The sequence below is a fragment of the Cervus elaphus genome, chromosome 14 (assembly GCF_910594005.1).
Source record: "Cervus elaphus chromosome 14, mCerEla1.1, whole genome shotgun sequence".
NCBI lineage: Eukaryota > Metazoa > Chordata > Mammalia > Artiodactyla > Cervidae > Cervus > Cervus elaphus.
In genome coordinates, this window is record NC_057828.1 from 76,751,574 (window position 1) to 76,866,058 (window position 114,485).

At 38.9% G+C, this 114,485-nt stretch overlaps 4 protein-coding genes across 6 annotated transcripts; all 4 read left to right on the plus strand.

Moving 5' to 3' along the window:
* Positions 1–4,500: 4,500 nt before the first annotated feature.
* Positions 4,501–22,139, plus strand: LOC122707878 (complement factor H-related protein 1-like). The gene is made up of 7 exons (XM_043923832.1): positions 4,501–4,647; positions 9,904–10,092; positions 10,535–10,711; positions 14,316–14,489; positions 15,200–15,376; positions 17,350–17,523; positions 21,775–22,139. Exons 1-7 carry the CDS (start codon positions 4,590–4,592, stop codon positions 21,981–21,983), a joined length of 1,158 nt encoding a protein of 385 aa, XP_043779767.1. The 5' UTR covers positions 4,501–4,589; the 3' UTR covers positions 21,984–22,139.
* A 9,479-nt stretch (positions 22,140–31,618) lies between these two features.
* Positions 31,619–38,023, plus strand: LOC122708302 (complement factor H-related protein 2-like). Its single transcript, XM_043924619.1, has 5 exons — positions 31,619–31,755; positions 32,174–32,368; positions 32,722–32,898; positions 36,839–37,021; positions 37,455–38,023. Exons 1-5 carry the CDS (start codon positions 31,671–31,673, stop codon positions 37,649–37,651), a joined length of 837 nt encoding a protein of 278 aa, XP_043780554.1. The 5' UTR covers positions 31,619–31,670; the 3' UTR covers positions 37,652–38,023.
* A 14,791-nt stretch (positions 38,024–52,814) lies between these two features.
* On the plus strand, positions 52,815–74,236 carry F13B (coagulation factor XIII B chain). Of its 2 annotated transcripts, XM_043923521.1 has the most exons (12): positions 52,815–52,935; positions 54,553–54,753; positions 56,931–57,116; positions 59,422–59,598; positions 59,963–60,139; positions 63,093–63,272; positions 63,360–63,545; positions 64,429–64,611; positions 65,689–65,889; positions 66,744–66,926; positions 71,497–71,710; positions 74,021–74,236. In XM_043923521.1, exons 1-12 carry the CDS (start codon positions 52,872–52,874, stop codon positions 74,052–74,054), a joined length of 1,986 nt encoding a protein of 661 aa, XP_043779456.1. In that variant the 5' UTR covers positions 52,815–52,871; the 3' UTR covers positions 74,055–74,236. The 2 variants fall into 2 exon arrangements, with proteins under 2 accessions (XP_043779456.1, XP_043779457.1); XM_043923522.1 differs by lacking the exon at positions 59,963–60,139.
* An 8,117-nt stretch (positions 74,237–82,353) lies between these two features.
* LOC122708253 (complement factor H-related protein 5-like) lies at positions 82,354–109,384 on the plus strand. Of its 2 annotated transcripts, XM_043924479.1 has the most exons (12): positions 82,355–82,514; positions 87,007–87,201; positions 88,073–88,249; positions 89,995–90,177; positions 91,639–91,815; positions 94,396–94,572; positions 95,816–95,998; positions 96,119–96,298; positions 99,777–99,953; positions 102,672–102,854; positions 105,926–106,108; positions 108,470–109,384. In XM_043924479.1, exons 1-12 carry the CDS (start codon positions 82,457–82,459, stop codon positions 108,664–108,666), a joined length of 2,070 nt encoding a protein of 689 aa, XP_043780414.1. In that variant the 5' UTR covers positions 82,355–82,456; the 3' UTR covers positions 108,667–109,384. The 2 variants fall into 2 exon arrangements, with proteins under 2 accessions (XP_043780415.1, XP_043780414.1); XM_043924480.1 differs by lacking the exon at positions 99,777–99,953 and having other exon boundaries at positions 82,354–82,514.
* Positions 109,385–114,485: the final 5,101 nt, after the last annotated feature.

The window sequence follows — 114,485 nt, forward strand, 5'->3', positions numbered from 1 at the left end:
ACTGTTTCCGTGGCTGCTGAAGCCTCTAGTGGCCCGATAGATTTCAGAATTAGGAAAGGTATGGCCATTGCTCTCCCAACTGCTAGTCAATTAGTTTCCCCTCTGCTCCCAGAAAAGGACTCCTGGGAAGGTAAATTATTTACACGGATCATTAGCATAAGAGACCTCAACTCTATGGAGCCTCTGTCCTTGAGCAACTAAGTTTTATTGAAGGTGCAATTTACATGCATGAAAAAGGTAAGGACAAAGATTCTGGAGAAGACTCTTGAGAGTTCCTTGGATTGCAAGGAGATCAAACCAGTCAATCCTAAATGAAATCCATCCTGAATATTCATTACAAGGACTGATGCTTAAGCTGAAGCTTCAATACTGTGGCCACCTGATGGGATAGCCTACTCAAGGAAAAGGCCCTGATGCTGGGAAATATTGAGGGCAGGAGGAGATGGGGATGACAGAGGATGAGATGGTTGGATGACATCACTGACTCAATGGCAGGAATTTAAGAAAACTCTGGGAGATAGTGAAGGACAGGGAAAGCTGGCATACTGCAGTCCATGGGGTTGCAAAGAGTCGGACGTGACTGAGTAACTGAACAACAACAAGGATTAGATGAGGTATTTTGGATGGAGCACTTATGAACAGGATTGGGGTCACCTGAAGACTAACAATAGCATGTGCTTCCTTTTGCTTCCATTTGTTCTTTATATTTCATGCTCTCCCTGGGAATTGGTAGAATTTTCTTTTCTGCTCTGTAGCTTCTAGGAGTGGGCATCTATCTTTGGTTTTTTCGGCTTGCAGGTGCATCATTCTAATCTCTGCCTCTCTGGTCACAAAAATATCTCCCCGATTGTCTTTGTCTTTACTTGTATTTTCTTCTTCTTACAACAATGTCAGTCACATTTCATTGCAGGTCACCATAATGACATCATCTTAACTCGATTACATCTGGTAGACACCCTAATTCCAAATAAGGTAACACTTTTAGGTCCTGGCCGAAAGGGACCCTGTTTGACACATAAGATTTCACATTGCAATCTCTCAGATTCCTATTTTCCCATGTGTCAAATAGATTCACCCAATCCCAACATCCTCCAAAGTTTTCACTCTTTACGGCATCAACTGGAAGGCCCAAATTTTACTTAAATGTCTTCTAAATAAGTTATGAGTGAGACTCAGTTTCTGGACCATCCCTGGGCAAAATCTGTAGTCACATGTGACCCTGTGAACCAGAAAACAAGTAATGTGCTTCCAAAGTACAATGTTAATACAGACATAGGATAGAAATTACTATTCATAAATGGAGAAAGAGATAAGAAAGGGGTCACAAATTCTTAAACAAATTCAAAACCCACCAAGAGAAATCTCATTAGATTCTGGGAACAGAGAACACTCCTCTGTGAAAGTCATGCTCCATGTCAGCCCCTATGCGGGCAGACTCAGCTTTATGAACCACCAGGGGAGGTGAGACTATTTTCTCAGGGGGAAGAGGCCCTGTTGGCCCCGCCTACGCGTGCAGGGCGCTATCTTTGGAGGCGTTCTTCCTTTACCTGTAAGATGCCTGCTCCTTTCAGTCCTAGCTGGAAGCATTTCTGCTAGAATAACCTTCTCAGAACCTTTGTCAGTCTCTTGTGCACTAATACATGCCAGCTCTTAGTCGTGTGTGTACATCACACATCTTCCCTGGATAACAGCATCTCTCCTTCTGGCTTAGGCTGAGACAACTGATTGGATCTCGACTCACATGCCTAACCTTGTAAACAAAGGACTGTTCAGCCTCACCATGGGCTTGATTGGTGAGTATAGTAAGTGGATATGCTGATTCATTTCAAATCATCTCACACTGGTTCCCTTTTCTTTGACAGTTCATTCTTCCATTTTCATCGCATTGAATGTATTTTACTACAAGAAGCAAGAAGAAATCAGGTGGATCTTTCATAGTTGGGTTGGAACTCTTCTGAACTAAATATCCAAGATGAACTTGGATATTTTGTGTGGTAGTTAATTTTGTGTCAACTTTGCTAGACAGTAGTACTCAGATGCTTGGTGAAATTATCAGATGTTTGTGTGAAGGCATCTTAAAGATAAGATATGTATAGTTATATAACCACCCTATTATCAAGATGTAGAATATTTTCATCATCCCAAATGTTCCTTCATGCCTTTTGAAGTCACTTCCTATTCCATAATTATATTATTATTTTTTTAGGGTAAAAGTTTGAGTTCAATGAAAAATGAACATTTGAAGTAAAACTTTAACTTTATTCTTCAGAAAAATGGTATTTTTAAAGCTAAAGTAAACATATGAATAGTTAAATACTTAAACTGAAATTAACCTCAAGTGTTCTTTCTGATTGATGTCTTTTAATCACATATATATATACCCATATAACTACTACCTAGAACTAAAGAGAGCAAATGTCCAGCACAACATAAGATTTCCTTTTGTCGCTTCCCATTCTGTACCACACCTTATCTCCACAGGCAACTACCCTATGGTCAGGTTTTCCACATTTTAAAATTTATATCAATAATAAATTGATTAACCTGGTGAGTGTGTTCGATTTTTTGGTTTAGCATGAGAGCTGTGAGATTTTGCAAAATTGCTGTCAATAGCTGTACTTCATTTTGGTTTCTAAATTAATGAATATTAATCGATTGTATGAAAATGCTACAAATGCTTTGTCCAGTCTCCGAATGTTCATGGGAACAATTTGTATTTTTGCCATTTATGAATAAAGCTGCCGTGAACCATTCTGTATGTGTCTTTCTATGGGCATGCACTCCCAATCCTCTGGTGAGGGAGGTTAAGGAGGACAAACAGCCAGTACACAATAAATGAGTCAGGAGCATGAAATAGTCAATGTAAAGAATATAATCAACAATTGTGTAATTTTTAAATGTCGATAGATGGTAATTAGACTTATTGTGGTGATTATTTTGAAATGAACAGAAACATGGAATCACTACACTGGGTAAACAGGAAATAACAGTGTTCTTGGTCAATTGTATGTAAAACAACAAGCACATTGAAAAAGAGATCTGATATGTGGTTATCAAGGCTAGGGCTGGGGATGGGGGAATTGGATGAGGGCAGTCAAAGGTAACAACTTCCAGGTGTGAGATAAATTAGAACCAAGGATGTGGTAAATATGGTTAATATTGCTGTATCTTATGTATGAAAGTTAGTAGAACAGTAAGTCCTACGAGTTCTCTTCACAAAAAAAAAAAAACCTTTTCTCTTTAATTTTGTATTTACATGAGATGATCTGAAAGTGACAGTCATTCAGTCGTGTCCAACTCCTTGTGACCCTATGGACTAGACAGTCCAGGAATTCTCCAGGCCAGAACACTGGAGTGGGGAGCCTTTCCCTTCTCCAGGGAATCTTTCCAACCCAGAGATTGAACCCAGGTCTCCCACGTTGCAGGCAGATTCTTTACCAGCTGAGCCACAAGGGAAGCCCAAGAATACTGGTGTGAGTAGCCTATCCCTTCTCCAGGGGATCTTCCCAACCCAGGAATTGAACCGGGGTCTCCTGCATTGCAGGCGGATTCTTTACCACCTGAGTTATCAGGGAAGCCCCTATGAGATGATAGATATGCACGAAACTTGTCATCATTTCAAGATACATATAAATTAAATCGTTATGCTCTGTATATGGCATCTAGAAAGATGGCACCAACGATCCTACATACAGGACAGCAAAGGAGACACAGATGTAAAGAACAGATGTCTGGACTCAGTGGGAGAAGGCGAGGGTGGGACGACTTGAGAGAACAGCACTGAAACATATGCATTACCATATGTAAAATAGGTAACCAGTGCGAGTTTGATGTATGAAGCTGGGCACACAAAGCCAGTGCTCTATGACAACCTGGAGGGGTAGGGTAGGGAGGGAGGTGGGAGGGGAGCTCAGGATGGAGGGGACACGTGTATACCTACGGCCGATTCATACTGATACATGGCAAAAACCATCACAATATTGTAAGGTAATTATCCTTCAATTAAAATAAATAAAAATGTAAAACAAAACAGAAACTAATTATGCTCTGCACACTTTAAATTTATGCAGTGCTGCATGTCAACTGTATGTCAAAAGAGCTGGAAAAAATAATAACCATAAAATACCTATACATAAGTAGCATATAAATAAAAAGAATTCACTATAACTTGTGTACTTCGTATTAAGATCTAATGTAACTTTAAGAAAATCTTCTCACTTCCCTAGGCATATGAAAATACAGATAATTCAAAGACTGGGAAAAACTTCACCTATTCTCTACAAGTGTTTTAATAAAAATTAATATTTTAGGTTACTTTGAAGCCAGTACACACCTAGTCCCACATAAAGTTGTACACGGACATAACAGGTGTTGAACACAATAGCTTATTGTGACACTACCAACAGGAATCATTTATGGATATTGTAAAACATTGAACTTTGATATTTATTAAATGGCACTAATTAACTAGCTTCATTGTAAGGCACTTAAATTCGAAGTCATGTTTGCTAACTGCAAAGGAAGTAGATTTCAAACCTCCAAGACTACCACTGGGGCACTCGTGTGAATGTATCATCAGAAAATCTAACATGTTTTTGCTAATCAATGTCGCTCTCATCTTGTGGTTTTCCTGTGTTCATGGGCAAGGTAAGTTGAAACAGGTATGAACACTCACCCTTCCTCCTACTTCGTTTCTACTTTCATGTGTGATTTTTGATAGAATCAACTGGTAGAAATAGTCTGCAGGATGTGATAACCATAAAGAATACCTTAATGAAAAAATGATCACATATTCACCTGAGGGGAAAATAAGATAAATTATCTTCTACACCCTCTGAGTACCACCGTATGCAGAGCCACTGAATCTTGATTTGTGAGGTCATTTGTGAATATGCTAATTCACATGACCTCACAAAATGTGAACAGAAAATATGTCACAGAAAAGCTAGAGTATAACTCAAAAATGTTTAGGGGATTTTTATTTGTAAGAAATAAAGAAATTTGGAGAACAATGTATATCTTCATAATCTTACATGTGATATTAATTTTGCAGATTCACAATTCATCAAATACTAAATTTTAAGTATGTTCAGTTGACTGTATTTCAATTATATGTTAGTAAAGCTACTAAAAGTCATTAACATCACTGCCAAATCAATGTTTTAACAAAATTAGCTATAGGTAACAGGCATATCTCTTTTAACAAAATCCAGAGTATGTTCTTTCCTGCTGCAATGCCAAAACTTTAAAATTGTTTTCAGAGAGCATTGGAAATTGTGAAATTAAAAAAAAAATTTACATCACTTCTATCTTGAAATTTATAAGTTCTTCATTATGATGCTTTTCTTCTGTTTTTTTTTTTTTTTTTTTAAACTAATCCAGTCCTCTTTCTTTCTTGTGAATATATCTTCTAATGAGTTTTATGGTATCTCATTAAACACTAGGTGTGACTATAATATGCATTGCTATGCATTATTGATTTCAGAATATGTTGCATGTTGGTTTTTGCATATTATTTAAATCAATTTGTCAATTTTCCTCAAAAACAATGTTTACAACACAACAAAGCTTCCTGTCCAGTCCTAAGGGTAACAGTTAAAAGCACTGTAGGTCCCAGGTCACCTATAAGAATGGCTGCATTACCAGAGTGCTTGCTGAAGGGCTGACAGATGTGTTACTCAGTTTATCTCTGGTTCTCAGGGATATGGGAGATGGTCTATTAATCAGTCAGAGAAAACATTAAAGGCATATTTCTAAGTAAGAGAGAGAGCAGAGGAGGAGTATGCAAGCATGAAAGAGAAATTTGGAGCTTTGACAAATCCTTGCCTGATATTCCAGTTGAAAATTAGTCTTCTCATTAACAAGTGAACTCTTTCTAAAAGTAGCCTTAGAGATAAATGTTCTGAATATTTGTGATTAGTTATTTTTCATAATAAATAAGTGCTTCACAATTGTAGACTTCTTATAAGAACTACTTCCTCATCCGACAGAAATAGAAAGTCATATATTTTTCTTAATTGAAACTCAAAATTACAGAAATAGATTAATCATCTGTTGTTCATGATGCATTCTCATCATGAAATCACACTTGTTAGTGACATATGCTGAAAACTGCAAAATCTAAGGGTAAAGAATAATTATTCCAAAACTCCAACAGTGTTGGAAACATACACTAGAATGGTAACCAAAAGGAATGAGATTAAGTTAGTAGTTTATTCCCAATATGGAAACCACAGTGAAGGGGAAAAAAATTCTAACATTACTACATGTTACAGTATTAGAGTATCCTACATGCAACTGTACACTTATATTTACCAGTGTACTGTGTATTTTCATGATATTAATTGGCATTCTTTCATTTTACCTTGAATAACTCTTTTCAGGGTTTCTAGTAAGGCAGGTTTAGAGGTATTCAGTTCCCTCAGTATTTGTTGGTCTGGAGAAGTCTTTATCTTCCATTCATTTCTGAATGACAGTATTCTTGGTTGGCAGTTTTCTCGTTCAGCACTTGGAATATATCATCCCACTTTCTCCTGGCTTGTTATGATTCTGCTTGGAAATATGCTTAGAGACATACGAGTGTTTCTTTGTAAGTTTCAAGCTTTTTTGTTTTGTTTTGATGTTTTTGGTTTTTTTCTTCATGCTGCCTTTAAGACTTCTCTGTTTTTCTTTAATTTTTGAAGCTTCATTATAGTATGTGTTGTAGATGCATTTTAATGTTGATTTTGTTTAGTCACATATAAACTTCATGAACTTCGATATCCAAATCACACCCCTGATTTGGGAAGTTCTCAGTCATTACTTCTTTAAATTAGCTTTCACCCTCATCTCCCCTTTTCTCTTTCTGAAAACTCAATAGTTCACAAGTTAGTTCTGTTGCTGCTGCTCCCTAGATCATATAGACTATTTTCATCCTTTTTTTTAATTTTTATTGTTGTTGTTTTATTTTCTTTTTATTCTCCTCTGACTGGATAACTTCAATATGTCATCTATCTCTCAGATTCTTTCTTCTGCTTGCTTCCTTCTGTAGTTGATGCTCTCAAAAGCATTTTCATTTCATCCTTGGATCCTTCAGTACCACAATTTCTGGGGTTTTTATATGATTTGTTTATTTTTATTAAACTGCTCATTTTGTTCATTTATTGTTTTCCTGCTTTTGTTTGACTGTCTTACTCTATTTTCTTGTAGCACATGGAGTTTTTAAAAACAGCTGTTTTGAAATATTCATTGGGTAAATCACAGGTCTCCAGTCTTTGGGTGGATATGTGCGTGCATGCATGCTAAGTCACTTCAGTTTAGTTCAGTTCAGTTCAGTCACTCAGTTGTGTCCGACTCTTTGCAACCCCATGAGCTGCAGCATGCCAGGCCTCCCTGTCCAACACCAACTCCCGGAGTTTACTCCAACTCATGTCCATCGAGTCAGTGATGCCATCCAACCATCTCATCCTCTGTCATCCCCTTCTCCTCCTGCCCTCAATCTTTCCCAGTATCAGGGTCTTTTCAAATGAGCCAGCTCTTCGCATCAGGTGGCCAAAGTATTGGAGTTTCAGCTTCAGCATCAATCCTTCCAATAAACACCCAAGACTGATCTCCTTTAGGATGGACTGGTTGGATATCCTTGCAGTCCAAGGGACTCTCGAAAGTCTTCTCCAAGACCACAGTTCAAAAGCATCAATTTTTCAGCGCTCAGCTTTCTTTAGAGTCCAACTCTCACATCCATACATGACTACTGGAAAAACCATAGCCTTGACTAGATGGACCTTTGTTGGCAAAGTAATGTCTCTGTTTTTTAATATGCTGTCTAGGTTGGTCATAACTTTTCTTCCAAGGAACAAGTGTCTTTTAATTTCATGACTGCAGTCACCATCTGCAGTGATGTTGGAGCCCCCCAAAATAAAGTCTATCACTGTTTCCATTGTTTCCCCATCTATTTGCCATGAAGTGATGGAACCAGATACCATGATCTCAGTTTTCTGAATGTTGAGCTTTAAGCCAACTTTTTCACTCTCCTCTTTCACTTTCATTGAGAGGCTCTTTAGTTCTTCTTCACTTTCTGCCATAAGGGTGGTGTCATCTGCATATCTGAGGTTATTGATATTTCTCCCGGCAATCTTGATTCCAGCTTGTGCTTCATCCAGCCCAGTGTTTCTCATGATGTATTCTACATATAAGTTAAATAAGCAGGGTGACAATATACAGCCTTGACGGACTCCTTTCCCTATTTGGAACCAGTCCATTGTTCCATGTCCAGTTCTCACTGTTGCTTCCTGACCTGCGTACAGATTTCTCAGGAGACAGGTCAGGTGGTCTGGTATTCCCACCTCTTTAAGAATTTTCCACAGTTTGTTGTGATCCACACAGTCAAAAGCTTTGGCATAGTCAATAAAACATGGTCAACCTTTCTAATGACTCTCAAACTATCTCAGATCTTCTATGGGGCACCTTCTGACACTTATTATCCCTCTTTCCCCAGAATTTCTGTGCTTCTACGCCTTGTCTATATCCTACAATGCACAAGAAAGGGTCTGACAGCCTATCTTTTGTTTCCCCAAAAGTAGCACTACACCTTAAACTTGTGTTCTCCTCCTGCCTGCAGATTTGAGCCAGATTCCCTATGCATACTCACTGGTGATCTGTCAAAGCTTGCTCTTGCCTCTGATGTCAGCCGAACCCACAGGGAGCTGGCTATAACGTGGGGAGGTGTGTGAGTGAGGCAGACAGAGCTTCTCCTGTGAGAAACTGGACTTTCACATAAGGACTTAGCTCCATGCTTGATTTTCTAAGATAGTGTTTACAGGGGCTCTTGGACTGTGGCTGAGAGGGAGAAAGCTGGTTCATGAGCCACTGCAGGCACCACAGTCGGGACAGAGGTCTGTCTGCCCACATGCCTCATGCATGTGTGGGCGAGACCCCTTCTGGGTCCCTTGGCATAGGGTGTTGACTGAGACACCTCCATCCAAGGAAGGTTTCTCTGTGGATGGATGTCTAATTTCTGTTGTTGGGTTAGAAGCAAAAACAACGGATGTCTTATTCTTCTGATTTGAACATATTTCTCATTTTATCATTTTCCTTGACTTTCTGTGTTGATATCTGTGCATTATAGTAAACGTCCACTTTTCCTAGTCTTCACAGACCTGCCTCAGAAGTAGAACCCTTTCATCAGTCAGCCTAGCCAGAGATTCTGGGTGCCTCTCTAACCTCTATGCTCATCCAAACCACTGTCTTTGTTTTTCGCACCTTTCAGGGGTCTAGAGTATGCCAGCTCCCATTAGTGTCCTAAGAGAGGTGAGCTAGAAGCCAGAATAGTTGGTAAACCTGGGAACTGGAGGTTGTCATTTCATTCACTCTGCTCTGAGCCGGGGAGAGGAGCTGTGCAAATGCATGCGCGCTCCTTCAGACCTTGTGCTCTCCAAAACCATGAAGCAGCTCTCTGGAGTCCCCAGGTACCGAGCAAGCTCGGCTTCATCAGCTCTCAGGGACGGGTTCACTAGAAGCCAATTGCTCGGGCAGCAGCTGAAGAAGATGAGGGTCTAGATGTGTGGTGTGACTCTTCCATGAAGAAACTGGGAGCTGCTCACTCCACATGTAGCTGGGAAATGACCTGTGAGAAGTGCTGGCACAGCCATTCACAACTGCTACTTCGTTCTTTGTGATCCTGGAAACTGGAAATGCTGGACCTCCCAGAGGCAGGCAAGGAGAACCCAGACCGTGGAATAGCAGCTACATTAGCGTGGATCTCCTTACGTATATTAGTCACCTGAAGTTTTTATAAATTTTCTTGTCCTAGAATCCCCAGTGCAATGAGTGTAATTATGCTAATAAGAGAATATAATTAATAGATGAAACCATTTTAATTTGATTATTAAGATAAAATAGTATTTATACTTTTTTTTTCATTTCAAGTGAAATCTTGTGATTTTCCAGTAATAAAACATGGAAAGTTATATTATGCATTTAAAGGATACTTTCCAGCAAGTGTAGGTCAACAGTTTTCCTATCGCTGTAAACGGCATTTTGTGACTCCTTCACAAAGTTCCTGGGACTACATGACTTGCACCCTGAAAGGATGGTCTCCAGAAGTGCCCTGCCTCAGTAAGTAAACCTCTTTAATTTTATGTGTATAAATCTTTCAAAGTGTGAAGAGACACTAGTACTCACTAGTAAGTGAGTACAATTAGGTCTTGTATACAACAGGAAGGCTGAAGGACAAGTTCTCTGAGTAAAAAGATCCAAATAGGTCTTCCTTTCATGAGGAGCTCTTCATGGAAATCACTGGAGAATAGAGACCTTACAAGAATATCTACATCATCTATACATATTTTAATTATAAAAACTAAAAATAAATTATAAAAAACTAAAAATGAAATTCATTTTTTTTCCTTTTAAACAAATGTGGCAGTAACTTTCATTTTTATTAAGTTATATGTTATTTTAGAATACTAATGCATTGTCAGGTAAATACTATAAAGTTAATTTTTACTGTGCTCTTTTACCAAATGTTATTTTTCTATTCTATTGGTTTTATGATCCTTAGGACAATGTACTTTCAATTATTTGGAAAATGGATATTACACAAATTCCCATGAAAAGTATTTACAAGGTAAAACTGTAAGAGTCCGCTGCCATGATGGCTATAGTCTTCACAATAATCAGAACACAATGACCTGCACAGAGAAGGGCTGGTACCCTCCCCCAATATGCGTCCGTGTCGGTGAGTAAGCTGGGCTGAGACCCCAGTATGTTCATATGTTTCTAAGACTCAGCTGTGTCATCCACTGCAAAATGTTTAGATCAGCCTCTTATTTTGTCAAAGGACCTATTTAATTTTATTCTTTAACAAGCGTGTGTGAGTGTACAGATTCCTAGATAAGTGTATAACAAAATAAATGTGCGTATTGATGGACATTAGTCAAGAAAATGAAAAGAACCACCAAGAAGAAACCTGTAATGACAGAATGACATTAGAAAGATGGCAGAATAGGAGTTTTACTGTCTCTCCCGATACAAACACAGACTTTTGACCGTCACCCATGAATGACAGTATCTTTGTGGAAGGCAAGGAATCTAGCAGAGAAATTACAGCAAATATTCAAGACCCGGCACATCATAGAGGGTTAGAGGAACAGCCTCACTTTACGTGCGTCACCGTCCCCTAAAGTGGTACAGCTTAGTGCCAGGAGAGCCCCTCAGCACAGGATGTTACCTGGGGGGGAATAAGAGCATCTGGCCAAGGTGGCTTCCTCAGCGTCCAACACTGATGAGAAGGCGCCCTTCTCTCTCCCCTTGTCCAGGACACTGGGGCCACCTGCATGGCTGAGGGGTGGGGAGAGGCCAGCTGTTACAGCCTCCAGAGCTAGAACTCACTGAGGGACGTGAATCCTCCTGACCGCACTGGAGACACTGCCAGGAAGCCCGCCCTCTAGGCGGTGCAGACGCCTTGCCTGTGGGTCCTGCTCACCCAAGGGCGCAGCAGCGTATCCACATGCCCCTGCCCCAGGGCCCGCTCCCTGTGCAGGTCCTCGCGGTGGTGATCCAAGCCTTTGATCTGAGAGACATCCAGAAGCCAGTCTGACCCGTGGGACTGTGAGAAAGCACACAAACAGTATTCAGCATTGCCCCAGGGAAGCAGCCAGGAAGCTGTCTGCACAGAGACTGGCTTTGCTAGGTTGAGAGAAGCATACGAGCTTCAAAAATCTCTCCTGAGAGGAACTGAGATCTGTGGCCAGGTGTATCCTTAAAGAGGTCTGGGAAAGCCTCAAAACTTCTCACCCCAAGACAAGCCTGTAAAGACTAGAGGAAGAGACTGCTGCTTTAAACGCAACACAAAATGAGACTATAAGGAACACAAAAATCAAGGACTCTAACACAAACAGAAGAACATAATAATTATACAGTAACTGATATCAAATAATGAAATGATGGATATTCACTAAACTTACTGTTGTAAACATATCATATATATATATATGATTTGACATATATATATGACTTCTCATATATATATATATTTGACTTATATATACATATATAAGTCAAATCATTACACTGTACGTGATCGGTCACTTCAGTTGTGTCCGACTCTTTGCGACTCGGTTGACTGTAGCCCGCCAGGCTCCTCAGTCCATGGGATTCTTGAGGCAGGAATACTGGAGTGGGCTGCCATGCCTTTCTTCAAGGGATCTTCCCAATCCAGGGATCAAACCCACGTCTCCGGCACTGGCAGGTGGATTCTTTAACACTATCGCCACGTTTAACACCCCATAACCTGTGTAGTACATATTAAGATCTACTGTAATTTTAAAAAATTTATCAGTTTTCATAGCCCATGAAAATACAGGTGATTCAACAGGCAGAAAGAACTTCACCTACTATCATGAGATGTTTTACTGAAAATTAGTATTTTATATTACTTCTGGAGCCAGTTCATACCTGGTCCCACATAAAGCTATGGACATACTTGTCAGGTGATGAAAAAAATAACTTACCATGAAACTACCAACAGAAAACATTTAGGGATAGTGTAAGACATTGAACTTTGATATTTACTAAATGACACATTAACCAGCTTCACTGTAATACACTTAATTTCGGAGTCACATTTGGGAACTGCAAATGAGGCAGATTTTAAACCTCAAATGGTGCAACTGGAACATTGTGTGACTGTACCATCAAGAAAATCTAGCATGCTGTTACTAATCAATGTCCTCCTCACCTTGTGGTTTTCCACTGCTTAAGGACAGGGTAAGATGAAATTGATTCAAACACTCAGCCTTCCTCCTAAATATAATTTTATCTACTTTCATTTTTGATTGACTCTCCTGGTAGAAAGAAATAGCCTGCAAGGTGAGATACCTATAAATAATACCTTAATGAAAAAAGTAACATGTTCACCTAAGGGGGAAATAAAATGAATTGTTTTCTATGTTCTGAGTACCACAGTGTGAAAGCCCACTGAATATTGCTTATGAGGTCATGTGAATATGCTCATGAAAATGTGAATAGAAAATAAGTCACAGAAAAGCTAGAGTATGACTTGAACATGTTTGGGGGATTCTTGTTTGTAATTTGAAGGAACTTTGGGAAACAATGGTTATTTTCATAATCTTGCATAGGGTGATGATTTTGCAGATTCAAACCTCATCAACTCCTATATTTTAAATATGTTCAGTTGACTATATTTCAAAGTCATTAACAACGCTTTCATGCTAACGTTTTAACAAAATTAGCTCTAGGCATATCTCTTTTCACAAAATGTAGAATATATTCTTAATTTCCACTGTAATGCCAGTACATGTAAATGCCAGTTCATTTAAAATTGTTTTCAGAGAGCACTGAAAATATTGAAAATGTAAAAAACTGTTCAAAGGAAAACTCTGGGGCTGCAATCCTGACACTGTCCTAATGATTCCCAAGGGATTCTGTGCACATTTCAGTCTAGGAGCCACGGCTACTGCCTCTGTACCTTACATCCCCTCAATCTCACTCACTGCGATGTCCTTAAGCATTTGCCCAAAATATCATTAAAGAGTAGTTTTGTAAATTATACATTTATTTTTCTGTTATTTTGTCAGATTTTCTCTTTGGATCTTTTGGTCATCTTCTTCCTTCAACTGTGTTATTCTTCAATGTGTGTTAATTTCACTTTTTTAAACTAATGAATTGGCAACAAAGTCATGAGACAGACTCCTTTACTCATTATATCACATTTTGTATATATTGTGGCACTTATATATAATTTTTATATTAATGCATTTAATTAACTTTTGCATGTTCAAATCATTCTTTTTCTTAATTGCATTGGTTCCATATGGAATCACTTTTAATTTTGGCAATTTTTTTGTGTGTTGACGCTGGATGTACAACAAAATTAAACCTTCCTATTCATATCAGTAAACGTATTCAGAGTCCAACTATTCATAGAAGTTGCAGTGTTTCCATTGTCACTGAGTTTTTTCCAAAAAATGTCCTTTGTCCTTCCTACAATGTCGCTTCTAATATCTTACAATATATAGCACTTCTTCTAAGATGATGACATCTCAGTGTGCTTTCCTTTAATTACTCATGATTGGTTAGCGAGCACAGATAGTCTCTTTCATATATTGGTACTTTTGGTTTCAAGTTCTTGCTTATGTGGGCAGCTGGACACACATCAGAATGGTGATATTAGGACACATGTGTGCACTTCTCTGTGATATCATGAAAGCTCCTGTAAAATCATTTATTTCTTTCAGTTAAACTATCAAATATGACAAGCAGTACATAAGTTAAATTTCAGAGTTAGTGAAACATAAAATCTTTCTTTCATTTATTCCTAGGACTTCCCTGTGGACTTCCACCTTCAGTTCAGAATGGTGTTGTACGTCACAAGAAAGACAGTTATCAATACGGAGAAAAAGTCAGATACACCTGTAACAAAGGATTTAGGATTTATGGATTTGCATCTATAAGATGTTTAGGAGGAAAATGGTCCCGTACACCAAAATGCATAAGTATAGTGCATTTCATTTTATTCTAATGCTGACAAATATCTTTAATTAAGAGCATAAATGGTACAAATATGAAATTAAGCAGTAATTCTAGAACTTTACAAGGCATCTTGTCAAAGTTCTCAATTCTAGTAGAGAATTAACAATCCTAGTAATAACAAAAGTTTGAAAACAGGAGCTAAATTATCTCATTTTCACATCAACTTGGGTGCAGTTTGAACATCCTCTGATAAACATTCTCAGATTTCTAGTCTTTGTTCCACACGACTGTATCACAGTTGACCTCTGCTCATCAGTCTTATCACTACACAATTTACTGTTAATTTATCAATCATTTCTTTATAATATATAATTTCTAAGACATGTGACACAATTCAAGGTAACAGGTTTCGATAGAAGAAACAGAAACACATTTATAATGTAGGTGGCCTGCAATGGGGAAAAAGAATTTAAATGTGAGAAGTATGCTCTCAAGCATCACATGCAGCCCTATCTCTTTGAATATCACCATTCCCATGTTGTACTTCTGATGAATATAGAGACACTCAGTGTGGCAAGGTCAAGATGTCTGACATTTGTTTTAAGTTATAAGAGAAATTTGCACAATATTCATTGGTTTGATAAGTACCTATCTATTTTTCTGGAATATAATCATTGGTTACTATGTATTTTTAAAGATGGACTAAACTAATATATATTCCTTTTTTTTTCAGGCACAGATTGTTTTAACTTGCCCAGCTTTGATGATGCTGTATTCATAGGCCAGAAGAAGAAATCATATAGATCAGGAGAACAAGTGGCTTTTAAATGTCGACCATATTATCAGCTGAATGGATCCAACACTATACAGTGTGTTAAGAGCAAATGGATAGGAAGGCCAGTGTGCAAAGGTACTTTGGTAAAATTCTTAAATTTTATTATTAAAGTATCTTAAGTAATATAATATTCACCATCATTAAATGGTCATAGATTATTCGTTGTTCTTATTGTTGTTCAGTCGATAAGTCGTGTCTGACTCTTTGCAACTCCATGGACTACAGCACACCAGGCTTCCCTGTCCTTCACTATCTCCCAGAGTTTGCTCAGACTCACATCCATTGAGTCCATCTCATCCTCTGTCACCCCCTTCTCCTGCCTTCAATACTCTTTCCCTGCATCAGGGTCTTTTCCAGTGACTTGGCCCTTCGCATCAGGTGGCCAAAGTATTAGAGGTTCAGCTTCAACATCAGTCCTTCCAGTGAATATTCAGGGTTGATTTCCTTTACAGTTGACTGGTTTGATCTCCTTGCAGTCCAAGGGACTCTCAACAGCACCACAGCTTGAAACCATCAATTCTTCAGCACTTGGCCTTCTTTATGATGTAGCTCACCCATCCATACATGACTACTGGAAAAAAAACATAGCTTTGACTATACTGCCCTCTGTAGGCCAAGTGATGTCTCTACTTTTTAATACGCTGTCTAGGTTTGATACAGCTTTCCTCCCAAGGAGCAAGCGTCTGTTAATTTCATGGCTGCACTCACTGTCCACATTGATTTTGGAGCCCAAGAAAATAAAATCAGTCACTTCTTCCACTTTTCCCCCTTCTATTTGCCATGAAGGGATGGGACTGGATGCCACAATCTTAGTTTTTTGAACACTGAGTTTCAAGCCAGCTTTTTCACTCTTCTCTTTCACTCTCGAGACTCTTTAGTTCCTCTTTACTCTCAGCCATTAGAGTGGTATCATCTGCATATCTGAGGTTGTTGATATTATTCCCATAAATCTTGATTCCAGCTTGTGATTCAGCCAGCCTAGCATTTCACATGATTGATGTTCTCTGCATAGAAGTTAAACAAGCAGGGTAATGATATACAGCCTTGTCGTACACCCTTCCCAATTTTGAACCAGACAATTGTTCCATGTCAAGTTTTAACTGTTGCTCCTTGACCCGCATACAGGTCAAAAAAGTTTGTCTCAACATAAAAAGAGATGGGATTGTGTTCTCAGCGTTTAGAGTTGTAGCCCAATAATTCTAAAAGCACATCCCTGGCACAGCAATCTCAGCATATTCTGGAAAACTCTTAGATATGCAAGCAGATTCACAGGCTCACTCAGACCTGTTGAATCAAAATCTCTGGGGCTGCAACTCTGACATGGTTTTAAGGAATCCCAAGGGATTCTGTGCACATTTCAGTTTAGGAGTCAAGGCTACAGCCTCTCATATCTTACATCCCCTGAATCTCACTGAGGGATGACCCATCACTCACTATGGTGTCCTTAAGCATTTTCCAAAAAATATCATCAAAGAATAGTTTTGTTTCCCAGATATGTTTGGATCTTTTAGTTAATCATCTTCTTCCTTCAACAATGGTATTCTTCAAAGTGTGCTAATTCTTGATCAAGTTTCTAAAGAAGTATCTACTGTGTTTATTTTTCTAGGTGTCTTAAGTTACAGTTAATAAACAGAATGATTGTAAACTAAATCCTGATGATTTAAATCAAATCCATATGATATTATTATTATGACTTTCTTATGGTTTATAAATTCATTGTGAATTTATATAATTTATAACACTGATTTTACTAAACTCAGAAAGAATTGTCCAGAAAAGCTCTCATTTTCACTGGCCTGAAATCATGTTATTAACCTGCTAGTGAAGGCTGGGGCAGAGATTTAAGGTAAAAAAGCTTAATTTGCACTGAAAAATATTGCTTTATCTCCTTTTCCTTAATCTTATATGTAAACTTATTGAATTTAGCAGTCTTTCATGACAGATTACCTATTGAATTTAAGTAACAATGGAATATATTTGACATTCACTCATTGGCTTATTGTTCATTAGGATCATTATATTAGAAATACTTTCTTTCTTTTTTTCAGATGTTTCCTGTGTGAATCCACCCAGAGTGGAAAATGCAGTTATACAAAATGACAGACCTAGGTATCTAAATGGTGAAAGAGTACGTTATGAATGCATCGGGACTTATGACATTTTAGGGGACGTAGATGTGACATGTTTAAATGGAACTTGGACAAAACCACCTCAGTGCAAAGGTAGAGTATCTTGTCTACCCCCTCCTCGATTTAAGAGAAAGTATTAGGAATAAAACATGCTGATATAAATAGATATTGAAGAAGTTCTTAGGGAATAAGTTTTTGATGAAAAGAAAATGATGGTGCTTAACATCCAGTTCTTTTGTGGAATTAATAAATATCTCACATATATATTTTATGAAATTGTTGACCAGATTTGAATGGTTGGAATCATGGAACATTTCCTGTCTTAAATATTAAGACAGTTATTTCTTGAAGAATAAATGTGTTAAAGATACCATCAGTACATGTGACAGCCCAAGGAATTTCACTTTGAGACATGGAATAGGCAACTGGGTCCTGGTAACAGAATGTGGCGTCTTTTGGGCATCTTCACATATGGGTGATATTTAAAGGTATGAATGAGTTGAACTCATTCAGGGAATTAGTGTACACATAAAAAAAAAAAAATAGGTGTCTGAAACTTGGTCTTGGGATGCTTTAGTGTTTAGAGTTCAGAAAGGAAGGGAATCTAAACAAGAAATTGTTGTTGTTCAGTCCCGAAGTCATGTCCGACTCTTTGCGACCCCATGGACTGCAGTACACCAGGATTCCCTGTCCTTCACTATCTCCCAGAGTTTGCTCAAACTCATCTCTGTTGAGTTGGTGATGTCATCCAACCATCTTATCTTCTGTCGCCTCCCTTCTCCTCCTGTCCTCAATCTTTCCCAGCCTTACAGTCTTTTCCAATGAGTCAGCTCTTCCCATCAGGTGGCCAAAGTATGGGAGCTTTAGCTTCAGCATCAGTCCTTCCAATGAATATTCAGGGTTGATTTTCCTTAAGATTGACTGGTTTAATCTCCTTGCTGTCCAAGGGACTCTCAAGAGTCTTCTTCTAGTTTATCAAGTTAATTTTTGCCTGGTGTGAGTTTTTAGCAAATTCTACTTGCATATGTTTTCATGTTTAAAACAGCATACAAAAAATAAATACATAAATAAATAAAAATAAATTTAAAAATAAATAAATAAAACAGCATACAGCTCAGCATACAGGTTTTGTGTTCACCTGCCATTCTCAGTCTTTAGACTGAAGTATTCAGACCATTTACATTTAAAGTAACTACTCTTAGGGGCAGTGTCTGCCATTTTATTATTCATTTTGTGTGTGTTTTCTCTGTTTCTCATCTCCATTTCCTTTTCTTCACTGTGGGGTTTTGAACACTATAAAATAATTTAGCTGCGATACATCTGCATTGCTTTCAAGTATATACTTCGTCTGCAGGGCTTTCTTAGTAGTTGCTCTAGGTATTAGGTACACATAGGTAGTTTATCACTCCCTACTGTTGCTGACATTCTATCACCTCAGGTGAAATGTGGAAACCTTACTTCCCTTTAGATTTATTTACCCTCCCCGCATTTTTAACATAAATTCTAAGTATTCCCTCAACATACACTGAGCACCATATCAAATGACATAATTTTGCATGACCCTGATCTAATAAAATCATCAGGGGAAAGACAGTCTTATTATATTTACCCCTGAATTTTTAAAAATCAATTCTATTATTTTTCCTTCCTTCCTAAAGTCTCAATCCCTTTTCTATTTTCCTTTCTATCTTAATAATTCCCTTAGCAATTCTTTAAGTAGGTCTGCTGGGACAAATTCTGTTTCCCTTTGTCTGGGAATGTCTTTCTTTCTCCCTTTAATCCTATAGGATGGTATCACTGGATATAGAATTTGGGGTTGATGATTTTTTTCTTCCAGGATTGGAAAAATGATGTCAATTCTTCCTGGCTCTGTTGTCATGGATGAGAACCCTACTGATGTTTGGATCCTTTTTCCATATAAGTATTGCATAATATCTATCTAGCTGCTTTTGAGGTTTTTTCCTTTGGTTTCCAGCAATTTAGTTTTGATGTATCTTGACATTAATTTCTATGGGTTTATACTGTTTGGAATTCTTCAGATGTTTTAATATATAGATTTGTGCCTTGTGCCCTATTTGGGAAATATTCTGTCATTATAGTTATTTTTTCATCTCAATCCCCTTTCTTTTTACCTTCGGGGTCTCCAATCTTTTACTATCTTCCTATGGGTGCCTGAAGCTCTGTCCATTTTTTTTTTCAGTCTCTATTCAAAGTTAGACTGTAGTTAAGCTTATTTATCCTTCTGTCACCTGCAGTGTATTATTGAGCCTATCTAATGTGTTTTTTAAATTATATTAGTCTATTTTTTTAGTTCTATAAATTCAATTCCATTAAGAAAAACCATTTACCAATTATTTCAATATCTATGTCATCTCAGTGTTGTCTTCTGTGGATTTTTTTTTTTTTCTTTTGAGGCTTTCTTTGAGGTCCTTGGTATTACGAATGATTTGTATTCTAGACTTTTGGGGTATTATGATTTTTGAGACCCTAGATTTTATTGGAATCTTTATCAGGCCTCCATTACTGCCATGCAGGGTACAAGTCCAAGGTTCCCACCTGGCCTCCACTGACTCAAGGAGAAAGGGCAGAGGGATCTTGCTTCTCAACCACGTGAGTGGAAGTCTGGGCTCCTCCCTTGGCCCCTGCTGATCAAGGCAGGGAAACAGTTAGTCTTAGGTTTCCATTATGGTGTATTTCTAGAGTAAGTCGGTATTACAAAAATCCATTGTCTTGCTAGCCTGCTCCCTTTCTGGGCTTCTCCAATGTCTCAGCAGTAAAGAATCCACCTACAATGTAGGAGCTGCAGGAGATGTAGGATTGATCCCTGGAGGAGGATCCCCTGGAGGAAGGAGTGGCAACCCACTCCAGTACTCTTCCCTGGAGAATCCCAAGGACAGAGGAGCCTGGCGGGCTACAGTCCATAGGGTCGCAGAGCTGGATAGGACTGAAGTGACTTAGCAGGCATACACACACCACTTTCCTGGGTCTCTGATGAAAAAGATCAAGTATTTCTTGAGATATTTTTTTTTGCTTGAACTTGTTATTATTTCTAGGTTGTCGTGTCAGTGACTTGACCAAGATACACAGAAAGCAAATTAAAACCCAAGACACTGTCTGCAGTGCAATTTCTTGAATCCCAAGGTCTCTAATCAGATTGACATCTTCTCTACATCTTTCACAATCTCCTGTGTTGGTTTTTATAATATGTCAAGATTCTTAATTAGCAGAAGGAATACTTCACAGATGTAATAAGCATCTCAGCTTGTCCAAGAAAGGAAGTCCACTATTCAAATCTGTAGTTGTTTGAATTTTATTTAAGGAGCCAGCGGAGCTAATGTTTCTTTTGTAACAAATTTGAAAATCAATTAAAATGACTAGAGATTCAAGACACTGCAGTATGTTGCACATAAAGATGAAAGAAATGCTTTATTTCTCTTCAGTATCCATCTGCCTATATTCACTAAGAAAACATATTTTAATACCAGAACCCTGCACAGAAGACATATTTGTAAATGTATTATGTATGCTTTCAAGTGGGGCAAAAGTAAAGCATAAAAATGTGCCTTTTCTGTTAAGTGACTGGATTTTCTTCAATAAATCATTTCTGTCATCAGAAGTCACAAGTCTTGATATTACATAGTAGGCTACATTTTTTTCCTTTATTTTAAACTGCGGGGCATGGTAGTTTTTCAATAAATCAAACAACATATTTTTTAGACTCTCAAGGAGAGTGTGGGCCTCCTCTACCAACAGACAATGGAGACATTACCTCACTCCTCACACCTCTATATCCTCTGAGGTCATTCGTGGAGTATCAGTGCCAGGCCTACTATGAACTTCAGGGAAACGGAAACAGTGTGTGTCAGAATGGAGAGTGGTCTGAACCACCAAAGTGCTTAGGCAAATGCTTCAGTCTTCTCGTGGATTCTGGGAAAATCCTTGTACTGAGCATGAGGCTTAGCTGTTTATAATAGAGCTTTCATGGATTAACAAACCATTCTGTTGCATGCTTGATTACCAAATATTACTGTGTGTGGAAATAAAGTATGAAAATTTTCTGGTCAGGAACAATAGCAACAAGAGGTTCCTTAATGAAATCTTTCATAAGGTAATTGACATTGTAAGTCTATGATTATAACATTTAATTATTACATTAAATATAGTACCTCATTCTTACATTTAAAATGATGAAACCTGCATAATAGATTTTCAATGAGTTGGTTTGGAAAAGGTTTTGAGAAGGAATTTTTGGACTAGAGTAGAAGATTCTACTTGAAAGCTTGAAATTCTGTGGAAAATATTTGCTCACTATATAATGTTTTATGTTTATATTTTTATCTTCAGAGGCCTGTGAAATTTCAGAAGAAATGATGAAAAAATATAACATACAGTTAAAATGGACAACTTCAAAAAAACTTTACTCTAAAACACAGGATCGTATTGAATTTATATGTAAAAGTGGGTATCATCCAGTGACACCAGATCATACATTTCGAACAGCTTGTCAGGAAGGAAAAGTGGTGTATCCTCATTGTGGACAAAACACTGGTTAAATGCAGTTGTATGTACATGTATTGAGAATTTTTCATTATTAATCCAATTCTCAGTTTATTTTATCAAGTATTGTTTAAATCATTTTGATTCATAAATCAGATGTTATGGGGATGATGAAATTATAGTCAGGAAGACTAATGAATCACTTCTTTAAAGCACCTCATTAAACTTGGCAAACCAAAGTGCTTTGTGTCCTGTTGATAAAATACCTGAGCAAATTAATGCAATCACTTCAGTGCCTCTTCTATCGATCAGTTTCCTAACTTTCTCAAAGATTTCTCCATAACTTCTGAGGTTTTCTGAGACTCTTTCAGAAGAAAAATGAAAAGAATCCTTGTTGGTATCTTCAAAATAATATCATTTCCAAACACGTAAACAGCAAACTATGTCATACATATGATAGTAACAAGATGTAAGTAGATATTTCTTACTTTTGCTTATCTACCAAAAGATAAATATACCAAAAAGTGATGAAATACATGACCATTTACAATATGCATATCTAACACACAATAATTCAAAGAAAGAAGAATTAGAATCTAATTGGGTACATAATGATTATAACATGACAAGTGATTAGAAACATTTGACATCTAGTATAAACACACATGCACATAAAGACACTATGCTTTAAACACTGAATGTGTTTTTATAAAAAATATTGGCAAGAAGTGTAATAGAATATTTAGAATAACTATAGCTGAATTTAGAGATAATGGGGTAAAATGTGGTGTTTAACTCCTTTTTGCATACATGCATTCTTGAATTTTTCTGTCTTTAACGTGTATCACCTTTGAAACATAGAATATGTTATTTTATCATAAAGACATATACAAAGTAAGGGTATATATTCCTTGGTGACTCAGTGGTTAAGAATCTACCTGCAATGCAGAGATGCAGGAGATAAGGGTTCAATCTCTGGGTCGGGAAGATGGTCTGGAGTAGGAAATGACAACCCACTCCAGTATTCTTGCCTGGGAAATTTCATGGACAGAGAGCCTGGTGGGCTACAGCCCATGGGGCCCCAAAGAGTCAGACATGACTGAGCAACTGAACACACATACAAAGTAAGATAACATGTGTTGGGAATTCTAGAGCCCTCTTTTGTAATGATCTTCAGATCTAATAACATTTTCATGATTTTGCTGGTATAGAGTTTTTGAAACATTAAACCACTAAAGTCTAAAATGTGATTTTTATGTTCATATATTACAAACAGCATAGTTAGCTTTAATCAGTTGATATAAACATTTTTCATTTCTAAAATCATGACATAACAGTTCACATTGTGGCACACAAATTCCTACCTTTCCCATATGTAAAATATATTCACCCACTTCCAACAGCCCTCAAAGTTTTAATCCATTCCAGCATCAACTCTAAGGCCCAAATTTTACTTAAATATCTTCTAAATAAGTCATGAGTGAGACTCAGTTACAGGTCCACTCTTGGGCAAAATTTCTATTCATGTGTGACTCTGTGAACCCAGAAAATAAGTAATGTGTTTCCAAAATTAAAACAGACATAGGATAGATATTACCATTCAAGAATGGACCAACAGAAAAATTTTGAATAAAGGGTAACACATCACAAACTCAAAATCCACCAGGAGAATTGTCATTAGGTTACAAGAACAGAGAACACTCAATGGTGAAGTTGATGTTCTGTCTTTGGGCCACTGGGGGGCAGCCCTAGCTTTTTGGACCACCAGGCAGGTGAGCCTCCTTTCTCAACTGGAAGAGGCCCTGTTGGCCCAGACTTCTGGGTGCAGGGCTCTATCTTGGAAGACGTTCTTCCTTTATTTGTATGATGTGTGTTACTTTCAGTTCAGGCTGGAAGCATTTCTAGTAGGATAACATTCTCAAAACTTTGTCAGTCTCTTGTGCAATAACAGGTGCAAGTTCTCAGCTATGCAGGCACATCACAGATCTTTCCTGGATAATAGCATCTCTATTTCTGGCTTAGGCTGAGACAGTTTTTTGGATCTCAAGTCATGTGCCTAACCTTTTAAGCCAAGGACTGGCCAGGTTCACTCTGGGCTTGATTGGTGAGTATACTCTGTGGATAGGCTGGGAAATGTCAAATCATCTCATGCTGATTTCTTTTGGCTTGACAGTTCATCCTTCAATTTACATCTTATCGCATGTATTTTACTACAGGCAGGAAGAGGAAATCAGGTGGATCTTCCATAGTTGGTTTGCGAATCTCCTGAACTTAATATCCAAGTTCATCTTAAATATTTTGTGTGGTGGTTAATTTTGTGTCAGCTTGGCTAGACTACAGTACTTAAGTGCTTGGTCAAATTATCAACCTAGATGTTTCTCTGAAGGCATCTTAAAGATATGATTACGATTTAATCACAGACTTTGAACAAAGCAAAGTACCTTCCATAAGGTGGGTGTCCATCCAATCTGTTGAAGGTTTTAAGAGAAAACACTGAGCTCCTTCCAGAAAGAAAGAACTCTACCTCCAGACAGCCTTCAAACTCCAAACTGCAACACACACACCCTTTCTAGGTTTCCATGCTGCTACCTGCCCTGCATGTTTCAGACTTGCTAGTCTCACAATCACATGAGCCAATTCCTTAAAACAAATCTTAACCTCTCCATGTATGTTTGTCCCTCTGTCTCTCCATGTGTGTGTGTGTGTGTGTGTGTATGTGTGTGTGTGTGTGTGTATTATACTAATTTAGAATATGCTTCTATTCCTCTAAAAAGAACTCTTAATTCTTTATATAGACTTTGGTAATGAGAGATCCCAAAGGAAGAAAACCTTTAGGATAACTTTTCAAAATTGGCTCTGGAATTTCTGGAATTAATTCTCAAATCTGATTTTTTTAATGTATATTTTCTTGATGTGGACCATTTTTAAAGTCTTTATGGAGTTTTTTACAATATTTCTTCTGTTTTACATTTTGGTTTTTTGGTCACAAGGTATGTGGGATCTTAGCTCCTCAACTGAGGCTCAAACTCACACTCCCGGGGTTGGAAGGCAAAATCTTAACCAGTGAACTACCAGGGAAGTCTCCTCAAATCTGACATTTCTAACAGCAGTAATACATCCACTGCCCAGAGGAAGATGACACTAATAGTCCATGGCGTGCTATGACGATAAAGATACATAAAATATCAACAGTTGATACCTCCAATTGTATTTATAGGAGACAAGTATTTGATATCTTAGAGCATTTTTGTGAAACTAATGAGTAGGATTGGGTGAACTGGTTGATCCTCATTGCAAGAGACAAAGTGAAGAAAAAATGAGATGAGCTCGGGAATTCAAACAGTTCAGATGCTGCACAAATGCCCTTAAAATTTCCCTGCTGATCCTTGAATAAAATCCTTGTCTCCTGTACCCACTGAGCTGAGATCACTGAAAAGGAAACCCAGAGTTTCATTCTACCAGTAGCTGGATTACAGTGAAAATTATGTTTTCAAACACACTAGGATGTCTGCAGTTAAAGTTGGAAAGAATGGGGTCCAAGAATTGGAATGAAAATGGTTGGAAAATTGGCCACAAGGAGATGGAAAGATGTATGTGGACAGATCTCTCTGATGAGTAAAAAAGGTGATCCTCACCAAAGACTGATTTCAGCAGAGGCACATTTAAAAGTCAAGTGGGTAAGATGATGTGTTTGGTGGATACAGGCAGATTGTCCCCAGCCACTGCTGTTATGTCCTGGTGGGTTCACGTACAAATGGGCCATGGTGATCAGAACGGAAGTTATTTATGGGCTCAGAAATATGACTTCCACTCCACAAAGCCTATCCCCTGGGCCACTGCTGAGTGTCCCATCTGCTGGCAGCAGAGACCAGCTGAGTCTCCGGTGTGGCACAATCCCAGGGTGAGGCCCCGCCCCCAATGGCAGGTGATTCCTCTGACACTTCAGTCATGGATGTGCTTTCCCTGCACAATGCAGCTGCCAAAACAACCCTCTGTGGACCTTTCCACACGGCGGTGATCCACAGGACAAAGCTTCTGATCGAGGAACTCATGTCACAGCAGAAGAAATGCAGCAGTAGCCTAGTGAATTTTGGAATTCACTAGTGAATATCGGAGAAGGCAATGGCACCCCACTCCAGTACTCTTGCCTGGAAAATCCCATGGATGGAGGAGCCTGGTGGGCTGCAGTCCATGGAGTTGCTGGGAGTCGGACACGACTGAGCGGCTTCACTTTCACTTTTCACTTTCACACATTGGAGAAGGAAATGGCAACCCACTCCAGTGTTCTTGCCTGGAGAATCCCAGGGACGGGGGAGCCTGGTGGGCTGCTGTCTATGGGATCGCACAGAGTCAGACATGACTGAAGTGACTTAGCGGCAGCAGCAATGAATATATAGGCCCCAGCAACCTGAAGCGGTTCGATTGATAGAATAGTGGCTGAGCCGTTGGAAAACTCAGTTTTCATGAGTTTCCAAGGTGTCAGTCCTTAGCCAGGTTGTGGCCATTTCCCCTCTGCTCTAAGCCAGCATCTGATATATGGTGCTGTGTCTCCTTGGGCAAGATTAACAGTACCAGGAATCCAGTGGGAATGGGAGTGACGCACTCTTGTGCTGTGCTGTGCTTAGTCGCTCAGTCGTGTCCGACTCTGTGTGACCCCATGGACTGCAGCCCACCAGGCACCGCTGTCCGTGGGGATTCTCCAGGCAAGAACACGGGAGTGGGTGCCACGCCCCTCTCCAGGGGATCTTTGTGTGCATCTGAGTATAGTCACAGCAGGACCCTCTATGACCCACCTCCCAGAATGTTGGCAATAAAAGCAAAAATAAACAAATGGGACCTAATGAAACTTAAAAGCTTTTGCACAACAAAGGAAACTATACGCAAAGTGAAAACACAGCCTTCAGAATGGGAGAAAATAATAGCAAATGAAGCAACAGACAAAGGATTAATCTCAAAAATACACAAGCAACTCCTGAAGCTCAATTCCAGAAAAATAAATGACCCAATCAAAAAATGGGCCAAAGAACTAAACAGACATTTCTCCAAAGAAGACATACAGATGACTAACAAACACACGAAAAAATGCTCAACATCAATCATTATCAGAGAAATGCAAATCAAAACCACAATGAGGTACCATTACATGCCAGTCAGAATGGCTGCTATCCAAAAGTCTACAAGCAATAAATGCTGGAGAGGGTGTGGAGAAAAGGGAACCCTCTTACACTGTTGATGGGAATGCAAACTAGTACAGCCACTATGGAGAACAGTGTGGAGATTCTTTAAAAAGCTGGAAATAGAACTGCCATATGACCCAGCAATCCCACTTCTGGGCATACACACTGAGGAAACCAGATCTGAAAGAGACACGTGTACCCCAATGTTCATCGCAGCACTGTTTATAATTGCCAGGACATGGAAGCAACCTAGATGCCCATCAGCAGACGAATGGATAAGGAAGCTATGGTACATATACACAATGGAATATTACTCAGCCATTAAAAAGAATTCATTTGAATCAGTTCTAATGAGATGGATGAAACTGGAGCCCATTATACAGAGTGAAGTAAGCCAAAAAGATAAAGGCCAATACAGTATAATAACGCATATATATGGAATTTAAAAAGATGGTAACGATAACCTTATATGCAAAACAGAAAAAGAGACACAGATGTACAGAACAGACTTTTGGACTCTGTGGGAGAAGGCGAGGGTGGGATGTTCTGAGAGAATAGCATTGAAACAAGTATACTATCAAGGGTGAAACAGATCACCAGCCCAGGTTGGATGCATGAGACAAGTGCTCAGGGCTGGTGCACTGAGAAGACCCAGAGGGATGGGATGGGGAGGGAGGCGGGAGGGAGGATCGGGATGGGGAACACATGTAAACACATGGCTGATTCATGTCAATATATGGCAAAAACCACTACAATATTGTAAAGCAATTAGCCTCCAACTAATAAAAATAAATGAAAATAAATACATAAATAAATTAATTAGTTAAAAGGTGCCTCAAAGCACATTAAAGAATATTTAATGTCAATAATATGCTGAAACTCTTGTACTCACTACTGTTGTCTCAAGTGAGTTTTTTAAAAAATTGGTGCTTCCCTAAGCACCGGCTTCCCTGGTGGCTCAGACACTAAAGAATCTGCCTGCAATGTGAGAGACCTGAGTTTGATTCCTGGGTCAGGAAGATCTCCTTGGGGAAGAAATGGCAATCCACTCCAGCATTCTTGCCTGGAGAATCCCATGGACAGAGGCTGGTGGGCTACGGTCCATGGGGTCTCAAAGAATCAGACACGACTGAGTGACTTTCACTTTCTAAGCACAAGAAAGGATACGTGGCGGAGTAAGGTCCAAAGACACGTTGGTTTCCATAGACCCCCACAAGCCAAGCTGGGTGAAAGGACAAGAGAAAGTGATAGTGACATGGAATCAGCTATTCATATATGCTTCACCTGGCTGAGAGAGAATGTCAATGATTTTTGAGAAGTTTTAAGTTAAAAATTAGATTTTTATATCACTTTTGGAGCCAGTCTGTTACTGTCTTTAAAAAAAAACAAACTTGTAAAAGTGCATATCAGGGAATGAATTCAAGAAACTGTTGTGAAACCACTACTAGGAAATCAGGGGTTTTTAAAGCTCTCTGAACTTTGATATTTACTAAGTGGCCTCACTTAACTAGCATCATATTGACAGAAATCCCCTAAATTCAGTCACACTTGATAAGCCGCTAAAGAACCAAACAACACAACTGGAATATTTATATGAACATGCCATTGGGAATATCTAACATACTGTTACTACTCAACGTCATCCTCACCCTGTGAGATTTTCCTGTGCTCATGGAAAAAGTTGAAACAGATCTGAACATTCAGTTCAGATTACCCTCCTAAGTGTAACTTCATGTTTATCTACTTTCATATGCCTCTGTAGAAATTGTCTATATCGTATCATCATGATGGAAAGTAAACTTACAGGAAAATTACCTTATACTTTCCTAAGGAAAAAGAAAATAAATTAATTAATTAAGTTTTCTGGTTTTTTTGAGTTTCACATCAAAAGGACTCTCAATACTAATTATGCAAATAGAGAAAGACAAATACCATATGATATCACTTACAAGTGGAGTCTAAACTATGACACAAAGGAACCTACTTATGGAACAGAAACAGGCTCACAGACATGGAGAACAGACTCGTGGTCGCCAACGGTGTGGGGGAAGGAAGAATGGGGAGAGTGGGATTAGCAGACACGAGCTATTACATGTATGAAAGATAAACAACAGAACTGTTCTGTATGGCGCAGGGAACTGCATTCAGTGTTGTGAGATAAACCACAACGGAAATGAATGTGAAAAGGAATAGATGCATAACTGAACTGCTCTACTATACAACAGAAATAAGCACAACACTGTAAACCAACTATACTTCAATAAGAAGTAGTTTTTAAAGGGTTCTATTTTGTTTACCAACCAAAAGACAACTGTCACCTCACCCTTTCTGGGGAAAACTTCTCTTCCCTGCCTAATTACATTGGTGCACAAAACGTAATCTCTGGGTGGGTGTGTATTTCTGAACTCTCTTCTTTCTGCTGATCAATTTCACTATCATTAGCCAACTACCAAACTGTGATAAACACAATATCTTAATTATAAATCTACATAGCTGGTATTACGAATCTTCTTTTATCTTCAAGATTGATCTGGCCATTGGCACATGCATTTTTAAATCATATCATTAACTTTTGGAGGACAAATTGAAGAATCTTACTAGGGTCATGTTCAAAACATAAATTAATTGAGGAAAATTGACATCTTGGTGATACTAAATGTTCTATTCCAGGTTTATCATCTACTTCTTCCTTCATTTGCATTTTAACATTTTCCTCAGCTTTGTTTTACAATTTGCGGTGTAGCACTCTTCAAACATTTTCTTAAATGCATTTCTTTTTTTTTTTTTTAAGTCAGTGTGGCTTTTAATATTTTTTCAATTTTTGTTTTTATATGAATTTTTTAATATAATAGGTCTAATAGCCTTTTTTTTTTTTTGGTGGAATCCTTAATTTGTAAACATTACATGCTATAATTATGTTTTACTCTGCCCTTACCACTTACCATCGTAATGGCTTTTTTTCTTTTGCCTTAGTGAATTCAACATCATCTGGACTATTTATTATTATAAAACACTCTTCATTATTATATGGTAATTCTCTTTTTATTTTATTTTATCTGGTTTTGGAGTTTCACCCCATAAATCCTCATGTGGATTTTGTAGATAACTTAAGGAGAAATATGAAGATTTGGGGGAATTTCTCCGAAAGTGGGTAAATATAGGTCTCGGTTTGGTTCCATTTTTTCAAGGGTTGGACACTGAACATTTTCTGCTTTCTTTCAGTCTGTCAAGTACTCATTGCTGTAGTTTGTATTAGTTTATAATATTTCTTTATAGAAGGGTTAGTTTCTATAAGCTATTTTTCTATTCTGGAAGTCTTAATTACATTAATAAATAATTTAGTATTTTGAAACTACTATAGTAATATTATGTAAGGAAATAAATAATTTCAGTGCATTAACTCTCTCACATTGGTGACTGATCTATTTTCTTCTCCTTTATACTAGTATTATATTTTCCATGTTAATTATCTGCTTGGTAATTAGATAATAGAATTTCTTGATAATAGAAATTCTCTTCTACTAAAGAATTGCACTTTAAATGATGACAAATATAATTCGCTATATAAATACACACATATAAACAAAATAAATAATAAAAGCAATTAATAAGTTAGTGAAAGAACAGATAAAGATTCTTGAGTTATATTCTTATAAAAAGAGGATTATCACTGTGTGCATCTAAATATGTTTTAAAATTAAAAGGTGCCTCAAAGTACGTTATGGAAAAGGAAATGTTTCGCAACCCACTCCAGTATCTTTGCCTGGGAAATCCCACGGACAGAGAAGCCTAGTAGCTACAGTCTGTGGGGTCACAAAGAGTCAGACTCAAGGGAGCACACATGCAAAGCACATTAAATACTTAATGCCCAGAATACACTGAAACTCTTGTACTTATTAGTGTGATCCCAAGTGAGTTCCAAAAAAACTGGTGCTTCCCTAAGCACAAGAAAATATAGAGGGTGGAGTAAGGTTCAAATACACATCAATTTTTATAAATCCCTACCCTACGCAAAGCTGGGAGAAGGTAAGTAAAGGCCATGAGAAAGTGTTAGTGACATGGACTCGGTTACTCATCTGGCTGAGAAAGAAATGGTGTTTTTGAGACGCGTTTAATTTAAAAATTAGTGTTTTATATCACTTTGGAGGCCAGTCTAGTACTCTCCTTAAAAAGAAACAAACTCATACAAGTACATTTGTTGTTGTTCAGTCACTCAGTTGTGTCCGACTCTTTGTGACTCCATGGACTGCAGCACACCAGACTTCCCTGTTCTTCACCAATTCCCAGAGCTTACTCAAACTCATATCCATTGAGCTGGTGATACCATCCAACCATCTTGTCCTCTGGTGTTCCCTTCTGTCTTTCCCAACAGACAAGTACATATCAGGGAATGAATTCAAGTGTTTTGAAACGACTACCGGGAATTCAGGGATTTGGCAAAGCTCTTTGAACTTTGATACTAAGTGACCTCACTTAACTAGCATCACATTGATAGATATCCCCTTAAATTCAGAGTCACACTTGATGAGCTGCTAAACGACCAAACAACACAACTGGAATATTTGCATGAACGTGCCTTTGAGAATGTCTAACAAGCTGTTACTACTCAATGTCATCCTCACCCTGTGGGTTTGCTGTGCTCATGGGCAAGGTAAGTTGAAACAGATCTGAACACTCAGCTTCCCTCTTAAGTGTAACTTCATGTTTTATCTACTTTCATGTGTCTTTATATTTTAATAGGCGACTTGTCGAAATTGTCTGTATTGTGTCATCATGATGGAGAGTCAACTTATAGGGAAATTACCTCATACTCTAAGGAAAAAGAAAATAACTTATGTCTTCTCTCTCCTCTTTTCGCCTATATAATGTCAATATTAGAAACACTTCCAAAGAACATAAACATTCTGTATTTCTCCAGGACCTTTACACCCTATTAGTTATAGACTGTCCCAGATCTCTATCACTACTACAAGTGGGATAATTAAGCTAAGAATAATAATAAATTCATCAATGGGATTATTAACATACATAGAACTATTCACTAATGTAGGATAACTATTTTTTTTAAGGAAGAATGTGTGATTTTCCAGAAATAAAACATGGAAGCATATATAATGAAAATAAATATAAAAAAATCTTCCCAGCTGATGTAGGGAAATATTTCTACTACACCTGTGATCACAGCTTTGTGACTCCTTCACAATCACTCTGGACTCGAATAAACTGTACAGAGGGAGGATGGTCCCCAGCACCAAAGTGCCTCAGTGAGTAAGCACCCTCCTCATCACTGGGATGAATTATCAGTGTGTCCGGTGGGTGGAGAGGCTGTGCCTGAAGGAATCGCGGGGTCTGGACAGTCGTAGCAATGGAGACCAGAGGAGCCAGCAAAGACGACCTATGACAGTCATTGTGAAAAGATGTCTGTGGAAAGTAACTTCACAAATGAAAAATGTTTTCATTACACAAGTTGGAATTAATGACACGGCATACTAATTTTTTACATGCATGGCCTAATTTTTAAGAAGCAAATTTTTTGTACTTGATTTCTCTTTGGAACTTTGCAAAATGTCATACTCTTTCATTGCAAGATGAGTACCAGTCATCTTTTGCCTTTTAGGACAGTGCTTTTTCCCTTGGGTGGAAAATGGTCAATCTACGTCTTCAGGACAAACACACCGGGAAGGTGACACTGTTCACATTGTCTGTGATGCTGGCTACAGTCTCCCAAATGGTCAGAGCAACATCACATGTGGAGAAAGAGGCTGGTCCTCCCCTCCTGAATGCCGTCGTGTCTGTGAGTAACAGCACACTGTGTTCTTGGGTCTGGTATTCATTTATATTTTATAGAGAAATAACAATATTAAGTACAGGTGATATTGCTATTGCTACTATCATCACCTTTTCAGTTCAAGGTTCCAACTCTGCCTAAGTAGAGCTGCAAATACCTGGGTCATCACTAAAAAATCATTTTATCTACTTACATAAATTAAATGTAGGTAATAATAGCAAACACCAGCCAAGAACACAGTGAAAAACTATAATTCTCACATTATATAGTTGCTTCAGTGAATGATTTTCATCAGAATCAACAAATCTTGGTAATACATATTGTGCTGCTTTTGAATATACAGCATTTTAATGTAAATCCTAATAGCTTCACATAATATAACAATGCATCAAAAGAAGCAAGTCAAAATATGGTTCTCTCATGGAACTTTAAAAGGCAGCCAACTGACTCTGACAAGGTCCTTTGGCAAGTAAGTGAATGATACATATGGAGGAAACAAAGGAAAAGAAAACTAGCCTTTTTCAATGTCAAAACCAAATTTGTCAAATTGAATATTTCAGTTACCACACGTGGCTTTTACTTCAACTTAGGATAAGCCTATTTATAATTCTGTTGAAATAGGCCATTCCAGTTGTTTAATGATCTTTCCTATTACGATGATGCATGTTTTCCATACCACCAAGCAATTCCCTGAAACTGTCTACCTGGAAATACTGTCAGTTCCCACAGGTAAGAGCTCAGGCCCCCAAGACTTCTTCCTCCCACCCCCCACTTCACAAGTCAGTCACAAGTCTAGCTTGTCATCTATGCTTTTGTCTACTAGCTATGTATTAGAGGTTCCCAGGACCTCTTCTTCAGGTTCAATTAATTTGCTAGAGTGGTTCACAGAACTGAAAGAAACATTTGATTTCCCAGATTCCCAGCTTAAAGAATATAGAGAACATAACTGAGGAACACTCAGATGGAAGAGATGCACAGGGTGAGGTGTGTGGAAGGCGTGGAAATTCCAGGCCTTCATAATAGCCCCTCTTCCAGCACCCACATGCTCACCAACCAGGAATCTATCAGAATCCCATCCTTTTATTCTTATGGAGGTTCTATGATGGGGCAAACTGATTAACCCATCAGCAGTTGATGCAATTTGCAGCCTCTCTTCCCTCCCTGGAGGCCAGGGTTGTGGAATTGAAACTTTCAATCTTCTCATCACAGGTTGGCTCCCCTGGCAACCAACTCAGGTGGTTTTCATTGTGTATATACAATGGAATACTACACAGCCACAAAAAGGAATGAAATAGTGCCATCTGTAACAACATGGATAGACCCAGAGAATATTATCTTCAGTGAAATGCACTCAACACAGAAAGACGAATATTCTATGATATCATTTATACATGGAATCTAAAAAATAATACAACTGATTGTACATGCAAAACAGAAACAGACTCACGGATATAGAAAAAAAAATCATAGTTACCAAAAGACAGAAGGAAATAGGGGGGACAAGTTAGAGGTATGGGATTAAGGGTAAAAACTACCATGTATTATATAGAACTGATATGCCACAAGGGTATATGGTATAGCAGAGGGAATTACAGTCTCTGTCTTAAACTATAAGGGAGTATAATCTATAAAAGTACTGCATCACTATGCTATACTCCTGAGACTAACACAGTATTGGAAACCAATTGTACCTCAGTTTAAAAAAACCCAATTATCCTGTTTGTTCGTAAGGATTCAGCTGGAACTCTCATACATTGCTGGTGGGAATGTAAGATGGTACAATCACCCTGAATATCAGTATGGCAGTTTCCTATAGATTTAATCATGCATGTATCAGATAGCCCAGCAATTTCACTTTTAACTATACATCAGGAAATAGTGAATACATGTTTACTCAAAGACTTGAGTCCAGATGTTCATAAATAGCTCAATTATAACTGCCACAAACGGGAAACACTTCAAAAGACAGTCAACAGAGGATAAAATGGATAAACGTACTTATGTTTATATAAAGCTCCCCTGCTTCACAATGAAAAGGAGTGAGCTAATGATGCAAGACACCACAGAGCAGACGGGGCCTGACATTTGATGCCATAAAGCAGCCAGATGTAAGAGAACGCACACTGTATGAATCCATAAACAAAGTTGTAGGGAGGCAGCACTGCTCCACAGGGACGGAAAACACGGGCTTCCAAGCGGAGGAGAGTTGTGGGGCAGGGGTGGGGTAGAAATGGAACGGCAGAATAGTAAGGGGAGAAGCAAACTGCCTCTAGTTGACTGGGTTTGTGACAATTACACATTGTCACATCATTGGCTGACACGTGGATTTTATTGTATGTAACTCAAATCTGAATAGAGGTGATTTTAACAATTTTAAAAGATCACCTTTATTGGGTGATTATGGGAAATGAATCTAAAAAAGAGTTGATATATGTATAAGAGATTCATTTTGCTTTCCACCTGAAATTAACACAACATTGCAAATCAACTATACTGCAATAAAAAGAAAATTTCCAGGAAGCGATACATGGATATATATTACTGAACACCTGAAACTAGAACGGCATTTTTACTCAACTATGCTCCGATATAGAATAAATTTTTTAAAAAATGAGCATTTGCAAACCAAACATATAGGTGTCCAAAAAATTGTAATGTGACTGAATTATTAATTGAAGAAAGGAAGCAGAAGCAATCTGCTAAGCAGAGATTAATAAAATAGAGAATATACAAAATTATTAGAAACAAGAAATTCCAAACAGAAAGAAGAGAACAATTATGAAATACAAACAAAAATAGCACAGAGGTGAGAGTGATGTCAGCAAGATAAAGGATAAGATGCTCCTCCTGGTATTCCACTTTCAATAATAAAAATTTAGCATCTATCCACAAAAGTACCTTTACGGCAGATGCAAGATCCAGGTTCCAGGAGACCATGAAACCCCCAGGGTGCAGTCCAAACACAAGGACAGGCATCTTGTTCCCTTCCAGTGCGGGTGAAAAGTCTAGACTCATCAACTGGCCCTTGTTGATCAAAGTGAAGAGAAGGTTGGTCTTAGGTTTACTCTGTGGTGTTTTTTTAGACTAAGTCCTGTGAAAAAAAAATGTTTCTGTCTTGCTAGGTTGATCCCTTCCTGGGCCTGTGCCTAAAGAAAGCAGAACCTTCTTGTGACCTTTTTGTTTGTTAATTTTGCCTGAATGTGAGATCATTTCTGGGTTGCAATCTCAGTGCCCGGTCCTGATACATACAAAGCAAAGGGAAAGCTCCACCAACCAGTGCAGCCTAACTCCTTCAATCCCAAGGTCTCAAAACAATCTACTTTTTTTTTTCATTTATTTTTATTAGTTGGAGGTTAATTACTTATTTTCTACACTCTTCACAACCTCTTATGTTGGTTTTTATAATTCTGTTCAGTATTTTTAGTTAACAGAGGGAATATGTAGCAGAAGAAATAAGCAGAAATGTTCCCTTCTCATTTTGTCCAGACAGAAAGCCTGAAATTCCCTTCACATTATACACATTTGTAATTCCTTGAATTTTATTTAGGAAGTTGATGTTTCTCTCGGAAAAAAAATGAAAATCAATTTTAAAAGTTACCAAAGATTCAATAGCCATTGCAGTATGCTTAATACATAAGACCAAGAAACTTCCTTTGTTTATGGTAGCAATCCATCTTTCTAGCATACGTTCATTAAGGAAAACATTTTTAAGTACCAGAATATCACAAAGCAGACATGTTTGTTAATGTCTAATGTATGCTTTCACATGGGGTGAAAGGAAGGCCTCAAAATTTGACTCTGTTTAAGTGATTAAAATTCCTTAAACGAATCATTTCTGTCATCAGAAATCATAAATCTTGATGTCACATATCGTGGTATATTTTTATTTGTTTTCTTTAACCTCTGTTTTTCTTTGATCTCTCAATAAGTCGAATTATGTTTTTAGACCCTCAAGGAAGATGTGGGCCTCCTCCGCCAGTAGACAACGGAGACACTACCTCATTCCCATTAACACAGTATCCTCCGGGATCGGCTGTTGAGTACCAGTGCCAGGCCTACTATGTACTTCAGGGAGACAGATACATAGTGTGTCGGAATGGAGAGTGGTCAGAACCACCAAAGTGCTTAGGTAATATTTTCACCTTCTCATGGGTCCCGGGAAAATCCGTGTAATTGGTATAATATTGTGCTGTTTAGAATAGAAATTTTATGGATTAACAACAATTCCATTGAATGTGTGACTAAAAGATAATAATATATGAGAAAATAAAGTTTGAAAAATTATTGTTCAAGGAATCATAGCAATGAAAGATTATTTAATATAAACTCAATGTGATATTGATTTCTTGAATCCTTCATTATAACCCTTAATAAATTAAATGTAGTACCTCACTTTTATATCATTAATTGGAATCTACATAATGGATTTTCAGTGAATTGGCTTGGAAAAGATTTTGAGAATGAAATCCTGGACCAGTGTAGAAGATTCTACTTGGAAGTCTAAAATCCTGAAGGAAATATTTGTATACTACTTAATGTTCTATGTTTCTTTTTAACTTCAGATCCATGTGTAATTTCAGAAGAAATGATGAAACAACACAACATACAGTTAAAATGGAGAGATGATAAAAAAATTTATACTAGAACAGATGACACTATTGAATTTACGTGTAAACGTGGATATCGCCCAAGGACACCAAATCATACATTTCGAACAACCTGTCAGAAAGGAAAATTGGTGTATCCTCATTGTGAATGAAACATTGGTGAAAATGCAGTCACAAAACTGAACTTTTCATTATTCATCCAATTCTCATTTTATCAAGTAAATCAGAATTTGTGTTAAATATTATGTGGATGGTGCAATTATAATCCAGGTGACCAACTAATCACTTCTTAAAAGCACTTCATTAACACTTGGAAAATCAAAATGCTACATGTCCTATTTATAAAACAAAGAAGAAAGAAGAAATTTGGGAAGAAATTAGATGTAACAACTTCAATGCCTCCTTCCATCCATCATTCTAACTTTCTAAAATATTCTCCATAACTTCTGAAGTTTTCTGAGACTTTATTTCATAAAAAATGCTTATCTCCATTCTCAAAATATCAATTCACAAACACGTAAAAACCTGTGTGTCATACCTACATTAGTCATTAGATCTAGTTTATTATATTGGTAATTAGATTTCATTTCTTTTTATGACTGTGTAATATTCCACTGTGTTTTTGTACCACATCTTCTTTATCTATTTATCCACTGATACATATCTAGGTTGCTTCTATGTCTGGCCTATTGTAAATGGTGCTGCAATGAACATTGGAGTACATGTGTCATTTTAAGTTATAAATTTTTAAATCCCTGGTTTTCTCAGGGATATCCCAGCAGTGGAATTGCTGGGTCATATGGTAGTTCTATTTTTACCTTTTAAATGACCCTCCACAGTGTTCTCCACAAGGATGTATCAAGTTACATTCCTAACAATAAAGCAAGAGGGTTCCCTTTTCTCCACACCCTCTCCAGCATTTATTGTCTGTAGCTTTTTTCATGATGGCCACTCTGACTGGTGTGAAGTGATACATCATGGCAGTTTTGATTTGCATTTCTCTAATAATTAGTGATGTTTAGCATCTTTTCATGTGCCTCTTTCATGTATGTCTTCTTTGAAGAAAGGTCTGTTTAGGTCTTCTGCCCATTTTTTGATTGGGTTGTTTGTTATTTTTATATTGAGTTGCATGAACTATTTGTATATTTTGGAGATGAATCCTTTGTCAGTTGCTTGAGTCTGTCATGCAGAGTGAAGTAAGTCAGAAAGAGAAAAAACATCATATACTAATGCATATAGGTGGAATCTAGAAAAAATGGTACAGATGAACCTCCTTGCAGGGCAGGAATAGAGACACAGTTGTGAACAAACCTGTGTACACAGTGGGGGAAGGGGAAGGTAGACTAAATCGGGAGGTGAGGATTGACATATATACACCACCATGGGTAAAACAGGGAGCTAGTGGGAACCTGCTGAATAGCACGGGAAGCTCCAGCCGGGGCTCTGGGACAGTCGAGATGGGTGGGATGAAGCGGGCTGGGGGGAGGGAGGGGACATGTGTAAACATACAGCAGTTTCACTTTGTTGTACAGCAGAAATCAACACAACACTGTAAAGCAATTGTATTCCAATTAAAAAATCAGTTGCTTAGAAACATTTCAAATTTCTACAAAAACATGAACACTGAAAGATGAAAATAAAGATATAAATAAAGTGAAAATATTTTAAGGTAATACTTTGTTACTCTTTTGTTTAAATATCTATCACTATACATTGTTATAAAAAATTTTTTCTTGTGATAAGAAATTTTAAGATCTACTATCTAAGCAACTTTAAAATATATTATTTTAACACATTATTAGCTGTGGTTACCTGCTGTATGTTACATCCCAATGACTTTTTTTTTCCCCACAACTGAAAGTTTTTACTTTTTCTTCACCCATTTTGCCCAACTCCCTATTCCACCTCCAGACTCTGACAACCACTAATCAATCCTTGGTATCCTTAAGCTCAGTTTTTGGTTGGTTTATTTATTTGTTTTTATGGTTTTGTTTTTGGTTCTACATGTAAGTAAGATCATATGTTCTTTGTCTTTCTCTGACATTTCATTTAGCATAATGCCCTCAAGGTCCATCCATGTTTTCACAAATGGCAAAATTTCATTCTTTTTAAGGCTGGATAATATTTCTCTGAATACATATACCACATTCTCTTTATCCATTCTGCCATCTATGAATACTTAGGTTGCTTCCATATCTTTGCTACTGTAAATAATGTAGTGAACACTGGGGCGCATGTATCTTTTTGAATTAGTATTTTCATTTTCTTTGTATAAGCACTCAGAAATGGAATTGCTGGATCATATAGTAGTTCCATTTTTAATTATTTGAGGAACTTCCATACTGTTTATTTACCATAGTGGCTGAACCAGTTTGTGTGTGTGCTAAGTTGTTTCAGTCATTTTGGACTCTTTGCGACCCCATGGACTGTAACCTGCCAGGCTTGTCTGTCCATGGGATTTTCCAGGTAAGAATACTGTAGTGGGTTGCCACACCTTCCTCCAGGGGATTTTCCTGACCCAGGGATCAAACCTGCATTTCCTGCACTGACAGGCGGGTTCTTTATCACTAGCACCACCTGGGAAGTCCAACCAGTGAACCAGTTTACATTCTACCAAAAGGGCTTGAGGTTTCTCTTTTCATACCCCTGCTGCTAAGTCACTTCAGTTGTGTCCAACTCTGTGCGACCCCATAGACGGCAGCCCACCAAGCTTCCCTGTCCCTGGGATTCTCCTGGCAAGAACACTGGAATGGGTTGCCATTTCCTTCCCCAACGCATGCATGCATGCTAAGTTGCTTCAGTCGTGTCTGACTCTGTGCGACCCCATGGACAGCAGCCCACCAGGCTCCTCTGTCCACAGGATTCTCCAGGCAAGAATACCGGAGTCAGTTGCCATTTCCTTCTCCATCATACCCCTGCTGGCACTTGTTAACTTTGTCTTTTTAACAACAGCCTTTCTGGCAGGTTTAAGGTGACATCTCACTGTGGTTTTGATCTCTTCATCTGGCTTGTGATTTGTAGTCTTTTAAATGTCCTTTGTAACAAGCTGATAATCCAGTGAGTGAGCCATTTTAGTAAATTAATCAAACCCAAGAAGCAGAAAATGGGAACCTCTGATTTATAGCCAGTCAGTCAGAAGTACATGTGACAACCTGGACCCTGACTGGCATCCTGAGTTGGAGGAGGTTGTGGGAACCTCCAGTTTGTAGCAGTTGGTCAGAAGCACCGGTAACAAACTGGGTTATAACTAGTGTCTGAAGTATAGGGTGATCTTATGGGACTGAGCCCTTTACCTGTGGAATCTGATTTTATCTCCGGATAGTGTCACAATTAAATTGATTTCTCGGACACCCTGCTACCATTTGGGAACTGCTTACTGGTGTTAGAAAGGCTTCACACAGGCACACAATCACAGTGGAATGGGGTCCAGGAATTCTTTTAGTGGGTATCCTTGTCCTTCCTGATGATAGACAAAAAACTTTCAGCTTTTCATCATTAAATATTATATTAGTTGTGCCATGTATGGCCGTTCCCTGTATACCCACTTTATTGATAGCATTAACATAAATGGATGTGGAATTTTGTTAAATGCTTTTTCTGCAACTATTGCAATGATCTTATGATTTTTATCGTTCATTGTGTTAATGTGTTATATCACAGTGGTTAGTGAATGTTGAACCATTTCTACATCCCTGGAATAAAAGCTACCTGATCACAGCCTATGATCCTTTAATGTGTTAATGAATTCAGTTTGCTAATATTTTACTGAAAATTGTTGTATTTATATTTACCAGGGATATTGGCCTGCAATTTTCTTTTCTTGTGGTGTCATTATCTGGTCTTAGTATCAGAGTAATGTTGGACTCTTAAAATGAGTTTGGAAGAGTTTCCTTCTGTGAAATTGTGATTTATAAAAATGTATGTATAATTTGACATTCAGATGACCGAACTATATTTCTCATACATTTAGTCTCCCTACAAGGTTCGTGCTTCACAGTTCCAAACACTAGCATAACATAAACGGATGTGGAATTTTGTTAAATGCTTTTTCTGCATCTACTGCAATGATCATATGATTTTTACTAAGTGCTGAGAGTGATAACTGTGTATATTGCTATGTTAACAAGGTGACTTTGGGAAAGCCCCTAAAACTGGGGCTGGCTGCCAGTTTTGGCTGGCAGAGCCAACGTTATGATCAGAGGATCAGAACACTCAGTCTTATCTCCTAACCTCCAGGTAAGACTGCACTGACTAAGGTTATTAAGTAGTAAATGGCAACCCACTCCAGTACTCTTGCCTGGAAAATCCTATGGAAAGAGAAGCCCGGTGGGCCACAGTTCATGGGGTTGCAAAAGAGTTGGACACAGCTGAGTGACTGAGCACATTAAGAAGTAGGAAAGCTGTGGGGCCTAATTTATTTTACATATAGCAAGTTTGCAGAAGCAAAAGTAGAAAAAGCAAGACTGTTTTATAATTGTCCTAATAGTTCAGAATGCCAGGCACAAATAAAATTCATTAAAAAGTTCTTTAGTCTGTAGGCAACTATTTATGATTAAAAAAAAAAAAAAACTCAACAATGTGGTTATAGAGGGAACATTTACCAACATAATAAGGGCATCCAAATTGGAAAAGATGAAGTAAAACTATCACTATTTGCAGTGCTGTGTGGGACACCTAATTCTCCACTGCTGTGTAACAAATTAGACCAATTGTAGCCACTTAGAACAACAGACATTTATTACCTGACAGGTCCGTAGGTCAGGAGTCTAGGGGCTGAGCTGCTGGCTCTGGCTCAAGATCTCCCCTGGGGCTGAGGTCAAAGTTTATGGCAGTGAGGTGTCCAGGGACTATCCTGGAGCAGACTTCACCTCCAAGCTCACTTCTGGGCCCAAATTCTCCCCACATGGCCTCTCTCCACAGGGCTATCTGGTGATGGGTAGCTGGCTACTCCCAAGGAAAAAAGAAGAAGAAAGTGAGAACACAGGCAGGATTTAAGCTGCAGGCTTTTATAACCTAATCTAGGAAGTGATACCATGTCACTTCTGCCATTGTGAATCCCTAAGTCCACACCACCCAAAGGTACAAATTGTCTTCCCTCTTGAATGAAAAGAGGAATGGCTAAGACTTTTTAGACACGTTTTGAAAACCACCAGGATTCTTTGGTTCTAGAGGAAGCATTCTATTGTTTATGGCGAGGTACAGCCTCCAGACTCAGCAAATACATCTACTCCAGAGAGGACAATACCACCTTGTCCATCATAGAAAGGGTTTAAAGTAAACCACAGGCCACAAGTAGCTGGTTGGTTCCTATCATGTTAAAAAGAGTTGAAACAAACATTTCAGTGACTTGAGTTTAAGAGGGATTATATTTGCAATGTTAATTTGATGAATAACATTGCATTATGAAATAGTAAACATAAATTTAGTGTATTAGAAAGTTATCATTGTTCACATTAACATTTTGCTTATAAATTATAGAGTAGTGTTCTCATCAAGAATCAATCTTAAGGGATTCAAAAATACCTTTATAAACATTTTTGAGTAAGTATTGTCCAGGTGGCACTAGTGGTAAAGAATCCACCTGCCAAAGCAGGTGACACAGGTTAGATGCCTGGGTTGGGAAGATTCCCTGGAGAAGGAAGTGGCAACCCACTCCAGTATTCTCACCTAGAGAATCCCATGGACAGAGGAGCCTGGCAGGCTGTGGTCCATGGGGTCACAAAGAGTCAGACAAGACTGAAACGACTTAGCATGGAGTCTTCTCATTGTGAATCAGTCCTAAAGGATTCAAAAACATCCATATAAAAATTTTGGGGTAAGTGTTGTTAAGCTAACAGGCTTCAACATCAGGTCAAATTGGGTGTCAGTGAATACAATTCCCTATCTCACTTTCCTCATTTTGGTTTTCCATTCAGGGAGTTTTCTTTTCATGTATTCTGTGTAGCTGTAGCACATCCACAGGTTATTTTTTAAGTCTCCTCCTGTCTTTAGAGGCAGCGCGGGGCAGCGGGGACAGCAAGAGGAGCCGAACCGCCGGTCCCCCGTCCTGGCCTCACCACTCCCAGCTGGCTGGACGCCAGCCTCTCTCGTCTGTGAATCACGAATAACGGTCCCTTCCCCCAGGGTGGAAGGAAAGGTGGAGATAAACATGTGCAGGGCTTAACACAACCCCTGGCAAAGAGTAACATGTAAGCTACAATCATTACTATCAGATATCTACAATTAAAATGAAAACCAAGAAGTTAACTGTTGAGGGCCAATGTCTGTCAAGACCACCACGTATGAGTCACTGGGAATCTCGGGTTTTGCTTGTTTAACCGGTTTCGCTCCCAGAATCCCGAAGTAAGACCCAGCAGGTAAATTACTGAGCCGCTGTACTGACACCAGCACGTTCACACTAACTGTACATTTAATTTTCCTCGTTTTCTCCCTTTTGGGCCCAGGAAGTGGCGGAGGGATCTCGGGCGAGTGTGTTGAAGGAGGGGAATGACCGTGTTGGCAACAGCCAAGACAGCTGCATTTATGGTGGAAATGCTGTGACTCTCTTCCCTTCAACCAACCTGTTCTCAAAACCGAAAGGCGAATTCCGAGCCTGAGCCCAGTCCTCAGAGGCCGCGGAGACCCCGATGCCCTCGCTGCCTCCTCAGGGAGAGCAACGCGCCAAGTTTAAATAACGTGCTGTCCCCTCATTGGCTGGCGCTGCTGCTCGTTTATTGGCTCCGCGCGAAAGTGGGCGGTACCGGGCGCGCCCCCTAGTGGGGGCGGGAATTTTTAACTGGGCGATGCCCGTGCGCCATTAGTTCCTCCTAGCAGTTTGAGAGTCTCTACGCCAGGCTATCTTCCTGGGACTCGGCGATCCGAGAGAAGAGGCGGATTCTCTCTCGATCCCCACAGTTGCTCGAGGGGACGCGGTGCGCGTTCCTTCGGAGGCCGCTTGGAGCATCCGGGCGGACCCGGAGCCGTCGGTGGCGACCTGGCACCCGGGGCGCTGCTGTTGGGAGCGAAGCCCGCCAGGGCCGAGGCCGCGGGCGGGGCAGAGAGGTCCCAGGGCGGAGAAGAAGGCGGCATCCCCGCCGGTCCTGTCCCTCAGCCACTTCTAGGAGCACTTTGAGCATCTTTTTTGCAGATGTGCTCTTCTTCTGGGTAAGTCAATTAAACTTTCAGCTTCTTGGTGGCTTAGACAGTAAAGAAATGAAGTGAAAGTCGCGACCGACTCTGCGACCCCATGGACTCTACAGTCTATGGAATTCTCCAGGCCAGAATACTGGAGTAGGTGGCCTTTCCCTACTCCAGGGGATCTTCCCAACCCAGGGATCGAACCCAGGTGTCCCACATTGCAGGCAGATTCTTTACCAGCTGAGCCACCAGGGAAGCCCAAGAATGCTGGAGTGGATAGCCTATCCCTTCTCCAGGGGGTCTCCTGCATTGCAGGACGATTCTTTACCAACTGAGCTATCAGGGAAGCTGCAGACAGTAAAGAATCTGCCTGCAATGCTAGAGACAGGAGTTCCATCCTTGGAGGGAAGGTGGGAGGGAGCAATCGCTGGAGGTGGGAAAGATCTGCTGGGGAAGTGAATGGCAGCCGGCTCCAGCTCTTGCCTGAAGAATCCCATGGACAGAAGAGCCTGGCTGGCTACAGTCCATGAAGTCACAGAGTTGGGACACGACCGAGTGACTAGCACTTTTACTTAAGGAAGAAAAGAATAGTACTACATTTTGTCATGCCTTAAAAAAGAAAATAGACAAACTAAAAATTAAACACCTTTGCAGCCCCCAAACATACACCTAAGTAATGTTTATAATTCAAATCTGCTAAATTACATGTCCCCAGTCTTTTGAATTAGGCTTCCCTAGTGGCTCAGAGGTTAAAGCGTCTGCCTGAAATGCGGGAGACCTGGGTTCTATCCCTGGAAGATCCCCTGGAGAAGGAAATGGCAACCCACTCCAGTATTCTTGCCTGGAGAATCCCATGGACAGAGGAGCCTGGTAGACTACAGTCCACCGGGTCACAAAGAGTCGGACACGACTGAGCTACTTCACTCACTCACTCACTCACTCAATCTTTTGAAAGGTTTTCATTTTAATGAGAAAGTCATAACTGAAACTTCCTTTGACTCCATAGATAATGGCCAAATTAAAGAGAACAGTAAACTTATTCTTACCCCAAACTATTCTTCAACTTTGAACATCATACAAAGTCAAGGACATTTTCTAAGTCCAGATTTTTTTTTAATGAATAATAGCTGTGCAACTAATAATGAATCAGAATTAGTGGAGTGTCTTTCACCAGATATATTTGTAAAAAATTATTCAAAGACTACATTTGGAATCAAAACGTGTGCATGAGATTCACTGGACAATTTTATGTCCAGATTCTTTCATAAATGATAATTACAGACTAAATTAGGATCTAGAATCAGAGTAAATTAATCCAGTTCTATCCCCAAGTCAATGTGTAAAAGATAACATGGCATGTATATATGTATATCTCAGCAAATATGTAAATTGTCACCATCAACAAACTTCTCATCACAACCTTCTCTAGATGAGACAAAAAATGAAGTTTTACCTTGATTCCTGAATGTCAGGGTTCAAAATCTCCAAAAGCTATTTTTGAAAAACCCAAAGCTTTAGAAATGAAGTATAATTGTTACAGTTTTAAATAAACAGAACCAGAACTAAAGTTTCTGCAGTTCAGGATACCTCCAATCACAGCCGTAATAAACAACTTAAGTGCTGACTGCATGAGGTGACCTAAGATACAAGACTCTGACAGTGCCTGACACAAAATATTCAACTATTAGCCATTACTGTCATTTTTAATATTGTTTAATTCCTTTCTTCCTCTTCCAACAAGACTCTGACAGTGCCTGACACAAAATATTCAACTATTAGCCATCACTGTCATTTTTAATATTGTTGAATTCCTTTCTTCCTCTTCCAGACTCTTTTTTGTCTTATTTTCTTGTCTGTGTTCTTGGTTCTAGGCACCACCTTTCAGTTCAATCAGAGGCCGGGTTCCTGGTGTGTCGTGCCTGGTGTGTGCAGGGTCAGCTCAGGGGCGCTCCCACCGGGAGGCTGTCTGCCTTCCAGATGACTCAGCTTCCCCTCCCCCTCTCCTGGGCAGCTCATATATTCCTCCTGATGTAGCGTGCTGTGATTCTTTCTACTTCTCTGTACTAGACCCAGAACGTCCTGAGAGAAGAAAATAAGTGTTTTATAAAAATTCAAATTGCATTTCAAAACTTAATTTTAACAAATCATATTCTTTAAGAGCTTACGTTTTTAATTTATGAAGCGAGGGAAGCAGAGAGACCAGATAGGAGGCTGTCTCGTTAGTCTGAGCTGTGTGTGTCTGTGTGTGTGATGTGCTCAGTCTTGTCTGACTCTTTGCCACACCATGAACTGTAGCCCACCAGACTCCTCTGTCTGTGGAATTTTCCAGGCAAGCATACTGGAGTGGGTTGCCATTTCCTCCTCTAGGGGATCTTCCCGGCCCAGGGATCAAACCCGGGTCTCTTGAGTCTCCTGCATTGGCAGTCAAATTCTTTACCAGTGTGACGCCTGGGAAACCCTAGTCTGGGTTAGAGGTGACCAGGTTTGACCATGTTTGACCACAGCAGTGGAGGCTATGAGGAGTGGTTAAACTTGAGATGCAGTTTGCAGGTGTATCTCGAGTGTGTTAGTCACTCAGTTGTGACAGACTCTTTGTGGCCCCTTGGACTGTAGCCTGCTTGGCTCCTCTGTCCATGAAATTCTTCAGGAAAGAATACTGGAATGGGTAGCCTTTCCCTTCTCCATGGGACTTCCCGACCCAGGGATTGAACCTAGGTCTCCTGCATTGGCAGGTGGATTCTTTACCACTGAGCCACCAGGGAAGCCCAGAAGAAAGATTACACTATATTAAAGAAAGACTATAATGTATTATTTCCAATCTGCTTCTATGTTGGATGAGTTTATTACCGGTGAAGTTAGGTAAATTTCAAATTCACTCTCTTGTTACTTGTAATTAACCCAAAATTTCAGTAGATGCCATGATAACAATAGAGTGACATTCTTAATTTAGTTTTAAGTATATACATACATAATGTTACAACCTATGATTTTTACAAATAAAACCCATACTTTTACATTCTTGGAAATTTCTATCTATGCATCCTGAATCGAGGTCAAGTGGGCCTTAGGAAGCATCACTATGAACAAAGCTAGTGGAGGAGATGGAATTCCAGCTGACTTATTTCAAATCCTAAAACATGATGTTGTTTAAGTGCTGCCCTCAATACGCCAGCAAATTTGGAAAACTCAGCAGAGGCCATAGGACTGGAAAAGGTCAGTTTTCATCCCAACCCCAAAGAAAGGCAATGTCAAAGAATGCTCAAACACAGTTTGCACAGTTGCACTCATCTCACACACTAGCAAAGTAATGCTCAAAATTCCCCAAGCCAGGCTTCAACAGTATATGAACCATGAAATTCCAGATGTTCAAGCTGGATTTAGAAAAGGCAGAGGAACCAGAGATCAAATTTCCAACATCTGCTGGATCATTGAAAAAGCAAGAGAGTTCCAGAAAAACATCTACTTCTGCTTTATTGACTACACAAGAGCTTTTGGCTGTGTGGATCACAACGAACTGTGGAAAATTCTTCAAGAGATGGGGATACCAGACCACCTCATCTGCCTCTTGAGAAATCTGTATGCAGCTCAAGAAGCAACAGTTAGAACTGAATGTGTAACAACAGACTGGTTCAAAATTAGAAAAGGAGTACGTCAAGGCTGTATATTGTCACCCTACTTATTTAACTTATATGTAGAGTACATCGTGTGAAATGCTGGACTAAATGAAGCACAAGCTAGAATCAAGACTGCTGGGAGGAATATCAATAATCTTAGATATGCAGATGACACCACCCTTACTGCAGAAAGTGAATAGGAACTAAAGAGCCTCTCGATGAGAGTCAAAGAGGAGAGTGAAAAAGTTGGCTTAAAGCTCAACATTCAGAAAACTAAGATCATGGCATCTGGTCCCATCACTTCATGGCAAATAGATGGGGAAACAATGAAAACAGTGAGACTTTATTTTGGGGGGCTCTAACATCACTGCAGATAGTGACTACAGCCATGGAATTAAAAGACACTTACACCTTGGAAGAAAAGCTATGACCAACCTAGACAGCATATTAAAAAGCAGGGCTATTACTTTGCCAACAAAGATCCGTCTAGTCAGAGCTATGGTTTTTCCAGTAGTCATGTTTGGATGTGAGAATTGGACCATAAAGAAAGCTGAGCACTGAACAATTGATGCTTTTGAACTGTGGTGTTGGAGAAGACTCTTGAGAGTCCCTTGGACTGAAAGGAGATTCAACCAGTCCATCCTGAAGGAAATCAGTCCTGAATACTCATTGGAAGGACTGAAGCTGAAGCTGAAACTCCAGTACTTTGGCCACCTGATGGGAAGAACTGACTCATTGGAAAAGACGCTGGTGCTGGGAAAGATTGAAGGCAGGAGGAGAAGGGGAAAACAGAGGATGAGATGGTTGGATGGCATCACCAACTCGATGGACATGAGTTTGAGCAAGCTCTGGGGTTTGGTGATGGACAGGGAAGCCTGGCATGCTGCAGTCCATGGGGTTGCAAAGAGTCCAACGTGACTGAGCAACTGAACTGAACTGAATGTAATTTATTGTCCATACCATTTTTTTGACTTTATGCTTGAGAGGAAGAAATTGACATTGTGCATTCTATACTGAAATTGCTGAATTTTTCTCAGTAGGCAAGTGATTTTTTTTTTGAAGTTTTATTGTCTGTATAGCATCTAATTTTTGTTTATAGCAATGAAAGACTAAGACATTTAAAAATCTTTACTGATTAAGAAAATACTGCCTTTTGGGTTGTTTTTTGCTAGTAGCTAGACTTGCTAACAGGCTTTATTTAAATTTTTATATTGTTCACTCAGTCAAGAAAGAAAGATAATCTACTGTAGTTCTGCTTTCAACCAAGAGGGAAAACTCCTATGAAAGTACTTTACTTATGACTTCTTTATCAGAGGTAAAAATAGTGCAGATAAATATTTATTTATAATTTTTACTTGATGGTATATATATTTGTTGCTATGTGTAAAATATTTCAGCCTATGTAAAGGAAGAAGGAAATAGTCCAAAAACCTGCTTATTTCTAGAAATACTTATGGGGGTCTACCCAAAATAGTGCTTCTGCATCTTGCATAAATTATGGACCCTTTTTTTTTTCCTCCAATTTTGCAAAAGCCTACTTCAGAAACAAGTCTTAGAGGGTAGAGTTTTATTCTGTGAATAACATTCTATCATTGCTACAGATAACTTTTATATTTAGGATAGTTGTGGTTTAGTTCCAATTATCTAAATGAAGATTCGAGAAGGAAATGGCAACCCAATCCAGTACTCTTGCCTGGAAAATCCCATGGACCGAGGAGCCTAGTAGGCTACAGTCCATGGGGTCGCAAAGAGTCCGACATGACTGAGCGACTTCACTTCACTTCACCTAAATGAAGAGGCATAAGAGACATGGGTTTGAGCCCTGGGTGGGAAAGATCCTCTGGAGGAGAGCATGGCAACCCACTCCAGTATTCTTGCCTGGAGAATCCCATGGACAGATTCTATAGTATTTGGGGTCGCAAAGAGTCAGACATGACTGAAGCCACTCAGCACCCACACACACGCACCTAAATGAGAACAAAACAAAATTTCATCTAAACTTTGCCTTTCCTTTGCCAAAGCATCATTAAGCTTCAACCTGTCGAGCATTGTAGAAGTATTAGAAACAGGCTCTTCCTGTGGTCAGTAGTCGTGATTGATCTTTATCAAGGTACATTCAGAGAATAGTCCAATGACTTTTATATTTATGTTAGCGATGCTATTAAAGACATAGGTTGCTCTGTGTCTTCCTTCTACTGTTACTTTCCCTGAGGCTACCTCTGCTCCATGGCCACTTTCCTACAAGCCCTCTCAATTCCACGTGTGTCCTCTCTGCTCTAAAATAGGTGATGATCTACTGGACAGGCAGAAGCCATCTGCCTTCCTCACGCGCAGGAGGCTTTCAAGTCAAATTCCACCCTGATTCATAGCCTTGCTGTCAGCGTGCAGATGTTCACTCTTCAACAACCTCCATCCTCCACATTTTGAGATGCTCTTTATTTCAGGGTTTGAGGTACACAGTATTTGCCTTGCCCAAGACTCAGAATGTACACCTAAAATTTCTACATTTCTCTGTGAATTTCATGTCAAAAAATAATCTGCAAAAATGCTGAGTTAATGATATATTTGCTTTATTTTTTAGAGGAGCACACACAAATACCATTTACTTTTCAATGTGTCAAAAACGGACATGTGGATAGATGATTTTATAAGTTTAATAAAATTTTGATGGTAGAATCTAGTGGGGGAGGTTATGTTTGAAACTTTTCAAATTAAAAAATAATCAAAATAGGCAGAGGCCATCTTTATACCTTAACTGGAAGTCACTCAAATGTACAGAAAGAGTAGAATGGGTATGTAATCTGTGCCACATTAGCAAAGTGGAAAACTGCTCAGGGAAGGAGTTATTCACTACAGCCTCATACCAGGGTGAATCTCACAAGCAGAATGTTAAGTGAAAGAAGCCAGATATTTAAAAAAATACTCTAGGATTTCATATATGTAGAATAAAACTGAGGGCTTCTCAGGTGGTGCAATTGATTAAGAATCTGCCTGCTCAACACAGGAGACACAAGAGATGAGGGTTCTATCCTTGGGTTGGGAAGATTCCCTGGAGTAAGAAATGGCAACGCATTTCCAGTATTCTTGCCTGGAAAATCCCATGGACAGATGGGCCTGGCGGGCTATAGTCCATGGAGTTGCAAAGAGTCAGATATAACTGAGCACACATGCACAACAGCCATCACAAAATAAAACCAGGCAAAACTGACCTATGCTGGTAGAAGTCAAAATTGTGTTTATCCTGGGAATGGACCTTGCCAGTGACCTGGGGTGGGAGGGAGTCAGAGGGATGGTGTATCCTGTCTCTTGTTCTGGGTGCAGGTTCACATGTATGTTCAGTTAGTGAGAATCCGTTGATCTGTGTACTAATGGTTCATGCACTTTCCTATTGTATTTTAATTAAAATTTCCAAAATTGAAATAATAGGACTTCCCACCTCACAGTATTATTTTGTAGTTTAAACTAAAGCCCTTTAGAATGTAAACTCCATGAGGGCAGTCATAAGAATCTGGTTTTTTTTACTGTTACTGCTGACTTTAAAAAAATGCACAATGTGGGGGTTGCAAGTTAAGTTTTATTTGGGCAAAATGAGGACTACAGCCCAGGAGACAGCATCTCAGACAGTTCCAGGAAGCTGCTTCGAACAGGTAGAGAGGAAGGTGAGTATATATGTGATTTTTGGTGAAGGGAGAGTACATGTAATCAAGCCTATATTTTTTGCAGAAGATTTCTGCTAGTCACGAGGAGTAGATGTCACCATGAAGGATCTCAGTGTACTTCTAGATATGAGGAGATATAAGAATTGGGCTCATAAAATCAGCTCTTGAAAATATCTAACTATCTGAAGACGTGTTCTGCCAGTTTTCCCAGAGCACAGAGTGCCTCATTTCTACTCTCTACCCTGAGTTCCCTCCCAGGGGTGTTGCAAGTCAGCCACTGCAGTAACACAGGATTTAATCCTTGTGGAGGCAAAGGGCAAATGCCCATGGCAAGTACCAGTTTGTAGCTGACACTACAAACGCAAGACTAAAGCATGTCCTGGTAAACACCGGACTCTCAAAGCATTTCTCGTAAATGACAATTCAGCACACTGCTTATCTCATCACCTGCCACAGCATACAAACTCTCTCAACATGAGACTTTACAAGCAATAATAATATTCTATCACCGCTCGAAACAAGGCCACTTTTCCCTTTAGCAGCTCAGTCTAGACAACACTATTTTCATATCAGGGATCCAGTAACTCACAGACCTAAGTTCAATCCGTCAATTGATCAATGGTGGTGAAGAAATCAATGGCAACCAGTGAACTTTAGTCCATGGACTTACAATGGGAAATTAAAGTCGAAAACTTAGCCTGCTTTCTATGCAGCCTGGGTTAATTATTTTTCTTTTCTTACTGTTACCCTTATTGGTGATCATGTTCTAATTGGTCTGTGGCATGAAAACTACTGTCCATTAACATGGTTGGGTATTTTTAGTATTATCCTAATCTATTTTAAATCAAGTATAAAGGTTGTTACAAAGGGACTTAGATGTTGTAAATAATTAACTTTTTTCCCATGAGAAGTATTGTGTACTTAATGAGGAGTCCCTAAGTACTTTTGAATGGTTAAAACTTTTATAAAACATACCACAGAAGATGAGGTCAAAAGGCTTGGCTTTGATTATCATATTAATCATCTCAGGAGAACTCCATGCAGAAGGTAAAACTAATTTTTAATATTCTTTATTCTCTAAAAATTATAAAGGGAAATTCTAACATTATTTCTTTTGAAATTTTGAATATAGTCTTTCATTTTTATGTACCAGTTTTATAAAAAAGATTCTTATAATTTGTTATAATATTTAGACAAACTTTTTGTTTTGGGAAAAACTACTAAACTATTCCTAAAGTAACATAACTTAGAAATCCAAAACAAGACCAAAAAAAAAGAAAAAAGAAAACCTTTAGCATCTCTAGTTTTGAGGGCATAAGAGATCAGGATATAAATATCTTACAGGATATTTTAGACTAAAAGTATCATCATTTGAAGTTAAGTTAACCTTAATTCTAGTTTTAGACTAGAATCCATTCCTAACACCGCTAAGCTTGTATAATTTTAATTCTCTGTCCTTAGTGAGAGCTTAATGTGGGAAATTTGAAAAAGAACAAACCACAAATCATAAGCAAGATTTTTGATTCTTGATGCCTTAATTTTTATCCTAATTTATCCTTTGGTCGAAAGATACTGGAGGGGGTAGCCATTTCCTCCTTCATGGGATCTTCCCGACACAGGGATTGAACCCACATTGCTTGCATCTCCTGCACTGGCAAGTGGATTTTTTTTTTTTTTTTTTTATCACTGCACCACCTGGGAAGCCCTTGATTGAATACATTAGGTAGTACAAATAATTAGTAGGACCATACAATTGAATATGTAAACAAGGACATGTCTGAGAATGAAAGCGGGGTTTAGTAACACTCAGGACGGCAGGGCTTACTCAGGACTGTCCAGAGAAGGGTGCGGGTGGACTCCCTGTTAGAAATCATCCTGCCCAGTCTGACTCATGTCGTGAGTGAGTGTGAGTGAGGCGGGCAGTGCACAAGGGTGGGCCCCTTAGGAGTAGTTCACGGTGTTCTCGGGCTGCAGGGATGGGAGACCAGGCAGGTCACTGAGTGTCAGCAAGAGGAATATACAGAGTAGGAAACCACAGCCATAATGCTCTTTTAAAACACTGGAGGGAATTTGCCGACTAAAATAGCCTACAGATTATCTATAACTGCTTTTAGTTGAATAGCTTACTACAAATTTTCTGCCAAAAGAGGTTTTGCAATTAAAATTATGAAATAGAATCATCTGATTTGATGCATTTAATTCTACAATAAGATAACTTTTATATGAATAGTTTCCTTTTATTTTTCTGTCTAAATAGGGAAAAAACAGCTGATATAATTGTCTATTAGCTATACCATGAGACATTGCAATATTCTAGCTAATTTTCTAATTATTGTGTGGTTATAATCTTCTTTCACACAAAGAAATGTCAGCTGTGTTCTATTTCTATTAGAGCATGCTGCTTGACAAAGTTAGGGGAAGCTTCTCTGAGGAAGTGGCCTACCCACACTAATTCTGAAGATTGGGAGTTGGGGTTGCTAGCAGATTAATTCTGATTGAAAAGTATTGTCACAAAAGTACCTTAAAACGTTAAGTAATAGGAAGTAAGTACTGGCTAAAGTGTCTGCAACCACTTTCAATTTTAAAATGTATTGTCACTTGATCACAAATTGCATGGTTTTAAATGTATTTTTCAGTGCGCAGCTTGTTGTTTACTCATTTCAGAGAAGCCCTGTGGTTTTCCTAGTGTGGAGAATGGAAGGATTGCCCAATATTACTACACTTTTGAAAGTTATTACTTTCCGATGAGGATAAACCAAAATCTGTCATTTTCCTGCTTGGTTGGTTATACGACTGCAACCGGCAAACGCGAGGCGCGGACCACGTGTACGGAGGCAGGCTGGTCTCCCCAGCCACAGTGCTTCAGTAAGTCGGCGGTGGGGCCAGTCTCATGTGATAACTCTCAAACAGACTAGCCGGTAAAGCTAGGGGCCCCAGAGGGCAGGTGTCTGAACCTTTCGGTAGGTAGGGACAAAACTATCGGCCCTCGGTCTTTTTTACAAAATGAAAGCATATTCTGAAATTCTATAAGTCGTGTTTTTCATTAAAATGCCATCTTCCTTATCTTTCTAAAAGCAGTTTTATCCATGTTTTTATTCTTGGCTGTGCTGGGTCTTCGTTGCTGCCTGGGCTTTCTCTAGCAGCCAGCAGGGGCTACTCTCTAGTTGCGGCGCGTGGGGTTCTCGTGGAGGTGGCCTCTCGTGTTTCAGAGCCGGGCTCTGGGCTCACGGGCTTCTCTAGTCGTGGCACGTGGGCTCCGCTGTTGAGGCTCCGGGGCTCTAGGCCACAAGCTCAAGCGGTGGCTCATGGGCTCAGCTGCTCCTCGGCGTGTGGGATCTTCCCGAATCAGGGATCAAAGCCATGTTTCTTGCCCTGGCAGGTGAATTCTTTACAGCTGGGCCCCCAGGGAAGCCTCCTTATCTGTTCTTAATAATACTCTGAGAAGAGAATAAGGGCAATTATTGAAATTGTTGTCATCCATGGCAAGGAACAGACACACCATCTAGTTATTTTGAGGAATGAGGGACTTACACAGAGAATTCTTCGGGAGCCAGAAAACTATCTGACGCTTAGAAGTATAAGGTTATTACTCTAGTATTTTATCCTTTGAAAGACTCCTCCCTCTGTTGTATGACTTCACCTTGAATAATATCCATTGAACAATCTGTTTTTCTGAATTTTGAGTTCAAATTTGTGGAAAGGAAATCTGATTGGCAGAACCCAATATTTCACGTCAGGCTACACTAGAAACACTAGAGACTGTCAGCTGGTTTCCAGGGGGTCAGGTGACCTCTCTCTGATGACACAGTTCCCAAGCTCTGTTCTGCAGAGTAAGGGGCTTTGGTTGTGTCAGTTTCATTTAGAAGAAGTATGATGTTTATTTACAGTGGTTGATATGTCCAGTAAACATATCCATGTGGGATAATTATCCATTCCATGACTTGTGGACAGACCACCAAATTTAAGCGTTACACTTTTAGTGTTAACATGGATCATAGATTAACTGCAATAAATGAACCTCATTCATAACTAGAGCAAAAAAGTAAATTAAACATCTGAGATGAGATGCTGTGAGAGCAGTGAAGTAGGAGCTGGATGAGGATGAAGAGGGTCAGCACTGCGGGGTCAGGGTTAAGACATACCCTCTGCGGCCAGACTGCTCTGGGGGATCTGGCTCTACCACTGGGAAGTGGCTTCAACATTCTGGGCTGGACTTTCTCATCTATAAAATGGAAATCACACAACTTCAGCGAGATAATCCCTATAGAGCGGTTCCACACAGCAAGTATGACATATTTAAACTAATACTAACCTTGGACAAATCTCTTTCACCTTTCTGAATTGGTTTATTATGAGGGTCCATTAATCATGCTCAAAAACTGATTGAACTCCATTCGACGCTAAGATAAATGTCCTATTCAACACATCACTGTCCCAAGTATTTACTAAAAATTAGCTCTGTGAACTCGAAGTAGCATGTCTGTGACTCAGTCACAATCTACATAGACTGACTAAGGAGTCTTACTGTGCTCATAGGCAATCAGAGGCTGAAAAAATAAATGAACACGATTTTCACAATAAATTGTCTGCAGGATTATATAAGGATTTATAGAGTAGGTCCATGTGCTTTAGTTACATGGTGTTAAATATTATCAAATGCAGTGGACTCAAAGTTTTAGGAAGTAAACCTAAAAGCAAATCCTTCTATTTCCCATTAATGGTGGTTAGAAGATCTCTGGATATATTTTCTAAAGTGGATGAGGTAGGGGTTGGGCTGACTGTGAAAATTGAAGTCAGTGCATACCAAGAATTTCAGTGTTAAACTGAATCAGCTTTTAAAGAGATACTTCCAAAATTAAAATAAATCAAGGAATTCCTTATTTAAAAATTCCTTATTTAAAATTCACAAGAAAGTGAATATTTTTTCTCCTTAAAACTCCAAGAATAACATTAAACTTTTGCATTGTTAGTTTTACAACTTACTAAAAAAAAAATCAAGCTTAATTTCATCAATTTAGAAAATAAATATTTTTCTCCCACAGAAAAGTGCCCTAAGCCTGACCTGAAGAATGGTTACATCTTTGATACAAAATTATCCTACAAAATACAAGAGAACCTGCGTTATCATTGTGCATCAGGATACAAAACCATCGCAGGGCAGGATGAGGAAGTGGTTCAATGCCTTGCTGACGGGTGGTCTTCCCAGCCAACCTGTAGGAAGGAACATGGTACGTGTTTAAGAATCATCTCCTAAACCAGAAGACAAGAAAGAGCTTGGGAGTTTAGTAAGTTTAGTGCTTTCTTATATTGGCAGGTATTTTTATTTAAATATAGTTTAGTTTTTAGTATATCTACCAATGCAGGAAGTTATTATGTTGTTTCCTTCAAATGTTACGTGTTTCCTTCACCCAAGGGATCCCATCTTCCACAACACACTTACTCCAGGAATTCCTACTTTCTGCTAGTAAAAAAAAAAAAAAGAACTGACATAAGATAAAAGAAAAGAACCTTAATGAACCTGTTTTTTGCAACATATATAAATGATTTCCTTCATTTGACAAGAATTTGAAATAACGCACATTACTTTATTCTGCCAGCCAATATCAGATAAGCCAATCATTTGAATATATGTGTGTGTGTGTGTGTGTGTGTGTGTATGTGTGTGTCATGAGAAAGGCTGGACTGGATGAAGGACAAGCTGGAATCAAGGTTGCTGGGAGAAATATCAATAACCTCAGATATGCAGATGATACCACTTATGGCAGAAAGCGAAGAAGAACTAAAGAGCTTCTTGATGAAAGTGAGAGTGACAATGTTGGCTTAAAGCTCAACATTTAGAAAACTAAGATCATGGCATCTAGTCGCATCACTTCATGGCAAATAGATGGGGAAACAATGGAAATGGTGAGAGACTTTATTTTTTTTTGGCTCCAAAATCACTGCAGATGGTGACTGCAAGCCATGAAATTAAAAGACACTTGCTCTTTGGAAGAAAAGTTATGACCAACCTAAGCAGCATATTAAAAAGCAGAGACATTACTTTGCCGACAAAGGTCCATCTAGTCAAGGCTATGGTTTTTCCAGTGGTCGTGTATGGATGTGAGAGTTGGACTGTGAAGAAGACTGAGTGCCAAAGAATTGATGCTTTTGAACTGTGATGTTAGAGAAGACTCTTGCGAGTCCCTTGGACAGCAAGGAGATTCAACCAGTCCATTCTGAAGGATATCAGTCCTGAATATTCATTGGAAGGACTAATGCTGAAGCTGAAATGCTGGTACTTTGGCCACTTAATGTGAAGAACTGACTCATTTGAAACGACCCTGATGCTGGGAAAGATTGAAGGCAGGAAGAGAAGGGGATGACAGAGGATGAGATGGTTGGATGGCATCACCGACTCACTGGACATGAGTGTGAGTAAGCTCTGGGAGTTGGTGAGCTACAGTCCATGGGGTTGCAAAGAGTCAGAAATGACTGAGTGATTGAACTGATGTGTATGAGTATATATATATTTAATATATATTAATATATTACAATAATATGTGTGATAATTTATATAATATATAATATATATTTATATAAATTTCAAGCTCTCAATTATATATAATATATATTATATATTTTATATAATTATAATATATATCACAGAGTTATGATGCATATTTTATATTATATAATGTTATATAATATTATATGTTATATACTATATAACATATTATATGTTATATATGATTTATAATATATGTTATTATATGTGTTATATATATAATTATCACAAAATTATATATATCTATATATAAATATAAATGTATATATATTTAAGTATATAATATATACAATACAATAACATAATTTACATAATTATAAATTATATATTGTTATAATATATTATATTTAAATAATATATAATATAATGATATATAATATATCATTATTATTATCACAGAACTATGATATATATTATGTGTAAAATTTATATTTAATATGTAATTATAAAATATATAATAATATAATGTATATTATATAAAATATAATCTAATATAAATATAATACATAATATATAAATATATAATACATTATATAATATGTATTATATAATTATATATAAATATACATAAATATATAATATATAATAATGATGTATTATATATAATATATAAATATATAATATATATTTGATATATACTTAATATATATATTTATATTTAAATTATACAAACGCACAGATGGGACATTATCAAAAAATTGTTAATGCACAAGCCTTCTGTTGAGTTGTGACCTTTGGCCAAATACACCAGAGTAGAATTTGAAGGACAGAAGACAGGTAGGGTTAGGACGCAGAGTGCATAAAAAAGGGACTCAGTGGACAAAGGCAAACTTTGATTATTTTTCAGTTTTGCTGAGAGTTGATTCTGTCATATGTTTGTTAATATTCAAAGAAAGTAAAAGTTGAAAATACTTTTTGAGATTTCCTTTTAATATTCTAGATTCAGGGATGAAGTCCATAAAACAAATGACTTTAATGTTTTGTTTTAGAAGCATGTTTGGCCCCTGAATTGCATCATGGAAATTATTTCACAGCACAGAAAACATTCAAAGTGAAGGACAAAGTTGGATACGAGTGTGCCTCTGGGTACCGCACGGCTTCTGGGAAGAGGACGGAGGAGGTGGAGTGTCGCCCGTATGGATGGGCCCTCACCCCACAATGTACCAGTAGGTTCTCCCTTGGAAGACAACTGCTTTCACTCTGAAAAAGTCCCTCCCAGAAATGGATGCGACTTGTTAGGCTAATTATGTTCCTTTTTCCTTAATTTTGCTTTTTTGCTTCTGATTTTAAAGATGTTGACAGTATGGCTTTCCTTTTTTCAATCTCTCAAAGAAGAAAGAATCCTCTTAGCTCAGATACTTAAAATGAGTTTATTGATATTTAATAAATGTATAAATTGACAAACTTTGCTGTGGATAATAGCAAAGTTGCTGATTTCTAATTCAGATATGGCATGTAAGTAATAAGTGGATTTTGTTCTAGCAGGAAAAATAACATGTCTTTGTTTTTTATTTGTTTTTTCATTTTTAGAATTAAAATGCTCTTCTTTAAGAGTAATAGAAAATGGTTATTTTCATCCTGTAAAGCAAACCTATGAAGAAGGAGATGTAGTTCAGTTTTTCTGTCATAAAAATTATTATCTAAGTGGCTCTGACTTAATTCAGTGCTATAACTTTGGTTGGTACCCAGAATCTCCTGTCTGTGAAGGTAACTTTTAAAATTTCATTCACAAATAAAATATTATGTCTGAATCGGCTTTAATTTCTATAAAAAAATGTCTCTGATGATAAGTAAGCATTCTTCCAATTCCTATTTTTTAAAATAAATATAGTCTTTTAAATTACTGCTATTTTCAGCAATCTTTAATACATTTAATCTGAGTATATAATTAATATGCTTAATTTTTATGTTAGTCTGTAGAGTGGATATAGCTTTTAAATATATTGTTAAAAATCTGTAGTAAATTATAAATCTTTTATCGTAATGAATCGTTCTTCTTATTGGGAATTAACTACATCAATTGTGCCAGGGTGGAAGCTGTGTAAAGGTACTTTCTTATTCCTGGGCCACACATTCCCTGATGTAAAAACACAGGCTTCAAAGTAGTGGGACAAAGTGCAGAAAAAGCAGCAAGAAGTTACCCAGAGTGCAGAGGAAAACTGAAGGCTTCCAGGAGGAGCTGCCCTCACGTGGGACAGCGGTGGTTCCATTTGTGTCGCTGGCTGTGTTCAGGCAGGTGGGATGATTACCTGTTAGGAGACAGCAATTCGATAGTCATGTAATCACACTGCAGTGTTCCATGGAGAACGTTCTGGTCTAGCAGAAGACACATACAAAAGAGTAATTGATACCATGTGAAAAATGGTATCATAAAGTCAGGTGTAAGGTGTTCAAACAAGCACTGAAGCTTCTGACTGAGACCACATTTACAGAGGTGATGGATAATGTCTGATCTGGGCCTTAAAAGATAGGAAGGAGTTGGAGGATTGGGAGGGATGGGGAGACATAAAGGTCTTGATAGCCTCTGTTTTCTCTGTAATGTAGAAAATGCAGTCATGACTAACAGGCAGGAGAAAGGCAGGAAGGGAAAGCTTGGAAAGAGAGTGGTGACGATTGGAAGCAGTTGCTGGGAGGAATGAAAACCGAGTGACCAGGGGCTGTGTAGAGGGATTGCTCCAAACGGCCAGCGTTCTCTAAATGCACTCAACAATTTTTAATTTTTTTTAATTAAAAACATTCATTCTAAAATTTTGCAGTGGTGCCTAAAAGCCTTGGTCTAACAGTAGAGAGAAAGATTGTTGGCAAATTTCCTGTAGCATATTATTTCAGAACTAAATGGCAGGGACTTCCCAGGTGGTCCAATGGTTAAGAATCTGCCTTCCAATGCAGGGGATGTGGGTTCAATCCCTGATCTCAGAACTAAGATCCCACATGCTCTGGGGCAACTATGCCCACAGAGCAGTTAGGAGCCCAAGTGCCACAGGGAAGACTAAGAGCCGCAGCAATGAAAAGATGCTGCATGCTGCAGCTAAGACCCAATGCAGCCAAAATAAATAAACATTAAAAAAAATAATAAAGGGCAAACCTACCTGCTTATCACCTATTCCACCCTCCTCTCCCTGCACCGAAAATTAGTCAGATGCCAACATCCATGCTATTTTTTTCTAGTAAATAGTCCTTAGATGTAAGATGGGCAGTATCGTAATCTGAATAATGCCTCCCTGCCCTCCCATCCCTGAGAGGATAAGATACTCATATATGACTCCCTGGAACCAGTGACTGTTCCCTTATGGAACAATGGGGACTTTGCAGATGTCATGGAGTTACGGATCTTGAGATGGGGATAATAATCTGGGATTATCCATGTGGACTTTAAATGTAATCGCAACCATTAAAAGAGGAAGAGTGAGATTTCACTACAGAGGATCAAGTATGAAAGGTGACAGGGGAAGCAAAGGTTGGAGTGGAAAAGGAAGGAGTCACGAGCCGAGGTGAGCTGGCAGCCCCCGGGAGCTGCAGAGGCAGACAAGCCACTTCTTCCCTAAAGCTTCTCCCAACCCCCAGATCTCAGCCCAGTGAAGCCGATTCTGAACTTGGGTTTCCAGAACTGTAACAGAATAAACGTGTGGTATGTGAAGCCACTCCATTGTGGTGATTCGTCCCAGCAGTCGTGGGAAATGAATATAGTCAGTATTTTAGAATAGTTAAGAGGAGGAGATTTTAATTCATATAGACACAGGTTCAGGAATGCCAAGATCCACCACTTATTAATAATTTACTTACTTCTTAAGTTTTAGATCCTCTGTCTATAACATGGGAGATGAAATAGTCCCCACTTAACAAAGTTATTTTAAGATTAAAGGAGATAATGAATGTAAAATTCTCTTTTTTTGTGTTCTATTGCATGAACTTAACAGCTTAAACCCTGGAGACGGAAACGGCAACCCACTCCAGTATTCTTGCCTGGGAAATCCCATGGACAGAGGAGCCTGGTGGGCTACTTTCCATGGAGTCATGTCCCTCAGACATGATTGAGTGACTGAGCAACAGCTTAAAACCACACACAAGTGTGGGTCAGCTGTAGCTGTGTGTCCATGTCTGGTGGAGCAATAGGCAAGCCGCAGTGTCATCTGAGGTTGGACAGGGGAAGAACCTTGCATTCAAGCTTTCTGTGATCTGTGGCAGGTTTCGGAGCTTGGCGGCTACTGAGCCGAGGGTCTTAGTGCCTGCTGGCTGCCCCCTGGAGGCAGCCCTGTGCCCCTTGCCTCGTGGTCCTCCTCCCTCTTTGGAAGCTCACAGACAAGGCAGTTTCTCCTCCAGATCAGTAGGGGGACAGAGTCTCTCGGCAAGAAGGGCCTTGCCACACGGTGTTGCATGAACATGTGTGCGTGATCACACCTGCATCCTTGTGGCTGTGTTAAACACAGTCACATCATCTCATCATCTCCGCTGTGTTCATCAGTTAGAAGCAAGTCCCAGTTCCTGCTCCTGGGGAGGGCGTGACTCAAGGAAGTGACTCTCAGGATGTGGGGACCCCAGGGGTGACCCCAGTCTGCCTGCCAGACTTCTTAGGGCCTTTGGCACAGCCAATGTGCTTGTGAGATCTTAACTGTTATTTCTGGTGACTATACGACTAAACATCCTGATGTTTTTCCATAAGGAAGAAGAAACCGGTGTCCTCCTCCCCCTCTGCCTCTGAACTCCAAACTTCAAACGTACTCAGCCTCCTACCGTCATGGAGAAACAGTTCGTATAGAATGTGAACTTAACTTCGCCATGCAGGGAGCAGAAGAGATACGCTGTGAAAACGGGAAATGGACGGAGCCTCCCAAATGCACTGGTAGCAGCACCTCAAATAAGCTTTCCCTGACGTGAAACCTGCGTGTGGAGCTAAATGGACTCTTCTCTCTCATTCGTCCCTTTTCAGAGGACAAGCAGAGGGCGACCTGTGAGGCCCCACCCTCGGTGGGGAATGGTTCAGCAAACCCATCCTCCGAGGTTTATCACAGCGGGGATAAGGTGACATACGTGTGTGAGAGGGGGTATCACCTCCGTGGACCAGGGGAAATAACGTGCAACCGTGGGAAATGGACCCTTCCCCCTGAGTGTGTTGGTATGTGTGCTGCGTGTCATATCCAGAGCTAAGCCTAGCGTGTAGAATTTTCATTCTCTTTGTTTAATCCACACGCTTATAGCAATAGTCCATTGCTTAGAAGAGTTTGACATGCACAGATAGACCACCTATTCTGCCATTTTTCTGGAGCATATGAAGCTCTCTGTAGATTCGTATTTTTAATCCAATATAAAGAATAGGAAAACAATTTTTGAATGTCCTGATTCTGATATTTTTGCATCTGTGCATTCTGACTCCCCCACCCTCTGAGCCATGTACCTGGCCTTTCATTTAACTCAAGGACACGACCAGGTTACAACTCCGGGATGCTACCCTTCCTGTCTTCCTCATTTCTTGTCCAGATCCTGGAGAGACCTCCACATGTTTACCAAGGATAACTATTGCATAAGAGAAAAGCTACTAAGGATGCTGGAGAAATTAGCGGAGTAAAAGCAAAACTCTTACAGACAGAAAAATGAAACTTTTCATCCATGGGTTGATTGAGATCTGAGATGAAGAGGAGGAGAAGGAAAAAATAAAACAGGATAATGACAAATGACAGTTTTAGAACAGACCGTAATCTTTAGGTCAAAGAACACTCTTTACCTTTCCACACATCTTAAGAATATCTATAGCATGATTCCTTTGTAAGCCAGAAAAAGACCCATACTTGTTCTTCAGCAAAACATTTGCTGTTTTGTTTTGCTTAGTAAATCGTAATAATACATAGCTGAATGATGTTTCTCTAATTTCTGATGAATTCAGAAATCAATTGTCCTAAATGACATAGTACAAGTATTGAAGGACGATTGTGTGGGCAACTGTATTATGTCGTTATGTTATTATAAGTTCATGTTAATCTAAAAGTAACCTCTTTTCTTAGAAAATACTGAGAATTGTAATCCTCCACCTGATGTAATAAATGGGGCTATTATTGGTGAATTATTGGCAAGCTACCCAACAGGATCCTCTGTGGAATATAGATGCAATGAATATTACTTATTGAGAGGAGCAAAAATATCTCATTGTGAACAAGGAAGATGGTCATCACCACCTGTTTGCTTAGGTAAGATAGAGAACACATTGAATTAAAACAAATTTCCCCCCTGCTTTATTGAGATGCAGTTGACATATAACATTGTATGGATTTGAGGTGTACAGTGTGATGATTCTATACACACACTGTGAAATTATTGCACGATAAAGTTGGTTTACATATCCTTCACCTCGAGTAATTTAGGGGGCTGTTGTCATGATGAGAGCATTTAAGGTCCACTCTTTTGGTGTCTTTTAAGGGTACCAAATAATATTGCTAACTATAGTCACCACAGGGCTTACCAGGTGGTGCTAGAGGTAAAGAACCCACCTGCCAATGTAGGAGACATAAGAGATGTGGGTCCAATCCCTGGGTTGAGAAGATCCCTTGGAGGAGGAAATGGCAACCCACTCCAGTATCCTTGTCTGGAGAACCCCATGGACAGAGGAGCCTGGCAGGCTACAGTCCATGGGATCGTGAAGAGTCATACATGACCAAAGCAACTTACCATGCATGCACACCCAAGCCTATCTCCACCACCTTACCTAGAAGCATAACCTCCCTTCCCTCAGCTCTGTGACAGCCCCTCCCCTCCACTCTTCATTCTTCTACCTCACTTATATATGTCGTTTAAAGATGGACAAATAAGATCCATATATTTAGTACATTTATTGTTTATTGTATTGCATTTCTCCCAGTTAGAAGACAATCTTCATGAAGTCAAGGAGCTTTGTTTTATTTGCTGATAAATATCAAGTGACAGGTGTCCCACAAATATAACACAATAAGTACATTTTCTGTTTGAAGGTTTTTATTTTATAGAAAGGAAATCATGACAAATCTAAGTGGTTGCTGGCCCTGAACAATATTTTTAATATTTCAAATTAATTGGTTTTAATTTATGGTATAACAGAGTTATATGAAATATATAAATTCACTTGATAGTAATGTAATGGATACTTTATTGTGTATGTGAAGAGCTTTAATAATGCAAACCGGTAAGTATAAAATACTGCTTTTGATGCTTATCATAATTTTATCGTAAAAATATATCACTCTCATTCTTGTAAGATGAGAAAAGAATTTAAAACAGTCTTTGTTTTACAGAGCCGTGTACTGTTAACATGGGTGACATGCGCAGAAATAACGTGCAGATGAAGTGGAGTTATGAGGGAAAGATCTTACATGGAGATTTAATCGATTTTGTATGTAAGCAGGGATATGAGCTGTCTCCATCAACCCCACCCTCTGAATTATCTGTGCAGTGTAATAGAGGAGAAGTGAAATATCCTTCATGTATTAGAAAAGGTAAAACAACAGTGCTTCCTGACTTCCCTGATGGTCCAGCGGTGAAGGCTTTGTTAATTTCACTGCAGGGGCCTCATTTTCCGATCCCTAGTCCAGGAAAGTTCTGCATGCTGCAGCCAAGAAGAAAAGCAAACAGTGCTTCCTGATAATTTCTTAGGTGACCAATATCACAGGTGATCGATATGGTTCAAAGGATAAGACCCTAAGCTATCTACTACCCTCACCATCCAATCTATAAAACTGGGAATGAGCTGATCAATTTCCAGTTAGTACATACCCTTAAATAGGATGACAACGAAGACGTCTTTTAACTTCATAAGTCAATTTTATAAAAGGAGAAATCATGAGATTTTGCAAATGTCACCAGACTTTCAGAGAATGGATCACTTTCTTGTGAGCAATCAGTAAGCTTGTAAAACTCACCTCAGGGTGAGCTAGAGAGCGTTGTCTCAGAAGGGAACTTGAAGTAGAGGGAGAGAATTTGTGGACTCCTTAGACAGGAGACTGTCACTTTTAGTAAGGAAAAAAGGAAGAGAATGCATTCAGAAACATGTCTTTGAGACAGATCTTACTCGCTTTCACTTTTGGAAGACAGAAAGGGGAAAAGTAAAATCATGATGGTTAATACTTTGCTAGTTTTAAATGTGTATTTAATGCTATGAGATTCTAATTGCAATCATAAATTTTATGTGTGAAGTGATGGCACAAAATGTTTTTGATATTTAAAAACTACTTGAGAGTTGTCTTAAAAATGCTTGGACATGAAATATCTTGTTTTATTTCTGTAACAGTTATAAAAGCACTGGCCACCTACTGTAGCAATTCATTGTGGACTTTAACAATTGTTTTTGCAGAATCTAAAAGAATGTGTGCATCTCCCCCAGCTATTAAAAATGGAGTTATTAAGAGTTCAATACTCAACGCCTATGAAAATGGTTCTTCAGTGGAATACATATGTTTTGAGCACCATTTCCTTCAAGGAGCTAAGGAGTCCTATTGTTTAGAGGGCATGTGGACTACACCACCATTGTGTTTGGGTATGTAGTGCTACATGTGTCTCTATTTGTTCAAATTGAGCCATATTTTCCACTTTCTCTTCTCTTTGAGGTGATATAACACTAATATAGGATGAGATGGTTGGATGGCATCACCGACTCAATGGACATGGGTTGGTAGACTTTGGCAGTTGGTGATGGACAGGGAGGCCTGGCGTGCTGCGGTTCATGGGGTCACAAAGAGTCAGACACAACTGAGTGACTTAACTGAACACTAATATAACACTTAAGTTTGCATTTGTTTTATTTAATTAGTGTGCCTGTTTATTTACTGGTTTCTACTCTTTGCTCTAGATTTGGTTATTGCGTGTGCTTATTCGCTCAGTCGTGTCCAACTCTTTGCAACCCATGGACTGTAGCCCTGCAGGCCCCTCTGTCCATGAGATTGTTCTCAGGCAAGAATACCAGAACAGGTTGCCATTTTCTACTCCAGGGGATCTTCCCAACCCAGGAATCGAACCTGTGTCTCTTGCGTCTCCTGCATTGGCAGGCAGATTCTCTACCACTAGTGCCACCTGAGAAGCCCCAGGTGATCCTCTAGATCACCAATAACGGGAATCCAGCCCTCCTAATGCGTACTTTTTAAGTACAAACCATACATCAGCTACAGGCTTAGCAGGACCTACAGGGTGTATAAGCCATGCGGTGTGTGTAACCAGGCTAACTGCAGTCAGTGTGTTATTGGCGCTGCTAGGAAACATGAGGACAGCAGGAGCAAATATAGGAATGGCCTCCTCAATCTAGAAGATGAAACACGTTCATGCCTCGTTAGCAAGGCATCCTATAGAAGTAACAATATTTCCCAAGATTCTCAGGAGTCATAAAATAGCATATTTTTAAATAAAAAGAAAAATTTCTTTGTGTTTATATCTGACTTTCATTTATTTTCTTATTTCACTGTCTTGGACTTTTGTACAATGCTGAATAGAAGAAGTGGTGAGTATCCTTGTGTTCCAATCTTATAAGTAAATCTTCCAGTATTCTTCTTGAAATATGGTGTTACAAATACTTATAAAAATCAAATTAAAGATACAGAAGCCACCTATTTCTATTTTGTTAAAAGTTTAAAAAAAAAACCTCAGTGACTTTAATTTTAGCTGTATCTGTAGAAACAATCATATAATTATTATCTTTGCTCTTTCTCCCCCCTGGAATTACATTGCTTCTTTTTGAAGGTTAAAGCATGTTTGCATTTCTGTAATAAATCTCACATAATTGTGATGAATTATGCTTTTTATATACTGCTGAATTTTATTTGCTAATATTCTACTTATGATTAATGTATCTTTTTCATGTGAGAGATTGGTTTGTTATTTTCCTTTGGGGTTAGGTTCTGCTAACCTCATATGAGTTGAAAAGTATTCCCTTATCAATTCTCTGGACTTTGTCTAGGAGTGATACTATTTCTTTCTTAATAATTTTAAGAATTTATCAGAGATATCACCTGAGCCTTGAGGATTTTGGGGTTTTTTTTTTTGAGGAAAGATTTCAATGACAGCTTCAGTTTGTTTAAAAAATACCAGGTTATTATCTCTTATCTCAGTTTCAGTAGGAAGTGGTTTGTATTTGTCCACTATACCTAAATTACCAAATGTGTTGGCATAATGTTCATAACATCCTTTTACACTCTTTTTAGTGCTTTAGTGATGTGTCTTTAGTGCTGTGAAGATGTATCTCTTTCTTGACATATCTTGCTGCTGCTGCTGCTAAGTCGCTTCAGTTGTGTCCGACTCTGCGACCCCATGGACTGCAGCCCACCAGGCTCCTCCGTCCATGGGATTCTCCAGGCAAGAGTGGGGTGCCATTGCCTTCTCCAGAACATATCTTGCTACAGGTCTATAAACTTTATTAGTCCTTTCAAGAGCCAATATCTTCATTTTTTTGATACTTTCTTCATATGTTGCTGTTTAATTAATTTGTATTTTTGTCTTTTTTTCATTTATTTATATTAATTGGAGGCTAATTACTTTACAATATTGTAGTGGTTTTTGCCATACATTGATATGAACCAGTCATGAATTTACATGTGTTCCCCATCCTGAATCCCCCTCCCATCTCCCTCCCCATCACATCCCTATGGGTCATCCTAGTGCACCAGCCCTGAGCACTTGTCTTATGCATCAAACCTGGACTGGTGATCTGTTTCACAATTGATATTATACATGTTTCAATGCTATTGATTGATCTCAGATCATCCCACCCTTGCCTTCTCCCATAGAGTCTAAAAGTCTGTTCTATACATCTGTGTTTCTTTTTCTGTCTTGCATATAGGGTTATCATTACCATCTTTCTAAATTCCATATATATGCATTAGTATACTGTATTGGTGTTTATCTTTCTGACTTACTTCACTCTGTATAATGGGCTCCAGTTTCATCCATCTCATTAGAACTGATTCAAATGTATTCTTTTTAATGGCTGAGTAATATTCCATTGTGTATATGTACCACAGCTTTCTTATCCATTCGTCTGCTGATGGGCATCTAGGTTGCTTCCATGTCCTGGATATTATAAACAGTGCTGCGATAAACATTGGGGTACACATGTCTCTTTCAGTTCTGGTTTCCTCAGTGTGTGTGCCCAGGAGTGGGATTGCTGGGTCATATGGCAGTTCTATTTCCAGTTTTTTAAGGAATCTCCACACTGATCTCCATAGTGGCTGTACTAGTTTGCATTCCCACCAACAGTGTAAGAGGGTTCCCTTTTCTCCACACCCTCTCCAGCATTTGTTGCTTGTAGGCTTTTGGATAGCAGCCATTCTGACTGGCGTGTAATGGTACCTCATTGAGGTTTTGATTTGCATTTATCTAATAATGAGTGATGTTGAACATCTTTTCATGTGTTTGTTAGCCATCTGTATGTCTTCTTTGGAGAAATGTCTGTTTAGTTCTTTGGCCCATTTTTTGATTAGGTCGTTTATTTTTCTGGAATTGAGCTTCAGGAGTTGCTTGTATATTTTTGAGATTAATTATTTGTCTGTTGCTTCATTTGCTATTATTTTCTCCCATTCTGAAGGCTGTCTTTTCACCTTGCTTATAGTTTCCTTTGTTGTGCAAAAGCTTTTCAGTTTCATTAGGTCCCATTTGTTTATTTTTGCTTTTATTTCCAATATTCTGGGAGGTGGATCATAGAGGATCTTGCTGTGATGTTATGTTGGAGAGTGTTTTCCTTATGTTCTCCTCAAGGTGTTTTATAGTTTCTGGTCTTATATTTAAATCTTTAATCCATTTTGAGTTTATTTTTGTGTATGGTGTTAGAAATTGTTCTAGTTTCATTCTTTTACAAGTGGTTGACCAGTTTTCCCAGCACCACTTGTTAAAGAGGTTATCTTTTCTCCATTGTATATTCTTGCCTCCTTTGCCTAAGATAAGGTGTCCATAGGTATGTGGATTTATCTCTGGGCTCTCTATTTGTTCCATTGATCTATATTTCTGTCTTTGTGCCAGTACCATACTGTCTTGATGACTGTGGCTTTGTAGTAGAGCCTGAAGTCAGGCAGGTTGATTCCTCCAGTTCCATTCTTTTTTCTCAAGATTGCTTTGGCTATTCAAGGTTTTTTGTATTTCCATACAAATTGTGAAATTATTTGTTCTATTTCTGTGAAAAATACCATTGGTAGCTTGATAGGGATTGTATTGAAACTATAGATTGCGTTGGATAGTATACTCATTTTCACCATGTTGATTCTTCCAATCCATGAACACGGTATATTTCATCAGAGCAGAAAAAGAAATAAAAGGAATCCAGATAGGAAAAGAAGAAGTAAAACTCTCACTGTTTGCAGATGACATGATCCTCTATGTAGAAAACCCTAAAGACTCTACCAGAAAATTACTAAAGCTAATCAATGAATATAGTAAAGTTGCAGGATATAAAATTAACACACATAAATCCCTTGCATTCCTATACACTAACAATGAGAAAACAGAAAGAGAAATTAAGGAAACAATACCATTCACCATTGCAATAAAAAGAATAAAATACTTAGGAATAAATCTACCTAAAGAAACAAAAGACCTATAAATAGAAAACTACAAAACACTGATGAAAGAAATCAAAGAGGACACAAATAGATGGAGAAATATTTTTGTCTTTATTATTTCCTCTCTTCCACTTTCTTGGATTGAGTCAATGTCAAGAGTCCAGCTTGTTTCTACCTTTCCATAAAATACTATCTGTCTAGCAATTGATGGTTTGTCCCATGAATGTTTTATTTGTACTTTCTGAAGAAGAAAGAGGGGGGAAAAAACTATTTCAATGACTATTACTACTAATCAATATTTTCTAAAAACATCTTATTTTTCTGTCTTTGAAAAACTTAATGGCATAAAACTCAGTAAACTGGTAGGATGTAACCTTTTTCCAAATTCAAGGCAACAGAGATAAATAACAGACTGCTTTCTGTGACCTTTGTATATATTTTCTGACTTGAATGTTAGTTCTAACTTACTCACTGCTCTAATGCCTGGGAATTTTAAGGTCATTATGAGAAAGCAATATAGTGGCTAATACTGAAAGGCATCAAGATAGTTTTTTTTTTTTTTTTCCCCAGAGCCTTGCACTTTATCTTTTGATACAATGGAAAATAATAATTTACTCCTGAAATGGAATTTTGACAACAGACCATATATTTTCCATGGCGAGTATGTTGAGTTTCTTTGTAAGAGAGATACTTACGTAGCTGGGTTTCCGGGTCCTGTATCTGAATTCCGAGTGCAGTGTGACAGAGGACAATTTAATTACCCAAGATGTGTTCAAAGAGAAAGGTAAGAGGAGATTTGTGCCTCCAACTATTCTTTCTTTCTGTTCAGATTGTTATTCATGAGATTCATTATGCTATAAATTTCAGACATATTAGGTCCTGCAACACTCCTACTTTATGGTCATTATAGAGGGGGGAAATGTTTATTTTTTTTTAAAGCAAGAGAACTCCAAGAAGCTTTAGCTAATTCAACAAGCTTTCTGGGTGGTCTAAGATCAAAGTCCTGTTTGCTATTTGGTATTTGTGTCTCTTTGGCCATTGGATAAATAAACCAATTTATATGAGTCACATCTAAATGTGAAAAAATTAACCTATATGTTCTGAGATAAGAGAACATATTCTCTCTGCCACATTTTCTACCATTTCCCATAGAAGTGCATGTATAAGCAACAATAATGGGAAGCATAGCTGGACAAACTTTCTACTGAGAGAGGAGCATGTTAATCACAATGATGAGATTATGGCATTTATTTTCAGGAACACATTTCTATATAAGAATTTGGAAGTTTTTTCTGACATGCTGTTACATAGCAATTTTAAAATATATTTTCTACTACTTGATCAATGGAAAACAATCCCATTGTTTTTCAGAAAAATGTTAAAATAATGCAATAAAATAATAGAATTAATTTTATCAGGTCAGAATTTTGAGATACATTGTAAAATGGGAATTATAGTCTATGTTCAACTAAGAATATTTTTAAATTACTTAATGACAAAGTACGTGTGGTACTCTTCTGGTGATTATAATGAGCTATATGAACTACATAAGAAGCATTCACAAGACACACAGGTGTAAAACTTTTTTATTTTTTATTGCGATGAAAATCAGAGTTGAAATATGTATGTGCTAGTTAAATTTTTTTTATTATATATTGCATTTCCCATTTCTAAGACAAAAAAGAATATGCAACTTAGAAAAATAGCAGAAAATGGTATTAGTGTAGTTAATGACATTGAGGTTTTTTTTTTTTTTGGTATTTTACAACTCATTTTATTTTATTTTATTTTATTTTAAATTTATTTATTTATTTATTTTTTCAGTGGGTTTTATCATACATTGACATGAATCAGCAATAGATTTACACATATTCCGCATCCCCATCCCCCCTCCCACCTCCCTCTCCACCCGATTCCTCTGGGTCTTCCCAGTGCACCAGGCCCGAGCACTTGTCTCATGCATCCCACCTGGGCTGGTGATCTGTTTCACCATAGATAATATACATGCTGTTCTTTCGCAACATCCCACCCTCACCTTCTCCCACAGAGTTCAAAAGTCTGTTCTGTACTTCTGTGTCTCTTTTTCTGTTTTGCATATAGGGTTGTCGTTACCATCTTTCTAAATTCCATATATATGTGTTAGTATGCTGTAATGTTCTTTATCTTTCTGGCTTACTTCACTGTGTATAATGGGCTCCAGTTTCATCCATCTCATTAGAACTGGTTCAAATCAATTCTTTTTAACGGCTGAGTAATATTCCATGGTGTATATGTACCACAGCTTCCTTATCCATTCATCTGCTGATGGGCATCTAGGTTGCTTCCATGTCCTGGCTATTATAAACAGTGCTGCGATGAACATTGGGGTGCACGTGTCTCTTTCAAATCTGGTTTCCTCAGTGTGTATGCCCAGAAGTGGTATTGCTGGGTCATATGGCAGTTCTATTTCCAGTTTTTTAAGAAATCTCCACACTGTTCTCCATAGTGGCTGTACTAGTTTGCATTCCCACCAACAGTGTAAGAGGGTTCCCTTTTCTCCACACCCTCTCCAGCATTTATTGCTTGTAGACTTTTGGATAGCAGCCATCCTGACTGGCGTGTAATGGTACCTCATTGAGGTTTTGATTTGCATTTCTCTGATAATGAGTGATGTTGAGCATCTTTTCATGTGTTTGTTAGCCATCTGTATGTCTTCTTTGGAGAAATGTCTGTTTAGTTCTTTGGCCCATTTTTTGAAACTAAACAAATGGGACCTAATGAAACTTAAAAGCTTTTGCACAACAAAGGAAACTATAAGTAAGGTGAAAAGACAGCCCTCAGATTGGGAGAAAATAATAGCAAATGAAGAAACAGACAAAGGATTAATCTCAAAAATATACAAGCAACTCTTGAAGCTCAATTCCAGACATTGAGTTTTTAAAAAGAAATTGGTGGTATAATTTATCAAGGATGGTTACTTGCTTTTATCAGTACCTCATTAAAACAAGGACCAATTATATGAAATAGTGAATGGTTAAGATTGTAATAAATACTTGACCAGAAATGATGCTTATTTCAACTCCCTCCCCCTTTTCTCTTTTTCATTCTTATCAAGGATGTTGTCTCATCAAGAACCCTTAAGGACATAAAAATGAACGGCATAAGAGGAACAGCATTTTGACACACTATGAAGTCTTTTATAAAACATAATTGTTAGAAGAAAACTGTTGAATAAAAACCTCTAAGTTTTTACTTTCATGAAGATTTGACTCTAAACTGTTTACACAGGATATTTTCTATAAATAAAAGCCAGATATATTGTTTTATTTCTCGTTTGGTTGACTTTCCATGTGACTTCATCTTTGCTAAATGTCTTCCATCTATTAAAAAATCGATCTACACATCAAAATATTTCTGATTCCTAAAGCCCATTCACTGGGCTATACTGTCCTCAATATATGTGCAGGAATTCACGTTTGTCTTTGTAATCTTTGTTATATTAGAGTTTTCTGTTACTTTTAGTTCAATATTTATGTCAGTACAAAAGAACCAACCTGACTAGAGTTGTGAAACTATACATTATGTTAGAGGATTTACTTTATTAAATGCAGATGAGACTGCCCTTCAGACTTTCGAAGGATAAAGAACTTTTAAAATTAACTGTATTATTAGCTACAAGGTTAGTAATCAAATTGTGAGTTAGTGACCCATCCACCTGTTCAAATGTTGCCCACAGAACACAGTTATGAAAAGAACAACACTTGTTATTTTTATATTACATAATTTTAATTATTTTCTAGATCAGGTCATTATTGGAACCTTGCAGATTTGAAAATCTGAGATCAATGAGACCTACAAGCACCAAAAGATAGTGTGTCTGTAATACTAGGATCTATTGGAGTCCTGAAACACCACAAGGTCACTTTTCAGTGTGAAGGAAAGTTATTTGTCCAATCACTATTGCAGCTTATTCACAAGCACCTCTGGTTCCAGTCCCTTGTTAGGACTGGTTGTTGTTACCAGAACCACACATTTTCCTCTCTAGAAGCTGTACAGTTCATCTAACTCAAGAAGTAATTTTTCCGGTATGATGACATTCTTCGGTCCCAACGTACAATTCCTGCTTCTGGGTTAGGAGAGTTTCTCTGGGAATGAAGCCACGGTTGGACTTAACTCTGTGGATTAAACATGGGTTCATTTGATATTAAACCATATATATTTCAGCCAAATTTCAATTTTATGAGATCCACTCTGAAGAGCTACTCTTGGAGATTGATGGAAATAATGAATATGGACTCGAGGAAGGAGAGTTCTAAAACACACATGGTTTGTTGTTGTGGTTGTTAAGTCACTAAGTTGTGTCTGACTCTTTGTGACCCCATGGACTGTTGCCTGCCAGGCTCCTCTGTCCATGGGATTTTCCAGGCAAGAATACTGGAGTGGGTTATTATTTCCTTCTCCAGGGGACCTTCTCAACAATATCAATAGGAAAGTATCAATCCTTTCCAATTAATTCATCAATTAATCCATTAAGAATGATATTGATATCATGTGCTGTGTTGCAGCTAATGCAGGATTCAGAGATGAATAAAATTCAGCTCATTATTTCAAGGAACTCACAAAAAAAGAATTATTTAATTTAGTACAAGAGTTAAACTTGTATTATTTGTCATTAATTCAGATATAACAAGTGAATGGGTGGCGGAGTTCTAGGGGTATTTGTAGGGAACTGCTCACAGTAAGTTTTGTTCAACCTGGGTAGCTTCCTATCTCCCTGATTTACTTCCCAGCAGTTTATTTTTAAATGTGGGTTTCTGCATTTTAAAAGTAATTTAGCAATGGTACATAAAGTTTCATAAGTTAAAAAAGGTATTAACCTTTTTCTATTAATTCAGCAATTGTTGTATTTATGAACAATATTGACCTTGCTTTATTCCAGGAAACAGAAGGTTCAATCAAGGTGGATAATAGTCATGTGGGGATATTGTATCCAGTATAGCTATGTCCTCTGATTTGGTAATTGTGAAATCTATTGATCTTTATATTTGTTGTTGTTCATTAGTCGCTAAGTCGTGTCCAAACGTTTGTGACCCCATGGGCTACAGCGTGCCAGGCTTCCCTGTCCCCCCTGGTGGGGGGCCAAAAATTTTGTGAGCAAGGTAGCTTATCAGCTGCCATTTTGTAAACTTCTAATGGTAAAGAAAGAAAAGTGTGTAAAGGAGAGCAATGGAGCTTTTAAAGGAGTGGTGTTGAGGGAGAAGTAATTCACTTTTTTGGTATAACTAAGCTGTAGAAAAATTCCTGGAAAAAGTTAAGTCTGAGGCTTACAAAACTGGGACGATATTCCAAGTAGCAGGAATGGCATACACCAACCCAAGTCCTGGGCACGCAGTCCTGTGGGCTGGACAGAAGCGTTGAAGGAGGGCTCTGTGGTCCATGTCTTGACTAAGCAAATCGAATGTCCATCTAAGTGTGATGTGAAGATGGCAGGAGAGGCTATGTGAGGGGTTAGCATGAAGATGTGGGTCTCAGAGATGTTACCTCTGAGGTGTTTGTGGAGTAGTCAGGTAGAAATACTAAGTAAGCGATTGATTCTGGCTGTCAGTGCTGTGATGAACCACCCAGACTGCTTTCAGAAACAAGATGGACCTCTCAGCCCCTGAGAGCTCTCGGTTGTCAGCTCCCCAAGGGGGTTGCCTCAGCTGAAGCGCCTTCCCTCCCAAAGCCACAGCTTCTCCCCGGGGTGCCTGCACCAATGACCAGTCAGCAGGAGCTCTAAAGTTTCCCCTCACTCCAGCTCAGGACAAAGCTAAAGGGTCACTCGTTTGCACAGCTCCCCACAGAGCTGGGTGATGCCACTAGTGGCAACTTCACCGCAGCTCATCTTCTCGTGTCTGCTTCGTCCTTTTCCCTCCCACAGGTATGGATTCTAAGAGTCCTCCCCCAAATCCTCTTGCTCCTAATTTCCACCTCATAGCCTGCTTCCCCAGGAACCCGGTCTGAGAGTGATTATTGTTGTTGTTCAGTCGCTAAATCAGGTCTGGCTCTGTGACCTCATGGACTGCAGCACGCCAGGCCTCCCTGTCCAACATCAGCTCCTAGAGTTTACTCAGACTCGTGTCCACTGAGTCGGCGATGCCATCCAACCATCTCATCCTCCCTTCTCCCGCTGTCAATCTTCCCCAGCATCAGGGTCTTTTCAAATGAGTCATTTCTTTGCATCAGGTGGCCAAAGTGTTGGATTTTCAGCTTCAGCATCAGTCCTTCCAAAGAATATTCAGGACTAATTTCCTTTAGGATGGACTGGTTGGATTTCCTTTCAGTCCAAGGGTTCTCAAGAGTCTTCTCCAACACCACAGTTCAAAAGCATCATTCTTCGGTGCTCAGCTTTCTTTATAGTCCAATTCTCACAACCCATAAATGACTACTGGAAAAACCATAGCTTTTGACTAGATGGGTCTTTGTCGGCAAAGTAATGTCTCTGCTTTTTAATATGCTGTCTAGGTTGGTCATAGCTTTTCTTCCAAGGAGCGAACGTCTTTTAATTTCATGGCTGCAGTCACCACCTGCAGTGATTTTGGAGGCCCCCCAAAATAAAGTCTATCCCTGTTTCCATTGTTTCCCCTATTTGCCATGAAGTGATGGGACCAGATGCCAAGATACTAGTTTTCTGAACGTTGAGTTTCAAGCCAGCTTTTTTCACTCTCCTTTTTCACTCTCATCAAGAGGTTCTTTAGTTCTTCTTCACTTTCTGCCATAAGGGTGATGTCTTCTGCATATCTGAGGTTATTGATATTTCTCCCAGCAATCTTGATTACAGCTTGTTCTTCATCCAGCCTGGCATTTCACATGCAGTACTCTGCATAGAAGTCAAATAAGTAGGGTGACAATATACAGCCTTGACATTCTCCTTTCCCAATTTGGAACCAGTCTGTTGTTCCATGTCCAGTTCTAACTGTTGCTTCTTGACCCACATACAGATTTCTCAGGAAGCAGGCGAGGGGGTCTCCAATGAATATTCAGGATTGATTTCCTTTAGGATTGACCAGCCTGATCTCCTTGCAGTCCAAGCGACTTACAAGCCTACATAGCACAGCAGAGCCTTAGGCCTGAACTGGAATCATCAGTTAGTAGAAGTCTATTAAAACTAATGAAACGGGTGAGTGTTTCAGGGTAAGGTTAGAAGCATGCTTAGTTCAGGACTTGGAGGGTATTCAGAGTTTGGTAATTGGCTATAGAAAAAGGTCTAACAAAGAAAAGTGACGGGGAAGGACTGGACTGGTGGAATGAAAAGCAGGAACGCTGAGGACTGGAGATGCTTCTTGCATGTTACAGGTCCCCGGGAGAGGAGCAGCATTATTCAAGGTGAGACTAAGACAAGAGCACGTTGAGGAAGAAACGGAGGGTCCAGAAACATGAGGGGGGTGGGCGTGGCAGTAAGCATCATAGTAAAAGGGAGCAGTGTGGACTGGGAGGGGAGGATAAGCAGGATACGCTCTCAAGATGGAGCCTGTTCTGTCTGCTTCCTCCTTCAATATGATTGCAAACATTTCACAGATGAGGAGATAGAAGTCACACAGTTCATCATATATCACTGAAGACCTCACATCTATCCATTCTTACCAGGACTTAAATTCATATTAGTCTGTCTCTAAAGACTGTGCCATTAACAGCAATGTTATAGTGCGTCTCAAAGTTACAGGATAGTTTATATAGAATTCCATGTAACTTCACACAATATAATAATACATCAAAAGAAGCAAGTCAACCTATGGTTCTCTCATAATACTTTAGAAGGTGACACAGTTTGGTTACCCTGACAAGGTCAGTTGTCAGGTGTGTGGATGGTATAAAAAAATGAAACAAAAGTCAGGGGGAAACAAAAATCTAGCTTTGGTTCATTTGTGCAAAACCAGGTCTGTAAAACTAAAGAGTTTCTGTTACCACGTTTGACTTTCACTCTACTCCCACTGAGGGTAAGTCTGTTTGCAATCCTGACTGAAATATGCTGCTTGAGTAGCTCAAGAAACTTTCTTATTAAGATGTGTGTGTTTTCCACACAGCCGAATGACACTTCAATACTAGTGGCATGGCCTACAGTTCAACTCAGTTCTGACACTGTCTACTTGGAGGCAGCACCAGATGCCACGGGTTAAGGGCACAGTCCCACAGGACTGCTTCCCCCCCTGCCCCGCCCGCTTCAGAAACCCACTGAAAGTTGAAGTTGTTACCTGTCCTTCTGACTAACTGGCTATAGATCAGAGGTTGTCATGACCTCTTCCTCAAGTTCGATTACTTTGCTAAAGTGACTCACAAAAGAGCAGAGCATTTGATCTGTTAGAGTCCTAGTTTCTTACAAAAGGATCTAACCCAGGAACAGTCAGATGGAGGAGACGCTCAGGGCAAGGTGTAGGGGTGGGGTGCAGATTTTCCAGGCTCTTCCTGGGGCCAGTCTCCTGACACCTCCAAATTCTCACCAGCCTGGAAGCTCTAGAACCTGGTCTCTAGGTTTTCTGGAGGCTTCCTCGCATAGGCATGGCTAACTAACTCATTGACGTCTGGCAACTGATTTAACCTCCAGCTCTTCTCCCATCCCTGGAAATTTAAGTTCAGAGTGGGCTTCCCTGGTGGCTCAGATGGTAAAGAATCTGCCTGCGACACAGGAGCCGCCGGAGATGCAGGTTCAAGCTCCGTGTGGGGAAGATCCCCTGGAGAAGGGAGTGGCTACCCACTGCAGTAGTTTTGCCTGGGAATCCCATCGACAGAGGAGCCTGGAGAGCTTTCCAGTTCATGGGATCACAAAGAGTTGGACAAGCCTGAACAAACTTTCACTTTACCTCCCCCTTCCTGGAAGACAGCTAGCCATGTGTATCTAAGAGCAGGATATTCATAAATATTTCAGCTATAATAAGATATAAACAAACTTTAAATGTTTATATTGCTGCTGAAGCTTCAGTATTTTGGTCATTTTATGCGAACAGATGACTCATTGGAAAAGTCCCTGATGCTGGGTAAGATAGAGGGCAAAAAGAGAAGATGGTGTCAGAGGATGAGATTGCTGGATGGCATCACCGATGTAATGAACATGAACTTGGGCAAACTTAGGGAGATGGTGAAGGACAGGGAAGCCTGGCATGCTGTAGTCCAAGAGTCAGTCACGACTGGGTGACTGAATAACAACACAAGATATAAACAAACTTTAAATGTTTATAGTGATTATTAACTTGAAGGTAGCCTTAGTGGAGCAAGAATGGTGAATACCCATGATCCAAATGTAAAATACTTTTTACCATAATCCTATTTGATATGTAATCTGTAATACAGAAACTATAAAATAGACAGAACTGGCACAGCTCTAGGTCAAGACTGCCAGGTCCATAATCTTCTCCTACCCTTGATGAATAGCAACTGGAGAAAGTTTTACTTAATTTCTCCTACTGGTAATTATGAGATAATTATGCCTTCTTTGAAGAAGGCGCTTTGGGGCTTAAAAGAGATAACAATTGCAAAGCAAGTTCTAGAACTACTAAGTAAGTGTTGGATACTACTATGATTTATTCAATCCTAAAATTTTCATTGGGTGAAATTTTACTAGTGTATAAAAGAAAATGTTAAGGTGACTAATTCGTTCATTCTATGCTAATTCTTTTAGATGTATGTGTAATACCTGAAGATAACATGAATAAAAATAACATGTGATTAAAATGGAAACTTGAAATAAACAAACTTTGTGCAAAAACAGGAGATATTATTGACCTTGTATGTAATTCAGGATATTACACAATGAGAGCAAGACAATTCTTTCTCTCATCATGTTGGGAAGTAAAACTGGAATAACTTGGTTGTGAATAAAATAAGCTTTTACCCCTGTGTATGGCATACAGTTCCCTATTTCTTTCCGTGTCTCATCATATTTTTTAACTTTTAATTTTATATGGAGCGTAGTTGATTAACAATGTTGTATTAGTTTCAGATGTACAGCAAAGTGGCTCAGTTTTACGTATAAATGTACCTATTCTTTTTCAAATTCTTTGAAAATTCATCATTTTTTTGATTGTTGTTGAAAACTAGATATTTTAGATAACATATGGTGACACATATGAATTCTGAATCCTCTCCAATCAAGGGCTTTCTGCAATTGCTAGTGTTTGTTTATTTGTTTAGTGACCAGTGTGGACTAATTCTGTGGAGTCTGATTTTCTCACAGTGTGTAGATTTTGATGACATTGCTTAGCTTTTTATTTTTTAATCTGACTTTCTAGGGGTCATCCTTGAATCAGCATAGCTTAGTAGTCAGACAATAACTGGTCAGATGTTTTGCTTAAACATATTGACCAAGTGAGGATTTCACCTTTATCTCTGGAACAGTGTGTGGCCTGGGGAAATGCTTACAAAATTCAGGGAATTTACAAGTCTGCTCCACATTTAGCCAAGGACTAATGTCTCTCTCTGATTTCTCTGATGGAGCAGTCGTGTGCATATCCATTGACTTCTGACCACCAGCAGCAAGGGGCATCTTAGCAGGGACCTCTGGGCTGCCCCTTTCTCCAAATCACCCTGTTAAATGGCTGGCTGAGCTGCCATTTTCTTACTTGCCCCAAATAGGACCCGCTAGAGATGCTGGTCTTCCTGGATTGCTTATATAACAAACATATACTGTCTATTGCAGTCTATGATGTCACTGGGGCTGAATTTTTCCTAGCTCTGTGTTCCCTCCAGGCAGCAAAACCTCCAGTCCATGGGGATTGCCTGGCTGCCCAGCCTGCAACTTCTGACCCAGGGAGAGAGAGAGGAGCCAGGGAGCAGTCACTCTTTTTTTACTGAATAAACATTTCTCAAGAGTATTATCCTCGATCCATTTCCAGAAACTATAAAGGCTGGGGTTTTTCTCCCCCCATTTACTTCTATCTTTGGGGAGAGAATATGTTCAGGTTTTCTCATAGCCATTCTTAAAGTCCTTCCTAAACAAAATGACTTTGAAATATAATCTGCTCAAGATTTTCAGGAAGCTTTATCTGACAAACTTATTCTTGACTCGATTTTCAAAACGTCTACAAATATGAAAACTATCAAGAAGGAACTTAATTCTTTGTGCTTCTTTAAGAGGAACATATGACTGTCAGATTGATATTGTGTTAAAATGAAGATTGGTGGCCGTCACCTGGCTGGCCCTGAAACAGCTCACTTCTTGGCCAGCAAGAAGAAAGAAGGGGCTTCATCTCTCCTCCTCAGGGGTCCATTTCTGAACCCCTTAAACTGGGAAACTTAGTAAGTGCAACCACAAAGAAGTTGCACAGCTATTAGTAGCACTGTGCTCAAATATCAAATGATGGAATCAGAGTATTAACATGAAAACACAGATGAGATATTATTTAGAGATTTCACATTACCCTCTGTGAACTTTGATATTTACCAAAAGGATTTCACTACACTGGCTTCCTGGTAATGCACGGAATTCACAGTCATGCTCATAACTGTAAATGAAGCAGCACTGACAGAAACATCATCATTTCAGGACCATTCTTAACTACATGCTGCTACCATAACTGGCATGTTGCTTTTAATTCATGTCCTTCTAATCTTATGGATTTCTACTGTGGGGGGACAAGGTAAGTTGAAAGCCTGAAAACAGCTCTGAATATTGAGTTCCTCTGTCAAATGTGTGTGTTGGTTGTGTGTACATATATTTTGTGTCTGTGTGTGTGTGTGTACATATATTTTTAAATGAATACAGGGGTGAAAATATTGGGAATGAAGGACCACCATTTTTGTTTTTAATGGAAATATTTTCTAATATGCAATTAAGGGAAAATAGAATGAAACAATTTTTCTATGATCTTTAAGTTATGAAGTATAAGTAGCCACCAAATACAAAATACAAATATAGAAATCATATGTTGAAAAATCTGTATATGATGAAGGTAAAAAGGTGAAGGGCCAGTGTAATTCTGCATGAATGCTACTATGCCACGGACCAGGAAAAGTATACCAAGGAAATCTGGACACCTGCAATGTGTTTGAATTTTCATAGATTTTTTTAAATTTAAGGTTTGAATATTATTAAATTCAGGAATTTCCTACTTCAATCTAATCATCACTTGACAAAGAAAAATCTTTTATTTTTTACTAAAATATAATTTGATGTACAATAGTATGTTAGTTTCAGGTGTACTACAAAGTAATTTGGCGTTTGCATGCATACATTATGAAATGTATGATAATTCTCATAACAATTTATCCCATACAAAGATATTACAATAGTATCAATTCTATTCTTTATGCTGTGGCTTGTTTATTTTGGAAGTTTGTTCCTCTTAATGTTCTTCACCTATTTAACCTGCCCACTCTCCACCTTCCTCATCTCTGGCAACCACCCGTTTGTTCTCTATGATGAGTCTGTTTTTGTTTTGTCTTGTTTCTTTGTTTGTTTTGCTTTCTAGATTTTGAAATCCTCACATGTAAGTAGGGTCATACGGTTTTTGTCTTTTTCTGTCTGACTTATTTCAGTTAGCAGAATGCTCTCCAGGTCCATCCACATTGTCACAAATGGCAAGATTTCCTCTTTTTTACAGATGAGTAATGTCCCATGGTATATACAAACACCACATCTTCTTTACCCATTCATTTATCTGTGGACACTTAGGTTGCTTTCAAGTCTTGGCTATTATAAATAGTATTGCTATGAATTTTGAGGTGCATTTGTCTTTCTGAATTAGTGTCATCTCTTTTAATTAAACTATAGAGCATATCCTTATTTTCATATGTAGTAAAACTAGTGAGATACCAATAAATTATTTGCTTCTTCTGAGCTTTTCAGCAAGGTTTAAAATGAAAAAAAAATATTGTACACCACTTCTCCTTTAATACAAAACACTATGTCTCACAGTATTTTTAAAAATGTCACATCTTGTTTTGTGTTGAAATAAAATCCATCACATCTGAGTAATTGCAAATGGAATATCCTACAAGATCTAGGGTAACTGATTAAACTGTATGTGGAAATGGGATTTTAGTCATGAGCTTTACCATTTGATTTTCAGAAAGTATTTATTTTGCTCTTTTGATGCTAATTTTTGCACATAGTTGTTCTCTTTGGGAAAATCTCTTCAGTCCTAACATAAGAAAAAATAAGAACTATAAAATTCCCTCTTTTATGATCCACCATTATAAAAGTTGCAAAACATTATTTCTACAGACTTGAAAATTACTCTAGTTTGTTTATACATTTTTCACAGAATTATAATCAGAGGACTACAGTTAGCTAATGGGAAAAAAGTATTTTTCTCCAATAACAGACATTGCTTAGTCGATTAAAAATGCCAACTTCTCTGGTTAGCCTAAAGTAAGGATTAGACCTTTACAACATCCTCATTTAAAAACTGTATGTATGGGTGTATTTGATTCTTTTTAACCTATGTGGCTGGTACATATTGTTTTGAATACCATCGAGAATGGACATTAAGAGGGGATTTCTAAATTGGGGGGAAAAGCAGAGGAAGATGAGTATAAAATATAGTCATATGTAGAATTTTGACAACTTGAAATCTGAAGGGCTTCCCAGGTGGCTCAGTCATAAAGAGCCTGTCTGCCAAGCAGAAGATGCAGGTTCAGTCCCTGCACTGAGAAGATCTCCTGGAGAAGGAAATGGCAACCCACTCCAGTATTCCTGCCTGGGAAATCCCATGGCCAGAAGAGCCTGGTAAGCTATAGTCCATGGGGTTGCAAAGAGCTGGACATGACTTAGTGACTGCACAATGACAACATTGTGTAAAAAATGTAAAAAGATGTTCAAGCTTCAATCTAGTCTCCCGTAGAGCTTTTAGAGAAGCTCTATCAAAAGTTGTATAGATACTAAGTCAGGAGTCCCCAGTCTCCAGGATCTAATGCTTGATGATCTCTGGTGGAGTTGGTGCAATAATAACAGAAATAAAGTGCATAATAAGTGTAATGCACTTGAATCATTCCCAGATCATCACCCCTCACCCCCAGCCATGGAAAAATTATCTTCCACAGAAGCAGTTCCTGGTGCCAAAAAGGTTGGGGACTGCTGTACAGTTAAGTGATTCAGAAGTTTGTGTGGGGCTGGAGAAGACTCTTGAGAGTCTCTTGGACTCTAAAGAGATCAAATCAGTCCATCTTAAAGGAAATCAACCCTGAATATTCATTGGAAGGACTGATGCTGAAGCTGAAGCTCCAAAACTTGGCCACCTGATGAGAAGAGACCACTCCTTGGAAAAGACCCTAATGCAGGGAAAGATTGAAGGCTGGAGAAGAAGGGGGTGACAGAGGATGAGATGGTTAGATAGCATCACCAACTCAATGGACGTGAGTGTGAGCAAACTCTGGGAGATAGTGAAGGACAGGGAATCCATGGGATCGCAGAGTCAGACATGACTTAGCAACTGAACAGCAGCAACAGCTGTTCATTTACCTATTGAGAGACTGGCCGGAGTGCAAAAGAACCACTCTAAAGTAACACCTGCATAATTCAACATTCTTCATGCTTTCAGTAGTAAAATATTTATCAAACACTACACTCTGCAGCAACAAGTTCAAAAGAAAATGAAGACTCGGTGTCTCGTTACAACGCCCAGGGTCCTCAGGTACTTACATGAGGAAAGCAAACCATGTAAATAAGTAAATAGATTGCAAGATTGTGTGTGTGTGTATGTGTATCCTGTAGGAAATGTCCTCACAAGGTTTTATCAGAATGCCGAACCTTGAGAAATCATTTTCTCCTTTTGGAGTGGGTGACTGAGTAAAGGAGATCTATGGAGAACAGTTACTGAGTTAGTGCCAATGCTGAGGCACAAGAGCATTTGCTAAACGTTGAAGAATGAGCTTTGAAGGGTGGATAAAACAGGGGCGTTTGGAGGATGGAAGCAAGGCTATTCTGCATAGCGAAGAATATGTAGGTAAAAATGCATGGAAATCGAATACTATAGTTTGACAGGCAGACAAGAAATACCCGTAAAAGAATTATGCGAGATAAGTGAAGGCTTCCCTGGTGGCTCAGATGGTTAAGAATCTGGCTGTAATGCAGGAGATCCGGGTTCCATCCCTGGGTTGGGAAGATCCCCTGGAGGAGGAAATGGCAACTCAGTCCAGTATTCGTGCCTGGAGATTCCAATGGAGAGAGGAGCCTGGCGGGCTACAGTCTACGGGCTCGCAAAGAGTTGGGCACGCTGAGTGACTAACACTTTCACTATCGGTGTGTGAGGGTTTTGTTTTTTTTCCTCCAAAACCATTTAATGTGAAATTTTAGACACTTAGATAAGCAACTTCAGGTTTCACAGGTGAAATACTATGGGAATTACTAGCTGCAAATATTGTGCAACATTGAAAATCACCTCTAGATAAGTGGAAAGGGGAAATTTCCCTGGTTAACTAATTTGTGAGCTGAGTTTCTGTAAGTTGCTTTTTTCTTTTTCCAAATAAAGAGGAAAAAAAAAAAAACACAAAACACTTCATCTTCAATGTATCAGGAAAATACAGACAAGGCAGAGACCTCAGGTGGAGTTACCCAGGGCTAGGATTCAGACTAGAGAAAGGAGGTGAGTGGAGATGCCAGCACGTCCTGTGCACCAGTGAGGTCTTACTGCTGACCCGCTCTGCTCGGCTCCTCACCTGTGGGAAATTTTCTTCTTGAAGATACTGCCAAGGACATTATATTTCACACGACTCTAACATCTACATTTTACTTTCATTGACAATGTGCTATGTGCTAAATCGCTCAGTCGTATCACTCTTTGCGACCCCATTGACTGTAGCCTGCCAGCTCCTCTGTCCATGGGATTCTCCAGGCAAGAATACTGGAGTGGGTTGCCATTTCCTCCTCCAGGGGCTCTTCCTGACCCAGGGGTCGAACCTGAGTCTTTTATGTTTCCTGCATTGACAGATGGGTTCTTTACCACTATCACCTGTACTCATCATTAGAGATCTTTCTTTGTTCTTAACTAATTAGGACACTGGAAGGCATTAAGCTAAAGGAATTTAAGCTAGATGAAATAAAAAATATTGATAAGATGATTAAAATACAATTTAATGATTCATAAATGTAGATTCATATTTAATTCTTCAGTTTTGTTTTATTTTTCACAGTGAGACATTGTGATTTTCCAAAAATAAACCATGGAATTCTATACAATGAAAAGAAATACAAGGCATCTTTCCCAGTTTCTCCTGGGAAAATTTTCTATTATTCCTGTGAATATAATTTTATGTCTCCTTCAAAATTCTTTTGGACTCCCATAACATGCACAGAGGGAGGATGGTCACCGACACCAAAATGTCTCAGTGAGTAAATGCCTGATGTGGATGAATTGTTCGGGGAGTGGAGAAGGATGTGGCAGGTGGGGTCACAAGGTCTTGACAGATAGTCACAGGGATCAGGACTAGAGGAGCCAGCAAAGATGAGAGATGTAGTCATTCATGTTTTGAGAAGCCTTTTTTGAAAACCAAATGAAGACTAAATACATGAACTTTCTTTCATGTTCTAAGTTTTAAAACTGATCATTAATATATTTCACTCCTAATATTTATGTCCTAATATTCATTTATCAGCCTGGTCATAATTTTTTCTTTAAAAAAGTCTTTGTACATATCCATTCTCTTTTGAAATGTATCATTCTCTTGAATATTGAAAGGGTCACATAAGATTTAGCATCTACACTTTTACATTTTCCAGAGATTACTTTTTTTGTGCCTAAAATTATGTCTATATTAATCCTTCAATAAATGTGAAGAGCATACTCAGGAGATAACAAGTGTACTAAAACAGAAAAACAATGTCGGGGGGGCGCAGAATAAATGAGCCAACAAAGGTAATATTAATGGTCTTTCTATAAAAAAATATTTATGAGAATTAAGAGAGAAACATACATTAAAATACTATTTATACCCAGAAAAGTTTATAAAAATAAAATATTTTATCATAAAAACCATAGAACAATGGAGTGAAATGTTAACTTCCTTTTGTGTATGAAACATGTATGAAAAGTATATATTTCGTCAATACAGCAGCAAAACCTAACTTCTTTTAAATTTTATTTTCATACTTAATTTTAGCTTTCAAAGCTTTCCATTAAAAAATCTTGTAAAATGCAAGTGTATTTTACTATTGTTTTACCGCTTCCATCTGGTACATTAAACAACTTTTGGCCCTTAGGAGTGTGTTTCTTTCCTTTTGTGGAAAACGGTCATTCTGCATCTTCGGGACAAACACACCTAGAAGGCGACACTGTTCGAATTACCTGCAATAAGGGCTACAGCCTCCCGGGTGACCAGGGCAGCATCACCTGTGCCGAAGCGGGCTGGTCCTCCCCTCCGGAATGCATCTCCACCAGTAAGTGAAATGCCCTCTTCTTCAATCCTGGAACATGTTGTGATTTTTTTAAAAAGAAATAAATCTATTGTCACGTCTTAAATAGAGATTTCACCACTTGCTTTTATTTTACACATTTGTTTTTTAGTTACAGCTGTCTCTGAATAGATGTACAAGTAACATAGCTTGCCTGCCTACACAAATCAAATGTATTTAATAAAAACAAATATTAAACAAGAATACAAGCACTTGAAGATAGTACCTTTATGTTAAAGTAACACCCACTTTTTGTGTACAGTGCATTAAAATTATGTTAGCTGAGAATAAATATCTAGAAAACTAAAATATTAAGGAGAAAAAAGTCCAATGCCAGCTAAAATGTCTTATAACTAAGACAATTGTTAATAATTAACCTTTTGTGTTAATATTAAATTCACATGCTTGATTCAATAAACAATTTCTATGTTTTAAAAATTTTGTGCTTGTGAGAGTTATGTCTGTCACTGATTTAAAATCTGGAAAACAATTCCTTGGAAACTCTATAACATGGCAGCATCTTCCAGACCTCTGGAATCATAATAATAATTTATAATCGTCTTTCTATTATATAAAATCTACAATAATTTATAATCATCTTTCCAGTGTAGTATTCAGCCAGAGATTCAAGGAGACATAAAAACTTCTTTAGCTATTTCTCATCATAGCGCCAATTCTTTGTCACTCAGCCAGATAAATTCTAGTCACCAGGTCCTCCAAAACCCTTATCTTCCTCTTCTCGTCTCAGAAAAACCATAGGACTCTGCCTGGTTTCTCCCCGCTGGGAGCTGGGAGGCTCACAAAGATCCGCTTTGGGCTTTGGACTTTGTTATCTCCCTTCTCTTGATCATCATGAACCCACACTGTCTAATTTCCAGCTTCCTGGAAATATGTTTTGTCCAGTTTTATAGCTTTTTTAACCAGTGGGAGGAAATGCTGATACCAGCTACTTCATCTTACCAGGAAGTGGAGTCTTCCGGTATGCTTTTTAAAAAAGCAATTATGCTAGCAAAATCCTTCCACATCTTCAGTATTTAAATTTACCCTTTTAGGAGACAGACTCTTTCTAAAACAGTCTGAATGACAACGGTGTTTCAGTAAACAGTGAGGCTATGGTTTCTTACAATTACAGAGGGCTTAAACACGACCAATATTTGCCAAAAAAATAAAAGAACAAATCTATTGACATATCTGAAATGTCCAGTGACCAAACAGGGTTCATGTTGTATAAGCTTCACTCATGGCTCAAATGTTTTTGTAACCCATTTAATGGGGTGATGGCAACCAAAGTCCAAGAATTGAATTTCAAAGCCTGACAGCTCCGTCTGAGTACTGCAAACTGACAAGGAAGTCCACACCAGTGTAGACACCTAAGCAAAGGGCTCAGTTTATTGCAAATCATTCATAATTCTCTGTAGGAAATTATTGAATAACTGAATTGGATTTCTCCTGGGCATACCAAAACGCTCCGGCCAGAGTTCTTTGCTCGCTTTTTCTAGAGCAACACATTTAATTTTAATGTGCCTTATTCTATGTAAAATATTTTATATAGTTTCCCAAAATATTTTCTTTGAGGATTTAATAAACTAAAAATGTGGATTGCAAGAATAATTCTAGGCTGTGGTTTTCCTGAAAGGCGGCTTATGTTCTTTCTTTTTATAGTCATATTCATTGATTTATTATGAAAAATTTTAATAAATTTTTATATTTTCCTTTTTTTTTTTTTTCAGAAAAGTGTTTAAAAACAGATATTGTAGTTGCCAATGGGTTTTTGTCTGAGTCAGAATATGCTTATTCTGTAAATAAAGAAACACAATATAAGTGTAAACCAGGATATACAACAGCAGATGGAAAAACATCAGGGACAGTTCAATGTTTGCAAGGTGGATGGTCAAGTCAACCCACTTGTATTAGTAAGTAATTTTACGCTTTACTATGCACCTTTCTGAACCTGCAACATGGAAGTTTACTTCAACCTTTTTTTTGTTGTTGCTTCTTCAGAGATTAGATGGCATCATTGATTTAACTTCTTTAGTTATGTTTTTCCATGTCTTCAAAAGAGATAATCTTTCTCCTGTCTATTTTTTTTTTTCCTAGAACAAATGCCATTATTTTGAAAACGGGTAAAAAAAAAAAAAAAAAAAACCTAATTAGATTTACAAAGCTTTGTGCCTGCATGCTCAGTCATGTCCGACTGTTTGCAACCCTATGAGCTGTAGCCCTCCAGGCTCCTCTGTCCCTAGGATTTTCCAGGCAAAAATACTGCAGTGGGTTGCCAATCCTACACCATTACAGAGCTTCAGGCACAGCTGAATTTGTTTGAGACTGAGATCTTTGTGCATTTATCCTTCTCCATCTTCAAATTCTCAGTCTCCTGTAGTTGATTTCTTGTTCCTTTTAATACAAGTTGTGAGTCCGAGGAATAAGCTGCATCCACGGTGTACTGGTCCAAGGACACTAATACTGAGCTCTTTTGAATCCATGATCTGATGCTCAGAGAAGGAACAGGTCTAGAAAGTTTTGTAATCTGTGAAAATTTGAGAGGTATGGGTACGTTTCAGGTTCTGGTTTCTGGGAAACTTACACTAACAATGGATTTCTGACTTTTACAGTTTTTCTTAGGGATAAAAAATGATAAATCGGTACTCTATAATCAAGTTAACAGGCATAGGAAAAAACCTTAAATTTGGTAGAATTTGAAGTTCTATAGGGCTTCCTTGGTGGCTCAGATGGTAAAGAATCTGCCTGCAAGTCAGGAGACCTGAGTTTGATCCCTGGATCAGGAAGAACCCCTGGAGAAGGAAATGGCAACCCACTCCAGTATTCTTGCCTGGAGAATCCCATGGACAGAGGAACCTGGTGGGCTACAGGAGTGGGTTGCCATGCCCTCTTCCAGGGGATCTTCCTGACCCAGGAATCGAACCTGCGTCTCTTAGTCTCCAATATCAGCAGGCAGGTTCTTTGCCGCTAGCACCTCCTGGGAAGCCCGTATATATATATATATATATTTACTATATAATATGTAATATTATATAATAATATAATTTAATTATATATAATAATTATATAATATATAATAATGTATAATATATTATAACCATTATATATTATGTATATATTTATATAATATAAATGTATTTATATTGAAATATATAGATATAATATAAAATATATAATATATATTTTAAACAAAAACTTATCCAGGAATAGATATATAAGGAAAATGCAACTAAAACCAATTTTTATTAAATTATTATTACTGGCATTTTCTATAAGGTCATTTATTTATCAGAACATAATGATCATTAAAGATCAGTGTTGGCTTGTTGTGTGCTTGGAAGCAGATATAAAATTTTGACTTTTAATTTGCCCAGAGTCCTGTGACAGGCCGGCACTGGTGAATGCCAGAGTCAAGAGTGATGTCACGTGGTTTCAGCTCAACGACAGGCTGGACTACGAATGCCACGCCGGGTATGAAAACCAAGACGGACGCAGCACAGGCTCCATAGTGTGTGGTGAAGACGGCTGGTCCCATCTGCCCATGTGCCGTGGTAAGTACTTGCTTCTCTAGAAAATTTAAAAAAAAAAAAAACAATGATGGATAGGTTTCTTTTTAGTAGGCTCTCTACAAAGAGTTGCCCTGAAAGCTAAGTTGGTAAAGAATCCGCCTGCAATGCAGGAGACCCCTGTTCAATTCCTGGGTCAGGAAAATCCCCTGGAGAAGGGATAGGCTTCCCACGCCAGTATTCTTGGGCTTCTCTGTTGGCTCAGCTGGGAAAGAATCTGCCTGCAATGCGGGAGACCTGGGTTCAATCTCTGGGTTGGAACATCTGCTGGAGAGGGGAAGGCTACCCATTCCAGTATTCTGGCCCGGAGAATTCCATGGACTGTCTAAAATCCACAGGGTCGCAAAGAGTCGGACATGGACTGCGCGACTTTCACTTTTCTAGAAAGATGTTTCCTAAGTAGCAACTATCAGAATTCAAAGCGTTTCCATGTAGTTTAAAGAAGACAAAGTTGAATACCAGTTATTGAATAACAGATCACTGACAAGCACATCACCCGCTCAAAATAAGGGTGCTTGTATGCCACACACAGACAGATTATCTTAGAGTTTTGGAGGTCCAAGTCCTGATATCAAGGTGTCAAATCAAAGTTCCTTCTGGAAAAAGTCCCTCTCCACTTCTCCAAGTCATTTGCATTTTGGGGCTCATGGCCACTTCCTCAAATCACTTCAGCCTCTGGCTCTGTTGTCATATTTTCTACTTTGATTCTGACTCTCTTATAAAGGCCCTTGTAATTGCAGTGGACCCACCACCACACAGTTAATTTGGAACACCCTCTCCATCTCAAGGTCTTTAACTTAATTACATCTGCAGAGTACGTTTTCCATGTAAGGTATCACATCTGCAGACATCATGGATTGGAAGAGATACATCTTTGGTTGCTACTGTACTGCCTACAACACCATACAAGAACTATACGTGAATAAACTAGGTTGAAAATCCTATATCATCCAAAATCAATTATTTTCAAAATAACTCTTTTTTAACAACTGGATAAGAGAAATAACGTTAACAACTGGTAAAGAACTGTCGAGCAAATATTGGAATAAAATACAGAGATACAAGGCTGAAAATCTTATAGAAGCTGAGTGAGCCAAATTCCAGGGGGATATGCACGGATATGCTGTTATTAAACCATTAAATGGCCAATAACAATACATGAAACTGGGTAGATTAAATAATATTTCTGAGATTATTTAATTAGAAAATATTCCACTATGCTTTTTTGATGTGTGCCTGATCTATTGAGAGTTCTTATTTTGTCTTGTCATTCATATTTTCACATGTGAATTTCAATATAGAATCTTATAGTGAAGTGAAGTTGCTCAGTCATGTCCGACTCTTTGTGACCCCGTGGACTATAGCCCACCAGGCTCCTCCGTCCATGGGATTCTTCAGGCCAGAATACTGGAGTGGGTTGCCATTTCCTTCTCCAGGGGATCTTCCCGACCCAGGGATCGAACCCAGGTCTCCCGCATTGCAGGCAGATGCTTTGACCTCTGGGCTACCAATGAACCATTAATAACAGAAGGTTAAAAGAGAAAGACACACACATATATTCATTTATATATCCATTTTTAATTGAATCAGAAGGTATTCACAATGTTTTAGTTTTTATATACTTAGTAGGTTGACCTGAAATAAATGGACATCAGTTATTTTTCCATCAATGAGTTTATTTGGGATCAGCAGAGAATTTCACCTTGGGGTCTGCAACCATGAAGAGTCACATGCAAGTCCCTGCATAGCAAGAGAAGGAGAATTTTTTTGATGGAGAAGAAAAGGAAGCAGGAGGGCTGTGTAGACTGTGGCTTTTCATTGGCTGAGTCCTTGCAGGAAAGAAGAGCCTTTCTTCTTCCTGATGGGCTCTGCTATCTTCATGGAGCATGAGAAACTTTTGGTTTCCTGGCTTTATTGAATTGAGGTTTCTGTTAATATTTAACAAGTGATATAATATTTTACATTATACAGGGTATAATGGAAAGATTCAGAAAACCTAGAGGCAACTTAGCCATGTGTTTTTGAAAAAGTTTTGATATTTAGTTCTTTATTTATAAAATTATGAATTGCATTTTAATGTTCCCTCCTGCTTAAAATGTAGACATGTTTTATTCAGGCAGTCTAGCTATCTACTTTTTAAACATAATTATCATCTTTTATGTGAAAGTGTAGTGAAATATATTGTATTTTAATTTTTATTTCTCAAAAGATTGGATTTTCATGTATTTTGTGAACACTATTCCTATTCTATAAATAAATCATCAAAGTTAAGTTTTTATTGTTAACTAAGCAAAGTAAATATTAATAATTTATAAGTAACTTCTCAGAACTTGTCTATAACAATCCTGAAGAGACTCTTATACAAACTTTTACCTGGGTGTTCAACTGACTAGTTTTTCCAAAGGGTCTTACATATACTTGTTGAATATAAATCTTTTAAAAGGCAAGAATATATGCTGCTCTGTATGTGAAGCCCCCTGAATCTTATTTTTACATAGAAAATGTTAACTTCGTTTTTGCAATGATTATTTCACATATATTCATTTACTTTATTTCTACTTTTAGAAATAGAATGTCATCTTCCATTTTTAGAAGCAAACGTAGATGCTCATCCAAAGCAAGAAAAATACAAAGTTGGAGATGTGTTGAAATTTTCCTGCAGACAAAGACTTAAAAGAGTTGGGCCAGATTCGGTTCAATGCTACCAATTCGGATGGTCACCTAATTTTCCAACATGCAAAGGTCAATGTTTATTTCAGGATTGATGAAATAAGAATTAGATTTTTATATTAAATCTGTGTATTTTATTGGCTCTTGTATTTATAATCTGACAAACAGCAAAAAATGCAGGAGGAGGGGTGATAGACCATAGTAATTGAGTTGCACAGCTTGTTTAAATTATTTTTGTCAAGGGGTAATTCTGCCTCGTGTTTTGAAATATATGAAGGGGTTTTAAAGATAAAAATACTGTAGCTGAGGTTAAGAAGTGCTAGTGTTTTTTCTCCTTAGTCTTGTTAAAAATATAATTTAAAAAATATTGCATGGTCCTTGTTACATTTTTATTAAGAGAATAATCAAATCATTGTAAAAATGGTTTACTAGATATAAAACAATGACAATTTGTGGCTTGCTTCAGATGACATTATTTTCATCAAGTTTTTGATCAAATTATTTTAAGTGTTTATGCTGCTGTTTAGTCACTAAGTCGTGTCTGACTCTGCGGCCCCTTGGACTGTAGCCCGCCAGGCTCCTATGTTCGTGGGATTCCCCAGGCAGGAATACTGGAGTGGCTTGTCATTTCCTTCTCCAGGGGAATCTTCCTGACCCAGAGATCAAACCCACGTCTCCTGCTTGGCAGGCAAATTCTTTACCACTGAGCCACCTGGAAGCCCAGGTGTTTATAAATATTATGTCATAAATTGTATGTGTATATCATACCACATACTTGATATTTATTTATGTAATAACCTGGTTCTATAATAAATAACTTGCAATATATTGGGATTTGAGGACAACCAGGATATTTGGATATAAAAAGAATAAAAGATTATACTAAAAATTATTGCTAGTTTGAAGAAGTGTAATAAGATATTTTATAAATGTAAGTAAATGTTCTTATTTCTTATATAGGGATTCTGAAGAATTTAGAAGTAAAATCTCACTGTTTATCATTTATTTTAAATTACTTCACAAACAATTAATCACAGCAAACTGTGCAAAATGTAACATTTCTATATCTAGGTGATTAGTATATGTTTTCATTATGCATTTTTCTTCTTTAATTTGTTCAGAATTATTTTTACTAAAACGTCAAAATTTGAGAAAGAGAATAGTCAGTACCCTATATACAGTGTAAAAACAAACCTGAAAAAAATAAGAATGATGTATAAATGTAATTTAGTTCTGGATCAAACAAAATAGAACTGCATAATTTGCAATATTTAAGACTATTTAAGCATTATTTACAAGGTTTATTTTGTGTTAGGGCAAGTGAGATCATGTGGTCAACCTCCTCAACTGCCCAATGGAAAAATGAAACACAAAAAACAAGAAAAATACGAACACAATGAAATGGTGGAATATGATTGCAACCCTGATTTTGTAATGAAGGGACCTAAGAAAATACAATGTATGGATGGAGAATGGACAACTTTGCCCACGTGTGTTGGTAAATAGATATTTATTTTTAAATAGGACAGTTACTTTTACTTTGTCTGTATGTATAAATACATATGTAAAAAGATAAAATATTTTAAAGGTAAGCATATTTTTCATGACATTTTCTTAGAACCAGGGAAAGCATGTAGATTTATACCTCAGCTTGAGAATGGCTATAGCCAGCCCTCTGTCCCTCCCTATCGACATGGAGTTTCAGTGGTGTTAAGTTGCAGAAGTGCATATACAATGATTGGAAATACTACAATTTCATGCATTGATGGAATATGGACCGAGCTTCCTAAGTGTGTTGGTGAGTATATGTTTCTCCATTTTACATTTGATTGTATATAACTTTTTAAAATCAATAAATATATCAGCACATGCTGGTGCCCACCAGATATTAAATTATTAGGACATAAGACACTTATTGCTTGCTCTTAATAACTCTTAATGGTTAAGGATTTCCTTTGATCTATGAATATTGTGCGAAATTACTGAGACACTTAGTATCTGTGTATCAAGAACATATGCAACCTCTGCTTTAGATGAATCCCAGACTGTTTTTTCCAGCTATCTTCTGCTCCATCATCCCACCTTCACCACATGATGAAGCTATGCAGACGGATTGTTTTTTAAGCTTCTAGAAAGCCATGCTTTCCTTTTTTTTTTTTTTTAAAGAAAACAACAGAGTACCTTGAAAAGTATAGCAGTACAGCTGGTATACAGGGGTTGGCACTGAGCGGACAGGTAAGAACAGTTCCTGAGTGGTGGAAGGCAAGGAGTCGGGAGATGGTGGAGCCGAAGAGGATTGGCTGAATAAAGGACAGTGCGTCTGTACAGTGGGACACTGTCTGTCTTACATAAACCAGGGTAGAACTTTACAGTGTGACTCCACAAGGCAATATAACAATAGATATAAGGGTATGTAAGTCCCTTACATACGAACCTTCCAGTTACAAACTTTCAAAGCCATGTTTTCTGAAAACTCTGTGCATCTCTTCCCTCTTTACTCTTTTCCTGAAGTGTCTTTCTCCATTTTAATCACATGTAAAACTATTCACCTTCAAGACTCAACTCAAAATGCTCTAACCTGTGAAACCTTTTCTTATTCATTTTCATCTACCCACAGGCTCATCCTGAAACTGCAGTAGAATGATAGAGCTTCTTCACTGTGCTATCTGCCTGTACATTTATTATGTAGCGTTTATTCCATGTCTTGTACCTAAGACACTTGGGCTCAGAATAGCCGAGCCCATGGGCATGGACCCAATGCCTAATTCAGAGCCTTGGTAACCACTTCAGTCTGCGTAGATTTAAAACATTTTAAGATTATGTGTCAGTAACTCTTTTGCAATAGCTTTTGATTGGCATTGCAAAGGCTCCTCCTCTAGGGCGTGGTCCAGAAGGTGCCAGCCTTCTTTCTTATATCACACTCCTGCACCCTCCTTTCTGTTAGTCTAGGCTTTCTCAGAGACATAGGGAGTCTGTAAAGCTTTACTTGACCTTTTAGCTGAATACATCAATCTGTGCACTCAGGTCTTATGTTAAGCTTCTACATATGTTTTATAGGCTTCTCACTAGTACCATTTTCTGCATTAGTTTCTTCCCCAGTCTCTTTGAGGTTTTATTGGTAAAGAGGACCTTTTATTACCTTATATATTTGAAGCATTATACCTTTATATGCAAGATAACAACAGAATTTTTAATGTCAATTTTGTTTTTAGCAACCTTGCTGAATTCCTTTATTACTTCCCAGAATAAATTTGGATTTTTTTATTTCTATAAATGGGCTTCCAAGGTGGTGCTAGTGGTAAAGAATTTGCATGCCAGTGACTTAAGAGATGCCAGTTCAATCCCTGGGTCAGGATGATCTCTTGGAGAAGGAAATGGCAAGCCACTCCAGTATTCTTCCTGGGAAATCCCATGGACAGAGGAGCCTGGAGGGCTACAGTCCATAGCGTTAGGGTTGCAAAGGGTCAGACACAGCTGAGCAGTGAGCATTTCTATAAACAATTACTATCTGATCTTTTTTTATTTCATTGCATCAGCCTGGAAAATACCTCTGTGTGGTTCCAAAATAAGAACCAAAATTATAATTATGTAGCCTGAGTTATAGTACATTCTGGGGTGTTTGGCATCTCCTCTTAGGGAAAGAAAGACCAGGAGCCAGGCCTGATCTCTGCTCTTCCTGTTTTCCTAATTTCCTTAACTCTATCCCAGATTTTCAGATTAGCTTGCTGACATGTTTCCTCCACAGAAGTCATAAGTTTTATTCCAAGATTTTCCCTTTGGTCTGTCTGCTTTATTCTCTTGTATCCCAGCAGTCTGTGGACTTTCAGCCACAATACAAGTTTTTTCCTGACAAAGTCAGTTGCTCAGTAGTGTCTGACACGTTGTGACCCCATGAACTGTAGCCCACCAGGCTCCTCTGTCCATGGGATTTCCCAGGCAAGAAGACTGGAGCGGGTTGCCATTTCCTCCTCCAGGGGATCTTCCCCACGCAGGGATCTAACCCCAGTCTCCTGCGTTGCAGGTGGATTCTTTACCACTCAGCCACCAGGGAAGCCCAGCAAAGTCAGATCCTGGCTACTTTGCTCCGTTTCCAGCAATCTCAGTATAGCGAAGTCTTTAATTTTCAACTTTAAAGACTGGCAGACTCTCTGTTGCTGCTCTTCCAAATTCTAAAGTAGATCACCCAGGGCCACTCCTTCCCCATCTCCTTGGCTTTCAGATCATCAGCTGGCCCCCTTACTCCTGGGGATGAAAACTCCCGGGTTAGCTGCTGAACCCCTTTGAGTCTGGCAGAGCCCTGGTCACTGGCCCTCCGTGATGACCCACTGAGAGGAACCGTCTCCCACCCCCAGGAAGGTGTAAACTGTATGCGCTCATGGTTGCCAATCACGTGGAAGTGGGACACAGACCTCCGATCAGCAGCTCACTTGGGGTACATTTAAAGTAGGAATTAGTGGAGAAAAAGGACTTAGCAGAGAAGAAGCAGAACCTTCCATGTCTCATTATTCTGTCCTTTGACACACGAAGGGGAAGGTCCCATAGCGATCTATGTATTTGTGGACAAAAGCAGGGGGAGTGTAATACTACAAACCACCTCCACAAGCAAGAGACCGTTTGGAAGTGCGTGTTTTGAGGGTCCATAGGGGAGGCCTGGCGTGCTGCAGTTCATGGGATTGAAAAGAGTCAGACACGACTTGGTGACTGAACAACAACCAAGTGTTATATCAGAGAAGTTCTCCCTGGCACATGCTCTGACTTTCTGACTCTGGGTCTTTGCTAAGCTTCTGAAATGTGGGAATAATTGAACCTCAAGGAACATCCAGATTTATCTCTCTTTATTAATACGATACTGCTATAGACTTATTTGTGCATCACTTCTTTTTATTCCTTGAATGCCTTGAAAATATTTCTTCAACATGATATGGTGGGTACCTTTTCTTGCCTTTAAGCATGAGGCTGAATGTAGCTACATAAGGACTGACCTTCAGTCAAACCCCTGGACCTAAGCAACCCATCTTGCACTCTCATTTCCCAAAAGACTTTCTGATCCATTTTTTTGTCGTTCAAACACAGGCTATAGTTTTTTGCTTTCTTTTACTTTTTTTGACAGCACAGCCTACCTCATGCAATGAAATGAAGAATAATTTCATAGGATGATACTTAAATGTATCAAGCATAATTTAATGATACCATAAATATTTCAGATATTTTATTGAAATGTTGCTTAGTTTCTGTTTAATAGTCTTATTGTGTATGGATATCTTCCTTTTTAATAGCAACAAACCAACTTAAGAGGTGTGAAAAACCAAGGTTTTATGTAAGAGGACAGTTAAGTTCATATATGTATGAATTTAATCACAATGCCAGAGTAAGTTACAAGTGTGCTGGGAAGAGTACATACATACAAACAGTCTGCATCAACGGGAAGTGGGACCCTGAACCGGACTGCTTAGGTAAGATTGGTTTGAAAGAGTTTGTAGATCCTTTGCTTCTTCACCAGAAAAATGCTCTTGAAAATTAACATGCTTTTAAATTAAATTATTTACTGTGATATATAATCATAAAATTGGAAGGTAAATTTAGGAACTGCTCATAGCCATGGACAGAGGAGCCTGGCAGGTGCTTAGAGAAGGTAACTGGTGGCCAATTTTCTAAATACCAATATTATTCTCATTAATGATTACAGAATAAAGAAAATTTGAAATGTAGGACAGACCAAGAGAATTTACCACTTAAAGATTCATTTCAAAAGAGATCATATCAAATATACATGATGGAATACTAACTCCTAACGAAAGAGTCTAATGGCTGGGACTTACCTGGTGGTGCAGTGGTTAAGACTTTGCTTTCCAATGCTGGGGATATGGGTTCCAAACCCAGTCCAGGATCTAGGATCCCACATACCTCAGGGCCAAGAAAACATAAAACAGAAGCAATATTGTAACAAATTCAATAAAAACCTTAAAAACTTTCTGGGTATGATGGCATTAGAAATTGTGAAGGAGAAAAATATTTGAATATATAATTAAATTTAAATAATGATTTTAAGAAGATAAGTTAACTATAATTTGTCTAAAACAACTAAAATTTTTCATTTTTGTCAAATATTTTATTTTTCAACATATTTTTATTTTCTTATATTAGGAAGTGAATATTGTTCTGAGAGTTTCATGAACTTGTTATATGCCTGTGGAATGTCTACTTAAATTTACCAGCTATAGTTGACTGTTACATCCCCAGTGTTAAGACCCTATAGATCACTTTCATAACCACAAAGAAGTAATATTTAAAAGTAATAATGAAATTGACCTCCTCATCTATCTTTCATTTTGTGAAATAATTCACTTCCAAATAACCTAATGGAATAATATTTAAAATACTAAGAAGTGTATTATAATTATAAAACGTACAGTAAAACCTATGAGATGTACAATAACGAAAACTTAGAGTGACATTCAGAGCCTTAAATGCATATTTTTTAGGAAAAAATAAACTTGTGTGTGTACACGTTAAATAAATATATAGCTAGGGGAAAACATACCTTTCAGATATGAAGAAGAGAAAGAAATAATAAAAGTATAGGCAGAAGGAAGTGAATGAAATAGAGTATTTTACTTACAGTTGATTCCTTAAGTAAAACTAATTCTTAAAAAGATTAAGCAGACCTGTCTAACCAATTTTACTCTAATCAAGAAGAATGGTGGGAAGTCTGAAAAAAGTATTCTGCAACCAAAAAGTAGATGAAAATACAAGTTTAGGGAAATAGGAGAATACCAGTTTTTAAAGTAAGGACATTTAGGGACTTCCCTGGTGATCCAGGGGTTAGGACTCTGGACTTTCACTGCTGAGGGCGAAGGTTCAAACCCCTGGTTGGGAAACTAAGATCCTGTAAGCTATGTGGTGCAGTAAAAAAATTTTTTTTTTTTTTTTTTTTTTTTTTGCAGAGAAGCACCAATTAGGCAGCAGCCTCTGCCCTGGGGGTGGGGATGCGCTGAAGGAGGGCACCCCATGAGTCTTGGTTAGGAGGTGGGTCTGTGGCTCTGACTCACAGTGCTCTGGCATTAAGGTGTTTCCCTAAGAACAAGTCCAGTGACCAAAAAAAAGTCAGTTCCTGGTCAGACAGAGGCATGCTAACCACATCCATCAGCAGGCACTGTTCTGTTTAGAAGAAAATGCAGATTATGAAAATCTTTTATTGCCATCAAAGTTTAGGCTGTTGACCCTCCCTCCCATCTCCCTCCCCACCCCACCCCTCTAGGTTGTTACAGAGCCCGGGTTTGAGTTCCCTGAGTCCTATCGCAGATTCCCACTGGCTATCTATTTTACAGATGGTATTGTACGTCTCCATGTTACTAACTCCACACATCCCAAGAGGGAGGTTCAAGAGAGAGGGGACATATGTATACCTATGGCTGATTCATATTGATGTTGGCAGAAACCAACAAAATTCTTTAAAATTATTCTTCAATTAAAAAATAATAAAAAAGGAATAGGTGGTCAAGGGAAGCCTTGGCTGGTTCTGTCATTACTGTTGCTATTTAAATATTTTTTTTGTTCTAACTTGTTTGAATCACATGCACATAATTTTTTTGAATCATGTGGGTTAGCTAGAAAAATAATTAAAAGGGTTAATTTGAAAAATTATACAAGAGTACTGACAGCATAATGAATAGGAGATAGAAAGAGGCACCTGAGAAATTTTAAATCAATTATTATAACACAGACGTGCTTTTTAAACCAAAAACTATGTTAACATAAAATACGGGTATTACTATAGCACAGGATATGTTGTTGTTTAGGTGCTAAGTCGTGTTTGACTCTTTGCAGCCCCATGGACTGTAGCCCATCAGGCTCCTCTGTCCATGGGATTCTCCAGGGAAGAATACTGGAGTGGGTTGCCATACCCTCCCAGGGGATCTTCCCAACCCGGGGATTGAACCTGAATCTCATTCATTGACAGGCAGATTCTTTACCACTGAGCCACCAGAAAGCCCAGCATTGTATACATTATATGTATATGCATATATATATGTATGTGTATGTGTATATGTATGTATGCAGAGAAAAAGAGAGAGAGTTAGTTATTGGATGTCCCATTATACTGAAATGTCATCTTGTTGAACTGTTTTTCCTTAGATTTTATTAATCAAATAATGCAATTTTTTTTGTAGGAAAAAAGAAACAATTGTGCCCACCTCCACCTCAGATCCCTAATGCTCAGAACATGCAAACCACAGTGAATTATCAGGATGGGGAAAAAGTCACTGTTCTCTGTAAAGAAAATTATGCATTTCTGGAAGCAAAAGAACTTGTGTGCAAAAGTGGACAATGGCAGTCATTACCACAATGTGTGGGTCAGTATTTGTTTCTAAAAAATGTTATTTAAAAAGAGGTTTCTGATCTTCGCTTTATCTAAAGAACAGGAAAAAAAAAACTTATGCCATATTTATTACACAATATTCTGAAGCATTAAATTGTCATCTAGTTACCCAATTCTGTCCATGTTTTAAACTGTTTCTCTAAGATGTATCTCCAACAGTGACCAGAGAAGAAACAGGTTTGAGACCTTCACTGGAAACTCAATTTTGTTCATTAGAATTACTCAATATCCAGCGTTAAGATGTAGAGCGGGCAATCTGAGAGTGGTCAAGGCTAGGGTTTGAATTTGGTAATCGCTGCTGGAGAGATATGAAAGTTTTGGGATGGGCTGGGAACACATGAAGAGTTTACATATCTAAACAAGAGAGAAAGAGGTGGGCAAAGAGGAACAGCCAGACAAGAAGGCAGGAGATAAACTAGGGAAGGTTGCTAAGATAATTCCAGGACCCAACTGCAATGTGGGAGTGCTACCCCTCATTCTACAAGCAGGTGTCCCACAGTTTGACTCAGTTCTGACACTGTCTACCCAGAGACAGCCTCAGATCTCACAGGCTAAGGACTCAGTCTTACAAGACTGCTCCCTGAGGCCCTGGTTCAGATGCAAGTTGCACGTCCAGGTCGTCACCTGTGCTTCTGACCGACCAGGTATAGATGAAGTTTTCCGTGACCCTCTCCTTGGGTTCCGTTACTTTGCTGGAGCATCTCTCCACACTCAGAAGCAGTCTATTCACTAGATCACCATTGCATTACAAAGAGGACAACTCAGGAACAGCCAGAGGAAAGCGAGGCTCAGAACAAAGTGTGGGGGAGGGTGCAGAGCCGCATGCCCCCTCCAGGCAAGGCTCTTCCCGCATCTTCCCACAGGAAGCCCTGTGGACCCTGTCTTTTGGGGGGTTATGGCTTCAGTACATTGGCACCATTGATCAAATCCGTGGCCTTGGGTGATGGATTTGGCCTCCAGCTCCTCTGCCCTCCCTGCAGGTCAGGGTGGGACTGAAAGTTTCAGCCTTCTAATCACATGGTGGTTCTCCTGGCAACCAGCGCATCCTTGTGTTATCAAAGGGCTTTCCAAAAATCGCCTCATTGATGAAACAAAAGGCACCTGGATTGCTTTCCATCTTTAGGAGATTCTGAGGGTTTCCAGAGCTCTGTGCAAGAAGCAGGAGTCAGATCAAGTGTTTGCTTCTTTTTAAAAATCACAACACCGCAGCTTGTGTCCCAGAAGCAATGCCAGTGGTATAAGCCAAAAAAAAAAAAAAAACCTTACTTTAAAATGTTATTTGATAGGACAGCAAGCATTTCAAAGACTGCTTAGGACTGGGCAAGATGCCTGAGAATTGAACAGTGGATTTAACAAGGAGCTCAGCCTGGTGCTCTGTGATGACCTAGAGCCGTGGGTTGGGGGGAGGGGAGGGGGGCTCCAGAAGGAGGGGATATCCTATCATCATGGCTGATTTGTGTCGTCTGGCAGAAACCAGCGCAACATTGTAAAGCAATTTTCTTCCAATTAAAAAAAGTTAATAATAATAACATAGGAAGAAGGGAAGTAAATGGAGATAGAGATGAAAAAAAAAAACAAAAAAAACAGTGGATTTAGCTACCTGAAAGTCAGTGGTAACTTTGCTTTTACCTGATGAAGCTGTGACTTTTTCAGCGCATTTCTAAGCTGGTTACTGATTCAGCAGAGGCGACATTGGTGACACAGCAGAAAGAGGACAATTCATGGGGCAGGGCCTTTGCTGGTGTAAAGGGTATAGAATCCAAAGTCCACATGAAGGAGGTGGTTTGAGAAAACAGCAGGGACAACAAATGAAACAGGAGAGAGAACAAATTATTTGCGATCAGATGTCTGATTTGGTCACTCCATATTGTTAGAAAAACGCCGCGGGAGGAAAAAAGCCGCCTCTAAGGACCGGTGGTAAAGGCCTTTATTAAGCGTCGCTCTCGGGCAGAACTCCCGGGGGCGGGTGAGTGAGGAGACAAAGGGAGTCTGCGAGGTATGAGGGGTGGGGAGGGGTTTTATAGCCAGGGTCGGCGTCCAAGCCAGGTCTTTTCATATAAGGAAGAAAGCGCGGGCTACAGCGGCGGTCAGTGTCCGAGGGCTCTATGTTGGTACCTGATTGGACCAGGCTGCAGGGGGTCAGCCCCTGGAAGTTTAGCCAGCCTCCGGAATTTGCCTTGCAGCACTTTTCCCGGGGGCATGCCCCGACCTTTCACATATCTGTAGCTTTTGTGACCGTGTAGGGAGATCAGTCAGTACCATGGAACTTATTCCAGCCGATCTTAACATGAAGTTGAAACATGATGGACAGAGAAAGAGGCCTTTGTTATTACTTGGAGTTAAGAAAAGTAAATGCAGAGGAGTATGTCTACAAGTCATTTCAGTAAAATTAAAAGTTCATGACCATAACTGATAGCTACATGATGTTTGCATAACATTAACAGTTGCTCCAGAGAATAAAAATGGGAAGGGCGTTACTTATTTTTACCTTTACTCTGTAATTAAACGTTTTTTATGGGGAAAGGTGAAATAGACCAGAGGTTTACTCACCAGTCCATCAGGTTTTAAGTAAAAACAGTTTTTAATACTTATATAACCTTATATATGGGCTTCTCGGTGGCTCAGCAGTACAGAATCCACCTGCGATGCAGGAGATATGGGTTCAGTCCCTGGGTCAGGAAGATCCCCTGGAGCGGGGCATGGCAACCCACTCCAGTATTCTTGCCTGGAGAATCCCATGCACAGAGGAGCCTGGCAGGCCCCATTGGGTTGCCAAGAGTCGGACACGACTGTAGTCACTGAGCATGCATGCCCTTATATATACTTAATACCTATTTTTCGTGTGTTTTATTTTAGGGTGAAAGAAAGCATTATAGCTCTATTCTAGTTATCAGGTTACATGATAGAAATTTTATAATGAGCTATTTGGACTCTTGGACATCATGTAAATAAGATATTGAAGATAATGATATATGGAACTTTGCATTATTCCATTTACACTGTAATACTGATTTTTTTTTTTAACACTTGCATGTCGTCTTCCAGAGCTTGCACAATACTGTGGGCCCCCTCCGCCTATTGACAATGGAGACATCACCTCCTCCCCCTCATCCGTGTACTCTCCAGGGGCGGTGGTCCAGTATCGCTGCCAATCTTTCTATGAGCTCCGGGGAAACCTGACTGTGACCTGCACAAATGGACGGTGGTCAGAACCACCCACGTGCATTGGTGAGTGTTAGAAAACGCCGCGGGAGGAAAAAAGCCGCCTCTAAGGACCGGTGGTAAAGGCCTTTATTGAGCGGTCGCTCTCGGGCAGAACTCCCGGGGGGGCGGGTGAGTGAGGAGACAAAGGGAGTCTGCGAGGTATGAGGGGTGGTTTTATAGCCAGGGCCGGCGTCCAAGCCAGGTCTTTTCATATAAGGAAGAAAGCGCGGGCTACAGCGGCGGTCAGCGTCCGAGGGCTCCGGGTCGGTACCTGATTGGACCAGGCTGCAGGGGGTCAGTCCCCGGAAGTTTAGCCAGCCTCCGGAATTTGCCTTGCGGCACTTTCCCGGGGCATGCCCCGACCTTTCAGTGAGTTCTTCATATTCTCTCAGAGTCTGAAACTTGGACTAATTTTGTAAGATAATTTTTACTTAAATTTTACTTAGCCGAAAACTTGTCTAACAAGTGTAGGTATATAACAGAACATTTTTTTTTTAATCTGCTTTAAAACAGAGTGGAAGAAAGTTTCTTTAAAAATGATAAATCAGGACTTCCCTGGTAGTACGGTGGATAAGAATGTGCCTGCAGATGCAGGGCACATGGGTTTGATCCCTGATCCGGGGAGATTCCCCATGCTGAGCAACAATGAAAGCCCCTAGGCTGCAACTTCAGAGCCCCTGTTCTGCAGCAAGAGAAGCCCGTGCAAGGCGGCGGGAGAGCAGCCCCCGCTACTCTCTGCAACCAGAAATGAGCCCGCGCAGCCAGGAGACCCAGGGCAGCCAAAAATAAATGCATTAAAAACAAAACAAACACGATGATATAAACACACTTTAAAGAGACCCCAACACACGGTGCATTGTAGAACTCCATGAATATCCCAAGTCATTTAACCACAGGCATACTCTTACACCACAAAGAATTTTCATGTTACAAACATCTGAGGGTTTTTTCGGGAGACCATTTGTGAAATGTTGGTCCGGGAGTTGTTCTTTATCAGTATGCAAAATTCTACTTGTCAACCTGAAGGCTTTTCCAGGAAGAACTCTTTGCAGACCGCTTGCTCACATGGATTTTTACTCCCACGTGGCTGGGAGTTCTAGCAGGGAAATAGAAAAACGGGCAAGGTGTGCAGGTCGCCTCCCAAATCTGCACTATTTCTTCTTCTTCTTTTAATGGTTATTTGGCTGCGTCAGGCCTTCGCTGGCACGAGTTCCCTAGCCGTGGCGCTCTGGCTCAGTGGCTGTGGTGTGTATGCCAGGTTATTTGCTCTGGTGCGTGTGGGATCTTAGTCCCCCAGCCGGGATCAAACCTGTGCCGCTGCAGTGAGAGTGTGCCGTCAACCACTCGACCATCAGGGAAGTCCCTCTGACTCTCTTAAAGAAATTATAAAGTAGGGCAAACTCTTTGAAGAGCAGTTTGGGAATAAACCTCAGATTTTAAAAACACACATCCTGTGACCTCATTATTTCTGGAAGACTAATCTATACACAGACTCTTGCAAGTGTAAAAGAATCTGTGCGAGGATACGCACAGCCACGTTGTCTAGCACAGTAAGAAATGGAATCGACATTTCCATCAGTAGTCTTATGAGATTTGCATTATTAACAACCTGTGTCAGTGAATGAAGGAACGATGCACAGAGCACCTTGGTATTTGATTTAAGCTGTTTGGTGGTGTTAGGGTTCATACATCACGTTGCTGACCAAGGTCCATCTGGTCAAAGCTATGGTTTTTCCATAGTTATGTACGGATGTGAGAGCTGGATCATAAAGAAGACTGAGAGCCAAAGAATTGATGCTCTTGAAATGTGGTGATGGAGAAGACTCTTGTGAGTCCCTGAACTGCAAGGAGATCAAACTAGTCATTCCTAAAGAAAATCAGTCCTCAATATTCATTGGAAGGACTGATGCTGAAGTTGAAGCTCCAATACTTTGGCTACCTGATTCGAAGAGTTGACTGGCTGGAAAAGACCCTGATGCTGGAAAAGATTGAGGGCAAGAGGAGAAGGGGGTGACAGAAGATGAGATGGTTGGATGACATCACTGACTCAATGGACATGAGTTTGAGCAAATTCCAGGAGACAGTGAAGGACAGGGAAGCCTGGCTTCCATATTCTGGCTTAAAACACTAAATTATGTGAATTTGGAAAATTTATTCTGCTTCTCTGAGCCTCCATCACCTCATGGGTAGCCTGGGGAGATAATGCCCAGCATTTAGAAATGATACATACAACATGCTAATAACTATGTCTGGTACAAGTGAATAAATATTAACTTTTAATATTCTTTTATAATTTAATTTTGTTCAAGATTTTCTTAAATGCAATTTCACTGTTCTTGGATAAGGAAAGATTTATTATTAATACTTTATTATTTTTTCTTTCAGATGCATGTATCATATCTGAAGATAGAATGAACAAAAATAACATACAGTTAAAATGGAGAACCCCCCCAATAAGATATGCTAAAACAGGGGACTTCATTGAATTTGAGTGTAAGCGTTCACATAAAGAGAAAACACCCATACAATCATTTCGAGTCCTCTGTCAGGAAGGGAAATTTGAATATCCCACTTGTGAATGAAACAAGCACAACTTCCCTGGATGGACTCTTAGAAGTAACCTTACAGGTGGGCTATTAAGTATTTGCTATGTAGTCACCGCTACAGTTGTTGTCTTTAGACTTTCAGGGATGGTTTATCACAGTTTTAATTAGAACTCTGGGTCCTCAGAGTTTCTTAAATTTGTAAGCTGAGTAGCCAAGGCTTCTTTTATTAGGAGGACCATGCGTATCTGTCCTGAGTCCCCCTCTCCTGTAACACACGCAGAAACACGCCCACCTTTAGCACTAGTTCCACACACCCTCTTCTCATTGTCTGAAATTTACAACTTCAAGGCTTTCTGAGTCAACTTTATTTCAGAGGAAGTGGAGTTATTCGGATAATCTCTTTCTTTACATCATTATCATTTCATAAAAATACAAACGCTGTCACCCCTTATGTTTGTAGCAAGCATTAGTAAGTATTTATAAGTCTCTAATGTGACTCTAATGATTCATCAGGCCATACATATGCCTTAAAGGATTGATACACCATCTTCTACAAATCAGTGGAAGACTTTGAAACTTACACAAATCTTAGTGTGGTACTTCTAATGCAGTCAAGAGGCAATATACACAAACAAAAAGGTAACTATAGTTTTAAGTGAGAATTATTAGGTTACAATAGTACATGTATTGAATTGTCTGGGTAAGCATGAATGGATAAAGAAAAAATGAGAATAAATAAAAATGCTGGCTATAATCAGTCTATGTGGTTTGAATGAATAGACTTAAGAAATTAGAATACTTTCAAATTATTTGTATTTCCTATATTTTAACATTACATACTGCTTTTATAGTCAGAAAAGAGTTATTAGACCAAGAAAATAGAAAATGAGAATATAAAGACCCTTTGGGTCGTGATGCTGATTTCATGCAACAACTCCTTTATTTTCTGATGTACTGTAGGTTGGAAAATACTGATCAAAAAGTTTAAGGAATATACTTTGGGTGTTCTTCTATTGTAGATAGCATTTTTTTTTCCTTTCTTTTAAATATCTATAAAAAAGATGACTACTAATACAGGTGAAAATATGGCTTAAAATCCTCATGACCATGGATTTGACAATGGATTCTTAGATATGACATCAAGAGCACAAGAAAGAAAATAAAAAAATAGATAAACTGGACTTAATCAGAATTACAAACATTCATGCTTCAGAGAAAAGAAAAAAAATGAAAGCACAGCAGACAAAATGGGAGAAAATAGTTACAAATCTTTTTTTTTTTTTCCTTTGCCCAGTTTTTATTGGAATTTTTTTTTTGCTTTGTAATTCTTCCTGTGTTGTATGTATAAATCCTTTGTTAAGTGTACATTGAAATTTCTCAGTCTCTTGTCTTTGAACCTGACTTAAAATGTAGCTTATTCTTCAGAATCATGGGACTTGAACCAGAGGTGGAGGAGGTCTTAAAGAGACGAAATAACTTATGAGAGGAACTATAGTGTTTTTTTATTACCAGTAAGAAACTTGTGACTTAATGATCTTTGCCTTTCTATCCTCTTATGACACGTAGGAGTGACTGAGGAGGACTTGTCCTGCACCGCCCTTGAAATGGTTCTGGTGGTTCTGGCCTTGATCTCTTGCTGGGTGGTTTGAGAATCTCTTTTAACTGATTATGACAGGGACAGCAACACCACTTAGAGGTTAATACTGTGGGTTTCATATTTCAGACTGTGGGGATGGGGTTGGCATAGACACATACTTGGGCAAGAACTGTAAAATGAGGGTACGGATTAGAGGAGAATGTTAACATATGACACAAAAGTGCTCCATAAATGCTAGTTCTTTTATTATTGCTAGTACATAGTCTGGAAATAAGCTCTATGGAATTCCAGTGTAGATTGCTTTGTGTTTTTACTAGATTTTGCTTTCACCACCGCCAACCAGAAAAACAAGTTCTGCCAAGCAGCCTAGTTACAAATCTTATATCTGATAAGGGGCTTGTATTTAGAATACATAAGTAACTCTTACAACTCAAAAGAACAAGACAAATAATCCAATTTAAAAATGAAAAAAAAGGATCTAAATAGATATTTGTCTGAAGAAGATGTATGAATGGCCAGTAAGCACATTGAAAGATGCTTAACATCATTAATCATTCTGTTGTTGTTTAGTTGCTCAGTCATGTGTGACTCTGTGACCCCGTGGACTGCATCATGCCAGGCTTCCCTGTCCTTCACTAACTCCTGGAGTTTGCTCAAACTCATGTCCATTGAGTTGGTGATGCTATCCAACCATCTCATCCTTTATTGCCCCATTCTCCTCCTGCCCTCAATCTTTCCCAGCATCAGGGTCTTTTCTAATGAGTTGGTTCTTTGCATCAGGTGACCAGAGTATTAAGTAAATTGAAATAAAAATCATCATGAGATACTACTTCACACAAACTGGGGTGGTGATAAAGTCAGATAGTAACAGGAGTTCTTAAAGATGTGGAAAATGGAGACCCACAAACACTGCCCAAGGGAATGTAAACTGGTGCGCTCAGTTTGGAAGACAACCTGTAAGTTTCTCTGAAGGTTAAACAGAGTTACCATTGACTCAGCAGTCCTCCTAGATATTAATAAATTCCTAGGAGAAATGAAAACATTTATCTACACAAACTTACATGTGAATGTTCCTAGAGAATTATTCATAATAGCCCAAAGGTAAAAACAACTGTTTCAAAATTGGGAAAGGAGTATGTTAAGGCTATGTATTGTCACCCTGATTTATATGCAGAGTACATCATGTAAAATGCCAGGCTGGATGAAGCACAAGCTGAAATCAAGATTTCTGGGAGAAATATCAATAACCTCAGATATGCAGCTGATAACCACCCTTATGACAGAAAGCAAAAAGGACAGGTCCGTCCAGTCAAAGCCCTGGTTTGTCCAGTGGTCATGTGTGGATGTGAGAGTCAGACCATAAAGAAGGCTGAGCGCTGAAGAATTGACGCTTTTGAACTGTGGTGTTGGAGAAGACTCATCAGAGTCCCTTGGACTGCAAGGAGATCCAACCAGTCCATCCTGAAGGAAATCAGCCCTGAATATTCATTGGAAGGACTGATGCTGAAGCTCAAACTCCAATACTTTGGCCACCTGATGCGAAGAACTGATTCATTTGAAAAGACCCTGATACTGGGAAAGATTGAAGGCGGGAGGAGAAGGGGACGACAGGATGAGATGGTTGGATGGCATCACCAACTCCATGGACGTGAGCTTGAGCAAGCTCTGGGAGTTGGTGATGGACAGGGAGGCCTGGCGTGCTGCAGTCCATGGGGTCGCAAAGAGTCGGACACAACTGAGTGACTGAATTGAACTGAAAAACAACCCAGATGCTCATTAATATACACAGGAACTAAACAAAAGTTACATAGAAACAATGGAATATTATGAAGTATTATTACATGTCATAACATGAATGAACCTCAGACACATGCTAAGTGTCAAAAGCCAGTCACAGAAGACTATATATCATGTGCTTCATCGACATGGCGTGCCCAGAGTAGACAAATGCAGAGAGACACAAGGTAGACTCGTGGTCGCCTAGGCTTAGACCTGGGGAGGGGCTGGTGACTGAAAGCTAAGGGTGATGAGTGTCCTAAAATTGATTATGGTGATGATTGCACAACTCTGTGATTATGCCAGGAAACACTGAATTGTACATTTTAGATGGGCTAATTGTATGGGATGTGAATTTTACCTCAATAAAGGTGTTTTCAAAAATAGTGGTCAACAATTTTAAATCAATGAGAAACACAGGGAATGTAAAAAACAAAAAATTAAGACAGTATCAAAATCTATGAGGAATTTATACTAACTCAAAGATTGGTGGTGTTGAATTAAAAAAATAAGAATGTGTAAATCACATTTGCTGTTAAAACAGCTGACCTCTAGTTTAGGAGGAAGCAGGTATTAATAGAAGTTTTATTTCTCCTCCTCAGTATTGAGGGGGAAATCTTGAACTGGGACTATTACTTAGAATTTTGAGAATAACAAAATACATATAAAAATGTTTTATTCAGAGCACAATAGGAAACAGTATTTTAAACTTGGATGCTCTCTCTCAGTTTCTGAGAATTTCTTTCTTTCTTAAACTCTTTTGTGGCGCATGTTGCAAAGCAAGGTGCTTGGCCAGCAGCGATGCCCTGCTTGCTGGTAAGGTTTGCCGTGCGTAGCTCACTATTCTCTCCCACGAGGTGAAGGAGTCAAAATCAAAACATAACAGGAGGAAGACAGGAAATAGGAGAAAGCCTCTGACAGGTAATCGAGGTGAGTAGAATTTCACTCCCCATTCCTTCCAACCTAGTCAGAAGGGCTTCAGAGGCACTGTTTGGAGGCCGTGATATTTATTTTTACGCACTGTGTCTGATTCACGACTGAGAGAAGTTGAGGAGGTAAAGAGAAGCCGGCAGAGGAAAAGTCAGAGGCCAAAAAGGAAAGAGAAGCTGGCGTGAAGCTGAAAGGTCCACCTGTAGGCACTCCAGTTAAGAAAAGGAGAGCCGGCAAGACGTGTGTTTTTTCTCACTTTTTATTGGAGTATAGTTGATTTACAATGTTGTGTTAGCTTCAGGTGTGCGGTAGAGTGACTCGGTTATACGCACACATCCGCCCACTCTCCTTAGATTCTTTCCCCACACAGCTCATTGGAGGATTGAGAGAGCTCCCTGTGTGGCATAGTAGGTCCTTATTAGTGCTCTATTTTATTTATAGTCGTGTGTATATGTTCCCTGGTGACTCAGGTGGTAAAGAATTTTCCTGAAATGAAGGAGGCCCAGGCTCTATCCCTGGATTGGGAATATCCTCTGGAGAAGGGAATGGCAATGCACTCCAGCATTCTTGCCTGGAGAATCCCAGGGACAGAGGAGCCTGGCGGGCTATACAGTCAATGGGGTTGCAAAGAGTCGGACATGACTGGGCAACTTCACTTTCTTTCTTTCTCCTCTCATAGCAATCTTTGATCTGAGAGTGATGCTAAAAAGACTAAGATGAACTGCAGAGCTATGAACAGACCCTGGGGGTCTGTTAGAAACCAGCAGTGGTTTGCAGAGCCTGCAAGACAGTAGGAAGCTCTTGGGCCCTGACAAATAAGAGTATGTGAGAAGCAGGTACAGATTGCCTCGGGACCCAAATCCACCTCAAAACCATCTCAGTCCAAACTGGATAAGGTGACGTGCAGCAGCTGGTGTTTGTAGGCTAGCTGTCAGTCAGGACCAAAAATAAATTCTCTGGGGGGGAAAATGACATCATTCACAACCTTACACTGTGTCTAAGGTTTCATCTTGAATGTCCTTTATTAATTTTTTAAAAGTAAAAGGTGTGTTTTTGGGAAGGAGAATAAAACGGACGATAAAACACCTCTTCAACTTCGGCTTCAAATATTCACAAGTAAACTTCAGAGAGCAACTCTGAACAAAATCCAAAATCACCCCCAGTGAAAACCAGAAAACCAGATACACTGACACACAGCAGAATGGAAAGCAGCAGACCTTTTCTGGATGGGACAGTTCACTTGAAAGAAGGCAAGGAAGTCAGTTCTCTCAGGCAGACCCATTTTTACAGGCTACGGCCTGAGAGAACTCTGCACTCAGCACTTTGCAATGCAGTGAAACCTTGGGTTTAAAGAAAAAGCCCACAGACACCGGTGAGGCGGGTGTGGGCAGTAATGTCCACTGAGAAAGGGGGCGATGGGTAGATAAGGCTGGAGAGTGCAAAAAGAGGGCCCCGACTTTTGTGTGTGATTTCTCCGTAAATCTCCAAATGATCCTTGTTTTTTCCCTTTCTTTTTTTCCGGCTGTGCTGGGTCTTCCTTGCTGCGTGGCCT

What these genes read in the sequence shown, in the direction of transcription:
- LOC122707878 (XM_043923832.1), top strand. Translation starts at nt 4,590, where the DNA reads ATGTTTTTGCTAATCAATGTCGCTCTCATCTTGTGGTTTTCCTGTGTT. An exon ending in TTCCTGTGTTCATGGGCAAG is followed by an intron (nt 4,648 to 9,903) that starts GTAAGTTGAAAC and finishes TTTCATTTCAAG; the next exon opens with TGAAATCTTGTGATTTTCCA. An exon ending in AGGAAGGCCAGTGTGCAAAG is followed by an intron (nt 15,377 to 17,349) that starts GTACTTTGGTAA and finishes TCTTTTTTTCAG; the next exon opens with ATGTTTCCTGTGTGAATCCA.
- F13B (XM_043923521.1), top strand. Translation starts at nt 52,872, where the DNA reads ATGAGGTCAAAAGGCTTGGCTTTGATTATCATATTAATCATCTCAGGA. An exon ending in TCCCCAGCCACAGTGCTTCA is followed by an intron (nt 54,754 to 56,930) that starts GTAAGTCGGCGG and finishes TTTCTCCCACAG; the next exon opens with AAAAGTGCCCTAAGCCTGAC. An exon ending in TACACCACCATTGTGTTTGG is followed by an intron (nt 66,927 to 71,496) that starts GTATGTAGTGCT and finishes TTTTTTCCCCAG; the next exon opens with AGCCTTGCACTTTATCTTTT.
- LOC122708302 (XM_043924619.1), top strand. Translation starts at nt 31,671, where the DNA reads ATGAACGTGCCTTTGAGAATGTCTAACAAGCTGTTACTACTCAATGTC. An exon ending in TTGCTGTGCTCATGGGCAAG is followed by an intron (nt 31,756 to 32,173) that starts GTAAGTTGAAAC and finishes ATTTTTTTTAAG; the next exon opens with GAAGAATGTGTGATTTTCCA. An exon ending in CCCAGCACCAAAGTGCCTCA is followed by an intron (nt 32,369 to 32,721) that starts GTGAGTAAGCAC and finishes TTTGCCTTTTAG; the next exon opens with GACAGTGCTTTTTCCCTTGG.
- LOC122708253 (XM_043924479.1), top strand. Translation starts at nt 82,457, where the DNA reads ATGTTGCTTTTAATTCATGTCCTTCTAATCTTATGGATTTCTACTGTG. An exon ending in TAATTTTCCAACATGCAAAG is followed by an intron (nt 94,573 to 95,815) that starts GTCAATGTTTAT and finishes ATTTTGTGTTAG; the next exon opens with GGCAAGTGAGATCATGTGGT. An exon ending in CGAGCTTCCTAAGTGTGTTG is followed by an intron (nt 96,299 to 99,776) that starts GTGAGTATATGT and finishes CCTTTTTAATAG; the next exon opens with CAACAAACCAACTTAAGAGG.